General features: G+C 34.1%; 1 pseudogene; it reads right to left on the minus strand.

The window, feature by feature from the left end:
• Positions 1–86,688: 86,688 nt before the first annotated feature.
• On the minus strand, positions 86,689–86,852 carry LOC126940266 (small nuclear ribonucleoprotein F-like; annotated as a pseudogene).
• Positions 86,853–144,179: the final 57,327 nt, after the last annotated feature.

Here is a 144,179-nt window from a genome sequence, read left to right on the forward strand (position 1 = left end):
ATACCAGCTATCTTGGCAGGTTGAGGCAGGAAAATCACTTGAACCTGGGAGGTAGAGATTGCGGTGAGCCAAGATCGCACCATTGCACTCAAGCCTGGACAACAAGAGTGAAACTCCGTCTCAAAACAAAACAAAACAAACAAACAAAAAACAGAAAATCACCTTTGTTATTATAAATCCCTAAAGATGGTATATTGCATTATTAATATTTTTATTTGTTAAAATAAAATAAATTTTAACCTGTTAACCTGAACTATAGTATAAAATGGTATGAGATACATATTTACACATTATGCTTTTTTACACCTAATAGAGAGTATAATATACTTAACCAGGAAAAGGAGAAATAAAAATAAATGGTTTGCAAGGAGGGTAAAGAATATTCTCAAACTTTAAAAGAACCAATTTCTATCAGTACCAGATTGCATACTTTCACAATTTTTAATGGGATATAATATTTTAGTATTTTTTAAATGACTGAATCTAATCTTAAATGATACAAAATATGGTAACTGCAATAAGTATGCTGAAAGTAAGATGATCCAAATATATAGCATTGAGTTGAATCAGAGAAGAGGTAAACAGTGAGATTTCAGATACCAAAGGTTAGGGAATTGATGACTTACTTATATCTGCCCAATGTAACATTAGGAGAAATAGGAAAAGGTGTGTCTGTAGTTGTGGCATTTTTTTTTTCTTGATGCTTAGAGATAAACTCAGGTTAGTGACTATAGTTTTTAAGCAGTGATAACAAGGGAACATAAATTTACTAAGGGAAGCACTTTCCCCCCATAACACGCTTGACTAAGATTCTATAATGTAGAGAGAGAATGAGCTTCTGTGCTTCAAGTTGAAGCAGTCATGAGTAGTGGGGGTTTGAATGGTAGTCTTTCGTTTTTGTTTTGTTTTATTCCTCATTAGAAAAATGCACATCTAAACCACAATGAGATACCATTTCAGATCAGTCAGAATGGTGACTATTATAAAGTAAAAAAGTAACACGTTGGTGAAGTTGTGGGAAAAAAGGGACACTTACAAGCTGCTGGTGGGAGTATAAATTAGTTCAACCATTGTGGAAGAAAATGTGGTTATTCCTCATAGACATAAAGACAGAAATACCATTTGACCCAGCAATCCCATTACTGGCTATATACCCAAAGGAAGATAAATCATTCTGTTATAAAAACACATCCACACATATGTTCACTGCAGCACTACTCACAAAAGCAAAGACATGAATAGCAGTCTTAACACTGAGGCTCTAACTTATATTACCAGTAGCCTGATAGTAAAAACTGGATCAAGACTCTTGCCTTCACATCCAATTCATCTTTTTTCAAATGATCTCAAGCTATACAACATTATTTTAAGATAGAGGAATAAGGAGAATATCTATATTATGAAGGGAAAAAACAGTCTTTCGAGTTTTAAATTTAAAAAGACCAAAGTATTTGACTGTGGTTTTCTGCATATGGAACTGACCAGAAATAATAAATCAGAAGATTACTGTTTCAAAAAAATTGTATTGCCAAAGATATCAAAATCTCCTGACATTTTCAACTTCTAGAAATCACCCTCCAGCCTGGCCGACATGATGAAACCACATCTCTCCTAAAAAATACAAACAGTAACCAGGCCCGGTCACGCGCCTGTAATCTCACCTACTCCGGAGGCTGAGGCAGAAGAATCGTTTGAACCTGGGAGGCAGAGGTTGCAGTGAGCCAAGATTGTGCCACCACACTCCAGCTTGGGCAACAGAGTGAGATTCCATCTAAAAAGAAAAAAAAAAAAAGAAATTACCATATTACCAGGCTGACAAATGTATACCATATGAAGTGGAAGTGGAAGGCATAATTTCATAATGTCCAGTTCAGAAGAGGCAATGGAAGATAAAAGGGAAGAATTTTCAAGCAACAACGTCAATGACCATGAGGATTAATGGGCAAGAGAATTCTTCCTAATGAACAGTACATTGAGCTGTAAGATGAGCTGATATTCTACTTCCAGTGAAGCAAATTTTTGCATTCTTTCTAAGCATGAATTAATAACTACTAGGGACATGCAACTTCTGAGTGATTTCAGCAGTATCCCTTTGCTGTAATGTGAAGTTTTTTGTGTGCTTGTTTTTTCCTTAATTCCTTTCATCTTGTTCCTACTTTCTTTTTATTTTAAAAGGTCTGAGGGTATAGGTAATAAATATTTTTATTTGTAAGTCACCTGACCACAATAATCAAAAACTGAACATGCTGGAGGGCATTGCACATTGCAGAGAAGAGCTAAACAAAGTTATTCTTTTTCTTACTTAGGTAAAAAGTACCTGTATTTATATGTAGAAAGAGGAGGAAACGAGCATATTTGAGAGGCAAAATGAGGACACAAATTATCCTTTAATAAAAGCTACATATACCACCCATCCTCTGTTGCTTTTAGGGATGGCCATGCAATTAAGCACTGATCAAAGGCAGAAAGACCGCTTCTCTGGAGTTTGAATAGAAGTGTAGCATTTTCTGATTTTCTGGGAACCTTAAGACACCTTGTCCCTTCTTTGTTCCTTCCTGTTTCTACTACTTCTTGCCAGATGGAATTCTCACGCGGACCTGCAGACCAATCACACACACTTAGAATGAAAAAACAAAGAGCTGGAAAGTATGAAGTCTTCTGTACACTTACTAGATTAGAACCACCATCCCATTTCTGGATTGCATCTATCAGGATCTTTGAGGGAGATTTTTAAAAATTGTTTCAATTGTTATTGTTTTTATTTTTATTTTCTGTTAACAGAGATGTCATAGAGTCCATGAGACTGCTGAAAAACCAAGATCAGAAAACTGTCAGGAGCTGGTGGAGACTGAGCAGTGGAGGATAGAGCCCAGCACATAGAGCAGCAGTCCCTTAGGATGCAGCTGCTGGCTCTACTGGAAATAGACTCTCAGTGCCACTGACGCAATGAATACTTTCATTGCTGTTCTTAAGTGAATAACTCAAGGTCCAGAAAAGTAGGTTAATGCATTCAATTGAAGAAAGGGACTTTATTCAGTCTAATATATTAAAATATTCCAAATAAATGGAAGGGTTACTGAAAGCTCAGAAGCAAAACAACAAGCAAATAAACAAACCAGTTGCCTATTGTATTAGTATGTGCCTTCTAATGTTAACTGTATACCAATATTATTTCCTTGGATTCACCAGAGGCACTTCAAAAATTTACTTCTTGGTTTAACAAGCAAATAATTGAATAAATTATTCAAATAGTTCCAAAATATGTGCAAATTCTCAAATTTAAATGCAAATACTTAGATTGAAACTTGATTCAACATAACATTCATGTTCCTTGTGTTAAGAAGTAGCTAACATCCTATATTAGTTGAGTGGCAGAGATATTGTTAGAATGACTGAACTGTATAATTTTAAGGAATGCTATTTGGAAATGATATAAAAACATGAATTTTAAAAACACACACTTAATCATTAAGAGAACTCATATTTTAGACTATATCCTTTCTAGCAGCAGAAAAAATAATTATGATTATTTGTTATTACCTAAATCATATGCCACATGGACTACAAAGAGATCATCATTTGTGCATATTGGTTTTTTGATGGAAAAGCTGATGGTCCGTTAGGAATGATATATAAAAGGGATCTCCAAATGACAATCACATTTTGAAATTAGATGGCATAGGAGGATTAAGTGGGCAGAGATAGTAGCTACAAATATAAAAGAAAGCTGGCTGCGCTCTGCAAGGATTTAATCAAATCTGGAATAGTTTCCTTAGTGCTACTGATATAGCCTTATTATTTCAAATGCGACAAAGAAATGAAATGTAATGCTCCTTAGCTGCAGAACTAGAGGGTAAAGCAAAAAATAATAACCATAAAATCCTTGATGGTGGTGAGAAAGAATAGTAGAAAAGAGCAACATGATTTTAAATGCTCATTAATGTTATTAAAGATGAATTACATTTTAAATATTCTGATAGTACTGTGCTTAAATGTAAGTTCTTTAGTATAGAATCAAATGACTAGCAATCATTAGTGCCAACCAGTTATGTTAACACTGAAGATCATGCAAATTCCCAAAAGATTTTGACTACTGGGAAAGAAAACTTTATTACAGAATACTAAGAGCAGTCATAAATCTCTACTTTTTAAACTGCAGTGCATGTTGGTAAATTAACATTTAAAAACAGATGGGCAGCTGGACTCAGTGACTCATGCCTGTAATCCCAGCACTTTGGGAGGCCGAGGAAGGTGGATCATGAGGTCAGGAGATCTAGACCATCCTGGACAACATGGTGAAACCCGGTCTGTACTAAAAATACAAAAATTAGTTGGGCATGGTGGCGCACGCTTGTAGTCTCTTTCTCCCAGGTTCAAGCAATACTCCTACCCCAGCTACTCGGGAGGCTGGGGTAGGAGTATTGCTTGAACCTGGGAGAAAGAGACTGCAGTGAGCCAAGATCATGCCACTGTACTCCAGCCTGGCAACAGAGTGAGACTCTGTCTCAACAACAACAACAACAAATAACCAGATGTGCTCTTGAATCCAGAAATATAACGTTGTATATACAGATGAACAGAATTTTTAAAGAGAGTTATTTTTTCTGCAAATAATTAGTATAAGCATTTGAAATGATACCACAAAATAGCAAGTTAGCAACAGTAGATACAGAAATTAAACCACAGTGTACATATAAGTGAATTAATACCCTTTTATTAGTGAACTATATGAGGTAATAGCAACATACCAATAATTATTAAAATAACAAATATCACTGTTATTGGAAGGATAAAGCATTAAGGGTGGTCCAAATTATAATCAAAATTTTAAAATGATCAGTCACTTGACTTGTAAAAAAACCTTCATATTTGGACTATTCTGCACAATAAGGAATGATGTGGGTCACTGAATATTAACATCCAGAAATGCTTTGGCAGACTCATACTCAAATTGCAGTCCACAGACTCATTTCCCTCATAAAGTATTTGTTACTGACCACACAAGTTAGCATAGGAATTGATGCCAAACAATATTGTAATCATTGTGACAGTAATTTTATGTCTGTTGAATCTATTGATAAAAATGTTGAGATGGTACTTCATGTATTTTTAAATTTCTTTTTCAAATAATTAACTTGTATCATATTTTTAAAAGCATTGGCTCCAAACAGAGTGGAAAAGATTAAGAAAACATAATGAGAAGCATTGTTTTAGAGATCTTGACATCATATGTTGGATTAATTTAGTTATGATAGATTAGATATAAATTACTCTTAAGACCTCTCCAAAATTGCTGATTTCTGCCCTTTTTACCTCTCTGTGACTTTGAATCTGAGCTCAACTGGCTATTACATATTCTTATATTTTAATGTATTGGTCATGATTTCAAAGGTGAGGATGATAAGAGACACATGTTAATGAGACCTGCAAAAAGAAATTTTAATTTTCCACAGGAAAATATTTCCAATGACGGAAGCAGTGTAGAGATATACTGATTATCACAAGTTTCTTATCTCATTGGTCAGTAACAATCAAATAGTTGACGGGTTATTTAAAGTAGGACCATTAAATAGGTTAGATCTTAGTGAAAAAGCAAATGCTAGCACATTTCTGAACAGCTGGATACCACCTGAACTGCAATATCTCCATCTCCTCTCCAGCGCCGCAACATGACCAGAGCATGGAATAGTTATTGGGAGAACTTGGTATGCCCCTTATGAAGATCTGAGTCATAGAACATAATGCCAACTTTTGCCCAAAGAAGTCTGGAGGTGGTTGTTCAATGTCCTTATGGGTGGGTAGATGAGAAACAGCAATGAGAACACCTAACTTATCAGAGCTTTATAGAACTGACTGTTCCTTTGCTCTGAATGACTTGGGGAAAGGATCAGGTCTTGCAGTTTTCTTAAAGAACTCCGCCCAACAGTGACCCTTCCAGAGATGTGTCAGTGGGGAAGCACCTTGTTAAGAATTTTGAAGGTGTTGAACTTTTACTCTTTCTGTAACCTAACAAGTTAGCCTTCCCTGGTTTCATAGATGGAAGCAGATAAAAGAGATTCCTGGCTTAGCAACAAAGGGATTTGTTTATCATGGCATAGCAGAGAGAATGAGCTCAATGTTTACATCAGTAGTGACTCTTTCCCCTATCACCTATGGGAGAAATACAGGAGCAGACTCAGTTATATGAAAGACACATGGTAGATTTGGGTCACAGCTGAGAAACCCCAAGTTTAGGAAACTTCAATATTTTAAAGGCGGCATCTAGCAAGCTTGCCCAAATATTACCCTGGAGGGAGACATTATCTTTATTATCCTTCAACAAATTTAAACAAATTTAAAGGACAGTAAACAAACTTGCTCTTTGACAGGCAGGAAGATACTATGCTTATTTCCAAAACTGTTTGCTATGCAAACATTCTCGAAAAGTTAGTCCAGCACAAAAGCTGATGCAAGATGTCCAGAAATATCATGGCAATTAACTTTCCAACAGAGCTAAATAAAACCTATGAAATTTTAGATAAATTTGTGTTAATCATGACCAATGACAGTTATTGTAGCCTCTCATGAGAGAAAAGAGAAAGCTACAAATAAAACTAAATAAACAGTTAGTATAAGTTTGCTTCATTACTGTATTTCTATATTTTCAATATTTTATATCACTCATCTCTTGCCCTGAGATCAGAGGAGGCAAAAGGAAGGGGGCAAAAGATCAAGAGATAAAGGAATTGGAACAGGGAGAACATCAAACTACAAGCTGGAACCACCATTGCTGGTCTACAGAATGAGTGGTGAGAAATCATATTTGAGATGAGAGAAAGATGCAATAAGTTTTGAATATATAGAGAGATTAAATTTTGACATTAATTGGACTAAATCTTTAAATAAATAGGTTACTCATGGATGACCTTGAATAAGTAATTTACTATGTAAGACTAAATGTCTTCATCAGTGAAAAGGGTTAATATTAACATTAAGACCACAGGGCTATTCTGAGGTTTGCATAAATGTCCATTAAAAGAACTTAGCTTTAAATAAAAATAAAAACACAAAGTAAATGCTAAGTAATTGGCTTATTATTATTTTTGTCAGTTAGATGATATATAATTATATTTACTTAACCACATTTTAAGTGTTTTTGTGCTAGGCAGATTAATGCTGCTCTTGATATTAGAAAAGGAACAGACTGTGTATTTAAAATAATATGTGAAGCACATAAATATTTTGTTGCTGGTGTCTCTGCATCTTGGGATTTATGGACTAAAATGATATATAATAAAGTGAATGAAGTAGTAGCCCTTGAACAAATGCTTGTACTCATAAGGTAAAGAGGAAGACACTGAGTTCATATTGCCTGAAAATAACCCAGCATGTATTCTAAAATACATGGAATTATACCAGCCTAAACTGTAGGTACAGATATTCAATGTTTAAGATATGTTCTGCTCCTGTCTTTTACCTCCAAGTTGAACACTTTCATGTAATTCCATGTTCTAAAATAGAGATTTCATTCTACAGCATGCCATCATTCCAACTGGGAGAAAAATGTATGTAAACTGAGAAATACATCAAATATTGACATTTAAATATGGATCTACCTGGTTTGAGGCCTAGAAAGGTCAGGAAAATGTTGGATCCATAAAATATTTTCAAGTTTTATTGGAAACTTGCTCTCAAAAAAAAGTTAAAACATCTGGGACAAATAAAGATATGAAAACTGATCAAGGTAAAACCAAAAATACATTGTTATTATGCAAGTCATAGCAAATAACCAGAAATGCTGTGTTTTCTCTGTTATAAGATCTTTTTGATTATAAGAAACCTTATAATTTAATAGCATGTCTAGGGAGAGATCAATGTGTTCAGAGAAAGCAAACCACCTCTTTTAAACTTAGTTGATGATAATGTGCATGCACTCCAACCAAAGCCAACCAGAAACAAATATGTAGTTAAACGGAGTCAAATTTATTAACAAGTTACAACATTGGAGAACACATACATACATATATACATACATACATTTCAATTCAATAAACATACTAGCGAAGAGAAAGAAATTATCACATGAGATTTTTAAAAATCTAACAATATGTTTATTTATGAAGGACTAAACATATGGCCATACAATATTTGAAAGAAAAAGAAAATAATAATGCTGATTATATCAATGTTTTTAATAGATAAAAGTCAGAAAACCAAAGATAAATTGGGACATATTTATACAATGTAATATTAAATATGGGCATGAATGGACCACAGCTTCATAGATACAATATGGATATAAGTTAACAGTAAACTAATTATAATTGAGATGAAATAAGCAAGTCCCGGGAGATGACTTTTTATACAATATCCAGAAACAAGATCTAAACAAGAATTGTACAGACATAAGCGTATATGTAACAACACTTTTTACAATATGAAAAGAAACAATGAAAACAAACAAAAAAATCAAGATATGAAGTATCTCTAGGTATAAAAAGCTCAAGATATGGACTATCTAGTTATAAGCAGGGAGGTAGAATAACAATCAAAAGTAGATGAAAAGAATAGCTAGAAGTAGATATTGACACATTTCTAGCTTTGAGTTTGTGTTGATTTTATGGTTGCTTATTATATAATAAAAATGCATGCATACTACCTACCTACTTACGTGCATACAGCCATACACAGACTGAACTTCCATGTATTACATAAGCATGAAAATCAATCTGCCGGGAGTGGTGGCTCAAACCTGTAATCCCAGCACTTTGGGAGGCCAAGACGGGCGGATCACGAGGTCAGGAAATCGAGACCATCCTGGCTAACATGGTGAAACCCCATCTCTACTAAAAAATACAAAAAAACTAGCTGGGCGATGTGGCGGGCGCCTGTAGTCCCAGCTACTAGGGAGGCTGAGGCAGGAGAATGGCGTAAACCCGAGAGGCGGAGCTTGCAGTGAGCTGAGATCCGGCCACTGCACCCCAGCCTGAGCGACAGAGCGAGACGCCGTCTTAAAAAAAAAAAAAAAAAAGAAAAGAAAATCAATCTAATTCTGTTCACCTGGGGGGCAGATTTAAAAATTTCTGGTGACCTGTATAACAAAATATATTTAATTTGCTGAATTAAAATTTTCTGATACTTAAACACTTTAGATTTGCTGTCTCATAAAATTTCAGTCATTAAGAAATTCTCAGAAGTTTGTAAAAGCAGTTGCTGTAAAAATTTCTTTTTCTGAGTTTGTTGGTATATCATGCCTTATCTTACATCAATTTTGCAAAATGAACTTAAATCTAGATTAAATTATTTCATCAAAACTAGAAAAAAGTAGGTATATTTTAATATCATATTCATTTATAAAGAGTGCATTATTTGAAAGTAAAATAATCAATTTTTATGCTATACACTGGCAGAATTGTATGTGTCTGTGTATACACAAAATGCTAAAACTATCTTAAATTACATAATGTATAATTATATAGATTTTAGAGGCATATAATTTTAAACATTATACTTTAAAAAAATCATTTGAGTATTCCTGAAGGCGATTTAACTGCTTATTAATAAGTATGTCTTTCAGTAAAATCTGCATTAATTGCACTCTTCACAAGCAGTAAAATAGAGACTGACGTGATTAAAAAGTAAAAGTAAGTTTGTAAAAGCAACGCTCCGTCAATACAAAATGAAATTAATTTCCCACTGTCATGAATTATATCTGTGCCCTTATTTTTATTTACAAATATGGAAGAGATTGAGTTGCTCATCAGTGACAAGCCTATATCCCACAGCTCATCATGGAGCTTGGAACCTAAGTGGTTTTCACTTGGCAGCCATCCCATATGTGATATCTGCTCTGTGAAATCTGGTATATTTAGTCGTTTACATTGCTATTGAGATCAACACAAAATTCAACTTGAAAGTGTATAACGCAAAATTCTGTGAACAGGAAGACTAATTATCACTTACTGACACCACAGCAGAACTGTTTTTCCCATATTTAAATGACTTAGGTATGGTAATATTCTTCACAGTTATTAGTGGAAGAGAGTTCAGCTATGTGATTTAACCATAATAAAATAAATAAATACGAAATTCTCAAATCCATTAAAATTTAGAATCCTTAAAAGCATTTGTATTAAGCTTAAAGATTGTTTTTGTATTCATAATATTCCTTATATTTCCATTTCTGTACTGTTAGGGATAAAAACTTTTTAAACTTTTTATATAGTGGGCCAATCTATATCCTCTTCAGCAAAACAGATCAGCTTTTTTCTTGTCAAAACATTTAATTATAAAGTTGTTCATGTTACTTAAGAAGTAAATCATTTAAAGGGTAAAAAAGATTAAGTGTAATCTTGAAAGGAAAACACTTACTGATAAAAAGGAGAGAAACTTGTAGTCAAAGAAAGAAAGTAATTTGTCATTTCAAGATAGTTAATGAGCTTCAGATACTCTTCGATGATGAGAAAGAGTATAATACACACAAAAAAAAGCTTTAATGAAGTATAAAATTATAACAGATAATGAGGTTCTTTTTATAGAATATGCAATTAGCAATTATTGAAATTTATATTTCTTATGATCATAAATATGTTGACAACACTATGTACATGTAAAACCATTTTGAATAAAAGTGATAAATTCTAGATTAAGTTGATCAAGATCAAGCTAACATTTCTTTTTCTGGCTTAATATTCTGTGGATTGGGGAGAAAAAAATGGGTTCAACAAACAAGATTTCAGAAATCAGTACATTAAACTACTGCAACTATAATAGCATACAAGTGAGCTGAGGGGATTTATTTAATCAAATGGCTGAGAGGTATTAGGATGTTACCTGAGAAAAGAATATATGAGTAACATAGACAAAAAGGTTGAATAGATTTATAATTAGAAAAATAAGAATCAGTAGAATTTTATGTAACTATTTTAGGAGTAAAATACCAGAAACACAGTAAAAAAAACAGGAAGTCATTTGCCGGTATGTGTCGAAGTTAATTGGAAACTTCAAGTCACAAACAATTGCTTTTCCAAGTATTTTTATTTTGTGATTATTTTTAATTTTCTGTATTTAACATGTATAATGAAATAACTTGCATAATTATATAATAAAATGCATATGTAAAAGCATTTGGCTGCATATTATATGGATATGGAATTTTTTGTTATATTGCTCTAAAGAAACATGAAGATGACTAAAATATTCAGTAATAAACAATAGTTTATATGTAATCCAATTCTCAGAAAAATCATATGCACTTCTGAACAAGTTTATGCAAGATACATGTATCTTTTGTTTGTTTGTTTATTGAGATAGAGTTTCACTCTTTTGGCCCAGGCTGGAGTACAACTGCGATCTCTACTCACCTCAACCCCTACCTCTCAGGTTCAAGCGATTCTCCTACCTCAGCCTCCCGAATAGCTGGGATTATAGGCATGCACCACCATGCCTGGCTAATTTTTTGTATTTTAGTAGAGACAGAATTTCTCCATGTTGATCAGGCTGGTCTTGAACTCTCGACCTCAGGTGATCCACCCGCCTCAGCCTCCCAAAGGGCTAGGATTACAGGCATGAGCCACCACACCCAGCCCATATATATATATATATATATATATACACACACACATATAATGTTAATGAGCTAACCATTGAAAAGTAAGCCATAGAATAGAATATTGATATGTATTTGCCTGGCTGGGTATTCCTTGCTCAACTAATAAATCATCTGCTAAGACTATTTACTAACTGGTTAACAATGGTTTAGAGAGATTTGTTTATTGAGTTTATCAGGATTTTAACTATTAGTTATACTAACATGATGTCTGAATATTTTAGAGACAAATATAAAGACAAGAAAAAATGAAATATGGTATTAAATAATAAGCTATTAATATTTTATAAACTTTGATTTTGAAAAGATGCCTAAAATCATTTCTTAATTTGAATTTTTTTCTTCTCTCCATTTAAATTAATTGTATGGAAAACTATTTTAATATGTACCATTGCCAGATGGTTTAAGAATCTAAATAAGTATAATTTTGCATATAGCATATGTAATCATTTTTCTTAGAAGATAGTATTATATAATTGCATTTATTAATGATCCCCTAGCATTTTGGTAAGGGTTATCTGTTAAACAATTTAGACTATCAGTATTCTGTTAAACAATTTAGACTATCAGTATAAAATATTACTTATATTTAAAAAACTCTGCCTCTAGAATGCCTTCAACTTAAGACTCCTTCCTGCCTGCCTGCCTGCCTGCCTGCCTGCCTTCCTTCCTTCCTTCCTTCCTTCCTTCCTTCCTTCCTTCCTTCCTTCCTTCCTTCCTTCCCTCCCTCCCTCCCCCTCCCTCCCTCCCTCCCTCCCTCCCTCCCTCCCTCCCTCCCTCCTTCCTTCCTTCCTTCCTTCCTTCCTTCCTTCCTTCCTTCCTTCCTTCCTTCCTTCCTTCCTTCCTTCCTTCCTTCCTTCCTTCCTCTTTCTTTTTCAGACTCTCGCTCTGTTGCTCAGGCTGGAGTGCACTGGTGCGATCTTTGCTCACTGCGAGCTCTGCCTCCTAGGTTCATGCCATTCTCCTGCCTCAGCCTCCCAAGTAGCTAGGACTACAGGGGCCCACCACCACGCCCGGCTAATTTTTTATTTTATTTTATTTTATTTTATTTTATTTTATTTTATTTTATTTTATTTTTTTTGTATTTTTAGCGGAGATGGGGTTTCAGTGTGTTAGCCAGGATGGTCTCAATCTCCTGACCTCATGATCTGCCTGCCTCAGCCTCCCAGAGTGCTGGGATTACAGGTGTGAGCCACTGCGCCGAGCCTTTTTTTCTTTTTCTTTTTCTTTCTTTCTTTTTTTTTTTTTTTTTTTTTTTTTTGAGAGAGAGAATCTCGCTCTGTCCCCAGGCTGGAGTGCAGTGGCGCCATCTGGGCTCACTGCAACCTGTGACTGCCTGGTTGAAGCGAGTCTCCTGCCTCAGCCTCCTGAGTAGCTGGGACTATAGGCAGGTGACACCACGCCCAGCTAATTTTTGTACTTTTAGTAGACACGGGGTTTCACCATGCTGACCAAGATGGTCTGGATCTCTTGATCTGGTGATCCACCCGCCTCGGCCTCCCAAGGTGTTGGGATTACAGGCGTGAGCCATTGGCCCGGCCAACTTCTACCAGAATTTTCTAATGATCTGCATCTTAAATTTTTCCCACAACTATGAGTCAGTTCCTTAAAATAAATGTCTTTCTCCATGAAGATACATCCTATTGGTTCTGTTTTTCTGGAGAACTCTAAGACAGTAACTAACAATACCCACTGCATTAAAGCCCGAGTGAATTGCAGTGGTTTTAAATTCACATTTCTTTAAGGACACAGCAGATGAATGAAATTAGGAAACTGAGGTGATTAAAAAACAGTAAGTAGTGGTGAGAATGGTGTTGAACTTGAGAGTTCATTTCGTTGAAAGAAATTCAAACTAAAATATTTTAAACAGTGTGTCCCCACTCACACACAAAAAAATCTTGTAAGTTGATTCAGCCCATAGAACTGCAGTATGTGACTTCGTTTGAAGAATTAATGGAAAGGAAAGGAAATTGTGGGTTAAAATAACTAGATAAAACTTCACAGAGGTACAACTACACATTCATTAGAATGACCAAAATCCAACATGCTGACAATAACTCATGTTGATGAGGATAACGAACAATAGAAACTTCATTCATCACCAGTAGGAATGCAAACTGGTACTGCCATGTTGAAAGGCATTTTGGCAGTTTCCTAATAAATTAAACATACTTCAGGTAATTGAAGAAATAATGTGATGATTCATGATGCTCAAGACATGACTTCACGGACATAGAAGCTTGCTTTTTCTCTAGTATATTCTGGGTAGTTAAAATATAAACTGTCATTCTAATAAATTCAATTTTGAAAAATTCCAATTAAAAAAGGAAAGACATTAGTTTCTCCTAAAAAGGAAGAACTTTTCTTTTCAATGGAAATCAATGAAAACTGATTTTCAACAGTCTGACAATACGTGCCCATACACACGCACACCCATACATATGTAGTATGTGTTTCTGTGTGCGTATTGCAGAGGAGTGAAAAAGATACTAATATATTCTACCTCTTTCATGAATTATGTTTTTGTTTTCTTATTTTGACTCTTCTCCTGGATGCTCCAGCTAGTATTGTTTTACAAAGCAAATTATTTTATAGAGAATTTCAGGTTGATGTTTGGAATAATTTTTTAGATTGCTTTCTGGCTTTATGTATTTCAAATTTTTTTTCTCCTCCATTACTGCTAGAGTAATGGAGGAGAATAACACATTTAGAATGATATCTGATCACTAAGTCTGTACCCTCTTATCACACTGTAAAGTGATTTAATACTTTGGGAAGAGAAGTATTTATTGAAGCCATTTACATATCAGACACCATCAATAACCTAGTTTGATTAAAATGCATCTGCATACCATTTAAATATAAAAAAATTTACTGAATGTAAACTAAGTATATCCCCAACAAAACTCATCCTTAGTCAGATCTGCAAAATTTCCAATCCCATTCTATTGTCAATAAGCATTAGGGAAATTCTAAGAGGAAAATTTCAACTGGAAAGAGATAACAATCTCAACTAATTGTTAGGAAAAACCATTTTCAGTTTTATGGAGGCAGATAACTATATGCATACATTGCTACAATACTACCTCAGAAAGGCCAGTATACAAGATGGTCGTGCAGATCAAAGGGTTCATTAGCTTCGTTTAAAACTGCCTGGGGATGTGATATTAAGGTTAACTTACATATTCTTAATGTTAATTATGTAACAAGTATATTTAATTTTAACTAACAAGCTAATTAGTTCCTATTCGTTTTAGAAAATAAAGAAAATAAGGGCCAATAATATTAAGATATTCCTCTATGGTTACAAAATAAGAAAGTCATGAAAGTGCTGTTTTAATACATATTAGACATATTCTAAAGCACTTCCCACTGTGCAATGTTGACCTCTCTTCCAACAAAAAAATGTTACAATAATACCTCTTTTTATTAGGATATTCACTGGTAGTGTGAGTATTTAGGTGAAATACAGGGACGCAAACATTGAGAAATTAAAAATATGGACAATGGGACTTCTGGACAAAAAGAAAGCCACTTTGGAGCTGCCTACTCCCCATATCAGAGAGTTAATGGACAAGATTAGAGTTGGGAAAGAGAAAAGTGAGAGAAGTAATGAGAAGAGCCAGATAGCCAGGCACAGCCCTCCCTTCATCTCTATGAGGACGTGATTTGTAATTACTGTATTCAGATCTAATAGGGAGAATGCGTTTGCTGTGGATTTTCCTAAACTGAGAAATCATCAACTTTGTGTTTAGGAAACACGAAAATACTTAGTATTACTTAATGCAAGCAGTACAAAATACTTCTCAGTATCATGCAATATTCAGACATATACTTAGTACTGAAGTTACTTCTGTCTTTCTCACTGTGTTTCCATAATTAAGAGGCTGCTAAGATTATAAAGACATATAAAGCAAACAAACTGGGTTCAGAGTGGCCAAGACAGGAAGATTGCCTTAGCTTGGGAGTTAGAGACCAGCCTGAGCAATATAGTAAGACTTTGTCTACACTAAAAAAAAAAAATAAATAATTATTAGCCAGCATGGTGGCACGCACCTGTAGTCCCTGCTGCTCTGGAGGCTGAGGTGGGAGGATCACTTGAGTCTGGGAGACAGAGACTGCAGTGAACCTTGATTGTGCCACTGCACTCTGGCATGGGCAACATAGCAAGACCCTGTCTCAAAAATAAACAAACAAACAAAACAAGAGACACAATTTCATTATAAAGAAGTCCTTCCCAGAAGATTCACGTCCCTGTATTCTCCTGGTAGTTTGATGAGTCTTGTGATTATGTAGCCCATTTGTATTTCTCAATGAATGGTTGATACCGCTATTTTTCTTCTTCATTAAAGTCAAATGTGCATCTTGCAACTGTGATACATATACTGTTTTATAATCAGACACAAATTTGTCCTACTTTTTCAGAGATACATATATAGGCATAGACATAAATAAACATATTGATACAGAGAGAAAAGAGAGAGTTAGAGAGACATTCATAGAAATTGTAGAAATATAGTGAAGGCATTAATTTGAAGTGAAAATCCCCATCAAGAACCCCCTAGTTAAATCACTAAATATTCTATCCACTCCACATTATAAGAATTTTTGAAGAAACTAAGCTTTTAAATTTTGTCTGTTTGTTTGTTTTCTATATCAGTAGTGAGCTAGAGAAAGAGCAATGACTATTATTTACTGGCTGGTTCTTTGCCGTTTTTTAAAAATTTCATACAAAGGGACTTAAATACTAAATTATAACAGGAATATATTACACTCACATAGCAATCAACACTAATCCTGAAAAATAATTAAAGTTTACTATACACATATTTATTTTTAGGTGATATTATCTATTACATAAGTATGATATCTAGCATTAAAACATGTTATGTTGAACAAAAATTTTTATTTTATAATTCAAGTACTAATAAGCATTTATTTAGAAGTAAAAAATCCTTTAATAAAAACAGTTTAAAAATCATGTATAAATTGTAAGAATAACAGTTTTAGAATTCTCATGAATTTGCCTCTCATTAAAGGCAGTCAGAGGCTAGGCACAGTGGCTCACGCCTGTAATCCCAGTACTTTGGGAGGCCAAGGCAAGCGGATCACATGAAGCCAGGAGTTTGAGACCAGCCTGGCCAACATGGTGAAACCTTGTCTTTACTAAAAACACAAAATTAGCTGGGTGTGGTGGCGGGCACTTATAATCCCAACTACTTGGGCAGCTGAAGCAGGAGAATCGCTTGAACCCAGGAGGTAGAGGTTACAGTGAGCCGAGATTGCACCACTGCACTCCAACCTGGGTGGCAGAGCAACTCTGTCTCAAAAAAAAAAAAAAAAAAAAAAAAAGGCAGTCAGAGCTATGGAAGCTATTGAAAGCTTCAAATGGAAACAGGAGGGTTCTGGGATGAGTGAACAGTTTAGAAAGGGAAGTGTCCATATTTCCAGTCTCTGGCAAAGCGAAAGTAGAAGTGAAGCATTTGGTACCTCAGTACACATTCTTTTATGACTGCAGCAGCAATAGAAAAAAAAAATGTGAAGGTAAACCATATTCAAAATTCACCAACAAATATCACCAGATGTTTTTAGAGTAGAAAACAAGACAAGCAATATGAGCCACTGGCAATATTGAATAATTCATTATCTAATTTATTGATTTACTTAGATTCAGAAACCAAATGCAGAAATACAAGACAGGTGAGTTGTGAATATCCGACAGTTTAAGTGAAAAAGACCTGGAGTTTCAGTTGACTACAAGTGGAAAATAAGTTAGTGTGATGACAGGGCTGTCAGAAAGGAAATTTTGACTTAGAATTAATACAATTTAAGTGTCCATATTAAAGTGGAGAAGTAAAGAAGCAGTAGTAAGGTAGTTGTCAGCCCTACTGAGATAAAATGAACTATAGCAAAATCAGTTCTGAGCCCTTCAGGTTAAAAAGAAAGCCCACAGGATCTAACTAGTCAACTCGGTATCATGCATTTGTTTTTAAAATCTGGCTAAAAATCAAACAAATTTAAAAGCGTTTACTTTAAGGAATTGGAGAGATGGGGAGTACTATCTTGAATTATTATAAAACTTTACTAAAAAATAAAAATGTCCTCCTTTTATTCATTGACTAATTCAACAGATAGCCATTTGCTGTTGAATTTCTTACACGGAATTAGCTGAGTATAAAAGATAGAAAGTTTACAGTGAGAAAGTAAGACATGGTCAATGTAGATTAAGAGATGTTAGTGTTGAAAGATGAGGGGTCATTACACTAACCATAATTCAAGCAACTTTAGTAAGTTTCATGACAGGAGAGCAAAAGGTATTATATAAGAAGGTCACCTAAACTCCTTGGGTCAATATTCAAGAAAATCACATTTCTGTTAAGAATTGAATAAATAAAATTAGACTGCATAAGAGTCAGAAAACTGGTGAAGAGAGAAATGCTGATGGATCCAAGAAAAGCAGAGTTGTACAAAGACTTGAAGTTGGTGAGAGAAATACTGTTCTATGATCACCTCATGCACAGGAATGTCATATGGTGTAATGGTAATATCTTTAGGCTTGAATTTTATCCCAGCTCTGACACTTGATATTTCCTAATGTGGTAAAAAATCAATAAATCTCCATACCACTAATTTTATTAATTGAAAAATTGAGGTAATTTCCATGAATTTCTCATTTCACAGGATTGTTGAATAGATTGACTACATCTATATAGCATTTATAAACTCTAATAATTTTATAAATTTGAACTATTGATATATATAACTAGTTCTATAAGAAAACTACAAAATTATATGAGAGGTAATATGATGTCTGTCAAGAATATTAAAAAGGGGTTATTCAGTTGGGCTGGAGGTTAGACAAGGTATCTGGCCTACAAGTAAGTTCATTTTACTTTGTGTTACTTAGCAGTATCTTTTAATAAGGAAAAGAGAGTGCATAGTTTACCTGGAAATATTTTGATATTATAAACATCCCTAGACAAACTACCAGATAATTATTTTCAATGGGTTTGAAGCAAGGACTTGAAATATTTCTTTCAATAAAAAAATAAATAAAAGTTATCTTCGTATTTGTAACCTTTGAATAAGAACCATTGCACAGAGTTTTACATTAGTCAGATTATGGAAAATGTTACTGCAATTTACAAAATACCCTCCGATTTGAGAACATATCTTTTGATATATATCAAGTCTAGTGCTACACAAAGATTCAGTGTTCATCCCATTCTGAATGATCACTTTCTTTAAAGAAGTGAGTTTTACATGTGTTTCATGTGGAAAAAGAGACTTAAACTCAATTTAAACTAAAACTTCCTATAGCCTGCACGCCTAAGAGCTAAGGGCTAGCACACAATTATTTTAATCAAATGAATGTACTATAAAATTAGAATTTCTAGATCATGAAGAAATATCTTATTTCCTACAAATATCACATTATTTTCAGAGTCTAAGTTCATGATAACTAGGCACTTAGAATACATAATTGACTTTTCAAACCAAGGTAACCTAGCTACAGTTTGGATGTTTGTTCCTTTGAAATCTTGTGTTGATATCTAATCCCCAGTGTTAGAGGTTGGGCTTGATGGGGGGTTGGTTACATCATGGGGGCACGTCCCTCATGAATGGCTTTGTTCTATCTTGGTAATAATGAATGAATTCTCACTCTATGAATTCACGTGAGATCTGGTTGTCTCAAAGATCCTGGAACTTCCTTTTTGCTCTTTGCCCTCTCTCTTACCACGTGATGCACCTGCTCCCTGGTCAGCTTCTATCATGATTGTAAGCTTCCTGAGACTCCCACCAGAAGAAAATACTAGCACCACACTTCATATACAGCCTATAGAGCCAAAAGACAAAATAAACCTTTTTTTTTTAAATAAATTACCTAGTCTCAGGAATTTATTTATAACAATGCAAACAAACTAATACATATGCGGAAGAAAATATGGAAATATAAAACTAAGTCATTGTTTGTGAACTGCTAAAATAGAATATAGAATTCCACTAAAAAAAGAAAATAAGATTTCTATCATACTATTATATACCCTTTCATTGATTGTTCTTATGACAACTTTATCTCTACAAGCCCTGCCCTTCCCCATTATTTTTTTAACTTTTGTAACATCTTCTGCACTAATTTCTTTTCTATCACCTGCATTCTTCCCCTTAGCTATCTACCTTAAGCCATTCTCCAGGACATGGGTCTTCTTCTTTATGACTTATTGATCATTGTCAGCACCTCCCAAAGTGAATTCTAAGGCATGTGAGTAATAATAAGTATGCCTTAAAATCTCTAGAGAGGAGTGGGTGATGAGAAATTGCTTAATAGGGACAATGTACATTATTTGGGCAATGAATATCCTAAAGCCCTGATTTAAACTACTACACAATCTGTGTATGTCACAAAATTGCACTCGTACCCTATAGTTTCACAAAATATTCTGACAGAGGCAGCATATTGTGGTATTTAAGGACACAGACTCTGGGGTCCTGCAGTCTGGAACAAAGTATTAGCTAGACCACCTATTCCACCAGTGACTATAGGAAGGTTATATGTCTGCTCTGCACCTAAGTTTCCTCCTCAGCATAATAAGCTTAGTATCACTGACTTTAAGATTTATTGCAGATATTAAACGAGTTACTATGTGTAAGGCCATTTTGTCTGTGACCAGATGTAGGCAGCCCTCTATAATAATTACTGTTCATATTGTCTTTATTATTGATATCAAAATGCTGCATTTTATAGCTCTTCCTTATGCATTCAATTAAAGGTGGAAGTTAGTATACAAGTGTTCCAAAAGGCCATGTGTGCCCATTTCAACCCACCTTTGCTTCTTAAAACATCAAATATTTCCCATTAAACACAAAAACACAAATACACACTCACATCCATGCACACATATGTGCTTGCATGCGTATAGTAAGAGCCAAAGAGAAGAGAGAGAGAAGCTTCAATGAATCTAATATTTTCTTAATGTGCTGCCACATTTCTCTGTTCCTTCTCACAATGTAATTTCTTGAATCACTTGCCATTATTTTTATATTGTCTTATATCCTCATTCATTCTCTTTGCTTCAATCTGTCTACCACTACTATTTCTATATGTTCTTGTATCCTTACTTGTTCTCTCCACATCACTTTACCAACCACTACACGATTCTCCCCAAAGAGCTCTTGCCAGTATCACCTATTATCTTGTGTGTTTATCCAGTGGACATTTCTCAGGCTCATGCTGCTTAATACTGCCATAATATTTGATATCATATTTCATACACGTATTCTTAAAACATTCTCTTTTCTGAGCTTTTATTAAGCCAATGTTTCTTTTCTTTTTCAATTTATTTTTAATAAATTATTTTACAGCAGTTTTAAGTTTACAGAAAAATTGAGAGGAAGTTACAGAGATTTTTCGTATACCCACTCCCCCCAAATTTGCATAGTCTCCCAATTATCAATATTCTCTGGCAGAGTGGCAAATTTTCCGCAATTGATGAACCCAGGTTGGTACGTCTTTACCAATGAAGATCCATAATTTACGTTAGAGTTCACTGTCGGTGTTGCACGTTCTATGGGATTGGACAAATATGTAATAATGATCGGGCGTAGTGGCTCATGCCTGTAATCCCGGAACCTTCGGAGGCCGAGGAGGGCGGATCACGACGTCGGGAGATTGAGACCATCCTGGCTAACACGGTGAAAGCGGTGGTGGGCGCCTGTAGTCCCAGCTGGGAGGCTGAGGCAGGAGAATGGCGAACCTGGGAGGCGGAGCTTGCAGTGAGCCGAGATCGCGCCACTGCACTCCAGCCTGGGTGACAGAGCGAGACTCCATCTCAAAAAACAAGCAAAACAAAACAAAACAAAACAAAAGTGTAATAATATGTATTCATCACTATAGTCTCATACAGGTAGTTTCGTTGTCCTAAAAATCCTGCGTCCTGTCTCTTCATCCCTCCGTCACTTAACTTCTCACTCTTCTGATCTTTTTATTGTCTCCATAGTTTTGCCTTTTCCAGAATGTCATACAATTGTAATCATACATTATGTAGTTTTTGTTTGTTTGTTTTTTCGTTTCATATTGGCTGCTTTTACTTAGTTTCCTACATGTATTTTTTTAGGGTTTGATAACTCATTCCTTCTTGGCACTGAATGATATTCCTTTGCCTGGATGTACTACAGTTTATTTATTCATTTTCCTACTAAAAGACATCTTGGTTGCTTCCGAGTTTTAACAATCATGACTAAAGATTCTAGAAAACTATGTGCAGAGTTTTGTGCAGACAGAAGTTTTCAACTTTGGGAAAATACGAAGGAGGGTGGTTTCTAGAAGGTAGGTTAAAAGTGTGTTTAGTTTTATGAGACACTAGCAAAGTCTCTTTCAAAGTGGCTGCACCTTTTTGCATTTCCACCAAGAATGATTGAAAGTTCCTGTTGCTGTACACATTTTTACTTTTTCTTTCCCCAACAATTTTCCTTCTCCTTTTGGCATAAACATATAAAGGCCGAGGGAGAGACCTCACAAGACAGATATGTGAATAGGATTTGCTAGTTCTGACTTTAAACAGGTGCTTCTTTTCATAAACAAGAAAGAGTCTTATTTTAACAGGTCTTTAGCACATCCTCCCTCAAGTTTTTGTTATACTAGTCCACATATCTTCTACGCCTTCCACTTGGGTGAATCTAATCATTTGCCTTCTCCACCAGTAGGTGACAATCTCTTTGTTTTGCAGAAAATTAAACAAAGTAATGCATCTTTGTCATTTTTCATGAATATCATCTAATGTTAATAAAGCTCTTATAGTCAAACTGCTGTCCTACTTAGCTGAGGTCCACTTACTCTATAGTTTTGTAAACCAGAAATTCAAATTTTTTACATCTACTAAAACTTACACTTATGGAATATTTCCTGTTTGTTGGTCCTTGATTCCATTAGTTTACATTACTGGGCACATTAATATTCATGGTAATTGTAGAAGATATAATTGTTACTATCTCCAGTTTATAAATCAAGCCTGTGTTTAGTAACCTGCCCAAATCACACAGTTAGTGAGAAGTGAACCAGGATTTGATCCTGAGCATCAAACTCTTCCGCCAATACCCTCAAGTGCTATTCCTCCTGAATATCTTGAATAATATATTTTCCTATAAATGGCCCATAAATAATCTATTTTCACTCCTATAACATCTATTTTTCCCTTTACTTTGGGCCCTTACCTTTATCCTTTAAACATTGGTAAGTCTCATTCTTAGTAAATAACTTAAAAATAATAATTTGACTACTTCTTCTAATCTTCTCACTTTTTTTTTTACAATAAAAACTTTAAAAATGGATTTCTTCTTTTTAAGCACTGAACTTCATTTATTTTCTGGGTTCACTGCAATATTCAGCTCTTTCTACAAGCTGACAATTCTTGCTAGATCACCAGTGAATTGATAAATTCTACATGGAAAAAATACTTTATATTTGTTTTCTTACTTTAACTTTTTCAACATGTCATTATCCATTACTTTTTCTCATATTTTTGCTTTAATAATACCATTTATTTTATTTTTATAAATTTCTATAATTATTCTTTGAGTTCTGATTATTCTTTGCCCTCCACCTACCGATAAATATTCCTGTTACTGATCATTTCTTTTTGGACAATTTCTCATTCTAGCTACTTAATGTGTACCTGTGTCTTAGGGCTTCATGACTTTACCTCTATATTGGTCAGGATTCTCTATGGAAACAGAATCAATAGAGGATATATACATAATTTTTCATATATATAAAATTATATACATATACATAATTTTTTCATATTATACGATATAATTTCATATTATATATAATATGAAAAAATTATGTGTCTGTTTATGTATATAATTGTGTGTGTATACATATATATAGAGAGAGACAGAGATAGAGAGAAGAAGATAGAGAGATTTATTATTGGCTCATGCAATTGAAACCAAGAAGTCCCATGTTTTTCTCTCTCCAAACTGGAGAACCATGAAAATCAGTGGTGTAATTTAGTCTGAGTCTGAAGGCATGAGAACAAGGGGAGCCAATGCTGCAACTCCCAGTCTGGGGAGGTGCGTCTCTGATAGCGGCACAGTTCAGGTGTAAGTCCTAAAGTCCAAAGACTGGAGAACCAATCTTAATGTCTGGGGGCAGAGGAAGAGAGAGATCTTAGATTAAGGAGAAAGAAATAATTTGCCTTTCCTTCTACCTTTTTGTTCTATTTTTATTCAGGCTCAATAGAACGGAGGTTAACTAATAAGATTAGTGAGAGTGGATCTGCTTTACTTAGTCTGCCAATTTAAACGGCAATCTCTTTTTGAAGCACTCTCACAGACACATCCAGAAACAATGTTTTCTCAGCTATCTGAGAAAACTTTCTTGCAGGCAAGATGACACATAAAATTAATCATGACCACCTCCAACTATGACCCATTCTCTAAGCTACAGATAAAAATTTCCAATTATTTTTCAGCATTTCTTCCTGAATTTTTAGTGGACCTTAAATTTTCAGTGTGTAAATTTTCAGTGTATAAAAAGGAATAAAATGCCATATCAAAGTATATTCCTTTAAAATTCTGTTAAGAGAATTAATATGCTGAAATGCTTAAAGACAGATGTCTACATTTCATCATCTATCCACGTAGATCAATTTTCCACAAATTTTGTCCACATTATGTCTGTCTGTCTTTATTCTATACCTTAGCATTATAGCATATTTCTTCTAAAATTTTATTAGTTCATGTCCTCATTATTTTTCAGGTCTATTGCTTGATTTTAAACCTTAAGTCTTTTTCTCTTAAATACATATGTTTTTTTTCCTATGACAAAAAGAATAATTATTCTAACACAAAAAATCTGATGTTACTCATTAAGGTAAAATTTTTAATAACCCCCTATTAGGCCCATAATATGTTAATGTCAGCAAATGTCCTTCTTAACTTGCTCCTATCTTTTCTGCACTGTCTTTTATGTGCCACTTATGGGACTTTTGGATAAATATATTAACTTACCACTTCTAAAATTGACCAAATTGTTTCACACCCTGTGTTTTTGCACATGTTCTTCAGCCAGATTTAAATTTATGTCCTTGCTTCCTTCTGAATAACTTATACCTCTGTTTCACAAATCAGCTCAAATAGGTTGTCTGTGGAGACTTTTTCTTTCTTTTAAATAATTGTTATATGTTTTAGCTGTCACATAACTTTTTGGAATAGTTATAATAATTACCTTCTAAATATTTCCACATCTAACTCTAATAAATAGTTTCTCTCACATATTTATTAAGCTGGCATATAAATTTTTAAAATTTTAAGTTAAAAATGATATAACTTTCACATTATAATATTAATGTATTTTAAAAATCTTTCATTAATATGCTAAATATAACAAGTGGAATCTGAATACCATGAGTCAAAAACCCACCAATATTCATTTAGAAATTCATGACTAAGTGGATTTGTACAATCAAATAGCTTATCTTCTGATACTTTTTATGAACTTACATTTCCATTCAACTTCTTTATAATTTAAACAAATCAAATATCTTTATAAGTGAAGATTATTAATAATTTCATTACAGTTTTACTACAGCAAAAATATATCCTGAAATTAAAAGTATAAAGCAAATTTTCTCTCTGTAGTTAAAATGGTATTTCTGAATATTTAGATTTGATTGTAAGTTTTAAAATGATCGAAATATATTTTATTCTTCAAATTTAAAAATTAAAGATAATTGAATTATTGTGAATATGTCTTATAGTGAGATACAAATGAACTACATTTTTAAAATAGTTTGTACATCCATAGAAGAATACTACCTATTATCATACCATTTGTAATAATATTCCATTTTTAATTACTTTTTGTATACACACAGATAAATTTGGCTTACAAATATAAGAAATGGTGGAAATGGAGGAAATTCTGTTTTATAAATGGTGTTCGATTACATCATATTGTGATCTATGATTAAACTCAATTTTTAAAATTCTATTAGATGACAACTTGAGTGCTCCATACTCCATTTATGGTAAAAGCAAAGATGCAGAGCAAACAACTTGTTATGTAATTTGAAACAAACAAACAAAACAAACAGAACTTCTGAAAACAAAAAAATATATATATCGAAAAATTACAAGACACATATGGAGGCATTAACAATAGGTGATTAGGTGAGACAAGCAGAAGAAAGAATTCCAAAGCTGGAAAACAGGTCTTTTGATTAACCCAGTCAAAAAAAGTAAAAAATAAATAAATTCTTAAAAAACAAAGCCTTTGAGAAAAATTGAATTCTATAAAATATCCAAATCTCTGAGGTATAGGTATTCCAGAGGGAGAACAAGAAAAAGTAAAAACGATGGAAAACATATTTGAGGAAATTAGGATAGCTTCCCTGGTCTTGGTAGAGACTTAGACATCCAGATATAAGAAGTTCAGATAATTCCTAGAAAATACATTGAAAGATAAACTTCACCAGCACATATAATCATCAGACAATTCACACTCAATATGAAGGAAAAATCATAAAAGCAGCAAGAAAGAAGCATCTAATAATCACCTATAAAGGAAATCCTATCACACCAGCGGCAGATTTCTCAGCAGAAATCTTATAAACCAGAGATTGAGGTTCTATTTTCTGTCTTCTTAAGAAAAAAATGCCAACCAAGTATTTTGTATCCTGCTAAACTAAGTTTCATAAGTGAAGAAGGAATAAATAATTTCCCAAACAAGCACATACTAAGGAAATTCTTAACCACTAGACTAGTCCTATAAGAAATGCCCGACCAGGTGTGGTGCTCACGCTTGTAATCCCAGCACTTTGGGAGGCTGAAGCAGATGGATCACGAGGTCAGGAGATTGACACCATCCTGGCTAACACGTTGAAACCCTGTCTGTACCAAAAATACAAAAAAATTAGCTGGGCGTTGTGGCAGGCACCTGTAGTCTCAGCTACTCGAGGGGCTGAGGCAGGAGGATGGCGTGAACCCAGAAGGCAGAGTTTGCAGTGAGCTGAGATCTCGCCACTTCACTCCAGGCTGAGCGATAGAATGAGACTCCGTCTCAAAAAAGAAAAAAAAGAAATGCCCAACAGAGTTTTAAACATGGAAACAAAAAGGTAGTACTCACCATAAAAAAAAAAAAAAACATGAAAATACAAAACTAGCAGTAATCATAAGTAATCAAGACTATAAAAGAACTAGGTAATAATTAACGTTACAACAGAAAAAAAACCTCACCTATCAATATTAACCTTGAATGCAAATGAGCTAAATGCCCCACATAAGAGATGTAGGCTGGTAGGATGGGTTATAAAACAAGATCAACACAAAGCAGACTGCCAGAAACCCACCTAAATGATAAAAAGATTTGTGAGCTAAAAATGAAGAGGTGGAAAAATATATTCCACATATGGACACAAAAGCAAACAGGTGTAGCTGTATTTATATCATATAGAACAGACTTTAAATCAACAACAGTAAGCGGAAAACAAAGGAAGTCATTGTATAATGATAAAGAAATCAATTTAACAATAAGATATAAAGACACTAAATATAAATACATCCAACAATGGAGCACCCAATCTTTAAAGAAAAGAAATTTCAATCAAGAATTTTATATTCCTTCAAACTAAGCTTCATAATCAAAGGAGAAATAAAGTCCTTTAGAGACAAGCAAACAATAAGGGAATTTGTTACTACACCTGCCTTACAAGCGACCCTAAAGGGTATGCTAAACATGGAAACAAAAGAACAATGCCTGCTACCACTAAAACACACTTAAGTAAATAACCCATTGACACTCTAAAGCAACTATACAATCAAGTCTACATAACAACAAGTTAACATGATGACAGGATCCAAATGACACAGATCAATATTGACCTTGAATATAAATGGGCTAAACACCCACTTAAGAGGCATAGAGTAGCAAGTTGGATAAATAAGCAATACTCAATTGTTTTCTGTGTTTAAGAGACCATCCCACAGGTAATGACATCCATAGACTCAAAGTAAGAGGATGGAGAAAGAGCTATCAGACAAATAGCAAGACAAAAAGAGTAGAAATTACTATTTTTATATCAGATAAAACAGACTGCAAACTAATCATGATCAAAATGGACCAAGAATGACATTACATAATGATAAAGGGTTTGATTCAATTAAAAGATCTAACTATCCTAAATATATTTATACTCAAAACTAAAGCACCCAGATTAATAAAACAAGTTATTAGAAACCTAAAAAGAGATTCCAATAACACCACAGTGATTGTGGAAATCCTTGTCACCCCACTGACAACATTTGATAGATCACTGAGGCAGAATACAAAGATATTCTAGACTTAAACTCAACACTTGATGAATTGGACCTAACAGACATCTACAGAATACTCCTAACAACAAAAACAGAATATACATTCTTCGCACCTGCACATGGCAAACACTGTAATGTAGCTGGTGCCTGGTGAAAGGTGTTTGGATCATGTAGGTGGATGCCTCCTTTATGGCTTGGGCCATCCTCTTGGTTGCAAATCAGCTCTTGCTCTCAGTTCACATGAGACCTCATTCTTTAATTGTGTGGCATCTCCTCCCCACTCTTTCTCTCTCACTCCTGCTTTTGCCATGTGAGTGAGTATCTGCTCCCCCTTCACCTTCTACCATAATTTTAAGCTTCTCGAGGCTTCCCTTGAAGCCTAGTAGATGCCAGCACCATACTTCCTGTAAAGTCCATACAATTGTCTCTGGTGTTTCTTTATTGCAATGAAAGAATGGCCTAATGTCGCCATAAAGGAAATCTTAAAAAATCCAAACAAAACTCAACTAAATCATACCAACCATGATCTCAGACCACAGTTCAATAAAAAGAGAAATCAATTTCCAAAAGATCTCTCAAAATCATATAATTGCAAGGAAGTTAAACAATCTCCTCCTGAATGACTGTAGGGTATAGAATTAAATTAAGACAAAAATAAAAAAAAATATTTGAAACTAATGAAAACAGAGAAACAACATATATGAATCTCTGGGACACAGCTAAAGTGGTGTTAAACAGGCAACGTTTATAGCTCTAAATGCCTACATGTAGAAATTGAAAGGTCTCAGATTAACAATCTAACATCACATCTACAGAAACCAAAAAAAAAACAAGAGCAAAGAAACCCCAAAGCTACCAGAGAAAAAAAATAACAAAAATTGAAGCTGACCTCAATTAAATTCAGATACAAAAATCCAGGAAAAAGATCAACAAAATCAAAAGTGCTCTGAAAAAGAACAAGATTGAAAGACTACTAGACAGATGAATGAATTAAAAAGAGAGAAAAGATCAAAATAAGCACAATTAGATATGACAAAGGTGGCCTTTCAACTGACTTAACAGAAATACAAACAATTCTTTAAGATGAGTACAAACATCATCTCTACGCACACAAACTGGAAAACCTAGAAGAAACGGATACATTATTGTATAGATAAATTATGGATACACACACAACCTCCCAAGATTGAACAAGGAAGAAGTAGAAACCATGAACAGACTAATAATGAGTAACAAAATTGATTAAGCAATGATAACTCTCCAAACATAAAATACAGGCCAGGAATAAATTCAAAGCTGACTTCTATGAGAGATACAAAGAAGATATGGTTTCAATCCTAGTGGACCTAATAAAAAAAATCAAAGAGAAGCAAATCTTCCATAACTCATTGTACAAAGCCAGCATTACCCTGATACCAAAGCCTGGCAGGAATACAGAAAAGAAATAAAACCACAGGCCACTATCTCTGATTAACATATGTATTAGGCCATTCTCACATAATTATAAAGAAATATCTGATACTGGGTAATTTATAAGACAAGAAGATTTAATTTGCTCACTTTTCTGCAGGCTTTACAAGAAGCATGATCCTGGCATCTGTTCAGCTTCTGGGTAGGCCTCAGAAAACATACAGTTATGGCAGAGGGTAAAGGGGGAGCAGGCACATCACATGGTCAGAGCAGGAGCAAGAGAGCTCATGCGGGAGGTGCCACACACTTTTAAGTGACCAGATCTCATGAGAACTCACTCATTTTCATGAGGACAGTACCAAGGGGGTGGTAATAAACCATTCATGAGAAATCCACCCCCATGATCTAATCACCTTCCAGAGGCCCCACCTCCAACATTAGGGATTACATTTTGAAATGGGATTTGGGTTGGGGACAGCATTCAAACTACATAAACATAGATGCAAAATTTCTCAAAAAACACTAGTAAACTAAATCCAACAGCATATCAAAAAGATAATATACCATAATCAAGTAGTTTTTATTCCAGGAATGCAAGGGTGGTTCAACACATGTAAATCAAAAAATGTGATTCACTGTATAAACAAAATTAGAAAAAAAAAAAAAAAAAACATGCAATTGTCCCAATAGATGCAGAAAAATTGAGCCAATAAAATCCAGCATCACTTCATTTTAAAATCCTCAACATAGTAGGAATAGAAGGCGTGTATCTCAAAATAATAAAAGCCATATATAGCAAACTCACAGCCAACGTCACGCTGAATAGGGAAAAGTTGAGAGCATTTTCCCTAAGAACTGGAATAAGATAAGGATGATATTTTCACTACTGCTGTTTAACACAGTGCTGCAAGTCCTAGCTGGAGTAATCAAGCAAAAGAAATAAATAAAAGGTATTCGAATATAAAAAGGGAAGTCAAATTATCTCTGTCTGCTGATGACAAAATCTTATACCTAGAAAACACTAAATAATCCTCCAAAAGACTCCTAAATTTGATAAATGACCTCAGTAAAGTTTCAGGATAAAAAATTAATGTACTAAAATCAGTTGCATTTCTATATTCCAGCAACGCTCAAGATGAGAATCAAATCAAGAACTCAAACCCATTGACAATAGACATTTACAAAAAAAAACTAATGAAAAAAATTTTAGAAGACAAAAGCAAATGGAAAAACATCCCATGTTCACAGATAGAAATAATACATATCATTAACATAGCCATACTACCCAAAGCAATCTATAAATACAATTGTTATCAAATTACCAACATTATTTTTCACAGAATTGAAAAAAAGTAATTGTAAAATATATATAGAATAAAAAAGAGCCCAAATAACCAAAGCAATCCTAAGAAAATGAAGTAACACTGGAGGTATTACATTACCTGATTTTGAATTATACTACAAGGCTATAGTAACCAAAGCACCATGGTAGTGATATAAAAATAGAAACACTCATCAACCAAACAGAATAAAGAACCCAGAAATAAAACCACATACCTACAACTAACTGATCTTTGACAAAGCTGACAAAAATATACACTGGAGAAAGGACACCTTATTTTATAAATGGTGTGGGAAAAATTGGAGAGACATACGCAGAAGAATATAAACAGACCACTAAAAATTAACTCATGATTAACCATAGACTTAAAGGTAAGACATGAAATTATAAAAATCATAGAAGGAAACCTGGGAACATCCATTCACCTAATTAAACAATTTACAGCTAGGTTTACAAAAAGAAACAACAACAACAAAAATAGACCAATGGACTTTAAATTAAACTGAGTATCTTCTGCACAGGAAAAGAAATAATCCACAGAATAAACAACCAACCAACAGAATGAGAGAAACTATTTGCAAACTATTCATTTGACAAAGGACTAATATCTTGTATCTACAAGGAACTGAACTCAAGAAATAAAAAACACCACCACTGAAAAGTGGGTAAGGGACATGAACAGACATTTTTCAAAAGAGGACATACAGTCTGGGTGCAGTGTAAACCCAGCTTCTCGAGAGGCTGAGGCAGGAGAATCACTTGAACCCGGCAGGCGGGGCTGCAGTGAGCGGAGATCACACCGTTGAACTCCAGCCTGGGCAACAAGAGTAAAACTACGTCTCAAAAAAAAAAAAAAAAAAAAAAAAAAGGGGGACACATACAAAATGTCCAACAAACATGAAAAAGCTTTCACTATAATGAATCATCACATAAATGTAAATTTAAACCACAGTGATACACCATTTTATTCCATTCAGAAAGACTATTGTTAAATCAAAAGCAAAAGATGTTGGCCAGAAGGTGGAGAAAAGGGAATGCATATAAACTGTTGGTTTGAATGTATATTACTACAAGCTCTATGGAAAACTTTATGCAGATTTCTCAGAGAACTATAGGATCTGAAGAGAAGCCTCAGTACTCCTCTCAAAGAACTATAAATAGCACTATCATTCAATTCATCAATCCCACTACCGAGTATCTAACCAGAGGAAAAGAAATGATTATATCAAAAAGACACATACAGTTATATGAATATCACAGTGTTATACACAATAGCGAAGTCATGAAATCAACTTAAGTGTCCATCAACAGATGACTGTATTAAAAAGCGATATGTATTTTTATATAATATACCAGTTTTATATGTATATATAGCGATACTTTCTAGCTATAAAAAAGAATGAAATCATGTATTTTACAGCAACATACGTGGAACCGGAGCCCATTATTTTAAGTGAAATACTGCATGTTATCACTTATCTGTGGGTGCTAAACAATGGATGCACATGGATATGCAGAGTAGAATTACAGTCATTGGAAACTCCAAAATTTGGAAGTGTGGGAAAGTTGGGCTGGGGGGTGAAACATGAAAGAGGTTCAGGAAATAAAAATGCTGTTAACTTAAATATATATTCGTCAACACAATTTCTTTTGAAAAAAACTTTTACCTTAGTAATGACTCTGTGTCTAATTTAGCCAAGATGGATGCTGAGATTTAACTTATTAACCTTAGGATTAAAATGTTCTGCCAAATGAATATAATTGGCACAGTTATCATTCTTAAACCAAATAGTAAAACAGACTTACTTTTAGTTATAAAAATCTGATTTTATCTCTTTTTCTTTTCCTTTCTTTAAGAGATGAGGTCTCACTCTCTTGCCCAGATTAGAGTGCAGTGGCTCAATCATAGCGAATTGAACCCTAAAATCCTGGGCTTATAGGATCCTCTCACTTCAGCCTCCTGAGTAACTGAGATTAAAGGCACAAGCCATCACATCTTGCTGATTTTACTTTCAAATCAAATAAAAATGTTAATTTATTTTTAAAAGGATATTGTAAAACTACTGAAAACTAAATTATAGAACGCACGTTCTGATAGATTACTGAAATCCAGTGAATTCAAAATTAAACTGATGTAGATATAATCTATTTCAAGCAAAGTAATAAAAATAATTTAATATGTCAATATGCAATTACTCAGTGAATTTGTATTAATGTTCCCAAACTTTAAGTTTTTAAGACAAAATATAGGTGCTAAAATATAGAACTTCTTAAGCATATATATATATCTCTCTCTCTCTACATGTGTGCATTGAACTCTTGTTTAGCTTTTGTTAATACTTAAATATGTCAAGAGCAAAAATTAGCGAAAATGGTGTTATTTAATTAGTTTTAATGTTTAAGTCTTTTTCTATCCACTTAATGAAGTAAAAGGTGTACATATGATCGATAATTTATTGGTGATATGCCTATTTTTTTTTTCAAGTAGAAAAAGGGAAATATCATTTAATAAGATGAAATAAAAAGAAAATTGTCTCTGGCATGTTTCCTTATATAATTTTGTAAAATAAATTCAACTACATAATTCAGTAGAAGACATCAAGTACGGCAGAAAATAATAGAGAAAAGTTAACTATGAATTGTCTCCAATAAATTTCACCAAAGTTAGTAGCCAAAAAATAAATTTTGTAGTCATATTTCAAAGTGTTAGTGCCATTACTTCATTCTGCTTTGGCTGTTTCAACCAGTCATTATTTTCAGAAAATGACTCTTCAGAATAAATTATGAGAATAACTAAAAATGATTACTTATGTTCAAATATATTGAAATCATCTTTTAGCATTTAGTGTTTATTACTTATCATCTCATTGCTTTGCTCTTTTGAAAATTCATCTCAAGAAAAATGTGTTCTTAGGAATACGTTAGTATATAAAGGAGTCCAAGTCCTTAAACAAAATAACAAATTGCGTTATTACCACTTTATCTACCATATTTCTCAATCATGAGTATTACTTATAGACCAAAATACCAAGTTCCCAACATCAGGTTCCAGTCCTAACTTGGAGTTTACAAAGAACATGGCAGAAGCATTGGGTTTTAGGGTTCTTTAATCATTACAAGTAGCTTATTGTTTTGAGGACTTAAGAACATTTATTTGTTTTCTACTTCTGAAAATGTATTATGCATAATATACATAGAGAAAAGTTGCACCAGTGTATAGCTCAATGAATTTTTTGAAAGGCATTTAAATGCTATGTAATATCCTGATGCTGAAACACAACAAAGTCATTACTGGAATAACAGGTGAAATCCAAATAAAGTTTGAAGTTTAGTTATTAAGATAGCATTTTTAGTTTCTTGATTTTTGACAGACTGAACATTTCAGATGTTCAAATTAGGGGAAATTGGATGAAGTGTGTATAGGAACTTTCCGTACTACCTTTGCCAACACTGTGGAAATCTAAAATTATTCCATACTAAAAAGGTTTTCTGGAAAAAATAACTGTGTAACCAGCCCTTAGATAAAAAACAAACAAACAAAATAAAACAGAACATTCCAGCGCCATGAAAAAGCGTTTGTACCTCATTCCAGTCACTATCTTCTGGAGAATAACCACTTACCTAAAATCCCACAGCATAATTGATTAGACTTAAAAAAAATTACAAACGTGGAATCAAATTGTATACAATTACTTATGTTTGGTTTGTTTCACTTCATGTCATGGAAGTTAGACTCAACCTTATTATTCCATGTTACAAAATTTATTTATTCTTATTACTAGAGTGACTATATTTTTTAAGGTTGCATAAATGTATTTATTCATTGTATTACTGGCAGACATTTAGGGTTGTTTTCACATTGCTGCTACTAAGAATAGCATACTATACATGCTATGACTGTTCTTGAACATATATTTGTATTTCTATAGTATATAAAAATAGAAGTAAAATTGCTGGTAAATTGCATAATTTACCTATATTTGGCATTAGTAGGACTCTGCTATTTTGAAAATTCTACATGTGAACATGTGGATTTTGAAATTTATTCTGTTTGGTCAGGCATTTGTATCTTAATGTGAAAATCTGTATATTAGATTACAGATACTGGGCTAAAGCGATTCTCCCTCTTCAGCCTTCCAAAGTGCTGGGAATACAGGTGTGAGCCACCAAGCCTGGCCTGAATTTCTTATTGGATGAAACTATACTATTGTATACCCTAAATTTTAGTATTAAATATGTATTACATAGTCAATAAATTATAGATCAATTTGGTAGTAAGGTGGCCATCATTATGCAAAAGTTGACATTTGTATAGTTTCAAGTTTAAGTAGCACAGGTATTTGCCTGAGTGTCAACTGAACATTATACTGGATTTAAATATGTAAGTTCATAGGAAAAAGAGAGGTTGCCTTTGGCTGACTTATCCATTCAACATTTTTGTGTGTGTTGTGTGTCTACTGTAAGATGACAATATGACTCAAATCAGATTATCAGATCATTTTGGTATTTTTAAGATCAAGGTGACTTTTATAATATTATACACAGTTACTGAGTTACTGTTACTTTTCTAGCTTTACAGTAGATGTATCTCTACTATGTGCTCTCAATTCTGGCACAGTACTAATGAGTATTAATATGTCACAGAGTGATATATACAGATGATTCTGCCTTAAAGATGATTCCTTAGATAATGATTTTATTGAAAGCAATGACAACTGACAATCAGTAAGATGATTATTAAGGAGTTTTTGCTCAAAGAAATCCTATAAATAGAGAGAAGAGAAAGATAGTAATAGAGATAGAACAATAGCAAATGAGAGAGCAAGAGTGAGAGGGGAAGAAGAACAAGTAGGAGAAAGGAGGAAGAGGAGGGTCAAGAAGAGGAGAGAGAAAGGAATAAAAAGAAGAGAAATATCTATTCATATAGCTATCCAAATATGCATATATGTGTATATATATGTATATGTTATATATAAGTGAGGGTGTACATGTGTATGTGTGTATGTGTTTTTATATACACACACATATATGTGTGTATATGTGTGCATATATACATATATACATATGTGTATACATATATACACACATATACAAGTGTGTATATATATATTATATATATAAAAACACATACACACATATATAAAGAGGGATAAAAGGAATAAGTTGGGCTAAATATTACAGTTCCCATCATTCATCATTCTATACTTTTCAAATAACAATAGAAAATCTTCCAAGCTGACTGACAGTAGAACATGCTTAAAATGATATAATTTAATTCTGCTTGTCGTTCCTGTGAATACTTTCACTCTGAACCTAATTCCTTCAGTTCCCTTTATGGGGTTTTATAACTAGCATTGTCAAGCTGCTTATATTTCATTGTTATAATTTACCAGATATGGGCAAGAACATGAACAGACACTTTTCCAGAATAAGACATACATGTGGCCAATAATCATATGAAAAAAAACTCAGTATGACTGATCATTAGGGAAATGCATATAAAAACCACAATGAATTACCATCTAGTATCAATCAGAATTCAAGTCCAAAAATAATAGATGCTGGCAAGATTGTGGAGAAAAAGGAATGCTTATCCACTCTTGAGGGTGGCATAAATTAGTTGAGCCATTGCAGAAGACAGTGTGGTGATTCCTCAAAGACCTATAAACAGAAATACCATTTGACCCACCAATCCCATTACTGGATACACACCCAAAGGAATACAAATCATTCTATTATAAAGACATATGCACATATACGTTTACTGCAACACTATTCACAATAGCAAAGACATGGAATCAACCTAAATGCCCATCAATAGTAGACTGGGTAAGAAAAATGTGGTACATATACACCACGGAATACTATGCAGCTATAAAAGGAATGAGTTCCTGTCTTTTGCAGGAATATGAATGGAGCTGGGGGCCATTATCCTTAGCAACAACCCATAGGAACAGAAAATCAAATACTGCATGTTTTCACTTGTAAGTGGGAGCTAAATAATGAGAACACATGGACATATAGAGGAAAACAACACACCCTGGGCCTATTGGAGGGTGGAGGATGGGAGGGAGATGATCAGGAAAATAACTGATTGGTACTAGGCTTAACACCTGAGTGATGAAATAATCTGTACAACAAATCCCCATGACACAAGTTTACCTGTATAACAAACCTGCACATGTAATCCTGAACTTAAATGAAAGTTAAAAAACCCAAAAGAATAGATACAGCCAATACTTTCATTTTGTTATTCTCAAAACTCAGCAAAGAAAACAAATGAAAGGAAAGAAATGTTAAAGCTAAATGTTACTGCTCTCAAAGAACTTGGTCTTTAATCACCTTCCTCAACCAGATGCACATGCACACAAACACAGACACACACACACACGTACCCACACGCAGAGCAGATACTCACAGGTATTTTGCTCATCTCCATTCCACTAGCGATGCCTCTTACCATCCTCTAATTAGTTACTTGCCTCAATTCATTGATATTTATATCTGTTTCTTTTTTAACAAAGCTTATTCCAAGGTAGTGGGAGAATTTTTTCTGCCTCATAAAAATTAATTTATTTTAAGAACCATGTGCATTAGCATGGGAACATGCGTGTCTTCAAGGAAGTCTTTGGCTTCTGTCATAGAATGTAGTCTGTTATTGTTGCTTGGGAAATTGAATCATATTATTTGAACATTTTACCATTTTCCCCTTTTATGTTAAAATAGCCTCCAATATTCTGGTTAGAGTAAAACTTTAGAAATTTTAGAAATTTTCTCTTTATGACTCCTTTTTAGTTTATAATTTACATCTTTTTTAAAATGACAATTTATGCAGATGATTATAATAAAAGTAATAAGAATAACAACAATGGTTTTAGTGTTAGTAGTAGTACTCCCTATGTAAAGTGAGCTTTCCTGACCTCATCAGTCCAATATTATTTTTTGTACTATCTTATGGACCCCTGTAATAATAAAAGTGAATGGGAATTAAGTTGTCATCCATGTATGACCTATCAAGGGATAAATATTTTATGGAGATTTAGAAAAGGGTTCATTGAAAATTTTAAATGGTTATGAGTATTTATTCAATGACAGTTTAAAAACGAGATCCCCTGAAATACTTAAATAAAGTAGTCTTCATTTTACATGTACTTTCCAAAAATGTAGAATTTTTGAGAATGTTGGATCAAACAGATTAAACATATACATACTTATTGCATCATAAATCATATTCAGGGGCCAGATTCCAACTCTGCTCAGAAGAAATTCTTAGACTCATAAATTTGGTCATGGAAGATTGTACAAACAAGAATTAATTTTGACATAATTTTAAAAGCATAGAATATAGTTACAAACTCAATAATTTAAACATAATAGTATTTACAAATCCTGATAACTTTTATACTTTCAACCAGGTCATAAAATCATGCCATGACTTTTGGAAGAAAAAATTTCCTCACACTCTGCCTGATATGGAAAAAAAAACAAAAAACAAAAAACATATTTTAAAACATTTTTAAGGTAGACTTCTTATTAAAGATATTCAATAAATGAACCTGCCCAAGAAAATGAACAAAATTAGAACATTAAAAAATGTTTCCTACATTAGACACATACTTCTGTAAAATTCTTTTGGAGAAAACAAGCCAACAGGGAGCAAGCAGGTAAGCAAACAAAAAGTACCTATAGAAAGATCACTTTAGGTCAGGAGTTCGAGACCAGCCTGACCAACATGGCGAAACCCCATCTCCACTAAAAATACAAAATTTAGCCAGGAGTGGTGGTGCATGCCTGTAATCCCAGCTACTCGGGAGGCTGAGGTGGAAGAATCGCTTGAACCTGGGAGGTGGAGGTTGAAGTGGGCTGAGATCGCTCCACTGCACTCCAGCCTGAGCACCAGAGCAAGACTGCATCTTAAAAATAACAAGAAAAACAGTAAAAGGAAAAGACAACATAGGGATTATTTAATGATCTTTATTATGTTTCTTGAGTTGCTGTCATAATTACAATGTTGCATTGTCAAAATGTTTTGCTGTTTCATCATTTACAAAACATTCACATTTAAATATGGAAGAGAATGTCATTATCAGTTGGTGTCTCACTTTAAATTACAATGAGCAAATTGATGTGAGAACAAAAAGGACAATGAATACGCACATTGTTACTCAAGAACCCCAAGCTATATACAAGTAACAATGATAAATGCATAGTTTTGTTTTATTTTTATCTGTCACAAATTATATCATGCATACTACATGGCAGTTACACTGAATTAATTGATGAATCTTTTAAAAACATCGATATATATATAGAAAATACTTCATTCAGATGTGACCAGCTTGCAGAAGAAAAATGCATTTTGTATGAGCAGTTTAAAATATATATATATACACATTAAAAAATGAATGGCAATAATGCATAGTAACACCTAAAATGCAACATGGAGAACAGAAATGAACGAGAGAGCAAAAGGACTTCAACTGTACATAATACATTATTATTATTTTTTAAATATGTCTAAGGACAGTGCAGTATAATATTAAGTAATTAATCTAAGTTGTCAACATAAAATTCTATAATTCCATTGTTTTAGATATAAATAATCTTCAAATTAATAAAACATGACAAGTCAAAATATGTTTAAAATAGAAGGAGTAAGCAAAACAAACGAAAGAGATAATTTTAAAATTAATCATCAACATGCATGTAACAAAATTCTAAATATCTGGTAAAGAAGGCTTATCAGTAAGATTTTTAAACACTCAAGCTTTCAATTCAGAAATAACCAAGATTCAATGATTTCATAAGATTTTTTTAAATTTATTTATTATTATTATTATACTTTAAGTTCTAGGGTACATGTGCATAACCTGCAGGTTTGTTACATATGTATATTGTGCCATGTTGCTGTGCTGCACCCATCAACTCGTCAGCACCCATCAACTCGTCATTTACATCAGGTATAACTCCCAGTGCAATCCCTCTGCCCTTCCCCCTCCCCATGATACGCCCCAGTGTGTGATGTTCCTCTTCCTGAGTCCAAGTGATCTCATTGTTCAGTTCCCACCTATGAGTGAGAACATGCAGTGTTTGGTTTTCTGTTCTTGTGATAGTTTGCTAAGAATGATGGTTTCCAGCTGCATCCATGTCCCTACAAAGGACACAAACTCATCCTTTTTGATGGCTGCATAGTATTCCGTGGTGTATATGTGCCACATTTTCTTAATCCAGTCTGTCACTGATGGACATTTGGGTTGATTCCGAGTCTTTGCTATTGTGAATAGTGCCACAATAAACATACGTGTGCATGTGTCTTTATAGCAGCATGATTTATAATCCTTTGGGTATATATCCAGTAATGGGATGGCTGGGTCATATGGTACTTCTAGTTCTAGATTCTTGAGGAATCGCCATACTGTTTTCCATAATGGTTGAACTAGTTTACAATCCCACCAACAGTGTAAAAGTGTTCCTATTTCTCCACATCCTCTCCAGCACCTGTTGTTTCCTGACTTTTTAATGATCGCCATTCTAACTGGTGTGAGATGGTATCTCATTGTGGTTTTGATTTGCATTTCTCTAATGGCCAGTGATGATGAGCATTTTTTCATGTGTCTGTTGGCTGTATGCATGTCTTCTTTTAAGAAATGTCTGTTCATATCCTTTGCCCACTTTTTGATGGGGTTGTTTGTTTTTTTCTTGTAAATTTGTTTGAGTTCTTTGTAGGTTCTGAATATTAGCCCTTTGTCAGATGAGTAGATTGCAAAAATTTTCTCCCATTCTGTAGGTTGCCTGTTCACTCTGATGGTAGTTTCTTTTGCTGTGCAGAAGCTCTTTAGTTTAATGAGATCCCATTTGTCAATTTTGGCTTTTGCTGCCGTTGCTTTTGGTGTTTTAGACATGAAGTCTTTGCCCATGCTTATGTCCTGAATGGTACTACCTAGGTTTTCTTCTAGGGTTTTTATGGTATTAAGTCTAACATTTAAGTCTCTATTCCATCTTGAATTAATTTTCGTATAAGGAGTAAGGAAAGGATCCAGTTTAAGCTTTCTACTTATGGTTAGCCAATTTTCCCAGCACCATTTATTAAATAGGGAATCCTTTCCCCATTTCTTATTTCTCTCAGGTTTGTCAAAGATCAGATGGCTGTAGATGTGTGGTATTATTTCTTAGGACTCTACTCTGTTCCATTGTTCTATATCTCTGTTTTGGTACCAGTACCATGCTGTTTTCCTTACTGTAGCCTTGTAGTATAGTTTGAAGTCAGGTAGTGTGATGCCTCCAGGTTTGTTCTTTTGACTTAGGATTGTCTTGGCAATGTGGGCTCTTTTTTGGTTCCATATGAACTTTAAAGCAGTTTTTTTCCAATTCTGTGAAGAAACTCATTGGTAGCTTGATGGGGATGGCATTGAATCTATAAATTACCTTGGGCAGTATGGCCATTTTCACGATATTGATTCTTCCTATCCATGAGCATGGTATGTTCTTCCATTTGTTTGTGTCCTCTTTTATTTTGTTGAGCAGTGGTTTGTAGTTCTCCTTGAAGAGGTCCTTTACATCCCTTGTAAGTTGGATTCCTAGGTATTTTATTCTCTTTGAAGCAATTGTGAACGGAAGTTCATTCCTGATTTGGCTCTCTGTTTGTCTGTTACTGGTGTATAAGAATGCTTGTGATTTTTGCACATTAATTTTGCATCCTGAGACTTTGCTGAAATTGCTTATCAGCTTAAGGAGATTTTGGGCTGAGACAATGGGGTTTTCTAAATATACAATCATGTCATCTGCAAACAGGGACAATTTGACTTCTTCTTTTCCTAACTGAATACCCTTGATTTCCTTCTCTTGCCTGATTGCCCTAGCCAGAACTTCCAACACTATGTTGAATAGGAGTGGTGAGAGAGAGCATCCCTGTCTTGTGCCAGTTTTCAAAGGGAATTTTTCCAGTTTTTGCCCATTCAGTATGATATTGGCTGTGGGTTTGTCATAAATAGCTCTTATTATTTTGAGGTACGTTCCATCAATACCGATTTTATTGAGTGTTTTTAGCATGAAGGGCTGTTGAATTTTGTCAAAAGCCTTTTCTGCATCTATTGAGATAATCCTGTGGTTCTTGTCTTTGGTTCTGTTTATATGCTGGATTATGTTTATTGATTTGCGAATGTTGAACCAGCCTTGCATCCCAGGGATGAAGCCCACTTGATTATGGTGGATAAGCTTTTTGATGTGTTGCTGAATCCAGTTTGCCAGTATTTTATTGAGGATTTTTGCATCGATGTTCATCAGGGATATTGGTCTAAAATTCTCTTTTTTTTTTTGTTGTGTCTCTGCCAGGCTTTGGTATCAGGATGATGTTGGCCTCATAAAATGAGTTAGGGAGGATTCCCTCTTTTTCTATTGATTGGAATATTTTCAGAAGGAATGGTACCAGCTCCTCCTTGTACCTCTGGTAGAATTCAGCTGTGAATCCATCTGGTCCTGGACTTGTTTTGGTTGGTAGGCTATTAATTATTGCCTCAATTTCAGAGCCTGCTATTGGTCTATTCAGGGATTCAACTTCTTCCTGGTTTAGTCGTGGAAGAGTGTAAGTGTCCAGGAAATTATCCATTTCTTCTAGATTTTCCAGTTTATTTGCGTAGAGGTGTATATAATATTCTCTGATGGTAGTTTGTATTTCTGTGGGGTCGGTGGTAATATCCCCTTTATCATTTTTTATTGCGTCTATTTGATTCATCTCTCTTTTCTTCTTTATGAGTCTTGCTAGCGGTCTGTCAATTTTGTTGATCTTTTCAAAAAACCAACTCCTGGATTCATTGATTTTTTGGAGAGTCTTTTGTGTCTCTATCTCCCTCAGTTCTGCTCTGATCTTAGTTATCTCTTGCCTTCTGCTAGCTTTTGAATGTGTTTGCTCTTGCTTCTCTAGTTCTTTTAATTGTGATGTTAGAGTGTCAATTTTAGATCTTTCCAGCTTTCTCTTGTAGGCATTTAGTGCTATAAATTTCCCTCTACATACTGCTTTAAATGTGTCCCAGAGATTCTGGTATGTTGTATCTTTGTTCTCATTGGTTTCAAAGAACATCTTTATTTCTGCCTTCATTTCTTTATATGTACCCAGTAGTCATTCAGGAGCAGGTTGTTCAGTTTTCATGTTGTTGAGCGGTTTTGATTGAGTTTCTTAGTTCTGAGTTCTAGTTTGATTGCACTGTGGTCTGAGAGACTGTTTGTTATAATTTCTGTTCTTGTACATTTGCTGAGGAGTGCTTTACTTCCAACTATGTGGTCAATTTTGGAATAAGTGTGATGTGGTGCTGAGAAGAATGTATATTCTGTTGATTTGGGGTGGAGAGTTCTAAAGATGTCTATTAGGTTTGCTTGCTGCACAGATGAGTTCAATTCCTGGATATCCTTGTTAACTTTCTGTCTCATTGATCTGTCTAATGTTGACAGTGGAGTGTTGAAATCTCCCACTATTATTGTATGGGAGTCTAAGTCTCTTTGTAAGTCTCTAAGGACTTGCTTTATGAATCTGGGTGCTCCTGTATTGGGTGCATATATATTTAGGATAGTTAGCTCTTCCTGTTGAATTGATCCCTTTACCATTATGTAATGACCTTCTTTGTCTCTTTTGATCTTTGATGGTTTAAAGTCTGTTTTATCAGAGACTAGTATTGCAACTCGTGCTTTTTTTTGTTCTCCATTGGCTTGGTAGATCTTCCTCCATCCCTTTATTTTGAGCCTATGTATGTCTCTGCATGTGAGATGTGTCTCCTGAATACAGCAGACTGATGGGTCTTGACTCTTTATCCAGTTTGCCAGTCTGTGTCTTTTAATTGGAGCATTTAGTCCATTTGCATTTAAGGTTAAGATTGTTATGTGTGAACTTGAGCCTGCCATTATGATATTAACTGGTTACTTTGCTCGTTAGTTGATGCAGTTTCTTCCTAGCCTCGATGGTCTTTACATTTTGGCATGTTTTTGCAATGGCTGGTACCGGTTGTTCCTTTCTGTGTTTAGTGCTTCCTTCAGGGTCTCTTGTAAGGCAGGTCTGGTGGTGACAAAATCTCTAAGCATTTGCTTATCTCTAAAGGATTTTATTTCTCCTTCACTTATGAAACTTAGTTTGGCTCGATATGAAATTCTGGGTTGAAAATTCTTTTCTTTAAGAATGTTGAATATTGGCCCCCACTCTCTTCTGGCTGGTAGAGTTTCTGCCGAGAGATCTGCTGTTAGTCTGATGGGCTTCCCTTTGTGGGTAATCCGACCTTTCTCTCTGGCTGCCCTTAAGATTTTTTACATCATTTCAACTTTGGTGAATCTGACAATTATGTGTCTTGGAGTTGCTCTTCTCGAGGAGTATCTTTGTGGCGTTCTCTGTATTTCCTGGATTTGAATGTTGGCCTGCCCTACTAGGTTGGGGAAGTTCTCCTGAATGATATCCTGAAGAGTGTTTTCCAACTTGGTTCCATTTTCTCCCTCACTTTCAGACACCCCAATCAGACGTAGATTTGGTCTTTTTACATAATCCCATACTTCTTGCAGGCTTTGTTCATTTCTTTTTCTTCTTTTTTCTTTTGGTTTCTCTTCTCGCTTCATTTCATTCATTTGATCCTCAATCACTGATACTCTTTCTTCCAGTTGATCGAGTCGGCTACTGAAGCTTGTGCATTTGTCACGTATTTCTCGTGTCATGGTTTTCATCTCTGTCATTTCTTTTATGACCTTCTCTGCATTAATTACTCTAGCTATCAATTCTTCCACTCTTTTTTCAAGATTTTTAGTTTCTTTGCGCTGGGTACGTAATTCCTCCTTTAGTTGTGAGAAGTTTGATGGACTGAAGCCTTCTTCTCTCGTCTTGTCAAAGTCATTCTCCGTCCAGCTTTGATCCGTTGCTGGCGATGAGCTGCACTCCTTTGCAGGGGGAGATGCGCTCTTATTTTTTGAATTTCCAGCTTTTCTGCCCTGCTTTTTCCCCGTCTTTGTGGTTTTATCTGCCTCTGGTCTTTGATGATGGTGACGTACTGATGGGGTTTTGGTGTAGGTGTCCTTCCTGTTTGATAGTTTTCCTTCTACCAGTCAGGACCCTCAGCTGTAGGTCTGTTGGAGATTGCTTGAGGTCCACTCCAGACCCTGTTTGCCTGGGTATCAGCCGCAGAGGCTGCAGAAGATAGAATACTGCTGAACAGCAAGTGTACCTGTGTGATTCTTACTTTGGAAGCTTCCTCTCAGGGGTGTACTCCACCCTGTGAGGTGTGGGGTGTCAGACTGCCTCTAGTGGGGGATGTCTCCCAGTTAGGCTACTCAGGGGTCAGGGACCCGTTTGAGCAGGCAGTCTGTGCCTTCTCAGATCTCAACCTCCGTGTTGGGAGATCCACTGCTCTCTTCAAAGCTGTCAGACACAGTCGTTTGCATCTGCAGAGGTTTCTGCTGCTTTTTGTTGTTGTTGTTTAGCTGTGCCCTGTCCCCAGAGGTGGAGTCTACAGAGACAGGCAGGTTTCCTTGAGCTGCTATGAGCTCCACCCAGTTCGAGCTTCCCAGCGGCTTTGTTTACCTACTTAAGCCTCAGTAATGGCAGGCGCCCCTCCCCCAGCCTCGCTGCTGCCTTGTGGTTAGATTGCAGACTGCTGTGCTAGCAATGAGGGAGGCTCCATGGGCGTGGGACCCTCCCGGCCAGGTGTGGGATATAATCACCTGGTGTGCCTGTTTGCTTAAAGCGCAGTATTGGAGTGGGAGTTACCCGATTTTCCAGGTGTTGTGTGTCTCAGTTCCCCTGCCTAGGAAAAGGGATTCCCTTCTCCCTTGTGCTTCCCAGGCGAGGCGATGCCTCGCCCTGCTTCAGCTCTCGCTAGTCGGGCTGCAGCAGCTGACCAGCACCGATTGTCTGGCACTCCCTAGTGAGATGAACCCAGTACCTCAGTTGAAAATGCAGAAATCACCAGTCTTCTGTGTCGCTCGTGCTGGGAGTTGGAGACTGGAGCTGTTCCTATTTGGCCATCTTGCTCCGCCCCCCCGATTTGGTAAGATTTTATAAGAAACAGATTTTAGAAGTAGTAAAGCAGCACTGGGTCATAAAACCAGATTAGCTTCAATTTTTTGAAACGAAATAATTATAAAAATTTTACTTATCAGATGCATATGTGAATACTAATCATAACCAATATTTCAATGATTTTAAGAAATAAAATATTTTTCACATTTCTAACATAATGTTAATTACATTCTATTAAATGTTTCCTTACTCATTTTTGTGTTATATAGGATTTCAAACACTAAAGAAGCATGATTTTAAATTTTCTTAAAAATTCCAATTTCAGCTTCTTGAGCTACTATACTGTATTTATATTGTATTGAAGCTCACAGGTAGGACTATTAAATACTATTATACTGTATTTGAAGAAAAAACAGAAAATACAAATTGGTCAAAATGAAAGTAAAAACTTACAAGTAAATTTATACCTCTGTTAACTTTTGTAACCATATTTTTTCCATGGAGTATGTGATGAAATATTTCCTATTACAAATATGTTTCCAGATGTAATACACATAACCATCCCATAGCCAGCTTTTTATAATGTAAAATAAATGTTTTTGAAATGTAAATATTTGTATGTATTCATTGTTTTACATTTTAAAACATATAGCACCCCATTGTTATTTAATCCTCTTTGTATTGCTTATTTGTTTCTTCAACTTTTTACTATTTTAAATAATAGAATATTATTCAGATAAAAATGAAAACTAATCACATTCTTATATTAAACTCTACATTAATGATTATATCATAGCATATGCATACTTTAAATTGACATATTTGGACAATTGTTCTATAGAAAATTGTAGTAATTCACATTTTTTTTGCATATTGTAATTTTGTCTCCCTTCTAAATAGAATTTCTAGTTTTATAAAATTCTTACTCTATGTAGTTAGAAGTCTTTCTTCACATACCCACCATATTCAAAATCTTGGCTTCCCAAGATCAACATTAAATGTTTTCTATACTTCCAAAATATCTCCAGACTGACATAGTAATTACTAAAAATCCAACAAAAAGATCCTAATTTACTTTCTGAGACTCAAATAAATTATTATCAATTCCTTCAGGAAAAAATTCCTACTTGTGTATCTTTTACTTTGCATAGAGTATAAAGATCAATTTGAAGAGAATTGGCAGCTTCAAAATCTATCCAAGAACTTAGTATACCTATCCATTCGTTTAGATCTTTATTTTCAGTAATGTTTTGCAGTTTTAAGTACACAAAATTTACAAATATTTGAATAAACTGATGCTCAGATATTTTATTTTAAGATGATAATGATAATGGTATTTTCTGATACCAATTTTCAGTTGTCACTTTATTATTTATAAGTATAATTGCTTATTTGTTAGCACGTTGTTCTTGTCTTCAGTAGCCTCACTTAACTGCTCTCAAGCTTGTAAAATGTTTCTTTTTGGTTTCATTGGGCATTTTAGTAACTTTTTTTTAACACAAAAAAAGTCATCAAAAAATTGAGAACATTTTATTCTACCCATTCATTTTTATTATTCTTTATTTCTTTCCCTTGTCTATTGCACTAGCTAGGACTGTGAAAACAACGTTAACCAAAAAATGATGAGAACAGATAGATATATTTTTTGTTTCTCTTCTGAGGAGGAAAACATTTGGTCTATAACTATTAAGTATAATGTTAGCTATTTATTTTTATTATAGTATTTAAGATTGAGAAATTTTCTTCTCCTCTTGGCTTTCTGAGAGTTTAAATTATAAATGGTACTGAGTGATGGTAAATTTAATTTTTTCCCTGCAAGGATTGAGAGGATAATTATATATTGTACTTATATTTCAAATTGTAGTAATATTCAAAATTATATCAATTGGTGTTAAATGTTAAAAACAAACATACTTTATTAGAAAACCGTATTTGATCATATTTTTCTTCTTAATTGATTGCTAATGTTTTGTTCAGTATTCTTTAGTCCATAGTCCCAAAGCGTCATATGTTATATCCCAAAGCTATGACCTTTCCCCTTACTTTTTCAGTGTTGCTATCAAAGTAATTTTAGCATCCTCATATGACTAAGAAAGTACTCATTATATGCTCAGGATATTTAATGGGAATAAAGGTATTTCTTTTCAAGGCTTCATCTAATTCATTAATAAAGTTTTCTGAGTCTTGAGTTTTCTTTATGTCAAGGTTTATAATTATAAGTTCATTAAAAATATGTGCTATTACTGATCTTTTCTTTTTATTCTTAACTCATTTTGGTAATATGTGACTTCTGATAAAGTTACACATTTTTACCTACATTGCCAAATGTATTGACATAAAATATTTAAGAATATTTCTGGATTATTATTTCTTATTGTAGGATTTGTTCTGATGGCCCCTTGTTTATCCTCAACTTCTACAAATATTCATTTCTTGTTAATTTCTGCTAAGTCTAATTAGTCATTTAAAAATTGTTTTTGAGAATTTTAGCCTTTTATTTCCTCCTTTGCTCTACTCAATATATGTTAGTTATTTTTCTCTCTAGTGGAAAACTTACATTATTGATTTAAAACTTTTTTCTTTTCTGATAAAACGTTTTAAAGCCACTATTTTTGCTGTATGCACCGCTTTAACTGTATCTCATAAATTATGTTATGTTGTACATTCGTATCCTTCTAATTTATTTTTAAGGAACTTTTTTTTTACAAGCGTATAGTTTTTCAACTATGAATATAATTACTCCATTTTGTTATGCTTAAGATTTTCATTATATGTAGTTTTTATCATTTTCCTGTGAAGTGGGATTTTGGTGAAAAGCATCTAATTTGAGTGTCTTTTAGTTATTTAGTACATTTAATATAAATTCGTTTGATTATTTATAAAGTTGAATTTTGATATGCTTTTATGCTTTCTGCTTTCAATATCACCTGTCTCTTCTTTGGTATTTTTTCAATCTTTAATGCATTTTTTGGACCAAATAATTTTTAGTATTTTTATACTCTTTCATCAGATTAATATGTAACCAAATTTCATTGAATATTGTCAGTGTTCTTTTTACCTTTTTCTCAATTGTTTAAAACATGCATCTTTATCATAATCTACCTTAAAATAATACTATAGAAATGCAAGTAATGTTAAACTCTTACACTGTTATACTTTCATTTCTACTCTTTTAACTCTTGATTGACTACTGTCATATGATTTACTTCTACATATATTATGAACTCTATAAATCATTGTAGTTTTTGCTCCAGTCTGTCAATTATTTATTAAAAATTGAAAAAAAATTAGTTATCTAAAAGTGTATAATTAATTACCACAAACGAAGAGGCTCAAAATAATACATATTTATTGTATCACAGTTTCTGTGCATTGGGAAAATAGATATAACTTTTTCAGATTCTCTTCTTTAGGTTTTCACACAAGGCGACAATCAAGGTAACATCAAGGAATGAATTATCCTGAGTGTTTGACTCAGCGAGTCTTAACCACTTGCAAGCTCACGTATTTGCTGGAAAAAAATGCAGCTCCTCAAAACTTGTTGGACAGAGGGTCTCAGTTTCAAGCTGACTGTTGACAAGAGAACATCTTCAGTTCTTTGTCAGATGTTGCTCCAACATGGCAGCTGACTTCATCCAAACCAAGGAAGGTGCTCATGTAACAGAGTCTGCAAGCCTACATAAGTCATGATCCCATGTAACCTAGACACAAAAGTGACTTCCTAGAACCTGTACAATTTCTATTCATGATAAGGAAGTCACACATTTTGCCCACGTTACAGAGGAGAAAGATTACACAAAGATGTGAATATTAAAGGGTGGAGATCATGGGAAGACATCTTAAAGACTGCTACTATAATGTATTTTATATTTATTTATATATTTATAATTTCTAAATATTTTCATTATCTATGGAGACACAATTTTCTATCATGTAACATTTTCTTTCCATGAGAATAATTTTCTGTAACATTTCTAATACTGATGTTCTGCTTACAATATACATTTCATTATTATTCAGTTCTTTCTTTTTTATTTTCTCCAAAAATCCAATTATATTCCCATTTCTAAATTGTATTTTCTCTCATTTAAAATATTAAGTTATTTTTATCTTTATTCTTCTACCCTTTTTGCACCCTTTCCACATGTGTGTGTTTTAATACTTGAAAACACTTTTAATACAACTTTAACATTTTTGTCTTCTAGCTTCATCATCTGTCTCATTTCTGGAATTCTTTGTATCATATTACATTTTTTATGGATTATATAGTTCTGCTTTTTGCATGCCCAGTGTTTTTTTTAATCTCTGTTGTTGTTCATTGTATTTTTATTATTGGATTATGCTTTGGAAATATTACATAGTCTGGCTCTCAACTTTGTTTCTTCTGTTTTTAGTGCCAGACATTTTTGGTACCAGTCTTTTTTTGGCAGGCAAATAAATTTTTGCCTGCCCACAACTTTTATACTAGGTTTTATCTCCCTGCAGCTTCCTTCACTTTGCAAAGTGATTTTCAAAGGATGGGCATTTATTTTATTTCATTCTAGGTATAATTCAACCTAACTACTAAGACGTATCACACTCTATAGTCTCCATTGTATACCTCAAATGATTAAGTACTTTCTATTCTGATTAGGCAGAGCTCAAATGTCCTCTGCTTTGTGTAATTTCTGAAATTTTAGTTTACATCTGTCCTGTCATTCTTTGACTACCTTGTGGCTTTTCAATTTATATCCAGAGAAGGTAGAACCCAGCAAAGACTTAAACGGGTCCTTACAAATATTCATGGAGCCTTTATTTGCATAAGAAATAAAATCTTTCTTGCAACTTCTATTAGCCTCATCTTCCATGCATTTCTATCTCCATCTCTTTACCTCATCCAGTTTGGCAATTTGGATTTGGATTTCCTTTCCCTATGCGTGCATTACAGGGGCTGTCTGTAAGTGTTAGAAAGCTGAAGCAATGAGAGGATTAACCTCATTTTCCCTTCTCTCAGAGATCACGGTTCTGCACTTTTGTCCATTGCTTAAAAATATTGTTTTATATATTTGCCTATTTTCTAGTTGTGTAAAGAAGAATATATTTTTCTCATTGGTCAGATATTCAAAAACTATATTTTGATACAGTTTTTGTGAATATGCTTGTTACCATATCATTGAATTATGTTACGTGAGTGTTGAAAAGTTCTGAGTTTATATGTTTATTTTGTATATTAGGAAACAACTTGGTGTTCTAAAAGAGTCAGCATTCCTTAGAGAGTAACACATTCTGTGATTAGAATAGATAAACATGAGTCATCTCTTTGTAGGTAAAGAGCAAGAATGGTTTTTAAGCTATCCAAAAATAGTGCTTATGATAGAGTCTCCCTTGAAGATATTACTACTATTATTTATATAATTTAATAGTTTCAACTGGCAAGAGTTGAAATAGCAGTTTCTTGTGAAAAGTGATCAAAATAGGGAAAATAATTTATTTATATAAGTAATATGCAATACTTCGTGATGTTCAAATTAAACACACTTTCATTACTGGGAATATTTTAGTAATTGTTTTTATGATAATGGGCATTATTTAGTTTTCTACCTTATAAGCAATGAATATTTTTAAAAGACTAAAAAGGTAAGAACAATTAACTTAACAGTGAGGGGAGAGAGTGGACTTCAACAATTGTCCTTCAGTGACCTTGAATTCTATGTCTTCCAGTGGCACTGTATCTGAGAAATTAATCTTTGATTCATGTAGCTTATTGAATTAACTCAGAATGTGTTGGAGTTGTTAGGCATTTTTTGCACTTTTTGAGACAGCAAGAACCTTCTAGCTAAAGCCTCTAGAACAATAAGAGGAATCTTTAGAAATTTAAGGATGAGTGAGTTTCTTGAAGAACCTGATTGTATCTCAACCTTCATTAGATGATGATGATTGGCAGTTGTCTGTTTTGAATTGAAACATTGTATATGCTGGTCTCTGGTTGAAGTATTATAATATATACTTTGACTCAGTAGTTCTCTATAAACAAAGTACCATTGTTTTTCTATACTACAAGAACTTTTATCATTTACCTGTTATGTTACTGTATTTTTCTCAATCACATCTCTCACGATACTGTATCATAGAGGCTAAATATAAATTAATTATTTAAGCTGTCTCCCCACTCTAGTGAGAAAAGTGTATTGACATAAACAAAAGGTTTACATGAAATATATCATATATCCTATACTATATACTCTACAGAAATAAACTATTAAAGCATTGATTTTAATTTTATACAGTTCTGATTTTGTGGTGTTTAGGATCAACTATCATTTTTTAAACAAAGGCATTTTCTTCTACAAGGCAGTTTAGTATGAAGCACAAAAGTCAACACTTTATATGACCAAAATCATGATTTATTGATGCAGTGTTTGAATAGCACAAAGAATTGCAAATTACAAAAGTAATTTATTAGGCAGAAAGGAGAAATAACATCTGGATGATTTTAGCTCTAGAGAGATATATTAAAAGTTTCTTCATGATTTATATAAATTGCATGATTAGTTAAGTAATTTCTCCCAAACTAATTTTGATTTCACAGTATTTGCAAGAAGAACTGGAATTCAAATAACATCATAGTTTTATATGAATATGGGTATACATCTGCTGCCATTATCTATAAATGATGGTTTAGTACACCTGGATAGGATGAAGTAATTGTTACAGACTGAATTGTGTTACTCCAAAATTCACATCAAAACTCTAAATTCCCTAAATGCAGGCATTTTTAATTGTGAATATATGTAAAGATAAGGCCTCTAAAGAGGAAATTAAATAAAAACAAGTTATTAGAGTTGATCTTGATTCAATCTGACTAGATCAAGAAAAAGAAATTAAGACACCCAGGGAGACACCGTTTACTCACACAGAAAAACACATCTCATAAGGACATAGGGAGAAAGTGGCCATCTGCAAGTCAAAGAGAGATGCCTCAGAAGAAATCAAACCCACTGATATCTTAATCTCGAACTTCTTAACACTCAAAACTGTGTGAAAAATAAATTTTGATTACTTAAGCTGTCCAGTCTGTGGTATTTTGTTACAGTGGTCTTAACAAACTAATACAGTAATTATATTCCTAAATGTTCTTAAATTCTTTATAATTAACTGTCATAGCTATGAATAAACACAAACTTAGTGACATCCATTCTATATAAAATATTAATTCTACAATTTTCTCAGGTTTTGATATACATTTCATGTTTATTAGAATATAGCTTCCAAACATGAATTAATGTAGAAACATGTATTTTTTGAATAATTTTCCTTGACTATGTTAGAAATAGTGAAGTCCATTTTTAGCTCCCACCCCATTGTATATATAAACAAAAATGCTACTATAACCACATTTTTGGAAGGGTCAGGTCTAATTTTAAAGTAGTCAAATATGATTATAATGTATAAAGTGTGAATAGCTTTTTTTCCCTTTTTGTTATGGAGTGGAGTTTAAGTTCTTTTAAATTTTATTTTAAGTTTTTGAATAGCTAATATTTACAACATTATGGCAGCTGACTGTGACTAGACTCCTTTGTAAACATTCTGATGATATTTACTAGGTAGAAAACCCAAAGATTTCTTTATCAAGATATTTTTAACAGAATCCTCATATTTAATTTAGAATGGGTTGCTGTAAATAATACCAGAATTTATGGATTTATTAAAAACAGCTGGAGAGAAGTTTGCCACATAGTTCTTCCTCTGAGGAGTGATCAACCAAGAACAGACAGTCTCTAACTTATGATAGTTCAACTCATGAATGTTTATATTACCACAGTTTGAAAGTAGCATGCATTCAGTAGAAACTGTCAGTGTCCGTATAACCATTTTGTTTTTCTCTTTCAGTATAAAGTTCAATAAATTACATGAGATAGTCAACCCTTGATAATTTTAGCTCTAGAGAGATACATTACAAATAAGCTTTGTGTTAGATTATTTTTTCCAAGTGTTCTGAATATGTTTTATTATTATTATTATGCTTTAAGTTCCAGGGTACATGTGAACAATGTGCAGGTTTGTCACATGCGTGTACATGTGCCATGTTGGTGTGCTGCACCCATTCAGTCGTCATTTACATTATGTATATCTCCTAATGCTATCCCTCTCCTTTCCCCCCACCCCATGTCAGGCCCCCGTGTGTGGTATTCCCCACCCTGTGTCCAAGTGTTCTCATTTTTCAGTTCCAACCTATGAGTGAGAACATGCGGTGTTTGATTTTCTGTCCTTGCAATAGTTCGCTCAGAATGATGGTTTCCAGCTTCATCCATGTCCCTAGAAAGTACATGAACTCATCCTTTTTTTTTGACTGTATAGTATTCCATGGTGTATATGTGCCACATTTTCTTAATCCAGTCTAACATTGATGGATGTTTGGGTTGGTTCCAAGTCTTTACTATTGTGAATAGTACCGCAATAAACATATGTGTGCATGTCTTTATAGCAGCAAGATTTATAATCCTTTGGGTATATACCCAGTAATGGGATGGCGGGGTCAAATGGTATTTCTAGTTCTAGATCCATAAGGAATCGTCATACTGTTTTTCACAATGGTTGAACTAGTTTACAGTCCCACCAACAGTGTAAAATTTCCTATTTCTTCAGATCCTCTCCAGCACTTGTTGTTTCCTGACTTTTTAATGATTGCCATTCTAACTGGTGTAAGATGGTATCTCACTGTGGTTTTGATTTGCATTTCTCTGATGGCCAGTGATGATGAGCATTTTTTCATGTGTCTGTTGGCTGCATAAATGTCTTCTTTTGAGAGGTGTTTGTTCATATCCTTCACCCACTTATTGATGGGGTACTTTCATATTTTCTAGTAAATTAGTGTAAGTTATTTGTAGATTATGGATATTAGCCCTTTGTCAGATGGGTAGGTTGCAAAAATTTTCTACCATTCAGTAGGTTGCCTGTTCACTCTGATGGTAGTTTCTTTTGCTGTGCAGAAACTCTTGGGTTTAATTAGATCCCATTTTTCAATGTTGGCTTTTGTTACCATTGCTTTTGGTGTTTTGGACATGAAGTCCTTGTCCATGCCTGTGTCCTGAATTGTATTGTCTGTTTTCTTCGAGGATTTTTATGGTTTTAGGTCTGACATTTAAGTCTTTAATCCATCTTGAATTAATTTTTGTACAAGGTATAAGGAAGGGATCCAGTTTCAGCTTTCTACATTTTTCCAGCCATCCCAGCACCATTTATTAAATAGCGAATCCTTTCCCCATTTCTTGTTTTTGTCAGATTTGTCAAACATCAGATGGTTGTAGATGTGTGGTATTATTTCAAAGGACTCTGTTCTGTTCCATTAGTCTATATCTCTGTTTTGGTACCAGTACCATGCTGTTTTGGTTACTGTAGACTTGTAGTAGATTTTGAAGTCAAGTAGTATGATGCCTCCAGCTTTGTCCTTTTGGCTTAGGATTGTCTTGGCATTGCAGGCTCTTTTTTTTCCATATGAACTTTAAGGTAGTTTTTTCCAATTCTGTGAAGAATGTCATTGGTAGCTTGATGGGGATGGCATTGAATCTATAAATTACCTTGGGCAGTATGGCCATTTGCACAATATTGATTCTTCCTATCCGTGAGCATGGAATATTATTCCATTTGTTCATGTCCTCTTTTATTTTGTTGAGCAGTGGTTTGTAATTCTCCTTGAAGAGGTCCTTCATATCGCCTGTAAGTTGGATTCCTAAGTATGTTATTCTTTTTGAAGCAATTGTGAATGGGAATTCACTCATGATTTGGCTCTCTGTTTGTCTGTTATTGATGTATAGGAATGCTTTGTGATTTTTGCACATTGATTTTGTATCTTGAGACTTTGCTGAATTTGCTTATCAGCTTAAGGAGATTTTGGGCTGAGATGATGGGATTTTCTAAATATAAAATCATGTCATCACAAACAGGGACAATTTGACTTCCTCTTTTCCTAATTGAATACCATTTATTTCTTTCTCCTGCCTGATTGCTCTGGCCAGAACTTCCAACACTATGTGAAAAGGAGTGGCAGAGAGGATAGGGCATCCCTCTCTTGTGCCAGTTTTCAAAGGGAATGCTTCCAGAATTTGGCTGTGAAACTGTCTGGTCCTGGACTTCTTTTGGTTGGTAGGCTCTTAATTATTGTCTCAATTTCAGAGCCTGTTATTGATCTATTCAGGGATTCAACTTTTTCCTGATTTAGTCTTGGGAGAGTGTATGTGTCCAGGAATTTATCCATTTCTTCTAGATTGTCTACTTCATTTGTGTAGAGGTGTTTATAGTATTCTCTGATGGTAGGTTGTATCTCTGTGGGATCGGTGGTAATATCCCCCCAGCCAAACTAAGCTTCATAAGTGAAAAAGAAATAAAATCCTTTACAGAGAAGCAAATGTTGAGAGATTTTGCCACCACCAGGCCTGCCTTACAAGGGATCCTGAAGGAAACACTAAACATGAAAAGGAACAACCGGTACCAACCACTGCAAAAACATGCCAAATTGTAAAAACCATCGATGCTAGGAGGAAACTGCATCAACTAACGAGTAAAATAACCAGCTAACATCATAAGGACAAGATCAAGTTCACACATAACAATATTAACCTTAAATGTAAATGGGCTAAATGCTCCAATTAAAAGGCTGGCAAATTGGACAGAGTCAAGACCTATCAGTGTGCTGTATTCAGGAGACCCATCTCATGTGCAGAGACACACATAGGCTCAAAATAAAGGGATGGAGGAAGATCTACCAAACAAATGGAAAACAAAACAAACAAAAAAAAAGCAAGGGTTGCCATTGTAATCTCTGATAAAGCACACTTTAAACCAACAAAGATCAGAAGAGACAAAGAAGGCCACTACATAATGGTAAAGGGATCAATTCATCAGGAAGAGCTAACTATCCTAAATATATATGCACCCTATACAGGAGAACCCAGATTCATAAAACAAGTCCTTAGAGACTTACAAAAACACTTAGACTCCCACACAATAATAATGGTAGACTTTAACACCCCACTGTCAACATTAGACAGATCAACGAGACAGAAAGTTAACAAGAATATACCAGAATTGAACTCAGCTCTGCACCAAGTGGACCTAATGGACATCTACGGAGCTCTCCACCCCAAATCAACAGAATATACATTCTTCTCAGCACCACATCACACTTATTGCAAAATTGACCACATAGTTGGAAGTAAAGCACTCCTCAGCAAATGTACAAGAACAGAAATTATAACAAACTGTCTCTCAGACCACAGTGCAATCAAACTAGAACTCAGGATTAAGAAACTCATTCAAAACCGCTCAACTACATGGAAACTGAACAACCTGCTCCTGAATGACTACTGGGTACATAATGAAATGAAGGCAGAAATAAAAATGTTCTTTGAAATCAATGAGAACAAAAACACACTATACCAGAATATCTGGGACACATTTAAAGCAGTATGTAGAGGGAAATTGTAGCACTAAATGCCCACAAGAGAAAGTAGGAAAGATCTAAAATCGACACCCTAACATCACAATTAAAAGAACTAGAAAAGTAAGAGCAAACACATTCAAAAGCTAGCAGAAGGCAAGAAATAAATAAGATCAGAGCAGAACAGAAGGAGATAGAGACACAAAAAACCCTTCAAAAAATAATGAATCCAGGAGCTGGTTTTTGAAAAGATCAACAAAATTGAAAGACCGCTAGCAAGTCTAATAAAGAGGAAAAGAGAGATGAATATGTTTAAAGTAGATGAGGCTAAGTTATGATGCTCCGTAGGTTAGATGTATTAAATGCATATTTGACTAATGTACCATGGGTTTACAGGGATGTAACCCCATCATAAGATAAGGAGAGGAGCATATGTATAACAAAGTAACATGCCCCAAAACTGAGTTGCTTCATCTGAGATGATGTATAATGTCCCCTTTAACAGTGCTCATCTGTTACTTTCAAACTAACTTGCATCACAGTTGTAGGAAAATGAAATTTAGGGACCTGCATTTATATAGATCAGGTCTTCTTCAGAAAAAAAAAAAAAAAAAGTCACATTCTTATTTAGTCTCTACTTGTATCATTGGATTACATTTTGTTAATTTGGAGTAAGCAAAATTTGTTGTTGAATAAAAAATATACTTCAAGTGACTATTTCTTAACAACTCAACACTTTTAATACTGCATTATAAATTCAATGCAGCTATGGCAGTGTCTTTTACAACCATGCAATCTAATGTCCAATACATTTTTCTGACAGGAGGAGAAAAGGAAATGAAAGAGATGTAAAAAAAATGATGACAACATTTTGTTAGAATTACTCTCTCCTTATCCTTGGTATGAAGTTCCAAATGGCTTTAGAAATATTGTAGTAGACAAATCTTCCCAATGCAATTTGGAAGAAATCTCTTTAGACCTAGGAAACTGGCAATGTGCATAGGTAGGAAATTTCAAGCAGAAATAACTTTAGCAAAATCTATAATTGGTAATTGTTACATGGGTTTCAAATAACAGAATGGAGAGGAAGACATTGATGGTATAATTAATAGCACATTATTGACCTCTAAAATGGTGAGAAATAGCCATTGTGACAACTACACCTTTGGAGAATCAGGTCAATTTTGAATATATTCAATTTAATTAATGTTGATATTTAAATAATGCAGAGATTAGGGGAACCAAACCTCTCTGCATTACAAAATCTGTGTGTAACTTCGATTCCCCCAAAATCTAACCATTAATAGCCTATTATTGACTAGAAGTTTACTAATAACATGAACAATTAACATATACTTTGTATGTTATATGTATTATTTACTGTATTCTTATAATAAAGTAAACTAGGGGAAAGGAAATGTTAAGAAAACCATAAGGAAAAGAAATTATATTTACTCATCATAAATGGAAATTGATCATTATAAGGGTCTCCATCCCTGTCGTCCTCACATTGAATAAGTTGAGGTGAAGGAGGATGAGGAGAGGTTGACCCTGTTATCTCAGAGGATGCAAATCCCTGTGCAGGTGGATATGCATACTTCAAACTGATGTTATCGAAAGGTCAACTGTACAGAAGTCCAAATTTTTAGTCAAAAATTATTTAAAAGAAGACTGAATTGTCACTTTAGTTAACATCATAGAATATAAAAACAATTGACTGAAGGATGGGAATGAACTCAGCCAATCCCTGACATTTAAGTTCTTTTTAATGATATGGGCCAGAGGGCATAAGGAATTACAAGATATGAAATGGCAATGTATACTAATCACTATGAGTAGAGAGAATATTCTAGAGTAAGTGGGGAAATTATAGTGATACTGTGGTGAATTCGACCATTTCACTTAAATTGAGAATTGGAAAACGTCAGTGCAGAAAACATTCTGGGGTTGTGTTTCCTAACCAGAATGCATAATTGAGGTGGTTATTATGCAGGGATTGAGGATTCTGTCTCTATTATTCTCTAATGGAGATCAGTCAAATTTACTCTTTACCCAATTTTAAGTGGGTATGCTAAATATGAACTTGTGGAAGGGCCCAGTCCCTCCCTATAATAAATTTTAAACAATTCAGAAATCTGGGAAGGAAGCAAGAAGTCACCACTATAATACAGGTAATGGTGAAAGTGGGAGCTTTGATTCCTACTAACTTCTTTTCTAATTTCCCCAGCTGATCGGTATGCAAGTCAGAAAGTACATAAAGACTGGGAGTGGACGATTAAGGATGAACACAATTGGTTTTCTTAATACCTTCAGCCATACTTAGCATGGTAAGTAATGTACAATAAGGTTATTGACTGAGACATTTGTATTAAGCTTAGTCATTGTATTTTCCATTTTATTTCTGAGTTCAGCTAAGAACAATTTCCATGTATGTTGAATAGACTTCAGGACACATATTTTTGCCAAAGAGGTATTTGAATTTACTTTTGTACTGTCACAATCTAGTGGATCAAGACTTAGACTTGATAGCTCTTAAGGATAAATGGGTGTACTGCATAAACATTATCATAATAATTGCTTCCTTGGGAAGCAAAAACACTAGAAGGTTTAGGGGCTTTAATTACCCATAGGACAAATAGGGGGTCGGTAATAAGTTTAGTTGTTTTTCTTTCTTTATAATTTGTTTTCTTATGTCCAACCTTGAGACTATAGAGGAATATATCACTGCACAACGAATTACATCCATTTTACTGAATTTGGCCAAGTACAAGATGGTGCTGAAAGACAATGGAAATCAGGTTGCCACTGCCTCCTGCTATTTCAGAGTTTGATCTTTCTCTTATATCAATTGTAAAAGTGGATAGAATATTAATATTAATATTTATTTTAAAAAGTGACAATAGAATTCAGAGAGTTTAAAAGAGTGGGTATAGAGGTGAAATACAAGTTGCATGTCAGTAATGGCTCTCTTTTGTTGCTTTGGAAGGACTGCTTATGAGACAGTCCTTATGGCATAATCAGACCTTCCTGTACTTAGGGCTAGAATATACCCAGTTGACAGTTTCATTTGACCTGAAATAATGTCGGGTGAATACTATTTGCCTAAATGGTACCAATAGTGTGAATTTTGGCTTTTCTCATTTAAAATAGTTTTTCCTTGCTACTTCAACTATTTTTGGTTTACATTTTTTGATGACATTAGTCAAAGACTTTGCATCTCTCTATATACTGATTTCAACCAGCTAAGACAGATTACCTAATAAAAGAGGGAAATAAAACAGGTTTCTCAGCAAATTGAATCCAGAAAAGTGTGTCATATCAAAAATATTGTTTAAATGTTCAAAATAAAAAATGTTTAGCTTTTCAAAAATAATTTGAGAAAATATTCTGATGAGCAAAAAGGCAATAAAGTGCTAAAATATTTAGTATGAGTGAGTCTTTTGATGATAACCTCTCAACATTCTCTAGGTTCCATCACATTCTTGTGCATGTTTTTATCTCCCTTAACCAGGAAAGAACTTTTCCCCTTAAACTTAGCAATAGATGTGTTCATATACATAGAAAATATAAAGAAATGTGACTTCTTCTCTACTAATAAAGACATTTATAAAATTTAATCAGAGTCATAAAAGTAATTATTTCACATACAGGAATCTGACTATGGGTAACCAAACTGTAATTTTTGGTCTGGTATAATTTTGCAATTTAACTTTAAGTAGAATTAACCAATTTATTGATAATTTTATGTATTTGGAATTATCAGTCTTTATGAATAAATATATAAAATAGGCATTTTATATACTTGTTTAAATCAAGTATTTGTTTAAATACTTGATTTCAGAGACACGATTTTGGTAAATCATTTTTTAATGGTAAAAATATCTGTAATTATTGTATTCCAAGGGTAGTGGGTGTAGATTGTTGATTTGTTTATGTAGAGTAGTTTGTACTATACTAGAGTTGGGGTTTTTGTCCAGTAATGTAAAGCTGCAAGCTAAATATTATCAAGGTAATGTATATTTAAAATAGTTGGTTATTTATATGTAATAATAATGTAAAGTTTTATAGCGAAATGCATATAGTAAATGTATAGCTTTACAGTATATACCATTCTTCTGAAGAAGTATGTGTAAAAGTTGTGGTAAACAATGTATCAAACAAGGATATGAGAATGAGAAAATTCAGTATTGAATACTTGGACTAACCTTAGTTTTTCAAAATATTAGTTACAATTTTTTATTACCATAAGCTTTGTGAAAAGTAATGACCATGTAAAACTGTCTGTTTCTGTAAGATAAAAAAGAATAAAATTTAAAAATATATATATATTCTGGTGACCTCAGAGGCACTGAGTTTTAAAAACATGTGGATAGTATCTAAGTAACAAAATCCTTCCTACTTCCTATGTTTGTGCTAATATTAAATGAGAAGGACGGACTATAAAGGTAATGACTAATAGGCTTAGTATGACCTGAAATGTATTCCCTTTACAATTTATTTGTTATGGAAAATTAATTGTTTCACTTTCATTTAAAAAATCATTTATCTGACTTTCTTAATGCACATTCATGTAAATTTTGGATAGATTCCCTTACTAGGAAAAGATATTCAGATCTTAACATCTAGATTTTTTTCATTGCATACATCCAAAGTGTTAATTAGTAAAGCTTGAATTTCACAGACTCGTATTTAAACCCAAGAAACGATATTATTTTTAACAAAAATAACAATCAACTAATAAACACAATATTTGAAGAAGTATAGGGTCATTTAAATGCTTTTACTTGTTTTTCCTCTTCTTCCTGTAGTGCCTGTATTATTTTCCACTTTGTTTTCATTCTCATTCTTAATTTCTCATGCTTTGAACTGATATTATCCTCTTGGACACTGTCACAATTCAAATTCATTGCTCCTCTCCACTTCAATAGTGGACAGAAAACATAGTGACTTCCTCTACAGCCATGGTTCAGGATTTAAATTCTGTCCTTTCCATCAAATAAAGCATACCATATTGATATTATAACCAATATACAGGGACTATGGAAATATAAAATCCTAATATAGGACTTGGACACTATTTAATAAATTAGTGAATCAGTTAAAGAATTGATTTTTAAAAAGCAGCATATATATAAAATGTCAAATAGATTAACTTCCAAGGACTTTCAGTTAAATATGGAAGTAGGTACATTTACCTCCATTGTCCCCAAAATAATGCCAAAATGATACTAAAAAATATGAAAGCTGACATACTCATAAATGCAAAGAGAATGGTAGAAGAAACAGCAAGGGATAACAGTTATAAAAACAATTATTTTAAGATGAAGCATGTGTAGAAGAGATGAAGAAACTGAGAATGTTACGTTGCAGAGGAGTTTATTAATGAGAAGAGACAGAAGGTAAGGCATTTGGTTAGAAGGCTTGGGATTGCTTGAAAATCTTTAGAAATATATTGTCAAATGCAGATTTTACTTAACCTCCACAAACAGAACATTTCTGTACTAACCACGTGAAACATAGAAGAATTTGAAATGCACATTTTCTAGACTCAGTTACCTAAAGCACAACTGAGAAGAAGAATAAGGGACAGGCAAAAATGGGAGGATTAGATATACACTTACATGCTCACTAGCAGCAACTCTGCCTCCTTTCCCTTATCAGTAGATGAGAGATTCAGGCTTCAAATAACTTTTGCAAATAAACTCTGAAATGTTAAAAAAAGAAACTTAGCTTAATTTATAAGAAACAATGAGCAAAATCAGTGTCATTAAGTAAATGTCTATATGCCCTCATGTTATATGGTTCAAGGTTTATCTCTGTGCCAGGAGACTATGCCAATAGGCAGAAGACTGGGTACTCTTATTCAGAAGTGAAGGAGAGTTCCACAGACTGAACCTATAAATGAGGGTCCCCAAACAATCAATAATATTAAGCCCCCAAATGGGCACGTTCTACCTATTAAGTAAAAATGTAAATAGTAGAGAGCAAAGTAAATTAAATATAGAACTAGAAAGAAACAGCAATAGAGCAGGTATAGAAGGAAACACAGGACATTAACAATGAACCTTAACTGGATAATATTTTTTAAATGAACAGAAAATAAGAATCAAACTCTATAATTTTAAAATGACAACAAAATATATATCATAATATTAAAGTCTGAAAAACTCTCAGAATAAAAAATTAAAAGCAAAAATTTCACTCCTCTCTCCTACCCTTTCTCCCCTCCAGTAACTATAATACTATTCTACTCTCTAACAATATAAGAATAACTTTTTAACTTTCATATATGAGAATATTCGGTATGCATCCCTCTGTGCCTGGATAATTTCATGTAAGATAATTGTTCTCCAAGCTCATCTGTGTTAATGTGAATGACAGAATTTCATTATTTTTTTATGAGTAAGTAGTATTCTGTTGTGTACACATAACACATTTTCTTTATCCATTCATTTGCCAATGAACACAGGCTGATTCCATATTTTGGCTATTGTGATATTCCCAACACAAAGCAATGATAAATGTTTGAGGCAATGACTATGCTCATTACTCCGATTTGATCATTACACATTACATACATGTATTGGAATATTACACTGTACCCCATAAATATGTACAATTATTATGGATCAATTAAAATAATAAAAAAGGAACAAAAAGCAAACATTCCAAAAGCTTGGCTAAAAAATGCAATAAATCAAAGAGCTAAAAATGAGGCAAAGGACAAGAAAATTGAGAGAACCAATCTCTGTGGTCCAGTATCCAATTACGAGATTCTGTAAAGTGAGAAATGTTCAAAAATATTTTCACTGAATCTTCTCCATAATTATTTTTAAAATATCACCAATGGCATATCTCTGAGAAATTTTATAACTGAGAGGTTTTCTTTAATAGTAAAATATTCCAGAGAAAGGAAAATTGGATTGGAGAAGCAAAACAGTACTTAGGATTCCTAAGAATAATACTAGAACTAGAAAGCAATAGAATAAATGATTCAGAAATACTTAGTTGTAAACATTATTTTCAACTAAGAATTTTATACCCATGAAAAGGAAAAGGCAGAACAAAGGTAATTTAAAAGATCAATATGTTAAAACTTTATCTTCATAATTTTTTACAAAACTAATAGATGGACGTTTTCTTAAAATGTCTGGAATAAGCCAAGAAAGAGGAAATAAATCGATGTTTGAATGAAGAATACGGAGATCCAACACAGGAGTGATACAAATGAAAGTCTAGAAATTTCACCTGAGGAGTAGGTCTCCAGAATGGAATAGGTGAATTTAGATCCTTATGCAGATAATGAGACAAATATTTGAAATGTTTGAATTCAGAATAATAAAGATTGAAAACAAATACACAATTTGGAAAGAAATAAACACATAAAAGACAAGTAAATGAAATGGCAATTTTTAAATAACAAAAAATTATAAGAAAAATATATAGTGAATATTCTCAGTAGAGAACTTATTTGAAAAGATATATTAAAGCAAGTACACAATAAATATTGGCTTCCTAAATTAATACATGAATAAATGAATGTATGATTATCAATCACAATCAATAAAAGAAAATCATCTTAAACTATACTGTGGAAAATGACAAAGACTTGAAGTAGTGCACATATGTATCAAAATTATGGGCATAATTAGAAAAAATATAAACAAAAATTAAAATTTTAAAATTATCTTTATAAAAGACATTCTATGTTTACTTTTAAATTTTTTATAAAATTAATCTTTTGTACCTTAAAATCCAGAAGATTCCAGAAATGGTAGACAAGAGAAATCAAGGTGCGTTATAGAAACTGCCATGTTGACATAAATAAAATGTGATTAACCAAATTAGTAAAATAAGGCATAATAAAATGTAAGAAAATTAAGGATAAAATAAACATTGAAAGACTTGTTATTACCAAAGGGCCAGAGCTAGAATGAGGCAGCTGCAGCACTTGCCTGAAGTACAAAATTTATGGTTTTTTTCAAGTAACTTCATGATTAAGATGAACAATATTTTAATGTAAACTTTTTTTTGAGAACTAAAATGTAATCTAAAAAGGACATGATAAGCAAAACATCACTTTTTAAAACTTTTAAATGTATCAGTGAATTATTTGCCATCACTACTAAGGGTGTGGTAAGTATGGAATAACATTTTATTACTAAGGATAACTGAGGAGACTGAACCATAACTTCAGCAGGAGTGGTAGTGACAACAGGAATGGTAAAACTGACAGGGTCCAGGTAGGACAAAGTTCAAGAGACTTACAGGTTATGATGTGTCCACTTCTGTTTAGTCCACTCTCAATAGCGTTTGTGTCAAAGACCAAGAAACTAAGTAAAATATGAGCGTAACATCTGATTTTTGGTGAGCAGTGGAGGACTTCCCACTACTACCATAAGAAATGACTGTTGTAGCAAGATAAGACTGTGAATCCTCCTGGCAAAGATGATGATGATGATGATGATGATGATGATGATGATGATGATGATTATGCCTTCTAGTAGTCTGAGCATCATTCAAGGTGATACAAGTTTGCACCTGAGTGCTCAATCTAGAAGTCTCAGGAATCATTACTATTGGTCAATGGTTCACATTGGCTAAACATGTAATTAAAAGAAAAAAAAAAACTGTTGGTAATTTTCAATTGTGCTCATGGTTCTTCTACATGATGGTGTGAGATGAGGGGCACCGAGGAGCAGGGAAGCACATCTACCACAAATCTAAGGATCCAAGGGCCACATTTAAGAAATTTACAGCAATGGTTATGTGAGGATATTGAATAAATCTCTATAAAAATATTAAGTCCAATTGACCCAACCTATCATTCCAGGGCTCTACAAATATACCAAGGGCAGAGAGAAATTAAAGAAGTATTTATTCATGTGAAAATTCATAGACCATCATGAATGTAAAACACTGATCTGTGACATTCTTAACTAAGTCCACTCCTATTTCCCCATAGCTGATATAAGAATGTGGTGGTGCTCAAAGAGCTATGATAAAAGAATGGGACAACACAGTTTTGTTTTCTATTAATAGTGAACTTGATAGGAAAAAAAATGAGTAAAAATCATCAATTTTCAAGTCCAAGGTTGTGGTCTTAGTTTGAGTAAGTGCAGACAAGTGAGCAATTTGACCAGGAGATCCTAAAATTAAAGACTCATAGAATGACTGTATATACTCCCCACAAATAACTAGTTACTGGGAAACTGCACACATGCCTGGAAGAAACCCAAAAGGGCCTGGCAGAGAGTGAAGGCTGTGGAAGACTTGACAAGTGACTGAACATTGAATGTGCCTCCCAAAGTGACACAGTAGAGACTGGAAGCCTTGAAACCTTGAGATGTCTGACTACAACCTCTCCCAAACCCTTGCCTGAACAATAAACTGCACAGATATAAGATTTATCCTTGGAAATCAGGTTAACACACACACACACACACACACACACAAAAACATGAATATAAGCATCACATAAAATCATCACTGAACATGGAAAAAGAGGAAATAGAGTATAGGAGTCCTAAGTTAGTTTATGTTCAGATAAATCATTTGTAAAAAAAAAAAATCAAAAGAATATGTGACCCATACTCAGTGACTAGAAACCAACTCTGAGTGGGCTGGGATGTTGGCTTGATTAGGCGAATGCCCACAGATATCAATAAATAGGTTTTAAAAATTTAGAAATATGTTCTCTTATAAACATGCTCAAATAATTTAAAAAATATCATTAGAGTATCACTTCTGCTAAATATACATTTTTTCTAAGTTCTATTTAAACAATAGGTAAGAGGAAATAATTTATGACTGGCAAATTGAACGTTATTAGTGCAATAAATAAAATAACTTTAAATATGAAAACATTTTTAAAAGTTAAAGTAATAATCATAAGAAAAAAGTACAGTAAACATGTTTTTGGTGAGTAGGTTACATTTTTATGTCATTTTCCAAGGGCATAATATGAGATTGGATACTGGGGAAAATTTTTATTTTTAAAATATTTAAACCCTTCCTTTATGAGCTTTAAAAATAACTTTAAAATATATTAAATAATATCTGTATTAAAGTTAGGTCACTGGTGTTTATCATGATCACATACCAATTATTTTCAGTACTGATTATATTTTATTTAAACAAATTTCCTTTTGGTTATTTTATTAAAAATAACATTCAAGCAACTTACTTGGTAAGAAACATTATTTAAATTAGGACAAACACGTGCCATTAAATGAAAGACTTTAAAAAGTAGAATGACCTCTGTAGAATTAAAATTAGAATGAATAATCCTCCAGCTATTATTATTTCAGATGCAATATGTGTGTTTCCGTTGAAACACTTGGGGTTTCTAACTGTTCACAGCCAAAATCCATTTGATTTCTCTAATCTATTTTTCTTCTTTGATCTCCCATCATCTGCAGTACAGCAATGTATTAATGGTTTTTATTAATGATAATTTTTTGCCTACTATGGAAATTAATATCCAAATATCTGAGCCTTACATGTGAGTGTATAAAACCATCAGAGCTCTGAGCGAAGTTCCTTTCTTTTGCATAAGAAAAGATTAATTTTTGTTCTTAAAAACAAGGCTGCAATACTTAAAGATACACTATTACTAAGAGATAGGGAATCATATTTTGCAAGGACAAATTTGCTTTAAATGTCTTTAATATCCATGCTATGGATTGAAGTTTCTCAAATTGATGATCATGAACAGTTCTCTGAAATGTTATCTGAATTTATGCAGACAAAATTGCATAAATAAGTGTATAAATAAATGTGTCTATCTCTTAGGAGTTTTTGCCACGTTGCCCAGGCTGGTCTCAAACTCCTGGACTTAAATGATCCTTTCAAAGTGCTGGGATGATAGGCATGAGCCACTATCTCAGGTCTCTATGGGTATATTATTACATTGACCATACTTATGGCTTGAGCAAATCTACCTTAGTGAACGGGGCTTTGAAGTTATATGTGAAGAAATATTTATTTAACTGTTCTTTGCATTTCTTAAGATGCCCTTGACTTTATTAATTTCCTTCATAAAATATGTTTCATATGAATGTATAAACTTTATGTTGGGCCAGAAATCAATAATGAAATATTCCAGTCATTCAGAAATTGGCAATTAATCGGACTTTAGGACACTGTATAAAATGATTTATCATTTTAACATTGATTAGACATAAGAATAACACTATTTCATGGAGAATTAGTAGAAACTCAATCTTCTTTAGCCACGATATATAATTCTTGTATGCATTAAAGCTTTTTATGTGAATCTTTGCCTTGATTATCCCCATACTGGTAGCATGATAGGGCATATGTCCTTATCATGAGGAACTATGAGACTATGAGATTATTTCATTTAAAATTCAGGCTTGGCCTAGATACAAGGCACATTTCCCCCATTAAAGATGGTCTAAGTAGAGATTGAGTTTAGAGGGTGAGCATATTACAGGCAAAAAGACAACATTTTAGTAAAGGTGATTGTTGAATGAGAAAAATATATAGGAGGGCAGGTTCTTCAAGAATAAACTTTGCAAACAGTAAGTTTTATGTACTGGACAACTCAGAAATATTCAGCCAAATAAAGAAGATAACAGGAAACATTAGAAAAACCATGAATTGTGCCATTGCAGACCTGACATGGAATCTGTGTTCTACTACCTTTGTGATAGAGTTTCATATTTCTAAAATTATATTAAGATACAGTTTTTTTGGGAATTAAGGAGTCCACATGAGAAACCTCAGGATTAATATATTCCAATGTTAATATATATGCAAATACACTCATGCACGTTAACATATATGTAATCAAACATATACAGGCTAACATATACATGCATGCATGCATATAGACACATATGCTACCATATATGTACATACATATGTTGGAATATATGTACACACATGCCAACATGTATGTACGTACATACATACAGATGATTACATATATACACAAATATTTATGCTTAAATAAATGTACATATATGTTAATGTACATGCACATACAAACATATATGTTGACATATAAGTCATTACATACATACATACATATATTAACGTATATGTCATAAATACATGTTAGCAAACATTCATATGTCAACATATATGAACATACATTTGTTAACATATATGTAAACACACCATAAATGTTTACATGCATAAATTACATACATACACAATGCATGTGTACACACACAAATACATGTTAACATATATGTACATATATATACACACATTCATACTCACATGTGTATATACATACTTAGATAGGCTAACATATATGTACTTACACATGTGCATATGTTGACATAGACACATACATGTTAGAAAATATATATACATAGGCACAAACATATCAACATACATGCAAATACACACGTTAAGACATATGAACACAGACGTTAAAAGACACAAATAAATATGTTAACAAGACACATAAATGTTAAAATATATGAATATCGACACATACTTGTCAACATACATGCAAACACACAAACATTAACACATATGAACATGCACATGCATACTAAAATACATACACACACACGATGACAAATATGCACATACAAGCATATTCGCTGACACACACATACAGTCATACCTGTGAACATGTATGTATGATCCTTCACACATGCATGTGCTAACATGTACGTTGCATACATATGTTGGCATCTATGCACTTACGTGCATACATATGTCAGCATATATACACATACACATACGTATGTTTACATGCGTGTGCACACACATATGTTAATATATTGGAACACACGTGTTCACTTGCACATATGTGCATAAACCCATACATGTTTACATGACTGCCACTACACACCAACATTTTAACGTGTGCATATGTATACCCACATACACATGTTAACATATATGCATGCACATGCATACATATTTATGTCAACATGTACACACATAGGTATTATATCATTACATACACACCTATGCTGACACTCACATGAATATGTTAACATATATTTATACACATACACAAATGTACATATACACATGTTAATATATATGCAATTTCACACATAAATGTTAACATACATGCACATACATACACACATACGTGTGTTCACATATATTTAGGTACATGCCTGAGTCATGATAACCACATGAATATTTTAACATACATTTACACACATAAACACACGTTAACATGTATGTACATGTGTACATGCGTGTTAAACTGCTTGTGATTGTACACATATATGTTAACACATGTTGATGCATACACACCTTCACATGTTAGCAGATATATGTACACCCATACATGATAATATTTATATACATATGCACACATATGTCAACGTATGTACCTACACACATATATTTTACTTATATACTTACATACAGACATGCATATTAACATATTTGTACACTGATATACACATACCTGTTAACATAATTTTGTGCACATACAGACATACATATGTTTATATATGTATGTACATGCATACACATATTATGGTATATGTACATACATTAATATACACACGTTGATATATATGTACATGCATGCACATACATGTTAACCTATATGTGAGTTCATATGCACATACATATGTTAACTTGTATATAGATATGTATTGCACACTTGTCTTAATCCAGATATACTATATGCATACATTAACATGTATGTCAGTGCATAATCACTTACATATGTTTACTTATATGTATGTACACACATACATCAGTTAAATACATGTACATACACACATAAGCTAACATATGCACATAAACACTTATGTTAACACATTTACCCATACACACATATTTATGTTAACATATAGGTCTATACACACATGCTTTTAAATATATGTACACGTACACACATTCATGCTAACATATATGTAAGCACACATATATGTTAACACATATGTGTACACATGTGTGTGCATATATTTTATATATTCACACATACATACATATGTTAATATATGTGTATACTTACATATGTGTTTATATGTGTGTATACACACGTGTTATATATGTTCATATGTATATTTTAATATACATTTACACCTATATGTTAATATAAGTGTATATACACACCCGTATATATGTTAACATATCAGTATTTACATACATACATATATAATTTAAATACACACATACATGCCTCTATATGTGTATATATTTACACTTACAAATATGTGTGTTTTTATGTATATATATTTATATATTATATATTTATGATATATGATATATATGTAGTATATATATGATATATATGTAGTATATATAATATAAATTTATATCTATACATGCCTTGGAAATACTTCTACGCTGGATTATGATTTTTTGGGATTATTTTTCCTTAATATAATAGGTATATTATATTAGACATGACAATTTATATACAAATTTTTTATTGGAATTCATTAATATTTTACTAAATTATCCACATATTTTATATAATTACAAGAATATATTTTAGAAAGAAACACTAAAATAAAAAAGAAAGTAACATTTGTTTTATTACCTAGGGGGAAATGGAACATTGTTCAAGCACACACAGATCTTTAAGACTTTATCCTCTTTTCAAATTTTTCATCCTCCAATGTACGGCATGTTTCTCTATCTTCTTGTCTCTCACTTACTGGCAATAACTTAATATAGTTGAATATGGTTGACCAGAACAATACTATTGATCAATTTTATCTAATTTATATTTTTAAACTATTACTTACAACAGCAGAATGCATATTCTTTTCATGCTCATAAGGAATAGTCCTCGAGATAGACCATATTCTGAGTCATAAAAGCATTCTAACAAGCTTCCTATAATAGAAATCCCACACAGTATTTTTTTCAAAACATAGTAAAATTATACTAGAAATCTATAACAGAAAGATGATTGTAAAATATGTAAATATTTGGAGATCAAGTGATACATTTACTTGATCTAAATAAATGTATTAGATCTAATTCTAAATACTGTGTCATACACATTCTAAATAATGTGTCATAGAAACTTCTCATGTTGAACGAAGTGAACATGAAAACATAATATATCAAGGTTGTAGAATGCAATTAAAGCAGTTTTTAGAGGGAAGTTTAGAGCATTAAATTCATATATTAGAAATATATAATGATCTAAAATCAATAATCTTACTTTTAAATTTAGGGAAGCAGAGAGAAAAGAATAATTTATGACTACAACATGCACAAGAAAAGAAAACTTAATTTAGCAGGAATCAACTAAGTTCAAAACCAAAAGAAATTGAAAACAATCAATGAAACCAAAAGCTGGTTTTTTAAAGCAATTAATTATATTGATAAGCTGTTGCCAAGATGACTAGAAAAAAAAAGAGAGAAAACACAAGCTAACAATTTCAGAAATGAAGGAGAAATCATCAATACAGTCCCACAGCCATTAAAAGTGTAATAAGGGGATACTATGAACTACTCTATGCCCACAATTTGATGATGTGTGAAATGGACCAAATTCACCAAATATATAAAGTATAAAAATTTGAATGAGGGGAAAGAGGTAACCCAAATGGGATAAGTACCCTTTAAAACAAGCTTGAAAAAGCCCACTTTCCCTTTTGTCTTGTGAAGACACTCATAGAAGTTGCCAGAAGGAAGGTCCAGAAGGAATGGACATTCGCCACACATTGAATCTGCCAGTGGCCTGATCTTGGACTTCACAGCCTTCAGACCTGTGTGCAATACATTTATGATGTTTACATATTGCTCAGTCTATACTATTACTGTTATAGCAGCCCAAACTAAGACACAAGTTGGTACCAGGTCTTGGGCTATCTATCCTATGCTTGTTTCACCATGACTTCTTCTCTCTCTCTCTCTTTTTTTTTTTCTAGTCATCTTGGCTAGAGCTTATCAGTATAATTTATCTCTTTACAGAACTATTTTTTGGTTTCATTGATTTTCTCAATTTTTTTTCTTGGTTTTCCATGGTAACCATGGTATTTCAAATGACTGTGAAGTAATTTGACTTCACAGGCTCACAGCTGGAGGAGAATTTTCCTGAGGATGAAACACATCTTTGAGTCTCACCCATGTCTGATTAGATAATTTTAAGAAGACTTACACTTTGAGTTCATACTGAAATGAGTTCAGAATTTGGAGGCTATTAGAATGGTTATTAGCATGTGAGAAGGGCATTAATTTTGGTAGGACCAGAGCAGAATATTTTGGTCTGAATATCAGTATTCTCCCCAAAAAATTGTTATATTGGAACCTCGTATCCAATGTCAGAATATTAAGAGTTGGGGTCATTAGGAAGTGATGGAGTAATAAGAGATCTACTTTCATGAATGTGATTAGTACCCTTATAAAAAGGCTTGAGGAAACTCCTTTGCCTTTCTGTCATGTGAGGACAATCAATGGAAGGTGCCCTCTATGAGGAACTGAGCACTCATCAGAGACCAAATGTGCTTGATCTTAGACTTCCCAGTCTCTAGAACTGTGTGAACTAAATTTATGCTGTTTATAAATTACTCAGTCTAAAACATTTTGTTATATTATTGTTAGATTACAACAATTCGTTTGAATTTCTTTTACAAATATCTCCTTGAATTAACTGAATATTCAAATCAATTTTCTCTTGACCCAAAGGTAAGGCACAACCATCCTATTAATTGTTCCGTTTTTGTAAAAAGCAAACTCCTCAGGGGTTCTCTTTAAAGTCTTCCCATGGTTTCTCTTACGGAATACCCTTATAGACCTGCTTCTTACTTTTTCAGGACTCAAAGCAATAATATAAAGCACTTAGGTAGTTTTGAGGTTGTGTGTACCAAAGTAGGCCTTGCAGGAGGATTAAAACATATAGGCCAGGAATTTGTACAATCCACTGTAATTTACCAACTCATAACTCTGCAGACATGTAGATGACAGAAGAATTGCTACAATAGACCCTCAGAGCATAAGCCAGAGTGGGCCACAGTTCTTAAGGTAAAAATGATTATTGCCCCTTTATAGACTGTTTGATACAGAGCTAATGTAGGGATTTTTTTTTTTCTTCTATGGAATTTACTCTTGACTATTTGCTGGGGAGAAGATAATGACGCAAGTTGCATTTTCTTCACTAGTTTTGTTTGATTTATATTTTTGCATATTATTTATTTTTATTTATCCATGCTGACAAGAGAGAAGAAAAAGCATTCTAGATATGAAAGCAACACTTACAAAATGTGAAAGTGATATGTGTATTTATTTGAATGAAATATAAAAAATTGGGCAACATGTTTCATGTTAGTAAGAAAAGCACTTTTCAGGTTCTTTTTCCTTAGACCAAATAATCTAATATTGGTGTTACTCAGGGTTGTTCTCTACTAGGAAGCATTCGTAAATAGATTTGTTTAAGGGATTCCAAATAATTGACACTTTTGTGTGCAACATACATTATAAACTTAATGAGGAATGAAAATGTCAACACATAGAGGACAAAATTGCATTTTGAGAGAAAATTCCAGGACATGGTTCATGTATGTGAGTAAGTGTTTTCCTAGTTATTAAACTATGAATTAAACAGCCTTAAATATAGGTAGAGATTTCTGGCATGAAGTAATACAGGGGAATATGTATTCTAGGCACAACATTGTTCCCAAGGGAAGCAGGAAATAAAAAATCAGGTGAAGAAATACCTAGTTTCTCTTCAAAACTCTACTTTTCATGTTATTTTCTCTATTTTTGAGAATGTAGTTGAATGAGGGAATAAAGGTAAAACATATTAGAAATATTGTCTATGATAATAGACATATATGGTAAATATAAATATTGTCTATGATAGATGTATAATATTATTTTGAGCTCTTTTTACATGAGACAGAATATGGAGAGTGGGGAAGAATCATCCCTCATCTATGAGATATGGAAAGAATTAGTTTATCATAAATGGAACACGAATCCATTTGACTGTTCCAAGAGGGAATGAAAACGTTAAGTAAATGTGATGCAGTGGAAGTGGAAACATGTGTCTTGAGCAGAGCACGTCTTCTGATCATGATTGAAGAACATTGGGATATATGTGAGTGTATATTAAATTAATATGGAGAAAAATCAAATTCTTTTATATAAAGGGAGAAAAAGAAAATAAATATATAGAAAGAGAAAAAAGTGTGTGCCAAACTAATTTTGTCATTTCATGTGTTTTTTTTTCATATGCTCTTATTGGTCACACATAACATTTTTGGTAGCTAAAGTGGGCATTCTATTGGGCCAACTTTATATCATTGTTTACAATCTTAACTAGGTCACTGTTGATTATCTGTAAGAATTCACTTGAAATTGCTTTGAAGCCTTTTCCTTAGGGTTTTGCCTGGGTGTACAAGGAGTTTCTCCCTAATTACTATTCCATAGATTGGACTCCTTGCAGGCTTGTTTCCCTGCTAGTAGATCTTTTCTTCATCAAATATTCATTGGAGTTCACACTGTGTACAGGGCAATGTACCATGAAGTAAAGAAGAAGGTAAGGAGTGAGTCAAACAGATGTGCTCACAGGTCCCATCAGGTTAGCAGTTTGAAATAGTCACAGGGCATATGGTACAGAGAAAAAAAAAATAACACCAAAATGCTACATATAGAATTGTACATTTTTGACAATTCTAAAGCAAGTTTCATCATTTCCTATTTCTTCTTCCCACAGCTTCAATATAGTATTTTTTCCTTTTTTTCCCCTTTTTGGGTAATTCTTAGGATTTGCAATAAATCCAGAATTGGAATGATTTAATTCTTCCCTAATTCCATCTGTTTCAGTCCAAGTGACTTCATCTAGTATTATTTCTAAAGAAAGTAAGAGTCTTGGTATTGGAATAAATGAGGCTTATATAATGTGCTTCTTTTTCCCATTTTTGTAAACAAATTCATGCAACCTCAAGTGGACTTAATAACTTTGATATGCCCTAAATAAAAATCAAGATAGAAAGAAGCATAAGATACAGTAGAAGGAGAATTCATTATGTTTTAAAAGACTGCCTGTTTTGCAAAACAAATTATTACCCACATGTCAAGTTAGTTGGAATATGACATACTATTTTTTTCTAATTATTGTTAAATGAATTTTACATTTTAGAAATTCATCAACTATTTAGTAAGGAGTATTTTAACAAAATTATATGTTCAATAACTGTTTAAGGCATGCATTCCTAAATTACTGTGCTCAAAGCTGACTTTAGTGTGGGCGTTAGAGTCATTAAAAATATTTTAAAGTATTTTTTCTGTTTGTATTTTAGTATGAAAGAGGAAAATACCCTGAATGCATTAAAGGAAAATAAGAAAATGAGGGTATCCTGTGTTATTCCTTGCCTCAACATTAAAATTGTTTAAATGAGGTTTTTCTTTGGGTGGGAGGCACTTTCTCTCATCTTTCTGTGACTACTCTTTTGAAAGCTATGTGATTGATCAAAGGCTTATTTATTTTATGAGTGGAAAGTATAGTGAGAATCAGTATATAGCAAATACTCTCCTAACCAATGAGAGGGTGTGAATCGATGAAATAAAAGATTTATCAAATGCTTACAAAGCACTCAACACAGTAAGATGAGAGTAGGGACTTTGAGAATTCTTAAAATAGGGAATTCACAAATTAAACCCTCATGCATTACACATTATGAATGGAAAAGGCGTCAGTTGCAGGCATGATTGCTCTTCAACAGCCCTAAAAAGTAAGGAACAGAAGATTCTATAGTGACAGGAGTACTAGGAGAATTAAAATCCATAGCAAATATTTATTCATCATAGAAAGAACAATGGGGTAGTACAAGCACTGTTCATTCTCATTTTAGAAACATTTATTGTAAGTTTAAATATAGACATGATGGCAAGAAAACTCATCAGGAGTCAAACCCAAGATTTTAAAAAGCTGGTGCCTTCATACTTAGAAACTTGCCAGTTTGAAATAATTTTGACCCTTTATAATTATAAATCTTATTACCAAAAAGAAAATTGTAGAATATATAATAGATTGAGTACTGTTAAAATTTTTATTTGTGAATTTGTGTGTTATGGCAGTACTTAAAGATCACAGTTATTTCAAAAATTATGCTTGGAAATCCAGCATCCATTGTCGCCTGTTGGTCTGTCTCAACTGCTTTCTTTCCTCTCTTTTTACATTTTCGCAGTGTGCCTAATTAGTTTTCTATTGAAAACCAGATATTATACAAAGTATAGAAGCATTGAATTATAGTGTTAATTTAGTTTCTCTATAAGCTAAACCTGGGACAAGAATTTGAACACAGTTTATTTGAGCACACTTGTGCTTCTGAGCACAAATGCCAGTAGGGTGAGGAAGTAGGAGAAGGAAAGGAAAAGAAGTCATTGAAAGTTGAATTACCACATGAATCACCAGTATGGGAAAGTATAGTGTAATCCCACTGATGAAGCAGGAAATAATTTACAACATGCACCTTGGAGATATTCCATGCAAGGGCAGGGGAACCACAGTGTTTGTCACTAAGTAAGGTCTGCTTAGGGTAAGGCCCACCCTTGCTGGCCTGCCACACAAACACTAAACCAGTGGGATCCTATGCAGGTCTTCGCATCTAGAAAAAGGACTGATTTAAAGTAAAATAGTTCAGATCCATGGAGATTGGTAGGGAACCGAAATCATCTGCTACTGTGATGTTAGCTTTCTACTGACAAGATCCACTTTAAGTTATATGAGGCTCAGAGTGGAGTAAATTACTTTAATCTAATTAGAAATCAAGGCTGGTTTGCAGTCCTGGTAAGCCTCAGTCTATCTGGAAAAGCTGCCCACAGAGTGGATATCCCTGCAGTGATCCAAATTTAGCTCCAGAGGTCATTGTTTCCTAGCCCCGCATTGTTTTTTCCTGAACCCCGTCTCTAGGCACCTTGGTACAGGAAGATTTCTGAAAACCACTGAACTTTTCAGCCACTTTTAGCTTGGCTCTTTATCCTCTAGGCCCCTACAGAATTATCTGCAAGTGCTTGGAGCGGAAAACAGTTGCCGAGTTTCAGTCCCACTCTTCTGTGCCTCCCTTCTTTTAGGGACCTTGAATCCTCTGTTTGGGGATGCTTAAATTTCAAGTTGTTGTTCTACTCGGCTCGGTAAGGATGCCAGAGCTTTGCCAATTTTTCTGACTCTTAGCAGCATCTTACTGCCCAGTTTGTCAGCAAATGCTTTGAGAGCAATAACAGAACAGATCACAGGGGAAGGGAGCATTGGTTCACCTTTGTATGATGCTTCTTTACCTGAGACCTAGCTGTTCAATGTTGGCTCAATGTCATACAGATTTTTTTCCCATTTTTTTTTTTTTCTGGTCTGAAACTGCTACAAGCAACTTCATCATATCTATAACAGAAGTCAAATATAGTAGAAGATAAATTGAAGGATGATTTTAAATCTTGAAAAACAAACAGCAGACAGACTATATATTGGGAATAGAAAAGTAGCAAGGGATTACCTGTTTTGCATAAGGCTTTCATCATATTCTAATATATCAAAATATATACAAGTCCGTGTAAGTTTATTTCTGACAAAGGCTACCATCTTCTTATATGCAAAAGTTTCAAATATACTTCATGTCAATATAGGGCTCAAAAGCACTATGTTATTTTTGAAATAATTTGCACACAGTCATAGTCTTCTCTCAGGAGTATTTCTCAGAGCATGTTTAGGAACTCATTGTCTTTTTTCAAGGTTGAGAAATCAATAGAGAAAACATCAGGTGCTTTTGGAATGCTTTACTGACATATTAGCTTACATGCTTTTTCTGTCAAGAGATTCCAATCAATATTACATTGTTTCACTGCAAGTAGATAATACATCATTAACAATTTTTGAAGGTAAATAATTACAAGTTTCACATTGAAAGTTGAAATGTATAACAAAAACTCAGGAGGAGTTAATTGTGATAAAATTTAGAGCTGCATGTATTTTCCTGCTTGCGACATTGAATTGTTAAGCTTACTTAACAATTGTTTGTTTAATTTTCATTATCATGATTCCCAAGAGGACATTGCTATTTTACAGCCATCATACTCACAATAACTAAAGTCAGCCTTTGTGAAAGAAGTTAAGGGTAGGGCAATTGAATTTCTGCAATACTGATTCAAGGGCACAGGATAGGGCAATGTCCGTACAATTCAGTCTAAAAAGAATCAATGCTGGATGTCCAGGTATTATACTATTCTGAATTGATAGAATTTAAAATATATCAGAACTTAATTGTAGATGATTTCTCATAAGAATGTAGTTTGATAAAAAAGTAAAATTATTAAGAAAAAACCTCCAAGTTTATAATTTTCTGTCTAACCCAGTGATGTCTTCAATGCTTGTTCACACTGTTATAAGAAGAACAGGCAGTTTAAGAATGGAAAATGTCTTGAGTTGGTAGACAGAATTAGAAGAGACAGCTGTGGTTCTACTACTTGTACAGCCTTTCCACTGATGAGCTCTATGACCTCTAGCTAGTCACTTAGTACTTTTCGGCTTTAATTTCCTTTCTATGTATAAAAAAAAGAACAACAAGACTTGTTGTAGATATTGCTATATTCATGGATGAAAACTGTCCATAAGGGCAAAGAAGTATAATTAAATCTTGGCATTGTTCCTTTAAAAATTAAAATCCCATTAAAAAGTAAGAAAGTCTTAAGCAACCTCATTAGTGCTAGGCTGGAAAGCAATTAAGTATATTGTTTCGCCCCTAAAAACATCCCCAGAAGATTAGCTGTGCCCTGTATTGCCAATGATATTTACTGATATAATTGATAGCGGAAGTTTGTCGAACAGTCTCTTTCAGTGTTTATTCTTCATTTCAAATATCATTCCTAAAATACTTATGGATTATTTGGCTAAGTAAGTTTAAAAACTGAAGTTTATTCAAAATCCAAGGAATTTAAAAAGCAAAATAAGTGGTATCTAGATGAAAACAGAAATCATATTCCTAATCATTTAAAGCACATAATTCATTATACTAAGCAATCATTCTAAAGTCTATTAAGCTAGCCAGTTTTCCTTGCTGATATGTTGTTTTTAATACGTACATATTTTGGAAACTCTGAAACTTGAAATTTGTTTGAAAGAAGAATGCATATCACAAAATTTGTTTATTTAATGACCTTTTAATTCAGAGCAGCAAATTTTTTGAGAAGTAAAACATTTTCAAGTTTGTTTTTATAAAGAATACCTAATCAATATTAACTACTTCAGTTGATTAACTCTATTTCTATTTCTCACACCCTCTGATAAGTATAAAATTCTTAATATCTTCCTATAAAAAATCAATACCTTAGAACCATATTAAATTTAAATCAATCAAAATAAAAATTTATACCTTAAGTCAGTATTAATTTTAAATGAAGTGAATGAAATAACTTTATTTCATGGATAGTTTTAATTCAAAAGATATTTCTTCAATGTGTATAATCCAAAGTACATGATATACAACTGGGGGAAAGATTAAAGATAAGTCTGATGTGTATTCAATTCCTTGGCTATATGTTGAACATTTACTGTATTTCATTGAATTTAAGACATCATTGATTTAAAAATGCACTATTCTGCATTTCACTAAGAAAGAAAAAAAAAACACTAACAAACTATAACAAAATGATTTTAACATGTAGAATATTTATATTTTACTTAACTAATGCACTATTTTAGACTTATCAAAACATAGATTTCGGTCATAGAATTTTGATCATGTATGTTTTTCCTAGAGGATCTTGATGTATCATAAAATAATAAAGTCAAATTCCTAACATTTAGATTTGACTCTTCTGCATCACTTTTCATCTCAGTCAGTTTCTGTTATTTTCTACACAATATATTATTCACAGTCAAGAGAATTAGAAATTGAGAATATTCTTTTGAAACAGTGATATATCTACTTCTTTGATACCAACTTATATATGCAGTAGAATGGAAAGCTAATTGTCTAAGTTAAGGAGAAAATAAATTATAGGCTTTTTAGCTTGTTATTATTGTATACACACACATGCACATACACACACACATATATTTTCTCCCACATTAAGTCCAACAACATGAATGTGGGTACTAAAAAAAAACTCAGTGATTTAATTTCGTAAGATAGAGTGTTATGTAAGATTGCTCAAATACCGTCCTTTTTTCTATTCCAAGAAAACAACACAGCAGACAACTTGTGTTATGTCCTCATTGTCCCTTAATTGACACAGTTTTTGACATACAGTTTCTTCAGTAAAAGTTAACCCATAATGATATTCCTCTTAGAATTCCTCAAGAAATATTATCCATTGTCCAAATGCTTTAAACAACCTATAAATTCTGGTAGATGCTAATAACTGGCAATAAATTTAAAAATAGGTTAAATGGTGAAATCACTTATTAAACAATGTTGAACAAATTTATCTACTGACGTACTTTTCAGACATTTTTAAGATGTGACTCTGTGTTGTATATTTTAAGTGACTACAGTCAGTATTTGTCATTCATTCTTTTACAGAGAGAATATGCAAGCATTTTCCCTCTTTTAATCAAGTATACATATTTAGCACAGCAATGAAGCTATAACAGTCAAAAAGAGAATTTTCTCTAGAATATTCTTCAAAATAACTCACCTACATTACACAAATGCTGAGCACCAATTGAGACACCAACAGCAATTCTCTCAAGCAGAAAAGAATTAAAAATTGAAGGAATAAGAATAATTGAAAAAGTCATTGATTTGGAACTGAGTGTTGTCAAAAGTAAAGAGCTAGTTTGTAGCACTAACATATTCAAGGAAATGATGTTCAATTGTTTTCAGTGACAATCAGCAGGAAGGAATCAAGCACCTCATAGCAATTACCGACTTTCTGCCAGAATCCGTTATAACATTGCCTTAGGGAAGGCAAGATAAGTAATATTCTAGCTAAGAAGCCACATCAAGGAAAATGGGAAAATGAGAAAGAGGGCGGCAGTTTTAACTCATGAAGCAACCTCATGATTAAAGTTTTCGTGCACTGGGAAAAGAGAATAATTGATTTAATATGTAATAATTGAGAATTAAAAACAATAATTTTTCTTAGTAAAATGCCATATTTTTTAAATTTTAAGATGATATATATTTAATATCATTTTTAAGATATCGAGATAATTTAACAAATAACCATTATATACAATTTTAAGAATCTGCATACAAACGATAGAAAAATGAGTAAAATAAAAAAATACTCTGATCTTAATGAATTTGCTATATATCATTAGATTCAGAGGGTGAAAATTCAATTTGGGACAAATACATTCTGCAAATTCTGTTATTATAATCTCATGATTATAGCAAACAAATAATCATGAGAAAATAAGTAAAGTAAATAGATATAAATTACAGTCAACTTTATCAGGAATATCATTGAATTAGAAAGTACTGTAGCCATTAATTTTAGGTCCTATAATTAAAACATACAAGAAAGATATTATTGATCATCAAATATTTAGAATATATAAAATATATTTATTTTTAAAACCAAGTTTACTTAAAATAGTTCCTAATTATAAAGTACTCATACATCATAATTTGGAAGTAAGTGACCTAAGTGAAGAGTATCAATGATTAGAAATTTATCTATCTATATACTGTACATATCTACATATATATGTATATCTATATCTCAAATATATATATATATGTGAGCATACACACACACTGAAAAACGCTGAAAGTCATCTTTTCTTCAAGAAACGTATTATTTTCAAGAAAGGTAATTTGATGTAGATGTTGGACAAATTATAAAAAATAAAGTTTAATAAGGCACAAATGCACATATATACAGACGCACACACATATATGTACACATATATATATACACACATAGTGTGCGAGAGGGAGAAAGAGGGCAGGTGGGTGTGCAGAGTTTAACAGTAATGAGAATAACTTTATTGAGAAAGAAGTTAAGATGTGGGAAACAAAAACTTGAGTTTGAAAGAGTTAAGCATCATATAATTATTTATGTTAAATAAACGCATGTTTTTCTTCTTTTGGAAGGAATGAAAAAAGTAAAATCACTATGTTTCCTTGAAAATTACAAATATGAGAAGTAGGAATTTTGTAACTACGTATGACTAAATAATGTATTTTAATTTTTTGGCTGTTTCCCTACTTAGTACATTGGAAAATCTAAACTCACTCCTGCTATATTAAACCCATTCTCCCTCCCTCACCTGGACATTGAATATCCCTAGAAAACCAGTAAATTCTGGAAAATTACAATTGGGTAGTACACAGAAATGCTTAGGTATAATCCAATCAAATCCAAACAGTAAAGTCCCTGCAAATGAAATTATTTAGTTAAAATTGCATAGTTATTTTGTGATTGGAGCTTCTGTTTCTCAGGCCTTCAGACCATCTTTTCTAACTTTTCAGCTTGTGGATCGCAGATCCCAGTACTTCTTGGCCTCCATGATCATGTAAACCAATTCTCATAATAAATACCTGTCTCTCTCACATATTCTGTTTCTCTGGAGAACACCAACTAATACACTAAGATTGAATGTTTTGTTAATTTTTTGTATTGAAAATAATACCCTAAAATGAATGAATTTCTCTAATATATACATTTTTTTTCAATTTTTTTATTGTGATAAAACATATCTAACTATCATCTTAACTGTTTTAAAGTGTATAGTTAAGTGTTATTGTATATATTTATGTATACTTTATATTATTTGGGATTCAAATATATCAATTTTTAGCTTTAATTTTAAAATTTTAAAGTAGTCAGTTTTATAAAAAATATACATATATATTTTTGGCTTTGAATCATTTTCCATATAGTTGGAATAATTACTCTCCGTTCAAAGTATATAAAAATATTTATTTCATTATTTAAATATTTTTTACACATAATTTTTAATAGCCTGAAGTTTATTTATTTTTAAATTTTATGAGTCGGAGAGTTTATTTGATTTCTTTTCAGATAAATGATCAATTGTCTCAATATCATATTCTCCCTGGTTTGTAATGTCTCAACTATTCATTTACATGTGTGTATGTTTATAAAAACTATTTTGTGTTCTATTGTTTTGCTTTCCTATCTTGTTCAACAGATTCAATCATGGTAGCTACCTAGCTTTGTATTTTAATCTATTTATCTTGCTTAATATACACTGGAATTTCTGAATCTGAGGATTTATTTGCAAAATTTCTGAAGAAAGTATCACCCATTATATATTCAATGTAACATTTTCACATTATTTTTATTATTTTTGTTTTTTTGTTTTTGAGACAGAGTCTCTCTCTGTCACCAGGCTGAAGTGCAGTGGTGCGATCTCGGCTCACTGCAACCTCCGCCTCTCCGGTTCTAGCGATTCTCCTGCCTCAGTCTCCCAAGTAGCTGGGACTACAGGTACTCGCCACCAGGCCCAGCTAATTTTTGTATTTTTAGTAGAGACGGGCTATCCCCATGTTGGCCAGGATAGTCTCCATCTCTCGACCTCGTGATCTGCCCACCTCCGCCTCCCAAAGTGCTGGGATTACAGGTGTGAGCCACCGTGTCTGGCACACTTTTATTATCTTTATGTAATTCCAGTTATATTTATGTTAGAAATCTTGACTACTAACATTAACTGCACTCATGACTATCAACATATTGTTTATTTCTATTTATTTTCTATGATGTATTCAGTTGATTAACATATGTTTTCCATTTTACTAATTTCATGTTCAGCCTGATCTAATCTATTATTTTATCAATTCATTCATTGAGTTTATAATTTCAGTTATTAGGTCATTTTATGTTCCATATCTGATAATCCCAGTGTTCACAATCCTTAGTGTTGCTATTGTTTGTTTTCCTAAAATGGGTTTGAAATGGTGGAACTAGTGATTTCTATATAACATAGTCCACTTAGATTTAAGTTTTATGCTGGGAATTTTCCATATCATATAGGGTTTATTATATTATATTCAATAGAATCCATAAAAATGGTTTAACCAGTAGAAACTATAAAAATGGTTTAACTAGGAATTACCAGTTTTATTATTTTTTTCCACTTAATATGAGGACAGGAAAACATTGTTTTATTGTTTTATTTAGAGGTGGATGGGTTTTGGAATTCCTACTTAATGCAGAATTCTCAAGCTCACTTTAATTAAATCAGAACATGCAAGTTTTAAAATAGTCTTCCACCACATAAGGCTGTTCTTTCCCAAAGCAATCATTTCCTGGCATTAGGTCTCCTGTTCATTTTCTATTCTGGTTTTAGTTTTACTGAATTATTTGTGTTCCTTTGTCTATTCATTTACTTTTGTACAAACTTTTAGTGTATTAAGTGTATGTTTTAGTTTATCTAAGTTCTATTTGTTTCATGCTGAGATATCTATCAAGGTGCCCTATGTTAAAAATAAGAGTATGGTAGTGTGATCTTAACATAACTAAAGTTAATTCTTCCATACACTATATCAAGGGTCACACTAATTCAGAGGAAAACTCTGCTCGCTGTTCTTTCTCTGGAATGAAGTGCTGTTAATCATGCTACTTCTACAACCAACTTACAGTTAGATAGAATGACATGGCTTTGCCATTTGAGCAGTAATTGTATATCTGGGCATTACCAGGGAAGCCAGCAATAGTAAAATTTAAGTGGTGAATGTACTACAAGGGCTACTTTGTCCCATTCAATTGGTGTCTGTAGATGGTTATGTGATCATGCAGCCTGATGAGAAACATGTTCCTATAGCCATCTACAGATATAGGTAAGCATTAGAAGGCTCTACCACAAATAAAATATTCATCTCTCTTTCTTTTCTATGCAAAAAATGAACTCCTCTATCCAAATGAAAGAGTTTAAAATCCTATCAATTTATGCAATAGCTCAAAATCCATTACCTTTGGATTATGTGTTATCTTTATCAGAAGTTAATGCACAGTAGTCTCCGCATCATGATATATTTGGCTTTTCTTCATCCAGAGACTTATGAACTAATAATACAGGTTACCTGCTCCCCAAAAAATGCAATATGCAGAGGTGGAACATGGTCTACAGAACTCCAGTTACTGTTTCTATCTGGAAAGAGAAAATAATGAGTGATAGATATTGAGCACTGAACTGTAAAAATTAAATAAAGGAATAAATAATAAATCCATCTGAAATACCTCTGAGCAAACATTGTGATTGTTTCTCCCTGAGGACTGGGGTATATTCCTTAATTAGACTTTGATTCTGCTCTCCGGGGCTGACTCCCAAAGACATTGTTTTCTAAGCTGTTATTCTAGCATTCACAGGCTTTAATGTGACTACATTGTTTTATCTATCAGGGAATTTGGTATTAATATTTATTTATTATTATTACTCGCATTGACACACTCATATATTGTTGGTAAAGATCTTCTCCTTCAATATTCTCCTTTTTACACATTAAAATTACTTTAATAAAATTTAATAGGTAAGAAAGCTTATAAGAAAACATCATCATCCACATATGCTATACATATGCAATCAGTAAAATAAAAACAATAGAAAGCTATCTTTTCTATTTTCATAAAGTACAATTATCAATTAAGATTCTTCAGCAAAACAGAACCATATATAAGATCTGTATATATATATATATATACACACACACACACACACACACGCGCACACACACACACACACACACATATAAAGGGACATTATGCCTCATTAAAACTTTACCCATATGTGTGGACAATACCCCATCTATTTAATCTTCTATATTTGGAGGCTGCATGTTCATATAGCCATCTACAGATAGCAAGTGGATGGGGCAAGGCAACCCTTGTATTCCTTTCTCCTCTTAAATTTCACTATCACTGGTTTCCCTGTTAATTCATTGAGGAAAAAGTTGGAAGTGAGGGGTAAATTCATAACAACTACAGTCTAATGCCCACCAGTCCCCTGTTGCTTGTGACTAGATAACCTATCACAAGCTCTGAATCACTGAGCTCCTATATAAAATATTTATTATGGAATTAGTGCATACTATTGTGATGGTTAAAATTTGCAGCATAGGCTAGGAGGAGGGGGACTAGAAAGAAGCAGAGATTAACGTTGCAGTCTTGAGGCAAAATTTTTCCTATTTTGTCTTTAAAAGGAGGAGGAAGATCTATCTTGTATACATTCTAAAAATTATAAAACTTCATGTGAAGAACAAGTAAAACTGCATATTTATATATACACAAATTTTTGTATAAGTTACTTAACGATTACAAAATATTAACTCAACTTTAATTTTGAAAAGCTAAGTTTGACAAATTATGTCAACATTTCATCAAAACATTTCTCTTCTTCCTTCATAGTTATTGACTGATAGCCAGACATATTTCCCACCCACCTTGCATTCAAGTGTGGAACTATAACCAAGATTTCTCCTGTGGAATGTCAGAAGAAGTGTCATGTGATGTGTTCCAGAGAGTTATTTGACTTTTCAACACTCTTTTTTATCTTCTTCAGAATAAATTCATACTATAGTAAGAATCAAGAGTAAATAAGACAAAAAAATGAGGAAATCTGAGTTGTGTTCAGCATAAGGGCTTGCTACCCAGGGTCACCGTTCCTGGACTATTAAATTAATGATAAATAAAAGGTAGCTGTGCCTGGGTGATATGTGAATTATTTTCTTAAGATAAATTTAGTCTAACACAACTAATTTCCTTAGAAAGTACCTGTATTATTGTCATGCAGCTGTGGTAAAAAATTAACACAACATGGGTGTGGCTTAAAACAATGGGAATTTATTCTCTCACAATTCTGGAGGCAGGAAGGCCAAAATCAGGTTACCATGGTCCAAATGCATCCCTCCCAAAAATCCTATGTTAAAATATAATTGCCAATACAATAATAGTATTAAGAGGTAAGCCCTTTAGGAGGTAATTAAGTGATGAGTGAATAGGATTAGTGACTCTATAAAAGAAGTGCAGGCAAGTTATTCACCTCTTCCAATATGTGGGGACACAGCAATAGGGCACCATCCATGGAGCAGATGGAAAACCTTAACCGAGCACTAAATCTGATGCTTTGATCTTGAACTTCACAGCCTCCAGAACTGTGAGAAATGTGTTTCTCTTACTTAAAAATTAACCAATGCTGCCTCTGTCCTTAACATGGCCTTCTCTTCCCTTCATATCCCACCTCTGTGTTTTTCTTATAAGGACTCTTATCACTGGATTTAAGACTTACTCAGATAATCTAGAATGATCTCATCTCAAAATCTCTAATATAATTACATCTGCAAAGACCTATATTTTCAAATAAAGTCACATTGAGAGGTTCTGGAAGTTAGAACGTGAACATATCTGTTGAACTCCACCATTTAACTCACTATAGTATCTTTTAGAAATTTTATAGAACATATCTTTTTTTATTCTGTAATTGCATTATTTATAATGCATCATATTGGTCATATAAGTATTTAGTAAATGCTTGCCTTTCTTAAGTAGAACCTTCCATGTTTTTGAATACTAGTTATAAATGTAATCTGATAGTCCCTAGTTTCACTGACATTAAGATATGAAATTCATCTGTAACTTGAAATGAAAAGTTAGCCAAACTATAAAGGCAAAAATTCTTTTATGTACATTTTTCATTTCTAGGAGCAAGGGATTTGGTTAAAAAGAGATTCAAATATTAAACAACAGTTCCATCGCAGAACAGATCACTCTAGCATGATGTTAAAGTAGGACACTTTCTGCCTCAGTTTCAGCTGAAACATGTACAAAATAAAAGCAACAACTATTGAGACAATGAATTGTTTTAAAAAAGAAGGAAAATTGACTTCCAAAAAGGAATTTATTTGGAAAGATGTCTGTTTCTCTTTCCCCAAAACAACAACAACAACAACAACAACAACAACAACAACAAACAGAAAAGAGCTAAGAAAGGATGCTACTTCAAAATCCAACTATAATGAGAAGGGCTTCAGCAGAACAACTTGAAGTATAGGTGTTCTGGAAATTAAAGGACATGGAGAACTATTTCCTGGCCCATGCTGGGGAAAGATAAAATAACCTGTAGAGTAAAGACCTGCATCTGCAATATAATTGTTCTTCTTTCTGGTAATAGTTAATAAGTGCCTGAATTTCAGCAACCACATGACTTCTGTAGTAGTATTCATCTGGCCTCATTTTAGAAGGGCATCTGCTCAAGAAGAAAACTATATCATAGCAAGAACTTCAGCAGTAAGAGGGTTCCTGAGAAATAAGCTGCAGCAGAAGAGTCATTGTCCACACAATGAGAAAGGTCCAGATGGGACAATCGCTGAAGAATTCACAAAAGCACCCATATCTTTAAGATCTTTCTTAATCATCTTCCACACCTACAGAATGCAGAGCCTCTTACAACATCTCAAGTGGAAAGAATTGCCTGTATGGCAATCTTATTTATCCTCCTCCTGCCACTCTGAGAAAGGAGAAGAGAGCTATATATGGGGAAGAAAGAGAAAGGATGATGGTCCTTCCCCAGATGGTGATGGAAAACCTGTAGCAAGCCCTAGTTGAAAAACAGGGAAATTTACAGAAAGTGAATACAATATTCTATTGCAATGTATATTCATAAAATGAATTCATTCATTCACTATTTATAAGCAAGTGAATCAAGTCACCAAATTACCTTTTACACAATTTTCTGTGAGCTACCAGTGAAAACAGAGCAGAGAAACATGCCACTCAATTGAACACTCACATCTCATCTTATTGCCCTTTCCCAGTTTCCTCATGTGTTTGGCACAAAGGCCGCCCCTTCTCTTGAGTTTCTGTGCTTTTCCTGATAAAACGATGCAGCAAAGTATCTCAAACATGAGTAATCCTCCTAGTTAGAGGAATCAATAAATAAAAAGCAGCAACAATAACAAAAAGAAAACCATAAAAATTTGGGGGACACATAAATGATTTATTTCTAATGAGAGAACATGAGATTCTGACTATAAGTTTTAAAATTAGAAACAATATATTATTGTATCTTTCAAATTCTCTACTAAATTTTATCCAAATATTTTTATTTTTAATATATTTTTATAAAATTTAAGTTCTTATGATAAGAGTATAGAAATGGTCACCCTTCTACAACTTACCTGAATGTATGAAACATAGTATTATAATCTATTATAACCTAAAATTATACTATATTAGTTTTTGGATAATTATTCCATAGAAACTGCTTGGCTACAAAAGGGTAAGTATATGGTTTATACATTTTTATATGAGAATAGTCAACTAAATCACAACCTCAAATTATCTATTGAGGTTATCCGTAATGAGATTGGGAGTGATTAAAATAGACAATATAGTTTTCTACTGCTAAAAATTTGTCTGTGCATTCAAGAAGCAGGGGATAATAGTAAGTATTTTGTTTGCTATTGTCTGAAATTGTATCTTCATATATAAACATATACAACTATTTAAAAAAAAATAAACTTAATATAAACAACTTTAAAATGCCATATGGTAACAAACACCACATATACCTAAAATGTTAACATTGTAAATGCTTGTCTATTTAAAATAATAAAGCACATAATAAAATAAATATTACATAATAAAACTGACTAAAATACTAAAATAAACTATAACTCACCATAGAAATGACACAGATGCATTACCAATTACAAAATATTGAATAATTTGCAAACAAAAGTTTTCAACGCTTGTGCAAGATTTTTTTTCTATTGAACATTTTTTTTGTATGTGTTTGTTTTTAGTTCTAAGCTAATAAAATTCTTTAGAAGATAGGATTTTCTGAGAAGGTAGAGCAAAATGGCCAAATAGAACCTTCCAACAATTGTCCCCCAATGGAATTATCAAGGAGAACAACTCTCCACCTAGAAAACACCTTCATAAGAACAAAATAATCAGATGAGAGAATCAAGTACCTGGTTGTTGCACAGTAACAAGAAAAGGCTAATTGAAGGGGACAGAAAGGACAGTTTTTCTTTGCCTACACCACCCCTCCAGCAAACCCAAGGCAGCTCAGTGCGGAGAGAGAAACTGTGGGCTTGGGAGAAGCAGAGTGATGTGATTGTGGGGCTTTGCATTAGAACTCAGTGTCAATCCATCACAGTGGAACTCAGTGCTGAATAGAATTCTGCCAGTTCTCATAGAGGAAGCATCTAGACAAGCCCTGGGCCAGAGAGAAATCTGCTGTCCCAGCAGGAAGAACCTGAGTCCTGGCTCACCACTGGCTGACTAAACTGGCTTTGGACACTGAACGAATTTCAGTGGCAGACAGGCTGTAATGACTGTTGCCCTTGATTGAGCTCCAGTACTGCTCTGATCTCAGAGGCTGTGGGCTTGGGTGTGAAACACCAAATGAAACACCAGCTGTGGTGTCCATAAGTATGTCTGTGTCATTCCTTCCTCAATTCCAGGCAATGCAGTATGGAGTGAGACTCATTTTTATTGGGAGAAGGAAATAGAAGAGTATAGAAGATTTTGTCTTGCAACCTGGTATCAGCCTAGTCACAGTTTACAAAACAGAGCACCAGGTGGAATTTCAAGTCCCCTATTTCATGACATTCTTGGAAATGATGCTTCCTGGGAATGATGTTTGCTGGCCCCATCCCAGGACAGAAAAGCATCTACTGACCTCTTAGGCTGAACGTGAGTCCCAGGTGGTTTCACCACCTGAAGACTAAATTTACTGTGGACCTTGACTAAACATCAGTGGCAGTCACAAAGTAGTGGCCGAGCTGCAGGCTTTGGGCAAGACCTGATTCTGCCCTGGTATCTTAAGCTGTGAGGTTTTGCTGTAACTTAGCATGTTGTCAGCTGCAGCAGGAATGGGAGTGCCTGTGTTACCCCTCCCCTTAACTCTAGACAGCCAAGAATGGTAAAAGACTCATTCCACTCGGGAGAAAGAGAAGGAAATGAGCAAGAAACTTTTCATGGGGACCCAAAGAAATCTCCCTTATCTTCTCAAAGTGCATCAGGACTGGTTATCCACGAGTCTGCAAGAATCACAGCATGTGTGAACTTAATGGCACCCTCTAGTGCTGAAATTACTGCAGTGAACACAGGATTAGGAATCTCAACAGTCAGTCGTTCTCTTTGAATTCTTGGAAGTTTCTCCGAAGTAGGATAGGTACAAATAAGGCCAAACTTCCAAGATTGGAATAAATACCCAACTTCTCAATGAACAGACACTGAGAAATGTCCAAAAGCATAAAGAACATTTAGGAAAATATAACCTTAACAAATAGACTAAATAAGCTGCCAGGGACCAACCCTAACATGATGAAACTATGTGAACTATTTTTCCAGTAGAAAATTCAAAATAACTGTTTTAAGGAAGCTCTTTAAAGTTCAAGAAAACACATTGAAACAATTTAAAAATTTATCAGAGAAATTTTACAGAGATTAAAATACTTTTAAAATCAAAAATAAATCCTAGAGCTGAAAAACACAATTAACGAACTGAAAATGCACCACAGTGTCTTAACAGCAGAACTGATCAGGTAGGAGAAAGAGTTAGTGAGTTTAAAGACTGCCATTTAAAAATAAAGTCAAAAGAGAAGAAAATAAATAAATAATGTAAAAGACTGAATATGCTTACAAGTGTACTTCAAGACACAAGATCAGAAGGGCAAATCTAAGAGTCATTGGCCTTAAAGAAAGAGTCCAGAAAGAGATAGGAATAAAAAGTTTATTCACAGAAATAACAACAGAGAACTTTACATATTTAAGGAAACATGAATGTACAGGTATAAGAAGGACAGAGAACACCAAGGCAATTCAATACAAATACCCCAAGTTATATAATAATCAAAATTTCAGAAGTGAAGGAAAAGAGAGGATACTAAAAACAGCTACAAACAGAGAAAATTAACTTATAAAGAAGGTCCAATTCATCTGGCAACAAATTTCTCAACAAAAACCATATAGCCCAGAAGGGAATGGGAATTTTGTCCCAAACAAAGCAATCATTTAAGCATGAAGGAGAGATAAAGACTTTCCTTGTCAAACAAAAAATGAAAGAATTCCTCACTATCAGACTTATCTTTTAGGAAATGCTAAACATATAATCTATCTGATATGAATATTTTCTTCCAGTCTGTGGCTTGTCTTTTACTCTTTTGACAGTGTCTTCTGAAAGGAGTGAAACACATCCCCCATATATCTCCCAACTCCCTGAGCCCAGCACGAGCCCAGCACAAACACATTCCTCCATATTCCTTTCAAACTTCAGAAAAACATCACCTGGGAAATCTCTGATAAGGACGCAGCGGGAACCAACAAAAAAATGCTAACCAATTGTAATGCTGTAACCGAGAGAATTACCTTGTTCCCCTGTAACTTTACATATCCTGTTTACATCGGGCTATAAAAAGCAAGCACTCGCATTGTTCGAGGCCCTCTTGTATGCTGTGGAATGGAGGGACCAAGTTCGAACTTGTAGTAAAGATCCTTGCCGCTTGGCTTTGACTCTGGACTCTGGTGGACTTCTTTGGGGAACAAACAGTCTGGGCATAACATCTGGGGGCTCGTCCGGGATTCCCCAAGCCCACCAGACCCCTGGTCAAGGGATCTACTAGGATCGATCTACTGATAGGTGAGCCGGCTCGTCTCCATTTGTCTGTCTGTGTCTGTTCTGAACCTGAATCTGTGACTCGTGAGGTCTGAAACCGAAGCTGGTGCAGTCCTGGCGGACGCGCTATAGGATGGCCAGTGGAGACCGGTGGGAGACGTTCCCTGGCTCTCATCTGATTTTTATCCGAGCGGCTGACTCTCACCCGGGTTACCGGAGCACGCTTGCGATCTGTGCTGCTGGAGGGCGGTTGCGATCCAAGCAGCTGACCCTGACCTGGGCTACCAGAGCGCACTTGCGATCTGTGCTGCCGGAGCACGTTTCTGACAGCAGCTGTTTCTGACCCGGGCTGCCGGGGCGTGCTCGCGATCTGAGCTGCCAGAGCGCGTTTGCGATCTGAGCAGCAGCCGTTTCTGACCCGGGCTGCCAAAGCGCGCTTGCGACTAGATATCATTAATAAGTCAAATTTCCTTCACAGGGATTCTAACCCACATTCCTTTACAGGAAGAGACTACAAATTATTACAGGATGGGTAATACCCAGAGCACTCCCCTATCTCTCCTTACAAGTAATTTCAAAGATGTAAGAACAAGGGGCCATGATCTTAGTTTGGAAATCAGGAGGGGAAAGCTCATTACCCTATGCCACTCCGAATGGCCTGCCTTTGATGTGGGGTGGCCACCTGAAGGGACGTTCCGACTTGCTGTCATCACTAGAGTAAAGTCCAAGATTTTCCTACCTGGGCGTGCGGGCCACTTGGATCAAATTCCATATATCCTCATATGGCAGGACCTTGTTGAGAACCCACCTCCTTGGCTGTCACCTTTCCAATTAGCCCCTGAACCTTGTAAGGCACTGGTTGCTCAGCCGCTAAAATCCAAGCAACCAACTGCCCCCCCCATCCTGTTCTACCTGATAGCAGGGAGCCACTGTTCACAGAACCCCCTCCGTACCCCTCCGGGCCCCAGGCCCCAGCCCCCCGGGCTGAGCTGCGGGAAGGAGCAGGCGGACAGGAGGTGGCCGGCACACACGGGCCCGCTGAAAGGGAAAGTAACTTTGAAGGGCCGGTGGGGCGGACGCAAGGGCGCACTTTGTGGGCTAGCCCCCCCCAGCCACCTGTCTCCACGGTGGCTTTACCCCTTCGGGAAATAGCACCCCCAGATGACACGGGAATCCCCAGGCTCCAGTACTGGCCATTCTTTACCAGTGATCTGTATAACTGGAAGACCCAGAGTGCTCGGTTTTCAGACAACCCCAAAGATTTAATGGCTTTACTGGATAGTGTCATGTTCACCCACCAGCCCACTTGGGATGATTGTCAGCAGCTCCTCCGAATCTTGTTCACAACGGAGGAACGAGAGAGAATACAGGTAGAAGCCAGAAAGCTGGTCCCGGGGGACAACGGTCAACCGACTGCCAACCCCGACCTCATAAATGCGACTTTTCCTCTGACCAGGCCGGTGTGGGACTACAACACGGCAGAAGGTAGGGGACGGCTATGCCTTTATCGCCAGACTCTAATGGCGGGTCTCCGGGCAGCTGCTCGCAAGCCCACTAATTTGGCTAAAGTATACTCTGTTCTGCAGGAAAAGACAGAGAGCCCAGCTACCTACTTAGAAAGATTAATGGAAGCTTTTAGACAGTACACCCCCATAGACCCAGAGGCTCCAGGAAGTCAGGCAGCTGTTGTAATGTCTTTCGTAAATCAGGCAGCCCCAGACATTAAAAGGAGGGCAGCGCTGGTTAACAGATGCTCGGAAGCAGACTGTTCTGCAGATCCCCAGGCCACAATCCACCCGACAAGTGAGGGAATTCCTGGGGTCGGTGGGATTTTGTAGACTATGGATACCTGGGTTCGAAGAACTGGCTAAACCCTTGTATCAGGCAACACGGGGGCAGCAGCCATTTAATTGGACAGACGAAGCCGAGTCAGCTTCCCAACAGATCAAAACCGCCCTACTCTCTGCGCCTGCACTGGGACTACCTGATGTCACCAAGCCCTTCCACTTATACGTGGACGAGAGTAAGGGTGTCACCAAGGCGGTAATAACTCAGAACTTAGGCCCCTGGCGGAGGCCGGTTGCCTACCTGTCAAAGAAGTTAGACCCAGTGGCTGCCGGGTGGCCCCTTGTCTTCGAATGATTGCAGCCACGGCTCTGATGGTACAAGATGCTGATAAACTTGTCATGGGTCAAGAATTGTGGGTCGTTACCCCACATGCCATCGAAGGTGTACTCAAACAGCCACCTAATCGATGGATAAGTAACACCCGGCTCACCCACTACCAAGGACTACTACTAAATCCTATCAGGATAACCTTCCTGCCCCCAACGACCTTAAACCCTGCCTCGCTGCTGCCCAACCAGGACCTGGACGCGCCACTCCATGATTGCACTGAGATATTAGCTCAGGTGCACGGATTTCAAGAGGACCTGCAGGACCGCCCACTCCCTGACGCTGACCTCGTCTGTTTCACTGATGGGAGCAGCATCATGCATCAAGGCCAGAGGTACGCTGGAGCGGCAGTGACTTCAGAGACTGAGGTAATCTGGGCGGAACCCCTGCCCCCGGGGACATCGGCCCAGAAGGCCGAACTGATAGCGCTCACCCAAGCTCTGACCTTAGGGGCAGGGAAAAAGCTGACAGTACATACAGACAGCTGATATGCTTTTGCTATGGCACACATACATGGGGCCATTTACAGGGAGCGAGGGTTACTAACGGCTGAAGGAAAAGAGATAAAAAAACAAGCAAGAGATCCTAGCCCTGTTAACAGTGCTATGGAAGCCAGAAAAGTTAGCCATTGTGCATTGCCCAGGGCATCAAAAACCAACCACTCCAACTGCTCAAGGCAACTTTCTGGCAGACCAAACTGCAAGAAATGTGGCAAAGGCTCCCAGCCAACTCCTTGCACTCCAGCTCCCTGACCCGGGCCCCCGGGACTTGCCATATTTCCCTGATTATTCAGAACAAGATCTCCAGTGGATTGACAAGCTTCCCCTGAAACAGATCCAGAATGGGTGGTGGATTGATACTAATGACCAAACCATCCTACCAGAAAAATTAGGACAACAACTGTTAGAACACATCCACCAAACCACCCACTTGTGTGCTCGGTGGATGATAGACCTGATCAGACGCTCTAAGCTCAAATTCAGACATACAGCCAAGACGGCCAGCAGCATCATGACAAGTTGCAAAGTCTGCCAGCTTAACAACGCCCACCCCCAGTCCCAGGCTGCAGTGGGAACAAGGCTTAGGGGAACCAGGCCCAGTACCTACTGGGAAGTAGATTTTACTGAAATAAAGCCAGGAAAGTACAGGTATCGGTACTTACTTGTCTTTGTAGATACTTTTTCAGGGTGGACTGAAGCATTCCCAACCAAAAGAGAAACTGCTCAGGTCGTAGCAAAGAAAATTCTGGAAGATATCCTTCCCAGAAGGAAGATATCCTTCTGGACGGCTTCCCCGTCCAGATAGGGTCAGATAATGGGCCCGCCTCTGTCGCTAAGGTAAGTCAGGATTTGGCTTCCATCCTTGGGGCAAATTGGAAACTACATTGCGCTTACAGGCCCCAGAGTTCAGGACAGGTAGAGAGGATGAATCGGACCTTAAAAGAGACCTTAACTAAATTGACTATGGAGACTGGCGCTAATTGGGTGGTCCTTCTCCCCTGTGCTCTGTTCCGGGCCCGTAATACCCCTTACAGACTGGGCCTTACCCCTTATGAAATCATGTATGGCAGACCCCCACCCTTGGTTCCCAGTCTAAAAGATGATCTGCTCAAATCTGAAACAAAAAATGTCTCTGAATTCTTATTTTCCCTACAAGCCTTGCAGAAAATTCATCAAGAAATCTGGCCCAAGCTGAAGGAACTATATGAGACCAGTCCCCCACCGACACCCCATCCGTACCAGCCGGGAGACTGGGTCCTGGTTAAGCGACACCAACAAGAGACCCTAGAACCCAGGTGGAAGGGACCACTCCAGGTACTCCTGACCACACCCACCACCCTGAAGGTAGAAGGCATCGCATTGTGGATCCACTACACCCACGTCAAGCCAGTGGACCCAACCTCCGACTTTCTGGGACCAATCACGGCAGCAGCTGAAGCACCGGCCATGTGGACTGTGGACAGAGCTAAGAACAACCCCTTAAAACTCACCCTGTGCCGGCAACATAGCTCACTGCAAACATGCAGTTAGGTAGTCTAGCCCTAATGCTAGCCGCCCTAGTGGCCGCTGGGGAAATCACCAAACCAGCATCTAATCCCTTTGTCTGGAGATTCTGGCTTTATGAAAACCGAACCCACCCTGGACAACCTCATAAGCCCGGGAAATTATTGGCCAGTGCTGATTGCCCCTCCTCAGGGTGCAATAGCCCAATTTTACTAAATTTTACTGGCTTTCAAATAGCCAAACCAGTGACACCAATAATATGTTTTGAGTTTGATCAGACTAAATACAATTGTAAACACTATTGGTGGCACCAAAATGCCGGCTGTCCTTATAACTATTGTAACATCCATAGGTCCCGTTATTGGGGAGAGGAAGAACAGTTGGACCCTAAGTGGCCTTTCCATCGTAGATGGGATGGTGGGGGGAGCCCTAGGTCACACCTTCATAGAAAGCAACAAGTTGTACCAACAATTTGCCATTGCTATGGAGGAGTCAGCTGAGTCCCTTGCCTCCCTTCAGCGGCAGCTCACGTCCCTAGCCCAGGTAACCTTGCAGAAACGGAGGGCCCTGGACCTACTCACTGCTGAAAAAGGTGGTACATGTATGTTTCTGAAAGAGGATTGTTGTTTCTACATAAATGAATCAGGGCTTGTAGAAGACCAGGTCCAACAGTTACGCAAGTTAAGCACTGAAGTAAAAACATGGCAGTTTGCTTCAGCTGCAGACCAATGGTGGAATTCCTCTATGTTTTCTCTGTTAGCCCCCTTCCTTGGACCCCTGCTAAGTCTACTATTTCTGCTAACCATAGGACCTTGTGTTGTTAACAGAATTTTGCAGTTTGTCAGAGAAAGGTTTGACACCGTTCAGCTCATGGTCCTCAGAGCCCAATACCAACCTGTAAATGCTGAAACAGAGTCAGACTTATAAGACCCAAGATTGGCTCTAGAGTTACCTGAAAAGAAGGGGGGAATGAAAGGAATGAAACACATTCCCCATATATCTCCCAACTCCCTGAGCCCAGCACGAGCCCAGCACAAACACATTCCTCCATATTCCTTTCAAACTTCAGAAAAACATCACCTGGGAAATCTCTGATAAGGACGCAGCGGGAACCAACAAAAAAATGCTAACCAATTGTAATGCTGTAACCGAGAGAATTACCTTGTTCCCCTGTAACTTTACATATCCTGTTTACATCGGGCTATAAAAAGCAAGCACTCGCATTGTTCGAGGCCCTCTTGTATGCTGTGGAATGGAGGGACCAAGTTCGAACTTGTAGTAAAGATCCTTGCCGCTTGGCTTTGACTCTGGACTCTGGTGGACTTCTTTGGGGAACAAACGGTCTGGGCATAACACTTCCAGAGAATAAATTTTTAATTATAATGAAATCTGACTTACAAATGATTTCTTTCATTAATTGTGCATTTGGTATTGTATGTCTTGCTCATTTAAGTTGGATTTTTTCCACTTACTGTGAAATTTCAGGGATTATTTTTAGTATTTTTGAATATAAATTCTTAATATGTTTTACAAATATTTTTTCTGACCTTTTAACTTGTGTTTTCATTCCTTTTAGAATCTGTTTCACAGAACACCCTTTTAATTTTAATGTCGACCAACATATCATTTTGTTTTTTATGATTTTGCTTTTGATGTTGTATGTAAAAACTTGTCAGTTAGATGACATAGAGGAATTATTGCGGTTTGGTTCCAGTCTACCACAGTAAAGCAAATATGTTAATAATGCGAGATACACAAATTTTTGGTTCTCTAGTGCATATAAAAGTTATGTTTATACTACCATCTCTTAAGTGCACAATAGCATTGTGTCTGAGAAATGGATATACCTTGCCTTAAAAGTACTTTATTGCTAAAAAAAATTACAATAATCTGGGCTTTCAGTGAATCCTAATTTCAAATCTTCTTGTTGCTGGAGGTCCTTGCCTCAATTTTCATGGCTGTTGAGTGATGGGGGTGGGGATTGCTGAAAGTTTGGGTGGCTGTGGAAATTTTTTAGAATAAGACATCAATAAAAATTTGCCACATTGGTCAACTCTTCCTTTCACAAAAGACTTCTCTGTAGCATGCAATGCTGTTTCATAGCATTTTCCTGCAGTAAAACTTCTTTCAAAATTAGAGTCAGTTTCCTCAAACCCTGATGCTGTAGCAACAATGATTATGTACTGTGTCATGCGCATCCGTGTGAAGAGACCACCAAACAGGCTTTGTGTGAGCAATAAAGCTTTTTAATCACCTGGGTGCAGGCGGGCTGAGTCCAAAAAGAGAGTCAGCAAAGGGAGATAAGGGTGGGGCCGTTTTATAGGATTTGGGTCGGTAAAGGAAAATTACAGTCAAAGGGGGATTGTTCTCTGGCAGGCAGGAGTGGGGGGTCACAAGGTGCTCAGTGGGGGAGCCAGGATGAGCCAGGAAAAGGAATTTCACAAGATAATGTCATCACTTAAGGCAAGGACCAACCATTTTCACTTCTTTTGTGGTGGAATATCATCAGTTAAAGCGGGGCAGGGCATTTGCACTTCTTTTGTGATTCTTCAGTTACTTCAGGCCATCTGGGCGTATACATGCAAATCACAGGGGATGCTATGGCTTGGCTTGGGCTCAGAGGCCTGACATACTGTTCTAAATCTTTTGTTGTCATTTCAATAACGTTTTCATTCTCTTTTTCAGGTGTATAGTCTGTCTCAAGAAACCACATCTTTACTTACAGCATAAGAAGTAACTCCTCATTCATTCGAGTTTGATGATGAGATTGTAGCAATTCAGTCATATCTTCAGGATCCACTTGCAACTCTAATTCTCTTGCTATTTCTATCATATTTGCAATTACCTCCTCCACTGAAATCTTAAACCCCTCAAATTTATCTATTAGTGTTGAAATCAAGTTCTTTCAAATTCCTGTTAATGCTGCTGTTTTGACCTCTTCCCATGAATTACAAATATTCTTAATGGCACCAACAGTGGTGAATCATTTTCAGAAATTTTCTAATTTAATTGGTCAGATCCATCAGATGAATCACATCTATGGCAGCTACAGCTTTACAAATGTATTTCTAAAATAACAAAACCTGAAAGCTGAAATAACTCCTTGAGTCATGGGCTGAATGTGATGCTGTGTTAGCATATATGAGAACAACATTAATCTCCGTGCATCTTCATCAGAGCTGTTATGTGACCAGGTACACAGGCAATCAGCAGTAATACGTTGAAATACATCTGTTTTTCTGAGCAGTAGTTCACAACAGTGGGTTTAAAATATTTAGTAAACTATTCTATAAGCAGATGTGTGGTTACCCAGGCTTTGTTGTTACATTTACAGAGCATAGTCAGAGTAGATTTAGAATAATTTTTAAGAGCCCTAGAATTTTTGAAATGGCAGATAAACATTGGCTTTCTCTTGAAGTAACCGGCTTCATTAGTCCCTAACATGATAACCAGCCTATATTTTAAGCTTTGAAGCCAAGCCTTGACTTATTTCTAGCTATGAAAGCTCTAGAAGGCATCTTCTTCCAAAAAAACAGTGTTTTGCCTATATCGAAATTCTGTTGTTTAGTGTAATCACCTTTAGTAATTATTTTGACTAGACCTTCTGGATAACCAGCTGCAGCCTCCACATCAGCACTTGCTGATTCATCTTGTCGTCTTCTGCTATAATATGCCCTCTTTCTTAAAACCTCAAGAACCAACTTCTGCTAGCTTTAAACTGTTCTCCTGAAGCTTTCTTACCTCTCTCATATTTCATAGCATTCAAGATCATTAGAGCCTTGCTCCAGGTTAGGTTGTGCCTTAAAATCTTGAGTCTGGTTTGCTCATCTCTCTAGACCACTAAAACGTACTTTGCTATCAGCAATAAAGCTGTTTTGCTTTCCTATTGTTCATGTGCTCACTGGAGTAGCACATTTAATTTTTTTCAAGAACTTTTCCTTTGCATTTATAACTTTGCTAACTGTTTAGCACAAGAGGTCTAGATTTTGGCCTATCTCAGCTGTCAACATTTCTTCCTCATTAATCTTAATAATTTATTAATCATTTATAGCTTTTGATTTAAAGTGAGAAATTTGGCCAGGTTTGTTGGCTCAAATCTGTAATCCTAGCAGTTTGGGAAGCCAAGATGGGAGGATTGCTGGAACCCAGGAGTTCAAGACCAGTCTAGGAAACATGGTAAAACTGTCTCTACAAATTTTTTTTAAAAATTAACTGGGCCTGGTTCACACCTCTGGTCCCAGCTACTCAGGAGGTTGATGTGGGAGGATTGGTTGAGACTGGGAGGTCAAGGCTGCACTGAGTCCTGATTGTGCCACTGTATCCCAGCTTGGGTGACAGAGTGGGACCCTGTCTCAAACAAAAAAGGAAGTGGGGAAAGAGAAAGGATTCTCTGTTTCATTTGAACACTCAGAGGCATTTATAGTGTTTTCAGTTGGTCTGATTTCAATAGATTTGTGTTTCAGTACATAGAGCATCTCAGAGAGAGAGAGAGTTGGGGGACTGGTCACTTGTTGGAGCAGTCAGAAAACACAGCATTTACTGATTACATCTCAGGTATTATATGGACAGTAAGTATGAAAGAAAAATAAAGATTCTTACAATCTATGGCAGGGCCAAGAGTTCATCTTGAAGTTAATACAGCATCACCATTACTCTCAAAGATTTCTCCTTAGTTTATTTGATACAATGTGTCCTGCAACAGCTCAAAACTTTGGAATTAAATGTGTTTCCGTTCTTAGTCACTTGGGAAAGTTATTTTCTTCTGAAGAACTCACTTTCCTCTTCTTTAAAATGCAAGTAATATCACCCACACTCAATCACATGTTTTAAGCATATTTAGTTATATTTTCTACTTTACTACCACAGAAAATAAAAAGCATTCTAATTTACAAATACATGTACAAGTTAAGGTGAACAGTATGCTTTCATGCATTCCAATATATAAAAATGTATCATCCTTATACATATTTTTTATATATAGGAAGATATATATATATATAAAATTTTCATTGTTGGTTGCTTTTCCCCCAAAAAAGTAAATTAATATATGACTAAAATTTATTTAAAATACTTACTAAATAAGAAGAGCTTGAATGTTAGTTAACTTACACCTGTGATACTTAAGTTAATTTTTTTCTTTTGGGAGACAATGAATTTTCTTATGTTAAATAGATGAAGTCATCAGTGAGGACAGTCATTTTTTGTGTCTGCCGTTCAACCACTAGAATGATACACACCCACAGACTCTGTCACATATACTCTATGTTCAATAATAACTGCCTCAAATTTTTACTTTTTTCAACTAAGTCATAATGCAAAAAATACCTCTTTTTGAATTTATTAAATTTTAAATTTGTGTATCTAAAGTTCATAGTTTCTAAAATTAAGTGTGTAGACTTTTAAAAGAATAGACCCAGTTAATTTGGTAGAAATGTACTAATTCTCAAGTAAATGCTTACATTTCACTCAGCTAATCTTATTCTCAAATTTTTTCTAGTATATTAGTTAACTGTATGTTCCATTAAGTATGCATTCTGCAGAGTTAAATGAATTTATATTCATATATTAATAGCTTTAGTTCATTAGAAAATCTATATTCATACTTACTACAAGATTTCACAAAATTGCAGTTTTAATACAAAGAACAAGAGCAATTGTTAACAAGAACATTAAGCTGTCTAGTGAGCTGGAATTCTGAAGTTAAATTAATAGGGTAGCCTGTTTACATATCAATAAGAGTATGAAAATCAGGTCTAAATAATGGTGGAAGAATTGCAAATGGATCAACAAACTCTCAGTAAGTGAACATTTGTATGTTGTATAATGCAAAACTGGTACTTACTGATGCATTTAAATACTGTGCAACATATTCATGAATATGCTTTATGCATATCTTGTGACATTAGAGCTATAAGCAATTCATGTTAAGTTTGTGCAGAATATAAACATTATTTATGCATTTTTAAAAGTTAAATAACTAATCAAAAATTAAAATATTTCACTTCTTTTATTTTTGTCAGCAAGGAGATTATTTGGTTAGCATATATGCCTAAAATAATACAAATTTTCTGCTAAACTGTGTTTGCTTTTGCTAAGGCAATTATAACTGTAAGACATTTCAGTCAATCTAAGTGGAAAGTTTGGCTGCTATTTACAGTTTCCTGTTAAGATCCAAAAGTTGATAAGTTATGTAATTGGGACTAGTGACTGGGAATCATACATTCTTAATCCTCTCCTTTAGAGGACAGGAAGTCTAGCATTTATTATTTCTTTCTCAGAAATTAAGAAATTAGCTGTCTTCAAGGTAATCTGAATCCCAGAATTAACTGTTAATTAACTCATGCTTATATAAAACATAAATTTACAAGGCCATTAGTTTTCTTAATAACAAAATAAAGAAAAATATGAAATGGCCAGAGATCTGAGATACACTTTAGATGCAATCATATTTGACAAAAGTTTTATTATTGTTACCTTAGATTATTAGCATAATTAACTTACAAGGAAATCACAATCTAGCCAGATGTTTTTCTTTTTCATTGTTGTTCTTTTTCTTTTCTTTTCTGCTTTTCTTTCGTTGACCAGTGATTGTCAATTTTGACTACACATTAAAATCATCTGAGGCTTCCAAAAAAAAAAAAATCAATTCACACTGACAGAAACAGGAGATAGCCAAATGCTACCCAGGTCATTGTGCACAGGGGGCTTACCTAAACATGCCCATGGTGAAAAATTTTGTCCCTTAATACATGCGTCGTAAGGGACATAAGTCACCGTGGAGTAGCTCAGATTAAGGGCCTGCGTAAGCACTGGGAGAATGGTGTGGGGCCTCCAGGAATTTATGCCTTATGCAGGGGAGGAGCCAGGACTCTTCAGCTCTGTGTGGTAGCCTGGTATTCAATCTGTGAGATGGGAGCCTGTTGGTAGGACCCTCTTTTTCTTTGCTGAGAGCTGTCTTTTTGCCTAATAAATCCATCCTCCTCACACTTCAGTGTCTTTGCGTGCCTAAGCTTTCCTGGTCATGAGACAAGAACGTGTATTTTAGCTGAACTAAGGAGAAAAAAAAATCATGCATCAATTTTGATTTAGAATATCTGAGTGTGGGACTCAGATACCAGTATTTTTCTAAGGAAAAAATTCCATTTAGTATATATTTTTTCATTCTTATTTCTGTCACTTGAAAGCTGATACTTAAATATTTCTCCTGGAAATTATAAAAAGAATACTATACCAATTTTCTCTTCTGATATTAGAAATTTTAACAAAAAGCAATATATTAAAAATCTAACAAAGGTGTGCTAGTTGTATAAATTTGGGTAAATTGCTTGAACTCTCTTGTCCTGGGCATACCTGGAAATGAGGAATTAAAGAGTGTTTAGAACACATTATGTTCTAGATCAACAAGTAATATTAATTGTGTATCTGAGTTACTAGGCTTCCTTTATTTTGAGAAAATATCTGTACATCCACAAACATATGAAACCATAATTTATATTCAGACTTTCTTTCAAGTAAAATGATATTCCAAAAACAAAAAGCCGCAAGTTCAGCTCATAACTCAAACAATTGTTCAAGTGATCTCACTCAAGATAGCCTCATACTTATGCGTGCAACTGAAGGGCTTTATGTGTATTTCTCATTTTGTGATACAGAATATTAAAAAAGACATAAATTTAAGAGTAGATTTAATAATTTTTTTAAATGTACTGCTTTATCTAGAACATTCATAAATGAAACTGAACTTTTGTTCCCATGAGACTGCATTATGCAAATGACAATATAATGAAGAAGAAATATAAAGTCTTCCTATTATTATGGAACTCATTTTTATCTTATGGATTCTTGAATTTATCTCAGAAACCCTCCAGTGATCTGACGGTCCACTTTGAGAACCACTGGTATAAAGACAGACAAGTAATCTTTTTAAGAAAATTAAATTATGGCACCATCTTCTAAAGTGTCTTGTTGTCTCTGGTTTTAGCTTACCCCACCCCCACCTTCACTAAGCTACTGGATGGATCTCTGGTTCTCACTTACAAATCTTCAATAACTTTCCATTGTTCTCAAGATAAATTCCAAAGCCCTTCACACGGCCCACATATCCTTCATTTCCTAAATTATATGTCTGTCTCCCCAACTGCCTCTCCAAGTCTAATGATATTATTATACTCATTTCCTCAAAGCACAGTGCTTCTTTGTTCTTAGAGGACTTTCTACAGTTTTTTTTTTTTTTTTTTTTTTTAATTTTTTTCCATTTGGAAAAGTTTAGTTCTCTATCTCCGTTACTTGAATAATTTATGTTGATACAGAAAATTTCAGCAATTCCAGAGTCTGGTTTGATTTTCTATAAATATGTCATAACCTTTCATACGTTTCCCATGAAATTGTCAATATCACTGTACTGTAATTTTGTTTAATGCAATATCCCTTCTGTGTTCATTGCACAAGACTATAAACTCCTTGGGTAAAACATAAAGTTTGTCTTACTCAAGTTTCACCTTTATTTTCAAAGAGAAACATTTGAAAAATAAATTTTATCTGGCTAGTATTAATTATTTCTTGTAGGCTAACATAGCTGCGTTTTAATGCTTACAAATAGTATTCCCCAACAAAATAAAATGAAAATGAAAAAGAGAGTCAAAAATTATGTGATTACACTTGTACACATATTGATATATTCACTACATTTTTTGTACTATATTGTGACTAGTGAGCTAGCTGAAGGACATATTTTACAGAGATTTTACAAAGTTTTAGAATTTTATTAGGATAAAATAAATAGAACACTCAGAGCTCAATGCCATGAGCCACCGTGATGTGTCACAAAAATAATGCTACATGACATCAGGAGCGAGGCCAAGGGATTTGTTTATTTCACATCCAATTCCCAGTTTCTTGTCTAATATAAATTTCAAATTTAAATCTAAGAGCTCAGAGAATAATAGTTCATTTAAAAATCTTACTTATCTATTAATATATATTTTACAATTATTTTGCATTTTTTGAATACCTATAATGAAATATATTAATGTAGTAATCAATAAGGTTAGCTCTAACTTACAGTGATATTATTTATGATTTTACTATCTCTCTGGTAACTGTTAAATGTGATATTTGTAAGAATATTGTTTAGATTTTGTGCTCTTTTACTTCTGTTTGTTTTTCATCTCAAATTAGAAAAAAAATGAAGACCAAATTCTTATTTGCGTAAATTAGATAACTCTATTTTTGGCTGTCTCATTTTGAGCATTTAACTGTCACAGGGCAGAGTACAGACCATTTCATCCATTTTAAAATAATACACTGTCTCTTTGGAGACAGTCCTGTCATTTGTTTTCATTTTACTGAGGCGTCTCTCTTTAGATTGAAATATTTATTAAAAGGAAAAGTCCAACTCCCTGAGACATGTAACCAGAGGATGAGATTTCTTAATTCACACTGTATCTGAAACACATTCTCCTAGCTATTTTGGCATAGTAGGTTATACGCTGCATTTTAAAATACAGTGTGGTGATCAAACTATTGAGCCTCGAGAGAAACAGGTTCTTGTTTAAATTAAAAATTTATTATTCACTGTTCATCTTTCCATACATTATGAATTCTAGTCATTGTTCATGTTCACTCTTCTTCTTTAAAAAATAATCCATAAAAAGTATACCAGCCTAGTATATAAAATTGGTTTCTGCCTCTTTGGTTTAAAGATATGGGAAGGTGATTTGCAATGAATTTCTTTACAAAACATTTAATTTTTATAAAGGAACTCTCTTGCCTTTTACCCTACTATTGTAAACACAAGATTTAGGTTAAATTACCTCAAAATGTCTTCAAATGCAATATAGAATAGGTTGCCATACACATGTCAGAATTAGACTGGGTAAATATTTCCTTCTGTAAACATGAATATCTTTTGCCATCATTATTTTGCAGAATGGGAAGTTGTGAAAGGATCTTTGTAAACCTTGGAGAAGTATAAATATATTATGCTTTGTATAGATAAAGACAAAAACATTAATTTTCAATAATAATTTTAGTAATCACACAGAAGTTACATAAGGGCAATCAGACTGCCTTCCTGATGTACATAAAATAATTCTAAGAGAGAAAAAAAGACTTTTTACTATGGTAAAAAAAAGCCTTGAAAAATAGATACAAATTTAAAAGAAATCACGAATTAAAGGAAGAGGGACACTTTTTTGATTTTCAAATGTCTTCAGTGAAGGAGAAAAATACCATCATACAAAAGATAGCTGTGTTAAGTGTTTTTTTCTTTAATTTCAAGAATGAATATGTATAATTTAGAAGAATGAGCTGGGTGCAGTGGCTAACGCCTTTAATCTCAGCACTTTGGGAGGCCAAGGCAGGTGGATCACCTGAGGTCAAGAGTTTGAGACCAGCCTGTCCACCACGGTGAAACCCTCTCTCTACTAAAAATACAAAAAAAATAAAAAAATAGTTGAGCAGTTATGGGCACCTGTAATCCCAACTACTCCAGAGGCTGATGCAGGAGAATTGCTTGAACCTGGGAGGTGGAGGTTGCAGTGAGCTGAGATCGCACCACTGCACTACAGCCCGGGTGTAGTGGAATGGAGAGTGAAACTCCATCTCAAAAAAAAAAAAAAAAAAAGAAAATGAATATAAACATATATGAATATATTCACACATATGTATATCAGTTGTTATTCAGAAATGATACCAAATTTGTCCGAGAAACAGTAACAAAAGCTACATATTTACCAGCTGGAGCTGCAGTAGATAATATCATTTTTTAGCAAATAATTTTTTTCCTAGTTTTTAAATCATTAAAGTAATTTGGCTAGATTGTCTCTTAATAATATGTTATCCAATGTTTTTTTTTTTTTCTTCCTACAAAATGTAAAGTAGAAGTTACTATCATGATCATTCATGGAAGAAATATATTTGAAATACCAGCTTCATTACAATTTAGAGTTAAATTATTAATCAAGTATTCCATAACAAAACTTTTGTTAGTAGATAATTGATATGGTTTGTCTTTGTGTCCCCACTCAAATCTCATCCTGAATTGTAAGCCCATTGTCAGGGGAGGAACCTGGTTGGAGGTAATTGAATCACAGGGGCAATTTACACCCATGGTGTTCTCATGATAGTGAGTTCTCATGAGATCTGACAGTTTTATAAGGGGATTTCCCCTTCACTCATTTCTCATTTCTTCTCCTGCCTGTTATTATGTGAAGAAGGGCATATTTGCTTCCCCTTCCTCCATGACTGTAAGTTTCCTGAGACTTCCCCAGCCATGCAGAATTGTGTCAATTAAACCTCTTTTTTAATAAATTACCCAGTCTCGGGCAGTTCTTTATAGCAGCGTGAGAATGGACTAATGCAATAATATAACATACTTACCTTTACCAGAAACCACAAATTAAGATACCAATTAATTATTTCTCTAAGTTTATCTATCTAAAAGAGGTTTGTCTGAATATTTAGGAAGTCATATGATCAAAGGATACTATGAGTGACTGATCAAACTCATATTCCATATTTGATCAATGGGACCACAGTCACGCAGAAGCAATTTAAATCTCTTGGTTCCCTAGTGAGAATAGTAAATTCACAGTTTTAATTTTAGAAGTAAAATCTAATAGAAAAATCCAGAGAAGAAAAGTTATTTCAACAAGGATATAATTTGTGGCTTTGATTAAAACCATATCAATCATTTTATCTGAAGATTAGATAATTTTATCTAAACAAGTGTTTTATTGTATAAAATAGTAGAAACAGATTTCCAACTTTGATCCAGTAATGCCAGCAGCAACCAACTTTAAGATTTGATTTAAAAATATTATCTAGTTGTAGCTATAATTTTCATCTTTATGTTTACTTTTATGTACATGACTAGACTTCGTGTCTACGGAAGCACTTTCCGTTAGAAAAAAAATCCTCTTTTAGTTGTATTTTCTGAAAGTTACCACAGTGTAGTTTGCTATATCTATTTAAAAATACCTTTTAGATTGTTTAAGGTAAAGAGAGATTCTTTATACACATATTTTGTCTTCCTTGGTCTGTCATTTTCAGTTTCTCTCTGATGATGTATTTTTATATGTATATTTTAAAAGTTCACAGAGTTCAATATTTCAAGTTTTTAAAAAATTATTTATTCTAAGAATATTGGGGAAATAATAAAGACAATTCCCCTTTTTAGAATTATCTGTAAGAGTGATGAAAATAACACTGAGTATTCAGAGAGCGAAAACGTTATTGGAGCCATGACATATGTCATATTTTTCTTAAATACTTTAAAGCCGACTATTTAAAACCACTTTAAAAATTAAGTAAATACTTATATTTCTCTTAATAATCTTCTAGTGTTCACAAATTTTCTGTATAACATGTTTATGGTGAATTTCTATGACAAATACATTAGCCATATCAAGCATTTACAGTAACAGTGCTGATATCTTTCTAGTATTCACTAAGTTTTCTCAACAGTGAATTTCCAAGGCATGGGTAATTTAAAGAGTTTCTGTGATTCCAGTTTGCTTCTGGATTTTTTTTTTTTTTTCTTCAGTGTGTGGTGTGGGCAGGGAAGGAGTGTGAAGCATAGGGGAAGTTCTTACTACAAATATCTCGCCTATCTCTATATGTGCTAGAGGGATCAATTTGGCATATAATGTGAAGTATAAATTTATGTTTTACTTTCTTCTCATTTTACTTATTAAATAAGACACTCTATACTCAGAGACTTGATTAGATTTATAAGTATACTTGGCTTTATTTCTGGATGGTAAATCTGTTTCACTTATACATGTTTGTATTTATTTGGCAACCTTCTACTGTTTGATTGCAAATACAAAATAATAAGATTTGAATAAAACTAAGGTGAAATTCTTCATTCTCAAATAATCCTTTCATTGATAAACTTTATTTTTACTTTTGTGGATTGGGGTTCTTTAAAAAAAAAGTTACATTGCTGAATGCAAACTTCTTTGTTGACATATAACATGTATAACTTTTAAACTAACCTACATTGTTATGTAATTGCTATTATAAGCATTGTTAAATAATAAAAAAAAAGGTAGATTTACCGGAAATATAGATCACTCATAAAATTAATTTTGAACAACTAAATCAATCTGATACCTTCACTGTAATAGTTTTAATCAATTAATATTGATTTCCACCTAGTAAGTATGACACAAGACTGAGATCAGTATGATTTAAGAGATAACTATAATCATCAGACACACTGATAATAGCAAAATGTATTCACAAGCTTTCTCATGAAGTGGTTTATTTGAAGAACAAGTGTAGATAAGTGTGAAGTTTAAGGAGTGAAGACAAGACTATTATTAATGATAATACTGTGACAAGTCTACAAGAACATTTCTCTTAAAAAAACTGAGTGCATCCTTTACAAAGAGACATCAGAAAGAAAATCTCTTAAGTAACTTGATTAATAAAACATTTGTATTTGCATATATGTATGACGTGTTTTTGAGGCACAAAGACTAAAATAGGAAGAGAGACTCAATGAATCTTAGTAACATTGTAAAATATTAACAAATATCCAATAACACAGTTTTTCTAAATGAAACTAATACATGGGGATAATTTCAGGAATTTGGAAGTAGTTTGCACCCACGACTTAAATAAAAATACCTGTATGAATATTATTTGTTGTCCACAATGTAATATAAGACATGATCACAAATGTATGGCTGATTCAATTAATACAATGTATATTGTGAATTCAAGAACAAAAGCATCAAATGTAATAGTAAATATTTATCTTTCAATTTTGTGTATTTCTCCCAATGTGTAATTATGCATTTTTTATTAAAACCCTTTGACTGATACATGACTACACCCTTAGTGTGTAAATACCAGGAGACCAAGAACATAATATCAGATTTTTACCATAACTTGCTCAGACAGACTTTGCTCAAACACTTACTGTAAGACATTCCTTGAGAAAATAGTAATTTCTTTCACTTTCAAGATCTGCAGACTTTAAATGCTAATAATATACATTTTGTAACATTCTGTAGAAGAGCAATGAACTAATACACGTAAAACAGATTTCCTAGAACTTCCTAAGTAGTCAATACATGCTATCTCTTTATTGATTACCTACCTACCATCTTCTCTACCATAAAACTGAACAATTTAAAGTCTAAATAAAACTCTGTTTCTGCTCTGGATTACATCATAGTCTATATTGTTGTTCATTAATAAAGACCTACAGATAATAATTGTAATACATACTAGTAATACATAATAGTTTGCTCTCCACTATTAAATAAGATAAAGAATGAGCAACACCTTCTTCAGAGCAGGTAACTTGTAATTGAATATGTTAATCTTTATCAGATGCAATCAATGAATTAAGTCTAAAATGATGAGTCTGAATTTGGTAGAAGAAATGCAATTGAGAAATATTACCTTTTTTTTTATTTCTAGAAACCAGCTGGATGATAACAATATTAAATAAAATTTCATATTTAGAAGTGCTGTATTGAAAAGAAAGAGACTTGTGACCACATGGTGGAATTAGGTACTGATGGGGAATTAGAAAATTATAAGCTCTGTTAGTTAACTTACCTGAATCAGCAACGTGTTTTAGATATACTTCATTCTTTATGTGAAAAATAATGACTAATGCTTATACTTATTGAACATGTTCTGCTAATAGGTTGTTCTGTGACATGTTTCAAAGTTCTCCATCTACATGTTGAGATGTGCTCTTACTAAACACTAATTATACTTATTACTGAAAGTGTAAAAGTGCTTTGTGTTAGTTTTAATCATTTTATCATAGATTAATTTAATGTAGGATCAGATAAAATGTGACTATTGAGAGGAAGGAGGATATGCTTTTTTGAAAAGTAGACTCACTTGGAAAGACTACATGAAACCAAGTAGAGAGAAAAAAATACTGACTGGTATAAATATTAAAAACACAAGATGGTAGAAAAATAGAAAATTGTTTAAAAAATCTAGAAGTCATCTACATGCAGACTGACTTGCAAATATTTATAAGTTGTTATTCATATCTAAGTAATGTAAAATTATAAAAGTAGATGGGTGTGTTTATGTGTTTTTTCCCTAAATTAGACATTTAAATTGGTACATTATACTTAAGAAAAAGGTATTAGACTTGCATATATATAGTTTTATATATATACACACACACATATATGTATATATACATACATATGTGTATATATATGTACATATGTACATGTGTGTTTGTGTATATATACTTGCACAGTTCAAGTATCCTAAGTATTATAATCAAAATAGGATATACATCCAAGGAAGACAGAATGATCAAAATCATTTTGGACTTTATAGGTAATTTAAAGGCACTGGTGAATTAATATTTTGAGAGTATAATCATCTGATTTTGTTTTATAAAGAGCTTACTAGTGACTGAATGGAGTCGGAGAAAGGAAAATAGAAAGCAATTACAATATTTCAACCAATGAATGACAATGATTTGGATGAAAATTGTGAAAAAATATTAAATAAACTAAATATAACAGCCAACAAATTACATCTTTTTCCTAAAGTAGTGTGAATTGAATTGGGTTTTCATCTGTTGAAATCAAAGAGAACTACTTAAACAAATCATATCTGATTCTGAAGTTAAGTAAGATAATGCATGAAAAATTCCCTTGAATTTGACATTAAATATAACAGAATTGAAGCCAGTTGTGGTTATACTTATTTTAACAAATTACTAAAAATCTCCTTTGATATGCTTGTAAATGTGTGCAATATGTGAGCTATATTAGATTAAAATTATTTTTATAGAAGTGCTCTAAAACTATGAAGGTTAAAGCTAATTGAGGTGTCTGCTGTTTTATTTTTTGCCTCATGTCATGTATAAATTAATTAAATTTAAATATAAAATCTTGTTTTTAAAACTGTTGGTACAGAAAATTGAAAGAATATTTAATGGGTTCAATAAAATAATAGAAGTTTAAAATCACTTTAAAATATTGGAATTACAGAGTAAATCTATCTAGTTTAATTTATAGCATATATGTTTTTAAAGATGAAAAATAATCTTCACTACATCAATTTATATGATACAAGGTGGCATAAACTTGGGTTCCTAGAAACTTACCTTAATAATATCTAATGTTTTAGAAGTTCCTAAACTGGTCAGATGGCCTGAGATGAAATGGTGGATAAGAAACAGGACTGATGTGCAGTTTCCACTTGGATCGATAGAACAACCTGTGGAGACTCACATTATCAACTTTTGCTCCAATAGCCAAAGCAAGAACATACCAGGAAAATCAAAATAATTCACAGACCCTTTGAAAGAAGTGGCTTACCACTGCAAACTCCATGGGATAGCCAGAAAAGTGTGTTTCCAAAGCGTGAGTGGGGGAAAAGTCTGTCTCTGAACACACATCCCCACTGGGGAACCTGAAAATCCAGATCATGGGAGAATAATTTAACCTTACCTAGGCTGAAATGGAATTAGGGAGCCAAGTGAAATATAAAAGTAGAAGACGTAGTGGGAAGAGCCTTGTAGGTAGTCCTGGTTTCCAGCTTGAGCCCGGGAAAGCCATCCCTGGCTTTATCTCCAAGGGGTCCTTGGGGAATGCAGCCTGTGGAATTGAGGAGGGGCAATGGGGTGAAGGAAGCTACTAGCTAACTTGGTAATAATTTTGACGGAGCACAAATTTTCCTGAGCAGAATCTGGGGTGGGCCAAACAGGAAGTACAGATACAAGTGCAGAAGCTACAGCTGAAGGTGCAGTCAGGTGGGAAGGGGCAAGGCCTGAGAGCCCTGCTTGCTTTCTCAGTGTGGAGGTTTATATCCCGGGGCAATATCTCAGCTCTGCTTACCAGCTGCCTGGATATAAATTCGGTGCTGTTTGCTATTGGCAGGACATGGCAGGAGTGAAGCTGGCCTTGATGGCTGCATGGGAGCTGGGTAAGGCTGTTACTGCCAGCATTCCCCCACTTCCCTGGTGACCTGTATGATGCAGAAGAGGCAGCCATAATCCTCCTGGAAACATAATCCCATTGGCCGGAGAACCACCCCACCCCATACCCCACAGTGGCTGCAGTAAGCCCTGCCCAAGAAGAGTCTGAGCTCAGACACATCTAATCCTACCCCCACTTAATGATATTTCTCGACATACCCTGGTAGCTGAAGACAGAAGACAAACTCTTAGAAACTCTGTCCATCACCTGCGAAACTCGAATACTTATCCTGGACAACATAGGACAAGCTAATATCACCCTTCTACCACTGGAGCTGGTGCTCTCTTGCAAGCAGTACCAACTGGCTGGAGATCAACCAACTCAAGCCATTATGGCAACTCATAACAGAACAACCCTGCTCCAAAGAAGGAGAAAACAATAGCTAATTCCACCACCTGCAACATTCTGGATAACCAGAGGTCCTAAATCTATCCACATGACAACTTCACTGCTAACATAACCAGCATTTAAGAAATCCAGTGTACTAAACAAGCTACAACCAAGGACTCTCACGGAGTCCACTTCATTCCTTTGCCACCTTCACTGGGGCAGATGATGGTATTTAAAAAAAAAAAAAAGCTATTCAGGTAACTACTAGCATGATGAATTGAACGTAAATGGCCTAAATGCTCCACTCAAAAGATACAGCATAGTAGAATGGAAAAAAAAAAAAAAAAAAAAAAAATCCACCAACTAAGTATCTGATGTCTTCAACAGACTCACCTAACACATAAGGACTTGCATAAACTTAAAGTAAAGGAGTGGAAAAATATATCCTATATAAATGGAAACCAGAAGTGAGCAGTAGTACCTATTTTTAATAAGACAAAATGGACCTTAAAGCAACAACAGTTTAAAAAGACAAAGAAGGATATTATATAATGATAAAAGAATTAGTCCAAATGGAAAATATCACAATCCTAAATATAATATGCACCTAACATTGTAGCTCTCAAATTTAAAAAACAATTACTATTTGACCTAAGGAACAAATATAGTGAGTTACTTCAATACTCCACTGACAGCACTAGACAGATCATCAAGACAGAAAGTAAACAAAGAAACAATGGACTTAAACTATACTCTAAGCAAATGGACTTGACAGGTATTTACAGAACATTCTATCCAACAACTGCAGAATATACATGGCTTTCATCAGCACATGAAACATTCTCCAAGTTAGAGCATGTAATAGGCCACAAAACAAGTCTCAATAAATTTAAGAAAATCAAAATTGTATCAAGTATTCTCTCAGACCACAGTGGAATAAAATTGGAAATTAATTCCAAAAAAAATCCTCAAAACTATACAAATACACATAAGTTAAATAATCTGCTCCTGAGTGAACATTGGGTCAACAATGAAATTAAGATGGAAATGTAACAATTCTTTGAACTGAATAGTAATAGTGACAAAACCTATCAAAACCTCTGGGAAAGAGCAAAAAGTGAGGCTAGGAAGAAGGTCCATAACATTAAATACCTACATCAAAAACTCTGAAAGAAAACAAATAGACAATCTAAGTTTACACCTGAAGGAACAAGAGAAATAAGAACAAATCAAATCCCCAGGTCAACAGAATAAAAGAAATAATAAAGATTAGAGCAGAACTACATGAAATCGAAACAATAACAACAATAAAAAAAATACAAAAGATAAATGAAACAAAAAGCTGATTCTTTGAAAAGATAAACAAAATCAATGGTCCATTAGCAAGGTCAACCCAGAAATGAAGAGAGAAGATTGAAGTAAGCTCAATTAGAAACAAAACAGGAGATATTACAACTGATATCACAGAAATACAAAAGATCATTCAAAGTTACTATGAACACTTTTACACACATAAACTAGAAAACCTAGCGGAGATGAATAAATTCCTGGAAATATACAACCCTCCTAGATTAAATCAGGAAAAATAGAAACCCTGAACAGACCAATAGCAAATAGTGAGATTGAAACTGTAATAATAGTTTGATTGCACTGTGGTCTGAGAGACAGTTTGTTATAATTTCTGTTCTTTTACGTTTGCTGAGGAGTGCTTTACTTCCATCTATGTGGTCAATTTTGGAATAAGTGTGATGTGTTGAGAAGAATGTATATTCTGTTGATTTGGGGTGGAGAGTTCTATAAATGTCTATTAGGTCGGCTTGGTGCACAGCTAAATTCAATTCCTGGTTATCCTTGTTAACTTTCTGTCTCGTTGATCTGTCTATTGTTGACAGTGGGGTGTTAAAGTCTCCCATTATTATTGTGTGGGAATCTAAGTCTCTTTGTAAGTCTCTAAGGACTTGCTTTATGAATCTAGGTACTCCTGTATTGGGTGCATATATATTTAGGATAGTTAGCTCTTCTTGTTGAATTGATCCCTTTACCATTATGTAATGGCCTTCTTTGTCTCTTTTGATCTTTGTTGATTTAAAGTCTGCTTTATCAGAGACTAGGATTGCAACCCCTGCCTTTTTTTGTTTTCAATTTGCTTGGTAGATTTTCTTCCATCTCTTTATTTTGAGCCTATGTCTGTCTCTGCATGTGAGATGGGTCTCCTGGATACAGCAAATTGGTGGGTCTTGACTCTTTATCCAATTTGCCAGCCTGTGTTTTTTAATTGGAGCATTTAACCCATTTACATTTGAGGTTAATATTGTTATGTGTGAACTTGATCTTGTCTTTATGATGTTAGTCGGTTATTTTGCTCGTTAGTTGATGCAGTTTCTTCCTAGCATCAATGGTCTTTAAAATTTGGCACTTTTTTGCAGTGGCTGGTACCGGTTGTTCCTTTCCATGTTTAGTGCTTCCTTCACGACCTCTTGTAGGGCGGGCCTGGTGGTGACAAAATCTCTCAGCATTTGCTTGTCTGTAAAGGATTTTATTTCTCCTTCATTTATGAAACTTAGTTTCATAAGTTTGGCTGGATATGAAATTCTGGGTTGAAACTTCTTTTCTTTAAGAATGTTGAATATTGGCCCCCACTCTCTTCTGGCTTGTAGAGTTTCTGCCAAGAGATCCACTATTAGTCTGATGGGCTTCCCTTTGTGGGTAACCTGACCTTTCTCTCTGGCTGCCCTTATCATTTTTCCTTCATTTCAACTTTGGTGAGTCTGACAATTATGTGTCTTGGAGTTGCTCTTCTCGAGGAGTATCTTTGTGGCGTTCTCTGTATTTCCTGAATTTGAATGTTGGCCTGCCTTCCTAGGTTGGGGAAGTTCCTCCAGAGTGTTTTCCAACTTGGTTCCATTCTCCCCGTCACTTTCAGGTACACCAAGCAGCCATAGATTTGGTCTTTTCACATAGTCTCATATTTCAAAAATGTCAACAAAAAAAGTCCAGGACCTGATGGATCCACAACTGGATTTTATCAGACATTCAAGGAAGAATTGATACTGATCCTACTGGGAATATTCCTAAAGATAGAGAAAGAGGGAATCCTCCCTAAACCATTCTGTAATATCAGTATTAAGCCAATACCAAAACCAGGAAAGGACATGACAAAAAAATAAAACTACAGACCAATATCTCTGATGAACATAGATGCAAAAATCCCAGAAAAGTAATAGCTGACAGAATCCAACAGCATATCAATAATATAGTACACTGTGATCAAGTGGGTCTCATGCCAAGTATGCAGGGCTGGTTTAACATATGCAAGTCAATAAATATGATACACCATATAAACAGAGTTTTTAAAAATCACATGATTATCTCAATAGATGCATTTGACAAAATTCAGCATCCTTTTATGATTATAACTTTCAGCAAAATTGTCATTGAAGGGACATAACTTAAGGTAACAGAAGCCATCTATGACCAAACCACAGCCAACATTATACTGAACATGGAAAAGTTGAAAGCATTCCCCCTGAGTAATGGAACAAGATAAGGAGGCCCACTTTCACCACTTCTGTTCAATGTAACACTGGAAGTCCTAGCCAGAGTCAGACAAAATAAAGAAAGCACATCCAAATTAGTAAAAAGGAAGTCAAACTGTCACTTTCACTGATGATATGATTGTATACCTAAAAAACCCTAAAGGTTCATCTGAAAATATTCTAGATCTAATAAATGAATTCGATGTAGTTACAGGATATAAAATCAGTGTACACGCTCAGTAGCACTGCTATATGCCAACAGCCACCAAGTTGAGAATCAAATTAAGAACTCAGCTCTTTTTAAAGCAGCTGCAAAAGAATTAAAACACTTAGGAATAAACCTAACCAAGGAGATAAAAAATCTCAAGAAAAACTACAAAACACTGCTGAAAGAAATCACAGAAGAGAAAAACAAATGGAAACGCATCCTATTTTCATGCATGGGTAGAATCAATATTGTGAATATGACCATAATGCCAAATGCAATCTATAAAGTCAATGCAATTCCCATCAAATTATCATCATCCTTTTCATAGAACTAGAAAAAACAATTGTAAAGTTTACATGGAACAAAAAAGGAGCCTGTATAATCAAAGCAAGACTAAGCAAAAAGAACAAATCTGCAGACATCACATTACCCAGCCTCAAACTGTACTACAGTTTTATGGCACTTGTATAAAAATAGGCTCATTGCTCAATGGAACAGAATAGAAAGCCCAGAGAAAAAGCCACATATTTACAGACAACTGATCTTCAAGAAAGCAAACAAAAAGATAAAGTAGGGAAAATACATCCTATTAATAAGTAGTGCCAGGATAATTGGCAAGCCACTTACATATGGAATGAAACTGGATTCTCATCTCTTGTCTTATACAGAAAGCACTCAAGATGGATCAAAGACTTGAATCTAAGACCTGAAACTATAAAAATTATCGAAGACAACATCAGAAAACTCTTCTAGACATTGGCTTAGGCAAACAGTTCATGACCAAGAACCCAAAAACAAATGCAACAAAAGAAAAGGTAAACAGATGGGGCTTAACTAAACTAAAAAGCTTCTGCACAGCAAAATAAATAATCAGCAGAGTAAACAGAAAGCACACAGAATGGGAGAAAATATTCACAAACTATGCATTCAACAAAGGACTAATATCTACAATCTATAAGGAACTCAAACAAAACAGCAAGAAAAAATAAATAATTCCATCAATAAGTGGGCTAAGGACATGAATAGAAAATTCTCAAAAGAAGATATGCAAATGGCCAAGAAACATGAAAAAATGCTCAACATCACTAATGATCAGAGAAACACAAATTGAAACCACAATGTAATACTACCTTACTCCTGTAATCATGGCCATCATTAGAAAAACGAAAATATAATACATGCTGTCATGGATGTGGTGAAAAGGGAACACTTTTACACTGCTGGTGGGGGTATAAACTAGTACAACTACTAAGGAAAACAGTATGAGAGACTGCTTAAAGAACTAAAGGTATATCCGCCATTTGATCCAGCAATCCCAGTACTGGGTATCTATCTAGAGGAAAATAAATCATTATATGAACAATACACTTTCACATGCATGCTTATGGCCACACAATTTGCAATTACAAAAATATGAAAGATGCCCAAATGCCCATCAACCAACAAATGGATAAAGCAAATATGATTGATATGTATATGTGTGTGTGTGTGTGTGTACAGATATACACATATATGTACATACATACACACACGCACACACCATGGAATACTACTCAGCCATAAATAGGAATGAAATCATGCCATTATTGCCAATGGATAGAATTTGAGACCATTATTCTAATTGAAGTTACTCAGGAATAGAAAACCAAACATTGTATACTATCACTTAGAAGTAGGGGCTAAGTTATGAGGACACAAGGGTATAAGAATGACATAATGGACTCTCGGACTTGGGGCAATGGTGGGAGGAGGGGGAGAACAAAAGACTACACATTGGCTACAGTGTACACTGCTAGGGTGATGAATGCATCAAAATCTCAGAAATCACCATTGAAGAATTTATCCATGTTACCAAACCTCACCTGTTCCCCATAAACTACTGAAGTAATTTTTAAAAATAATAATTCCAAACTGGGAAAAACATGCAGTCAAAAGCCTCCAGCCAAAAAATTCTAATAATTGTGATTGAGTGCAAAGGTTGAATAGTGTTGTTTAGATAATAATAAATTGAGAGGCTGAAGTGGTGATACTACTTTCAGACAAAGTAGAATCAAGAGCAAGGAAATTACCTGGAAAAAAAAAAAGGGATAATTATACAACGATAAAAGGGTCAATTCACCAAGAGGACATAATAATTGTAAATGTGGATGCACTTAACAACACAACCTCAAAATAAATAAACCAAATACTGATAGAACTAAACTTAGAAACAAACTAATCTGCAATTGTAGATGGAGATTTCAACATCCCTCTCTCAACAATTGATGGAACACTAGAGGGAAAGTCGGCAAGGATACAGAAAAGTTCAACAACACCAAACCCAACTTGATATTTATGTAACATTCCATCCAACAACAGCAAAATACATATTATTTTCAAGTAACCAGCAGATAGATAGATAGATGATAGATAGACAGAAAATGCACACACGTATGTGTAGATAGATAGATAGATAGACACATATAAATATAGGTATATAGATACATAAACTGTGTCCCGGGTTATAAATTTTTAAGTAAGCAGAAGACATGAATATATACTTTACCAAAGGTGATATACAGTGGGCAAATATGCACAGATATTCAACATCACTAACCATTAAGGAAATGCAAATTAAGGCTATGCTGAGATACCACCATACACATATTAAAATAGCTTTCAAATAAAGAAAAAATGGAAATACTGTTGAGTATGCAGAGAACTGTATGTCTCATATATTACTAGTGGGGATAGTTTGGTAGTTTAATATATATTTCCCAGATGACTCATCAATCACACTCTTTGGCATTTATCCAAAGAAATGGAAACTCATGTAAAACAAACGTACACAATTGTTCACACTTGCTTTATTAAAACTGACAAAAACTGTAAACAAGTGAAACGTCCCTCCATAGGTGAATGGGTAAACAAACTGTGATACATCTATTTAAACACTCTCATTCAACAATAAAAAGGAAGAGAAAATTGAAAAAAAAAAGAAATTCATAAGTTCAATATAAGCTCTAGTTGTGTTTACCTAATTGATGAAATAAAAATAAAATTAGTTAATATCAATGACATACATTTTTATGTAAATTATTCAAAGTTCTTTCTGAAATATTAGACCATTAATATTTGCCACAATTTAATATAGACATAGATAACAGTCAGAAATATGTCCAATAGTGCCAGAAATCATGACTTATAAGAAATTCATGATTATAAGATTTGCAAAGAGATGACATGAGCACACAATAGCTGAATTCAGGTGATTTAAAAGTTGTTCATGTAAAATTTTCATATATACTATTCCAGAGAAGAGATCTACATTATGTGATAGAAAAAGTAAAATGTTTGAAGCTTCAAAGAGAGACCAATCTGTTGAATATAGGGAAGAACATAGTAAGATTCTCACCTCCATCTTAACAGTCTTACAAAGTATTCTGCTATCTCTCATTATGTGTTCAAAGCCAGGGCAGTTATCGGTTTGGAAGAGTGGAGGTGACATGTGAAAAAATGAAAATGAGTGGTTGAGTCTCAGGTCTTTTCAGATCCTAATTTTTCATGCTTCAATAATATATGTGAAAAGTTTATATAGATAGATGACAGATGATAGGTAGATAGATACATAGATAAGTAAACTGATCTGTCAATTAGAAAAAATATACAATTCAGGATAAATTGTAATAAAGGTGAAAGATACATTGAAAAATTCAGCCTCGCAATACATTTAAATTACATAATACTGACTTACTTCTCATCATCCTTTTAGTTTACTAACTGAAATAATGTACTCTTGACCCTAGATCTAAACAAAACAAAACAAAACAAAACAAAAGTCTTGTCTTATCTAGATAAGAATTCTGGCAGTTCCTACAGGCTGTCTCCTTAATCTTATGTGGCAGACGGTTGATAACAGTTTTAAACAAAGACTCAGTTCAATCATTAGAGCAGAAGAACATGACATTAATCAAAATTCTAAATTGATCCAGTGATAAGTTTACTCGCCTGCCACAGCTCAGGAAGCTTCAGGCTGGGAGCCTGTGGTGGGAAAGAACATGAAAGACTCCTGTAATTCCTTCCTGGCTGCCTCTTTTCTTATTCTTACGACTTCCCAACTGCTCCATTGATCTCCGCGGAAGGAAAGGCACAGGAATACCGCAGTTCGTACTTTCATCAGTACTTTCCTAAACTGGCTTCGTTCTCTATGGACCATGCTGCAGTTTAAAGATGACTCTTTTGTCTTCTAAGACACAATTTTGAGGCGATTTGGACATTCCATATACGATTGGTCCAAGTGCATTTTCCTTCAGTGTTTCAGATGCGTCTTTTTTTTTTTTTTTTTTTTTTTTTTTTTTTTCAGACAGAGTCTCGCTCTGTCGCCAGGCTGGAGTGCGGTGGCGTGATATCGGCTCACTGCAACTTTTGACTCCCGGGTTCAAGCGAGTCTCCTGCCTCAGCCTCCGGAGTAGCTGGGATTACAGGCACGCGGCACCACGCCCAGCTAATTTTTGTATTTTTACTAGAGACGGGTTTCACATGTTGGTCAGTATGGTCTCAAACTGCTGACCTCGAGATCGGCCTGCCTCGGCCTCCCAAAATGCTGGGATTGCAGGCGTGAGCCACCGCGCTCGGTCAATTCATCTTCATTCTAATGAATCACTTGTACTCCATCCTTAGTCCTCATTCATTCACTCCCAGCTTCTTGCTACTGGGTTCTTGATACCCATCCACTTTATTCTGCATGCCCTTGTGGTTTTGTCTTTCATGTGGGCCGCATATCCTCTTCTGGAAACCCATATGAAATCCCTGCCCAGTAAACTAGGAAAATGGAAGCAATCCTGTATCAGTGACCCTTCTCAGCTCTAGCATCCATGCTATCAGAGAAACTCTGGTCCTCGATGTTTCTCAGGCCGCTTCTACACCACCCCGCACACCAGGAGTGTTTGACACTTATTAAAGGATTTTTGGTCCCAGCCAAAATCTGCTTTGGTTTGACGGGAGGGCACGGGCACTAGGTTTCCCTTGATGGAGAGCTGAATAAGATCACACCAAAGAGTTCTCCTCACAAGATGATCTCACTCATTCTCCTAAAATTTTTGTATATTTAAAATATTTGAAGGTGTTCAAAATCAAAGAAATAGGTTGAAGTCAGTATCATTTGAAAATAAGTGCGTGGTTATTTGGCAAATCACTTTCAAATATCGTGTCAGTTTTACCTTGGTGTCTAGCGTTAACTTCTGATCTAAAACTTCTGTTTTAAAGAGAATTATTGAGAGAAAATCAAGATGTATGTTGGAGTTTGTAGTGTCTATTGTTTCCATCTTTATGTTCCTGTATATCTAGGGTTTAGCTCCCACTTACAAATGAGAACATGTGATTTTTTTTTTTCCTGTTTCTGCATTAATTCCCTGAGGATAATGGCCTCCAGCTGCATCCATGTTGCTACAAGGGACACAATTTTATTCTTTTTATGGCTATGTAGTATTCCACGGTGTATATGTACCACATTTTCTTTATTCCATCCACCACTGATGGGCACTAGGTTGGTTCCATGTCTTTGTTATTGTGAATAGTGCTTTGATAAACACATGAGGTGTGTTTTTGGTAGAATAGCTTACTCTCCTTTGGGTATATATCCAGTAATGGGATTGCTGGAGTGGTAGCAGAGAGAGAGATATGAACTGAAAAACTTTCTATTTGGTGCCATGTTCACTATCTGGGTGAAGGGATAAAAAGAAGCCCTAACTGCAGCATCACACAATACACTGTTGTAACAAACCTGCATATAACCCCCTTGAATCTAAAGTTAAAATTAAAATTCAGTTGGAGACAAGAACCCAAACTGCTGGTAGCAGAGTGAAGGGCTATGTTGGAGTGTTCATAATAGGAGCAGTGAGTAAAACAGGAATAAGTAAGTCCCTTCTTCCTTCCTCCCATCTTTCAATATTCCTTTTCTGCTCTTTTTAGCATAAACATAGGAGAGTACTCCCTCATAAAGAAGAATTCTGGTTTTCAGAATTCTAAACCTGACATTCAAAGCAGGATATAGAAGAATGGATTTGAACCGAAAGATAATAGCTTGAGAACAAGCACAGATCCTAATACATTTCTCCAATTTTGTTTTTTTAGGAGAAAAGCCAAATTGCAAATGTAATGGTACAATGGTGGACTCCTGAATGTGTTATTACCAGTTTCATCTTGTAAACTTAGTATATTTTAATCTAGAGTATCACAGATGATCTTCAGGATATCCATGAACTGATGAAATTTTATTTATTTATTTATTTTTTCTGTGTCATTTATATATCTTTTGGATAAGTGGGTTTGTAATTTTCACTAGTTTCAAAGGAGACTGTAACTTTCCTAGAATTTTTTGGGAAAAACGATCTATGTTGGGCAGATCTAGAATAACAGATATTGTAAAAGAAAAAGCAGAGTAGAATGGGAAGAAAAAAAATTCTATTGAAAAATATTTACCTGATACATTGGGAAAATGGACTCTTTAAATTGGAAGTGTGTATTACATCCATATTAACACAAAAATCATTTTCATATATCCCCTGAAAAAATTCTGTTATATAAATATATATAGAAAATGACTCAAAATTTCTAGATGTACAGAAAACATTGCTTACAGAGTTCAAATAGCTGATTGAACCACCAACTCTCAAAATTAACATATTAGACACTTTATCATACTTTTTTTTTTCTTATAGACACACCTTAGGGACATTTTGTCTATTTTTTAAAATTAAGATTTGAGTTTGAGTCTATTGTATTGACACCACTGAGTCTATATGTAATTTAGAGCTTTTCTTCACTATGATTTCAAGCATATATTTCGTCTTACTTCTGTTTTGAACCACCAGTTCACTAGATCTCTTTTGTGCTTCATCTTGCCCTTTTGTTGGAACAAGTTTCATTTCCTTCTTGACAAGAATGGTGCATATTAAAAAATCACAAAAAATCTTCAAGTATGTTATATTCAAATACTATGAAATACTTTCATGTTGCTACAAGTTGTGTTCAAGAAAGAATATTAAAAATAAAACAACCAGAATCTCCTTAATGACTTGCTTTGGCATAGTATTTTTTATGATAATATTAGGATGGTAGAAATGGATAACATCCACCCCCAACACCATTCTCACTCTCTCACCATCTTCCTTACAATTCTAGCTAAGCAGAATTACTTGCAGTTGCACCTTAAATCGATGGCAATTTATTAGTACATATGTATGTTTTGTGTTTTCCTTTTCTCTCTTGGAAAACTGTTGTCAATGACTTCATTTTATTCAATTTATTTTTTAAAGGACTGTGTTAGATTACATTAATATTAAAAAGTAGTTTGATTCCTAGGTATTTTATTCTCTGTGACCTTCACAAGAAAATTCTACCCATTGTTGCATCATAGAAATAGAAACAGATATAAATATGAATATATTAGTTGGAAAGATAAAACAAAACAAAACAAAAATAGTAACTCCTTCTCCCTGAACTCTGTAATACGAAGGTATTTTCTATGAGTTAAATTTCACTAGTCCATTCATCATGTATGACTTATTTGACATTGGGATTGGAGTAGATGTGACATTAACAGTGCTTTTAGTGTGCTTGTGTGGTTAGGTATGTCATCTTGCACATCTACCTTTTGTAAGAGAAAAGTGATGACTCAGTAGCTGTTGCCCCTTAGCCTAGAATCCAGGAGGAACATTTCTGGAGCAGAGACTCTTAAGCTAAGTTTATGTAAAAAAAATGACACCAGAATGGGAGGACTGTAATTTGGAGAAAAAAAAAATTAGAATAAATGTCAGTGAATTTTAGATAAGTGCTAATAGTGAGAAAACTGATACAGGAGGTCAGAAAAATAGCAACTTATTTTCTTTACTACCAAAATATTTGATGAAATTTTGCTTGTGGTATTTTGAAAGGCGTAAATCATCCCCAATGTATTTTAAAAGTGCAATGGATAATCCGAGGCAAAACATGGAAATCATGAACTGGTTGCTACTAGCTGTATTTCATAGTTACTACTAGAAAGAGGTAAGCTGAGAAAAAAATTACCAGTTTGCAACAGAATTTTGAGCAAGTATAGAGAACCTAGAAATCACAGTTTTAGAATATAATACTGCTTTTCACCAAATAGAGTATGACTATTATTACATATAATAAGGAAGAACACATATTAGGTATGTTACTTGAATATACTTAGTTACTTCTGAAAGAAATTAGTGTCAAATAAACCCATTTAAGCTAGATAAAAGTATTTGAAGAAAATTGTGGTCTCACTGCAACCTGACCTGCTCAATTTCAAAAGGATTGCAATTAAGTCTAGAGAGAGAAACATCCTAAAAATAATTGAGGATGTGGCTCTTGGCACATGGAACTGACTGGAATCTAAGACTTATACAACCGAAATATTTACAAAAACGATGTTGTAAAAGTACTGCTAGTTAGATCACAAAAGACAAAAACTATGCAGGTTATAAAATGTCTTTTGGTCTTGAATTTTCAAAGACAGTCATCAGGTTGAGAGGGCATCTCAAAAACCCCCAAAGAAGAATTATTTAATTCTTTCTAATTCTTAAATTCTTAACCAATTATTCAGAATTGGCCGAAGAGCATGATGCCAAAAGAAGACACTTCCTGAGGGCAGAGCCAAGAGCTCTGATAATAGAAAGCTTGCCTAATAAAGAAATATTCTTCCCCTCCCAGAGTAGGGACATCTAGTAACATTTATCCAGAATTATTATGGTCCTGTGACTTCCATATGTCTTGGGAGATTAATACTTCCACGTCCCATATTTGAATGTTGACCATGAGTAATGATTATCTTAGATAACACAGACCATCTAAGTTATCTAAGGTCTTAGATAACCTAGATCTTTGGTTCAGAGGACTCTGGATCAAAAATTGCTGCATTAAGATTTCTTTTTTTTTTTTATTTTTTATTTTTTATTTTATTTTTAATTTATTTATTATTATTATACTTTAAGTTGTAGGGTACATGTGCATAACGTGCAGGTTTGTTACATATGTATACTTGTGCCATGTTGGTGTGCTGCACCCATCAACTCGTCATTTACATGCATTAAGATTTCATAGGCACTTCAATAATCTGGACTTTCAAACCTGATGCCATAATTAAAAAAAAAAAGGTTTTTGGAATTTGCACATTTCACATGTCAGAAGAAATATACAAAACCATGGTAGTTGGAATATAATTAAAAAATATTTGCTCCTTCTACTTGATTTCCGTGGTAGGAACATACTTCCTAAACTGTCTTTGAGCTCAGTCAAGTAACTGCTTTAATGAATGAAAAGTTTAATCAATGTTAAACAATCTAGGGCTAAAAACCTTTTTTGTATTTCATGCGCTTTTGTGTTTTTGTAATCATCATGAAAAGAAATTATCCTGTATATGTGCTTAACTATCAGTTCAAGCCCTTCAATGAGCACCTGTGTGGCAGAAGCATTTTAGCTGACCTATGGATCTGGACCATAAAATATAGTTACTAAAATCTGAGCCAGAATGACTGAGTCAATTCTAAACTAAACGACATGAATAGTGATTTTTGTAATTTTAATAAATATGTTCATTTATAGAAAAATTAACTTTGAAATATCTTCCATGTAGTGAAGTATTTTTGAAAATAATTATGTGGCAGAATTGACATAATTGAGCTTATTTTTCTATTGTTTTTCATGAAACTGTTCTTTAGAATTCAATAACCTAACATTGTTGTTTCCATTAACATGTTTAATAATTGAGATTTATTTCAAAAAGTTTTAAAAACAACTTATACTTTTAAAAGATCAAAATAATCATTATTGTAATCAAGGATAGACACATTGATCAGTGGAAGAAAATAGAATCTATAAATGGACCCATATAAATAAAGCCAATAGATTCTTGACAAAAGTGTAAATGCAGTTCCATGGTGAATGGATATTCTTTTCAGCAAATGGTGCTGGAAACATTTGATATCCATATGCAGAAAGCTGAAGCTCCATCCACACCTCACACTGTATACAAACATTAACTCAAGATGAATCATATAACTTAATTTAAAATGTAAAATTAATAAAACTTAAAAGAAATATGAGAAAACCCCTGCAGCCTTGAGTTAGGCAAAATTATTACATACGATAGTAAAAATGAGCTTTTAAAAGAAAAAAAACATAAAAATGAATTCACTAAAATTTAGGAAATTTTACTCTTCAAAAATCACTTTTAAGAGAATCACAAGACACTGAATTAGAGACCATATTTGTAGTTGACATATCAGAGAAATGACTTGTTTCCAAAATACATTTTTAAAAAATATCAAAATTCAACAATAACATACATTTCAATAAAAATCAGGCAAATGTTGTGAGGCCGAGGCAGGTGGATCATGAGGTCAAGAGATTGAGAACATCCTGGCCAACATGGTGAAACCCTGTTTCTACTAAAAATACAAAAATTAGTTGGGCATGGTGGCACTCGCCTGTAGTCACAGCTACTCAGGAGGCTGAGACTTGAACCCAGGGAGGCGGAGGTTGTTATGACCTGAGATCTCGCTACTGCACTCCAGCCTGGCAAAAGAGCAAGACTCCGTCTCGGAAAAAAAAAAAAAAAAAAAAAAAAAAAAAAATCAGGCAAATGATTTTAGCTGACACTTCCAAGAAGGTATAAGAGGTGACTCAAGTCAGTGAGAAGAAAATAATCACAAATCAATGAAATACAAATTAAAATCACAATTTGATTTCATTATACATCATTAGCTGGGGGAAAAAAGACAAATACCATGAGCTGGTTAGAATGCAGAGAAACTAGAATAATTGTCTATGGCTGGTGGGAAGGCAAATTGGTATAGCCACTTTGGAAAGTAGTTTGGCAGTATTACCTAAATTTAACCATACATTCATCATGTCACTACCAATATTATTGCTCATTGCTCACTTATTAATCAGACATATTTATGTAAACATCTGTATCAAATGTTTATGGTAGCTTGATTTGTAATTGTAAAAAAACATGGAAACTGCATATTTTCAGTTCACACAACTACTTTTGTGGGTTTTTTAAATAAAAATAATTATTTTTCTTAGTTATAATATATACAGCTACTTTAAAATATCTTTATTTCTAGAAATATGCCTCTCTTGATAAATATATTGGGATTTAACACAGTGCATTTACATCATGCTTCCATTTAAAATCTTCAGTGAATGGAACTACGCACAAGAGGAAGAGAAATAAAATCTATACTGGAACTGGAAACTTGAACAGGAGTCTGTGAATTATTCAAAATCCAAAAATGCATCTACAGCTCTCTAAAAAAAAGAATGTATGATTTTATTTCCCTCTTTTATGTGTTCTCATCTTTTTTGAATGTTCTCGGAACATTTTAAATGCTTTTAATCTATTCAGTCATGATTTTTTTCTGACATATGAATTACATGCATTTGTCAGTGTATTTTAAAATATTAGGATAGACAAGACTGTTCTAATTATTACATTATCTTCACATTTAATACAGTTTTGGCACAGAGTGAGGATAATAACAATTTGCATTTTGGTAATTTATTTTTAGGTACCACTTGTAATGATCTATTTTTTTAATCTCCGTTCTTTTCTCCTGTGAACATTCATCTTTGCAGACACTCAAAGTACATATCGTTGTGCATAAAACGTTTTGTAAGGCTTTTTAAATGTCTTGGTTAGGATGTAACTTGCCTTGATGTCTGAAAACTTAAGTAGATGCTAAATAATCAAAAGTGTGTTTATTTATTTATTTATTTATTTATTTATTTATTTTTGCATGGCATACTGTCTTGTGTTTCAGTGGTCATGATAAAATTTTCTTGAATATATGCTCACCTATCAGTTCAAGCCCTAAATGAACACAAGTGGCAGAGCCATTTCAGCTAAACTGTAGCTAATACCATAGCTATAATTCTCCTTATACACCAACTAATATAGCTAGTTACACTCTTCACAGTCACCTAAAAAGTTTAAAAAATTAATTCATTCAAGATATTTTATGTGCAAAATCTTTTCTTGATATAAACATTTCTTTCTACAAAAAAAAATCGTGAACATTCCATGTACAGAGTTATATATTTTTTAAATATTTAAACATTGATACATACTTGATCACTATAGAAAAAATTTCTAGTTATATCCTAACATGGACTACCTTTTTAAAATTCTATAATAAAATTCTAATATTGATAATTCCCTCTGGTTCTGAATTATTAAGTGATGTTGATGAAGGTAATTTCTTCTTGTATACATGTCATAAGTTGAAATATATACATTTAATTTCAATCACATGTCCAATATGATTTTAATCACATGTCCAATATGATTTTGATGAGAAATCACAATTCCTCATCAAAAATTCTTAAATACATGAAAATATATAAAGTGAAACTTTTCCACTACAAATTTGGTAGGAAAGAAAACAACCTGACCCAAACAGATTTGTCATCAAAATCTGAGCTGAATTAATATGAAGATTCTTTTAGTATTTAATTTTTTCTCTCTTATTGTGAATATTTTTGTCCTATGCCTATATGTATATATTATATATATTTAATTCCAGCATACTTTACTAGACTTTGCTATCAATGGTATATTATAGTGCAAAATGCTACATGTTGTCCTCTTTTTAATCTATAAATGTCAGGAAGAGAGCCTCAATAGTTTTGGATAAGAAAATGTAGATAGACTTGCCAGATGCGGTGGCTCCCACCTGTAATTCCAGCACTTTGTGAGGCCGAGGCGGGTGGGTTACCTGAGGTCGGGAGTTCGAGACCTGCTTGGCCAACATGGTGAAACCCCATCTCTACTAAAAATACAAAAATTAGCCGGGTGTTGTAGTGGGTACTTGTAATCCCAGCTACTCGGGAGGCTTAGGCAGGAGAATGGTTTGAACCCAAGAGGTGGAGGTTGCAGTGAACCAAAGTCATGCCATTGCACGCCAGGCTGGGTGACAAAAGTGAAACTCCATCTCAAAAAAAAGAAAAAAAAAGAAAAGAAAAGAAAAGAAAATGTAGATGCATTTGTATTGTATTATTTTTTCTTTATATGTCTGCTACTACTTCAAAATTATTTTTTTGTGGACTCATTGTATGTTAAAACAGTTATGGATCTTTGTTGCAAATAACACCAAACTCAAAGTATTTGTAACAAATGTGTAGTTTCTTTTTTTCATCTTTTAAGTTCAGGAATACATGTCCAGGTTTGTTATATAGGTAAATTTGTGTCATGGGGGCTTTGTTGTACAGATTATTTCATCATCCAGGTATTAAACCTAGCACACATTAGTTATTTTTTCTGCCCCTCTCCCTCCTCCTGCCCTCTACCCTCTGTTAGGCCCTAATGTCTATTGTTTCCTCTATGTGTCCATGTGTTCTCATTATTTAGCTCCCACTTATAAGTGAGAACATATGATATTTTGTTTCTGTTCTCAAATGATAATGGCCTCCACCTCCATCCATGGTCTCGTCCAGGACGTGATCTTGTTCTATTTTATGGCTGCGTAATATTCCATGGTGTTTATGCACTACATTTTCTTTAACTTTTCTATCATTAATGGGCATTTGGGTTGATCCCATGTGTTTGCTATTGTGAACAGTGCTGCAATGAACATATACGTGCATGTGTCTTCATGATAGAATGATTTAAATTCTTTGGGGTACATAGCCAGTAATGGTATTGCTGGATCAAATGGTAGTTCTGTTCTTAGATTTTTGAGGAATGTCCACACTTTTTCCCAAGATGGTTGAACTCATTTTCACTCCCATCAACAATGTATGAGCATTTCTTTTTCTCTGCTACCTTGCCAGCACATTATTTTTTTCACTTTTTAATAATAGCCATTCTTAGTAGTGTCAGATAAGTAATTTCTTAAAGGATTTTAGGTAGTTCACTGAATCTCTGAGACAGACTGTGACTAAGCCTTAGATGCCTGATAGCAAAGAATAATATTTAAATACAATTTTCTATAGGACTCTTAATGTAATATAAGAGTATAAACACCACAACTTGCATAATTACTCTTTGTTACCGGACGGCTTCACTAACATTCAGAGAGAGAATTGGACAGCCAATACACTCTCTGAAGACAAGAGGTCTCTGGTACCGCCCTTCCTAGAAAGGATTCTGTGCGAATTCTTCTTTCTTATATTACTGGCTATTAAAAAGAAGTTTCATGATTCGTGCTTTCATGATTGTGTTTTATTGTTAGAACAGATGCCATTTGCCTTTTTTCGATATTCAAAAGTGGATGGGTGTCTTAGTTATTTGGGCTTCTATAGCAAACTACTATAGACTGAGCAACTTAGAAACAACAGAAAATTACTTCTCAAAGTTCTGGATTCTGAGAAGTGCAAAATCAAGGTATGGGCAGACTGGATGTCTGATTAGGCCCGTGACCCAATTCATAGATGGCCACATATTCTCACTATATCCTCACATTGTAAGAGGGATGAAAAAGCTTTGATTTTTTTTTAATATATACAATTACTAATCCTACTGATGATGGCTTTGTCCTGATAACCTAATTGCCTCCCAAAACCTTAATGGTAGTATTTCAGCTTATACATTTTGGGGGATGGGAGGCACAAACATACTGACAATAGCAATGGGGAACGGATGTCCTTGATTCTACCGTGGAAAGTCTTGGGCTTAGAGCATAAGGAATTTCCCTAATATGGGAACATGTTAGCAATTGCTAGGCAGCTACAAAGACAGACTATTCTTTTCAAATAAAGTGTGCTCACTGTGTAACACCAATACACATAATTATAAACAATATTGAATCATGAATATACGGATAGCAAATGCCTTCCTATACTACAATGAAATAATAATCTGTATATATAAATACACTCTCATTTTCTATTTAAAATTTGAGAGGAAGTATTTTAAAACATTAGCAGTTGCTATGTGCAGATCTAAATCCACCCTCTCTGGATCATATCCATTCTTCTTTTGATTTTTTTTTTCTTAGTACTGTCACAATCTTTATTTAACTCACAGCTTAAATTTTAAAGTTAACTACCACAAAAAAAGATATAAATTGATATAGAAAAAAACTTTAAATACTTATGCCATTCATATATATTTATAATTATAGACTAAAGTAGTTCCTTAACTATATCAAGAAAAACTATTCAAGTAGGTGAGTAGATACTTGAATATTAGTGTCTCCAAATGGTCTCAAGATATAGTTGACATTTACGATAACTCAGTATTCACTTGCTCTAAGCCTATACTGATAGGTTTTCTACTTCCTGGTGCAGCCCAAAACTTTATTCCTGAAAGACAAAAACCCTGTAGTTGAGGTAATCATTTGTTTATGGTAGCATTCTTTTTTTTTTTTTTTTTTTTTTTTGACAGTGTCTTGCTCTGTCGTCCAGGCCGGAGGTCAGTGGTGTGATCTCAGTTCACTGCAACCTCTGCCTCCTGGATTCAAGCAATTCTCCTGCCTCAGCTTCCCAAGCAGCTGGGATTACAGGTGACCGCCACCACGGCTGACTATTTTTGTGTTTTTAATAGAGATGGGGTTTCACCATGTTGGCCAGACTGGTCTCAAACTCCTGCCCTCAGGTCATCCCCCTGCCTCGGCCTCCCAAAGTGCTGGGATAAGAGATGTGAGCCACAGCACCCGGCCAATGTTAGCATTCTTAAACATAATATGTTTCTTTGTTGGCTTTCTTGAGTTTCAGTGTAAAATCTCTACTTACATAACTTATTTCTGCCTTTAAAAAATTATCCTGAATGAATCACTTTCATTTTTTAACAACTGTTAGGTCAAACAATACGGAAAAGTGAATCACATAATTATGGACATCTCAGGGATACAATATCATCTGGTGTCCTATGGTTAGACATTTTGTCTATATCTGGACCTATATACTAAAGGATGTTTGTCAAAAGTAGAATGTTTTCTGCTATGTCTTTGCTATCAAAACATGGTAGCCTTCCTTCTTATTATCCTAGCTAGGCTTCTCAAAGGGCACTTGAAACCTCCTGATCTACCACAAATGCTTTCCCCACCATGAGATCTATCGCTTTTTAAAGTGAAGTGGCAAAGCTGCCAATTTCCCATTCGAGACCGTACAACAAGCCTTTTGTTCTAAAGTAAAAATGGATGTGTGTTAGTAACTTGGCATGCAATACATCTAAATGGAACTAATTTTTTTCTAAAATCAACTAGGTAGCAGTAGTGTACAGGTATTACTGGAAATAGAACATGGCAGCACAGAGGCAATAATATTTAAACATTTCAAATCTTTTTTATTTTTATCTTGAACATAGTATTTTGTGCTAACATTAAAATACGGATTAAATCATACTAATCCTTAAACAACGCACGTCTTTATATTGTTCAAAATACAGATGCACTAACTGAGGAAAAAAAGTGGCTTTATTTGCATTGTCCTTTCTTTCCGAACTGAAGGAGATTCTATATAGAACAACTTATTTTTACTTTTTGCAGAGATATCTCAATATATCCAGATCACTGGACCTCCAAAAATATTCACGGAATAAAATACGTATTTATTTTTATGGTATCTCACAGAATTTCATAGAATGAAATGATGCTTTTTGCATTCCTTACCAGCATAAGATCACTGTTTGGAAAAGTGTAATGTCCTCTGGGACAGTACAATAATCAATATCCCTGCAAATTAAAATTTATTCTAAAGTTAGAAGGACAATGAAAAATTGTTAGCAGACAATGGATTGTTCTGCTACGTGGAAGAAACTACTTATGAGTATTTTGGGAAGGAGAAAGAAGAAGGGAAAGAGAGAGAGACAGAAAGAGGAGCTTCTAAATTATCATTTGTTAAACAAATGCCAGTAATTTGATTTGTGTTTGATTTTCTCTAGCAAGTGTGCAATATCTGAATTAATGGCTGAAATTGAAATCATTTCCTGCTTAAACCTAACATAATTTACTTTCATATTATAATACTACTATTGTTATATACATAGTGTTAAAATACATTATACATTATATTAATAATAATAACATATGATTATAACAACTCTATTATTTCTCATAAGTCTAAGTTTCATTCATTGTGTTTGCTGTCCTGTGCCAGATTTGACTGCTCTTTGCTAACATGATTCACACATTTGTGATGACAGGGCAGGTTGGTATAGAATATCTTCAAATGGGACAACTCAGCTCTCCACCAGCTCTGCTCCAAACCAGCTCTGCTCCACACATTTTATTCTCTAGCTTGCTACCAGGGGCATATTTTGATGGTTAGATAGAAGGACAAAATGAGCTGAAGAGCAAGCCCTACTGTGCAATTGCTTTTCCAGACTCACCTTGTGTCATATTTGCTAACATCTTGTTTGCCAATGCAAGTCATGTTTGTGTAACAGAGCACCCATCCTCGATGGGATCATTGGTTTTAATAATGCCTGGCGTGCTGTTGAAGTTTTTGCAAAGCTGAAAATAGAGATATTCACTTTTATTCTTTTCTTTTCTCAATATCTTCTCTTTTTCTCTCTCTCTTTTTCTTTTTTTTTTTTTTTTTCTTTAATCATCAAACTTAAGTTCCTAACTCTACTTCTAAGCCCAATCACAAATGTTTGTTTTTCTACACTGGTTATTTTAAAATATGACAACTCTAACTTTCAGCAAAAACCAAAGGAACTCTTTACCTAAAGCCTTGTGTTTGTTTGTTTGGGCTTCTTAATCACATTTTAATTCTTTATTTTACTTTTTATTGTGTTGTTGTTGTTGAAATGTTTACTTGAGGGTTTGGCTTTTAATTAAACCTCCTGATTAGCTCATCAAGCTGATTAGGGATAATCTCTTTCCAATACTCTCACATGTAAACACAGAGTAACAGTTCTCTTTTCCAATTTGTTTCTTATTTACTGAAGTCTTATTTCTTAAGGCAAGATCCATTTTCTTATTTGTTATTATGTGATTACATTGGTTGACTCTTTAAACAGAAATTACATTTCAATTCATTTCACTTTTGGTAAAGCTGCCCAGCAAGGTGGCTCTCAGACAACAACTTTTTCTAGATTAGTAAATTCCTTTTTATTTTTGTTTCACACATCTCTTTTGGACAGTTTTCTCAGGGAAAACATAATAATACAAATTTTAAAAAGGTAAATCACAAATGTATTAGTCTTTTCTGACAATATTTTCAAGTTCTATATTTATGTCTGTGGAATAAGTTATACTAACTCAGTTTTAAGAAAGAAAAATAAATCAATGCTCTTAGAGTCAGAATAGGCTCATTATAATAAGCATGTCACATAATCTCTGAGTGATTACCTGGAACTGGAACTGCCTTGTCATACTTACCATGGCAATGCCTGCTATGTAGTCATGGAAAGCAAATACACCTTTCTTAATGGCACACAGCTAGAATAGGTTGACCAGCCTCCCCTGCTTTTAGAGGCAGAACCAGTCACATGAGTTGCAGGGCCCAATGCAAAATGAAAGCATGAGACCCCTTGATCAAAAACAATATAAAATTTAAAATATCAAGAGCATAGAATCGAAATAAGCATGGGGCCCTTCTATGCATGGAGCCCAATGCAACTGCATAGGACATATGATCATGAAACCCGTCCTTGTTAAGTATGACCATTTGTGACTCAATTTTTGATAAAGGAATATAATCCAACATGATGTGTGCATTGTTTGGTTCTGTAATCCAAAACCTGGGCACATTTCTTTCATATTTCTCTATAACCTGACATTACAGTTTGATAGTCAGTTTTTGAAGAATTATTTTTCCATCTTTGCACTATCTTGTCCATGAAATTCCTTTTGTACACTTTGTCATCCCTCCTTTCTCATGTTGAACTTCTATTCAGATTTCAAGGCCTTTAAAAAATTTCATATCCTTTGCAAAGCTTTCCTCAGTTCATCAAGCAGTCTCTAACTGTTCTTTCTCCCCACTGTAACATATGCACCTCTAGTTGTAATACTGTTCACTTGACTTAGAGTTATGTTTGTCTTCTGAACTATGATCTATCAGTAGGCTGAGTGGTGTTCTTATTAACCTTTGTGTCTCCAGAATCTATTATGTAAGTATTAAATGTTTAACAACTCTATGCCTTATTATTAAATATCTATATTAATAGGTAGCACATATATACGTATTTGATACTATCTTTCAATATCACAAATACTTTGAAGGTAAGAAGTTACAAATGAGTACCCTCTCCTCTTTGCCAAAATGGCCGTTTCCTGACCTCCAGGATAATTTGCAGAATTTTAATCCTCTAAATAACTATAATTTATAGTGCTTTATTAAATAGAATGCTGAGAAGACAAATGTATTTTGTAAGCTCAGGTTAAAGAGAAAAAAATAACACATTAAATGCCATTCAAGTTCAATAAATACTGGTACAAACTAAATTTAGAAAAGAATTGTAATAGAGGAGGTTCACTTAATTCACTGACATTTTATTTACACTAATAATGAGCATGAATGATTATAAAATGTTCACTGTGTGAATTCAATATGTGAGAATATTCAATTATCCTGTGTGTAATATACCATACTTCATGTATTCAGTTTGTGCCAGGAATATTTTTAGATGCATGAATAAAAATAATTGATAACATATTTATGTTGGAAAATAACTTGAATTTAACACTCATTGGTCTTTTTTAAATTTTACTTTAATTTCTTGGATACATGTGCAGAGCACACATGTTTGTTACAAAGGTATATATGTGCCATGGTGTTTTGCTGCACCTATCAACCCATAATCTAGGTTTTGAGACTCCCATGCATTAGGTATTTCTCCTAATGCTCTCCCTCCCCTTGCTCCCCAATCCCTGACAAGCCCAGTGTGTGATGCTCCCCTCCCTGTGTCCATGTGTTCTCTTGTTAAACTCCCACTTATGAGTGAGAATATGTGGTGTTTGTTTTTCTGTTCCTGTGTTTATTTGCTGAGAAAGGTTTCCAGACTCATCCATGTCCCTACAAAGGACATGAACTCATTCTTTTTATGGCTGCATAGTATTCCATGGTGTATATGTATTCAGTTTATCATTGATGGGCATTTGGGTTGGTTCCAAGTCTTTGCTATTGTAAATAGTGCTGCAATAAACATGCGTGTGTCTTTATATTAGAATGATTCATAATCCTTTGGATATATACCCAGTAATGGCTGGGGCCAATAGTATTTTTGGCTCTAGATCCTTGAGGGATCGCCACACTGTCTTCTGCAATGGTTGAACGAATTTACATTCCCATCAATATGTAAAAGCATTCCTATTTCTCCACATTCTTGCCAGCATCTGTTGTTTCCAGACTCATTGGACTTTTATATTTTATCTGGTACAGTGAAAATGTACAATCTGTTGTGTCTGTTTTGTATTCTCCACAGTTCACAACACAATAACATTCACGTTATGAGATAACATGAAGCAATGGGAAAAACGACTGAAGGGTTATATACATTGTGTTTATTTCCTTTCTGCCAATTTGCAGTTGGCCTATCACTTAAACTTCACTTCTCAGACCTATAACATGAGGAGGTTGCATCACACAATTTCTAAGACTGGAGTTTTAAACCCATGTACCATCAAAACAAGAATACATTTCTGGTTATACGAATAGACTAACCCATTTTTTCCCCTGGGCAAGTCATATCATGAATTTCAGAATATCTTAAATGACAAAATTTAGCTATACCAAAACAATAATTTGTGTTACTTTCACATTCTTTAGAGATCTTAAACATTATATGGATTTCCTTAGTAGTTCATTATCAAAGTGATTTTGTTTTTTTCTTATATATAATTGAGAAAAAAAATTTCTTGCTTTGGATATAAAGCTACACACAAATCAAAATTTTAGAACCAAACTATTAACGTCCATGAAACACATATATATCCAAATATGGCAGAGACTGGTTAGCTGTTTATAAAACTCACATCACTTTCCTTCTGAGGTCAGAGCTAGGCTCCATTTCTGTCTCCCATGCAGGTGAAGGTGGTAATATGACAAAACCATAGCTAATGACTGCTGATAGAATGTATTTATCAGTTCTGGGATGATCAGTAAAAATCTTTTTCTTCCCAATTACCAGCTAATGTGACAAGAGAAATGTGAGCAGTGCTAGTTAAGTTTCACTGTCAGCCTGAATTCACCACTCCCACCCCAACACCAATCATATTCTATGGAAGACATAAATAAATGTTTCTTTTGTTAAATTATTGAGATATTGATTTTATTAGTTACAACAGCTCCTTAACCAATAAAGACCAACTTGAAACAACATCTTGCAGATGTATACATTTATGATACTCAAAATTGTAGTTTCTTTTGTATTTTACAGGAGCAGAAAAAATTAAATAGTTTTCTCCATTTTTGTTTTCTAATGTTTCATTACAATATGTCACCTTTTAAGTAGATTATTTAATATCCACTTTTTAAGTAGATTATTTATCTATTTTGACCAGAAAAAATATTATAATGAACATATAATATATGATATACATTATGATGCATTGCTTATTCTTATAAGTATTACATATTTTACATTAGTTGAAATAGAATTATTTACAAAATAATAAAGTATATAGATTGTGCTGTGTAAAAAATGTTTTGTTTTTAATTTTTAGGTTTTCAATTACTGCAAACATTTTACAATGTCAAGTTTTTTTCTTTCTGATTTTGTTATTATTGTACATTATTGTCTATGCAGTTTGAAAAAACCCATTTGAGATGTAATGTGTGCTTACTCTAATAGACCTGGATATAAAGTTAGACTTAGACAGCATTTAGACATGGAATAATTCATCCATTTTGTAGCACCTCCCACTTGCTGCACACAGGATTTAAATGATCAGGCTAGTTTGTCGCCAGCTTGTATTCCATTTCTACGAGAGAATTCATGTGGTAAATGTACTGATTAAGGTATTAAGTAAATTTAAGTGAATTAAGTAGTTACTAATTTTAAGTAGTCACTCATTTTAAGTGAAGTAAGTAGTTAGCCTTAGGAATGTATAGTGAATGGCCTTGAACATTAGTTCTTAGATTAGTTTCATGATATTACTAATCTACATAACGTAAGACTTATTCTTCAAAAATTTCAGAGATTTGAGATTTCCAATTAAAAATCAAACCTGACAACTTATTTTTCACTTAAATTCCAAATTGTTTCTTATGAACTTATTGGTGAGAAGTTGTTCCCAGACTTTTAAAAGTAATACACCTGGCCAGGCACGTTGGCTCACGCCTGTAATCCCAGCACTTTGGGAGGCCGAGATGGGCGGATCACGATCAAGTCACGGTCGGAATATCAAGACCATCTTGGCTAACACGGGGAAACCACATCTCTAGTAAAAATGCAAAAAATTAGCCTGGTGTGGTGGCGGGCGCCTGTAGTCCTAGCTACTCGGGAGGCTGGGGCAGGAGAATGTCCTGAACCCAGGAGGCGGAGTTTGTAGTAAGCCGAGACCGTGCCGCTGCACTCCACTCCAGCCTGGGCGACAGAGCGAGACTTGGCGTCTCAAAAAAAAAAAAAAAAAAATTGCGATGAGAGATACTGAAATCTAGTCCTATATTTCTGAAAATGGATTTTTACTATATTTATAAATCACTTATAATTAAAAAGTCACTTAAAAATTAAATATTAATTCAATGAAGAAAGGATAGCCTTTCTTTAAAGTGCTTTAACACTTAGATATTAACAGGAAGTAAAAGAAAATGAAACAATATAAATCTGAAACATTATAAAAATATTAACTCAATATATCATGGGCTTATGTTAAAAATATAAAAATATTAAAATTTTTAGAAAAAAGAAAATAATAATGATCTAGAGCTAGACAAAGAGTTCTTAGACTTCACATCAAGAGTATGATCCAATAAAGAAAAAAATAATAAACTAGACGTTATCAAAAGGAAACGTTTTTGCTTTGTGAAAGGCCTCTTTAGAGGATGAAAAGACAGGTGATCTCATTTATATGCAAAATCTTAATAATAATAAATATAAATAGATTAGAACTGTGGTTTACCATGAGTGGGAAAAAGGTGGGGGAGGGTACGGACATAGGCAAAAGTAGGCTAAAGAATACAAATTTTCGGTTAGGTAAGATAAATAAGTCTAGAAATCTAATGTACAGCATTAGGGCTATAATTACTAACGGACTTCGGGGACTTGGTGGAAAGGGTGGGAGTGGTTGAGGGAAAAAAGACTGCAAATTGGGTACAGTGTATACTGCTAGGGTGATGGGTACACCAAAATCTCACAAATCACCACTAAAGAACTTACTCATGTAACCAGACACCACCCTCTCCCCAAAAAATCTATGAAAATAAATGAATAATTTTAAAATAATGTTATTGTAATGAATACTGAAAATATGCCGACAGTATGTTTTAGGTGCTTTTAACACACATACATACACACACAATAACTATAAAGGATGACAGATATGTAAATTTGTTTGACTGTAGCAATCATTTTCCTATATCTATCCACATCAATATATGATGTTGTGTACCTCAAATATATACAATAAAATAAATATAAAAGAAGACATTGGGAATAAATATTTGAAAAACAAATATTTGACAAAGAACTAGTAATCTAGAAGATATAAAGAATTCTCAAAACTGAACAGTGAAAACATAAGCAAAACATTAAGAAAAAGGGAAAAATTATAAATGCATATTTTACCAAAGTGAATATATGAGTGGCAAAGCAAATGACTCCATGAGAAAATATTCAACGTTGTTAGCCATAAAGGAAATAAAAAGTAAAATTCCAGTGAGATAACAATACACACTTATAACAATGTCTAAAATAAAAATAGTGACAAAAAAAAATTTGTTGTCAGCTTAAACATGCAGCAACTATACAACCTAACAATTACACTCTTTGGCATTTTTTCAAAGAAATGAAAACTTAATGTTCACACACAAAAAAATGTACAGAAATGTTCATAGCAGAAAAAAACAAAGATGTCCTACAACAGATAAAGAGTTACAAAAACTATAATATCTATATTATGTAAGTCCTCAACAATAAAAATTAATAAACTGTTAATATACATAATGAATGAATTTCCAGGAGACTATACTGAATGAAAAAAGTCAATCCCAGATGTTACTCACTAACACTAATATTAATATATCTGCATGTGTATATTATTAAAATTGTAATAATATACCAATGGAATGTAGATTTCCAAGTGTCAGGAATGGAGGGAGAGTGAAGTCGTTGTGGCTATAAAAAGGCAATACAATAGATTATCAAACTGTTGAGCATTGACTGTATCAATGTCAATACCCTCATTGTGATATTGTACTACAGTTTTAAAAAATGTTTCTCTTGGGAGAAACTGTGTGAAGGGTAGCCAAGATATCTCCGTATTAGATGTGGTATATGTTTTAAATACAATATGTATGAATTATATGTTATGTATATAACATATGTAATATATTTCAAATTATGCATAACAATTTAAATTTCTCATTACCCTTTGAGACACTTGTTTGCAAGATTTACAGCTTTACTTATTTAAAATAGTGTCAACATGAATTGAGAACTGGCTTGTAACTAATAAGACAAATTTATTTTACTTTCATTCATTGTTTTTATAATTAATGTAGTGATGGTAAATTTGCATAGAGAACAGCTGTTTTAATCACAGGTAGACATTTAACTCTGGTAGAAGAACAGGGATAGGAAGCAAACTATGACCTCCATTGAAAGGTGTGGATTTAATAACTAATGACCCAAGGGAAGCAAACATAAGTTATTAAATGTCACTACACTTTATCACTACAGTATTTAAATTCATGACTGGAATGTGTGGAATACCTAAAAACATTATTATTTTCCACTTATTAGCAAATTGTTGACAAAAGAAGAAAGGCAACAGTTACTTGAGCTCCAGGAATAATATCAGAAGTTTATCCCTTTTATCTCATTTAGTAACCAATACAGTCTATATTTTGGGTATTATTAGTTCCAAGTGAATATTGAAGATTTTTCATGAGGAATAAATTTCCTGAAACCTCCAGTCAATAAGTGAGAGAGCTAGAATTGAAGCACAGTTGACGATAATTCTAAAGCATGCATTCATTCCATTTTATAACAGGATAGTCTCTGAAATGTTTAAGGGTGATTGGCTCATACTTACTGGGAATAACGAAAAGAATATTTATGCATAGGAAATGAAGTTGGACTACATGCTTTTTAGCTCTTATTTTTCTCTAAGATTGAAGGATATGACAATATAGATAAGTTATTTGCTACAGACATATTAAGTTTTTCACAATGACTAGTAATAGAAATACTATATATACATTTATTCCTCCTATAAGAGGAGAGATAATATTTCACATAGGACAAATACATGGTGCTTTGAGAATTGACATTAATTTTAGACATTAAAAGTGTTACAATTTTTATAGGAAAAAACATGAAAATTGTTGAAGGTGATTATTAATGC

Source organism: Macaca thibetana, chromosome 17, assembly GCF_024542745.1.
Source record: "Macaca thibetana thibetana isolate TM-01 chromosome 17, ASM2454274v1, whole genome shotgun sequence".
NCBI classification, from domain to species: domain Eukaryota; kingdom Metazoa; phylum Chordata; class Mammalia; order Primates; family Cercopithecidae; genus Macaca; species Macaca thibetana.